General features: G+C 39.1%; 4 protein-coding genes and 1 long non-coding RNA gene across 5 annotated transcripts in view; 2 read left to right on the top strand and 3 right to left on the bottom strand.

Annotated features, from left to right (window-relative positions):
• cfap97 (cilia and flagella associated protein 97) overlaps positions 1-7,804 on the bottom strand; it is a 9,305-nt gene extending 1,501 nt beyond the window's left edge. The window contains exons 1-2 of the mRNA XM_061983987.2: positions 6,912-7,804; positions 4,000-4,262 (exon numbers count right to left, since the gene is read on the bottom strand). Coding sequence (XP_061839971.1) covers positions 4,000-4,262; positions 6,912-7,473 — 825 coding nt within the window. The 5' untranslated portion in view covers positions 7,474-7,804. The remainder of the gene's footprint in view (positions 1-3,999; positions 4,263-6,911) is intronic.
• A 2,007-nt stretch (positions 7,805-9,811) lies between these two features.
• Positions 9,812-27,599, bottom strand: ufsp2 (ufm1-specific peptidase 2). Its single transcript, XM_061983986.1, has 12 exons — positions 27,512-27,599; positions 27,237-27,324; positions 22,340-22,523; positions 22,195-22,258; positions 19,868-20,022; positions 19,607-19,799; positions 18,115-18,261; positions 17,635-17,799; positions 14,584-14,708; positions 14,061-14,137; positions 11,685-11,809; positions 9,812-11,601 (listed from the first exon to the last, which is right to left on the bottom strand). Exons 1-12 carry the CDS (start codon positions 27,512-27,514, stop codon positions 11,515-11,517), a joined length of 1,413 nt encoding a protein of 470 aa, XP_061839970.1. The 5' UTR covers positions 27,515-27,599; the 3' UTR covers positions 9,812-11,514.
• A 14,076-nt stretch (positions 27,600-41,675) lies between these two features.
• gucy1a1 (guanylate cyclase 1 soluble subunit alpha 1) lies at positions 41,676-84,966 on the top strand. Its single transcript, XM_061983995.1, has 8 exons — positions 41,676-42,147; positions 47,088-47,149; positions 53,382-53,461; positions 57,846-58,558; positions 68,122-68,607; positions 75,384-75,527; positions 80,329-80,483; positions 80,678-84,966. The coding sequence occupies exons 1-8, from the start codon at positions 41,833-41,835 to the stop codon at positions 80,796-80,798; spliced, it is 2,076 nt and encodes a 691-aa protein (XP_061839979.1). The 5' UTR covers positions 41,676-41,832; the 3' UTR covers positions 80,799-84,966.
• On the bottom strand, positions 64,235-126,390 carry LOC133621716 (uncharacterized). Its single transcript, XR_009817689.1, has 4 exons — positions 126,296-126,390; positions 112,056-112,184; positions 108,886-109,005; positions 64,235-65,267 (listed from the first exon to the last, which is right to left on the bottom strand). It is a non-coding gene; the product is annotated as an uncharacterized lncRNA (long non-coding RNA).
• On the top strand, positions 89,668-129,904 carry gucy1b1 (guanylate cyclase 1 soluble subunit beta 1). The gene is made up of 13 exons (XM_061983996.1): positions 89,668-89,794; positions 90,054-90,127; positions 100,159-100,259; positions 101,068-101,186; positions 104,495-104,692; positions 108,606-108,836; positions 108,901-109,017; positions 111,492-111,625; positions 112,016-112,213; positions 114,342-114,579; positions 115,123-115,263; positions 125,923-126,077; positions 126,557-129,904. The coding sequence occupies exons 1-13, from the start codon at positions 89,792-89,794 to the stop codon at positions 126,684-126,686; spliced, it is 1,839 nt and encodes a 612-aa protein (XP_061839980.1). The 5' UTR covers positions 89,668-89,791; the 3' UTR covers positions 126,687-129,904.
• Positions 129,905-130,278: the final 374 nt, after the last annotated feature.

Genomic DNA, 130,278 nt, shown 5'->3' with positions numbered 1-130,278 from the left:
CGTTTGGTCCAGCTGGCCGGGAAAGTTGTTTCAAGTTGATTTTGGGTGAGCAGTCCATTTATGTCCGCTTAGCTTGACTCCGAGTTCCACGTTTATACCCGCAAGTCATGCCGACCTCTCTCCCGGCTCCCGTCTGTGCCAACATTTCACCCTTTCTTCGTACTCGCTTCCATAAGCAGCAGTTCATCCCCCGTGTATTCAGCTTCAAAAAGATAAGGTTGTGAATCCTCAATTGTCTAAAAATAGCTGTTTTTGTGATCTGTTACCAAGTCTGCCATGATTAGAACACACTCACGGAAATGCGCTGCTATGGAAATGGAAATAAATGCGGGGGGAAAAAGTTCTGGTAATGCATAAAATGACTAAAATAGGGTAAATATTGAACATACTACATATTCTTACTAACGTGTCTGTTACTACCCATTATCTACCGCTTGTCCCTTACAGGGCCAACACAGATACAGACAACATTCACACTCACATTCATTCACTAGGGACAATTTAGTGTTGTCAATCAGGTGTCTGTTACTACATACATACATACATACATACATATACATATATATATGCATACATATACATATACATATACATATATATATATATATATATATATATATATATATATATATATATATATATACATATATATATATATATATATATATGCATACATATTATATATATATATACACACACACAGGTAAAAGCCAGTAAATTAGAATATTTTGAAAAACTTGATTTATTTCAGTAATTGCATTCAAAAGGTGTAACTTGTACATTATATTTATTCATTGCACACAGACTGATGCATTCAAATGTTTATTTCATTTAATTTTGATGATTTGAAGTGGCAACAAATGAAAATCCAAAATTCCGTGTGTCACAAAATTAGAATATTACTTAAGGCTAATACAAAAAAGGGATTTTTAGAAATGTTGGCCAACTGAAAAGTATGAAAATGAAAAATATGAGCATGTACAATACTCAATACTTGGTTGGAGCTCCTTTTGCCTCAATTACTGCGTTAATGCGGCGTGGCATGGAGTCGATGAGTTTCTGGCACTGCTCAGGTGTTATGAGAGCCCAGGTTGCTCTGATAGTGGCCTTCAACTCTTCTGCGTTTTTGGGTCTGGCATTCTGCATCTTCCTTTTCACAATACCCCACAGATTTTCTATGGGGCTAAGGTCAGGGGAGTTGGCGGGCCAATTTAGAACAGAAATACCATGGTCCGTAAACCAGGCACGGGTAGATTTTGCGCTGTGTGCAGGCGCCAAGTCCTGTTGGAACTTGAAATCTCCATCTCCATAGAGCAGGTCAGCAGCAGGAAGCATGAAGTGCTCTAAAACTTGCTGGTAGACGGCTGCGTTGACCCTGGATCTCAGGAAACAGAGTGGACCGACACCAGCAAATGACATGGCACCCCAAACCATCACCCAACCATGCAAATTTTGCATTTCCTTTGGAAATCGAGGTCCCAGAGTCTGGAGGAAGACAGGAGAGGCACAGGATCCACGTTGCCTGAAGTCTAGTGTAAAGTTTCCACCATCAGTGATGGTTTGGGGTGCCATGTCATCTGCTGGTGTCGGTCCACTCTGTTTCCTGAGATCCGGAGTTAGGGTTGCGTGTATTTTCAATATACGTTCAGGGTTAAGAAGGTTAAAAACAAAACAAATTGTGCGTGCAGCAGCATTCGTGAGGGAGAGGGAGAGACAGAGAGAGTGAGAGAGTTATGATGAACGCGCATGCGTTGTCAGGCTCTGCTTTTTATCGATTTATCAGGTTTAATTTTTTATTATCTATAGCAGGGGTGTCAAAAATGTGTATTTTTGAAACATTTTCCTTGTTTTATTTGGCAAGTTGAAAGAACATGGCGCCAGTATGCTGTTTTTTTTCAATAAAATACTGGAAAGGATAGAAATGTAGTTGGTCTCTTTTATCCAATTATTACTCGATTAATCGAAGTAATAATTGACAGATTAATCTATAATATATTTATATTATATATATATATATATATATATATATATATATATATATATATATATATATATATATATATATATATATATATATATATATATTAGGGCTGCAACCAACGATTAATTTGATAATCGATTAGTCAATTATATATATATATATACTTGCAGTGTATATATAAAATGTTGGAGGGTTTTAAAGTTGTTTTAGAGGGCTTTGAAGGCTACAACGGTGCCTCCCATTAGCCACATCTTTCAAGAATTTTTATAAATTTTAGAATCTTAAAAAAAAAAAAAAAAAAGTTGTGTGTTCTTGTCTCATCATGATTATGAAGGATAGGCAAAATTACCAAAAAAGTGCAGTTCCCCTTTAACTATCAAGGAAACATTTTACCGCCTCTTCCACACTAAAAACAAAACAAAGTCACAAAACGTCACAGGCTCTAAACTTTAAAAAAGCAATCTGTCCATGTGAAATTAAACTGCTTTTACTTCATTTTTGGCAAGTACAGTATTTTTTGGACCATAAGGCGTACTGCCGATGAGCGAGTCTATTCAGGTCTATTTTCACACAAAAGACGTATTAAAGGGGTCATATTATGATTTTTTTTCTACATTTAAAACACTGCCTTGTGTTTTACATAAGTTGTAATGGTGGTTCTTTGGTCAAAATGTTGCATAGATTATGTTTTAAAGACCATTTTCCAGCCGCTTTCTGGCCGTCTGTTCAAGTTGAGCCGTTTGGTGGGCGGTCTTATTTACTTGGCTCTACTTCGATAGTGTCTTCTCCTCGTCATCTTTGTTGTACTGGTAGCTTTTAGCGCTTCCATAGCGAGTCTACTGACAGATACAGGTTAGAACTGTGCGCTACGTTATATTAGAAATGGAAACAGCGGAGGATGAACGCCCCACAACAAGATAGAGAATAAGAAGATTATTGACTACGACGCAGAGTACAATGGCGAACAGGCGCAAATGTTCGGGACTTGTGCGAATTCCAAATACACATCAGCAAGTACCAATAGGTAAGAAGTTGGTTTTGCATAATATTGCAAAACAAAACACCAGATAATGTCACCTAATAGGTGCCATTTTGGGGTCCTTATACACACACCATAATATGTATATTGTTGAAGCACAGTACGTCTGACTACTGTAGCAGTAATGCTCCATGTTCCATCAAGCGGTGCGACTTCGTAGCTTACCAAAACTGTACTTAAACATTCTGACAGATTTTTGAGCGCCATGTGTAATGTTCTATATTCTCAATTAACATCAAAGTTTTGGGCTTGCTTTCCACATGTACGTGCTAGCATCATTTATTGAACAGGCGTAAGCCTGCTGTTCACATGTATCTCTTATTAGTGACTGCCATCTACTGGTCGCACTTATTATTGCATTATGTACCAAATAAAATTGCTTTGATGTCGGTAAGCACAAAACAGTCAGAAAAATACAGGATTCCTGGTTAGCTTACCCAAAGGGATTGCACACTTGAGAAGCTGAACTGAAAACTTAGGCTTCCAGTCTTACTTGCCTATCTTGCACCACAGAACTCAGCCTGTGCGCATTCAAAGCCTTAGTTAGAAATTGAAGAACTCTTTTTAAAAATATAAACTTCTCACTATGGGGGTTAAAAAAATCTGAGGGAGCCACAACAAGGAGGCAGAAGAGCCAAATGGGGCTCCAGAGGGTTGCAGACCCCAGCCCGAGACAGTGTCTTATGTATGAACACTTTCTTTCCATATCACGATGCTCCTGCTAGGGGCCGACACCCCCTCCTGCTGCCATCTGTCCACGTCTGTCCAGTGTCTTCTTTCATTTCCAATAGCTAGAAGGCAGCCGAGCTAAGATAATAATGCTCACTTTTGATCAACATTGTCAAAAAGTGTTCATTTAATATTGTGTAGTGTTGCAACAAAGCTGTTGGTTACTTTAACATGAGGGGCAAGATACATTAGAAACTCTACACAGTAAAATAAATCTTAAACATGGGAAAGAATAGCAAACCCTACTTACTTGGTTGTCCTTATCGATGCGTTTCTGCTCCCGCAGCCTATTGACAGCACTATGAGGGATGTGGGGGCTACTCCCCTTTCGGCCTGCGGATCCCGGCGCTAAAGAAATCCGTGACAGCACCCTCAGGAGTCGCTGATTCTCGTGATCGATGCGTCGAACCTCGTTATTGTTGAAGGTGTAGTTCTTCCTGCATGGCCGTCCTCGCCAGTGAAGAACCAAGTTCTCCTGAATAAAACTATCAGGATCAAACTCGGTCTGAGAGTCTGCAAAAAAGCCAAGAGAGATATCATTACATTTGTGTTCATACAAATGAGCACGCGGAGATTCATAGGCAGAAAGGTCCAAAAAGAGTTATACAAGTTTTCCGGTGACGTGTCTTGTTTAATTTATAAATACTTTAAAATATTTTTGCCAATTAGATCCTTGGATTCTTATTTCTTCAATTTAGAGATGTTATTAGTATTTTTTTATTTTCTTAGTTTATTGTATTGATCTTACAAAATAAATTGTGTTATTTTGCTCTATCAAAACAATCCACAAACTAAATTCATTTTTTGTTTTTGTGACCTGAAAGGTTTGTCGGGCTGCAACAATTAGCCAACAAAATTGATGTTGTGTTGCTTCGATTCATACAAGTGTAAAAATATCGGTAACTTTTAATACACAGACATCAGGAGTTTTTATTTTTTATTAAGGCATACATGTCAAAAAGTGCAATGTCAATATTATGTGCATTTATTTGAAAAAAGAATGAAAGTTATGGCAAGCAGAAAAATCTTTGATTGAACTATTTTCCCTAAACTACACATTAAAACTATTAAGTGAAATGTACTTGAATAATCTAACTATTGGATAGTTAACTCAATTACTAAAATAATCTATACTAATTGGAATAGCATCTGTATATGTATTCTAGTTTGTTATTTTGATCTTCAGAAAAGTGTTTAGTTGCTATGAAAATAAAGTGATTCAAATGTAGTTTTGACAAACTAGATCAGGGGTGTCCAAACTTTTTCTACCGAAGGCCGAAACATGAAGAATGAAAACATGCAGTGGCCATTTTGATCTTTATAATTTTCAAAAGTCCTGACTTAACGTGTGGACAATGCTGAAGAAACAAGTCCATGTCAGAAAACCAACACATTTAGCTGAACTGCACTAATTTTGTCAAGAGTGGTCATAAATTCAACCAAAAGCTTGCCAGAAGCTTGTGAATGGCTACCAAAAGCGCCTTATTGCAGTGAAACTTGCCAAGGGACATGTAATCAAATATTAACATTGCTGTATGTATACTTTTGACCCAGCACATTTGGTCACATTTTCAGTAGACCCATAATAAATTCATTAAAAAAAAAAAAAAAAATTCATGAAGGTTTTTTGTGACCAACAAGTATGTGCTCCAATCACTCTATCACAAAAAAATAAGAGTTGTAGAAATTATTGGAAACTCAAAGACAGTCATGACATTATGTTCTTTACAAGTGTATGTAAACTTTTTACCATGACTGTATACTTACAGCATGTATATAAAACGTTGATGGAGGTGTTTGGATGTTTTTTAAGCGCTGTATAGGCAGAATGGAGAAACTCCTATAGGCTACATTGTAGGTGGACTTTTTGCTCGCATTTATTTACTAGTTATAGTGCATAAAAAAAATTACATTTGTTCTTGTCTTACATAAAGATTGTGAATGATACGCAAAATTCCTGAAAAAATGCAGTTTCCCTTTAAAAAAACAGGGGTCCCAGACACACGGCCCGCGGGTCAATTGCGGCCCGCGAGACCTTATTTTGCGGCCCGCACCTTAATATGAAAATCTAATGTTAGTGCGGCCCGCGAGTTTTATATGAATGGCGCTTGACAGCGTCATACTTGCCAACCCTCCTGATTTTTCCGAGAGACTCCCGAATTTCAGGGCAACCAATCTCTCGAATATCTTCACCCAAAACAACAATATTAAGGGCTTGCCGTGATGTCACTACCTTTAGCACCCTCTACAACCTGTACAAACAGCGTGCCAGCCCAGGCACATGTTGTATTTGGCTTCTGTACACACACGCAAGTGACTGCAAGACATACTTGATCAACAGCCACACAGGTCACACTGAGGGTGGCTGTATAAACAAGTTTAACACTGTTGCAAATATGCGCCACACTGTGAACCCACACCAAAACAAGAATGACAAACACATTTCGGGAGAACATCCGCACCGTAACACAACATAAACACAACAGAACAAATACCCAGAATCCCATGCAGCCCTAACTCTTCCGGGCTGCAATATACACCCCCCGCTACCACCAAACCCCGCCCCCCAACATGTTGTGTTACGGTGCGGATGTTCTCCCGAAATGTGTTTGTCATTCTTGTTTGGTGTGGGTTCACAGTGTGGCACATATTTGTAACAGTGATAAAGTTGTTTATACGACCACCCTCAGTGTGACATGTATGGCTGTTGATCAAGTATGCCTTGCAGTCACTTACGTGTGTCTGCAGAAGCCTCATACAACATGTGACTGGGCCGGCACGCTGTTTGTATGGTGAAAAAGCGGACGCGGCGACAGGTTGTAAAGGACGTTAAAGGCAGTGCTATCACGGCACGCCCTTAATATTATTGTCCGGGTGAAAATCGGGACAAATTCGGGAGAATGGTTGCCCCAGGAGATTGTCGGGAGGGGCACTGAAATTCGGGAGTCTCCTGGAAAAATCGGGAGGGTTGGCAAGTATGTTGCTAGGGCGGGATTAGCCATTCAAAGAAGGTGAATTCATTAAAAAGTGCATGTTAGATTTTTTTAAGAAATCTTTTCTTGCGGCCCAGCCTCACCCAAATTCTGCATCCAGTGGCCCCCAGGTAAATTGAGTTTGAGACCCCTGCTTTAAAAACAAGGTTGACAGTTGTGCAGTACTCACAATTATCCGCATGGAGCCCATCTGCGTGAAGGATGCTGCTGTGGCCGCTAGGGGGCGCACTCTCCCTAGACCTCTGTCCGTCGTCAGGCTCCTCTGAGCGCGGTTGGCAAAAGGGGGAGCAGCCAGGACTCGCCTCGTCTTCCGGCGTGTAGTCGGAGTCATCCGCCAGGGACAGCCCCATGTCTGACGACTTGCTGGGGATCATGTCTGAAGGCTCCTGGCCTCTGGAGCCCCCCACCGAGCTGTAGTGGCTTAAGGTGGAGGAGAGACTTTTCGAGCGTTTTCCTCGGCTGCCTTTCCTGGAGGACTGCTCGGTGAATTCATCCGACGACGTCGGATAAGGTCGCCGCGGCTCTCGGGAGTAGTCGGTGCCGCTGTCACTGTCGTCCGCCGCGTCGCTTCCCAGGAACGCCATAAACGCGTCGCTGGGCGGTGGAGCGGGCAACTCTTGCGCCGCATTATTTTCCTGGCTTCCGGCGGCCTGTCTGCCTCCGTCTCTGTCGTCGTCGCTGTCGAAGAAGGAGTGGTCGACGGCACCCTCCAGGTCGCTGGGGTTAAACATGGCCGCCCAAGCGACAACCGAGCACCGCGGTCACGATTCAAAAACAAGGCACGAGCTCACTGACTGCGTCCACTCCCACGGGTCTGGTGACGTCACTTCCTGGCAACGGTTTCCATGCGGTCTTGTTGCCAGACGGGTGGCTTCTTAGGGCGCATTTCAGTCCCTCGGAGGGCGCTACAACTCTTGTAAAACAGCTCACCATCGCTCTTACGAATGCCGTGAAAAAGCGACAACAGCTTTAGTTAAAGCCGAACACGAGTACCGGCTAAAAGTTACATCATTGTATGAGTTTTACGAATCAAAGGCCTTTACGCGTTGATGTCAGCGGATTGAAAGGATTATTAGTATTATGCCACACGCTGACGCAGACCACGTCTGAGTGCAATTGCACCGTTTGTCCACCAAGTGTCACTCGCCACTGTCCTAGCAGTATTTATTACGTACTGCAATGGCTTAGAGCAGGGGTCGGGAACCTTTTTGGCTGAGAGAGCCATGAAAGCCAAATATTTTAAAATGTATTTCCGTGAGAGCCATTTAATATTTTTTAACACTGACAACAACTAAATGCGTGCATTTTTAAGTAAGACTAACATTTTTAGAGTATAATAAGTCTCTTATTTTTATTTTTTTTACGTTTTAAAACATGTTTATTTTTGTAAGGCAGGGGTGTCAAACAGACGGCCCGAGGGCCCGGATCAGGCCCGTGAACAGGCTTTATCCGGCCCGCGGGATGAGTTTTTTTTTTTTTTAATTAAATCAACATAGAAAAAAACACGATACACTTTCAACTAGTGCATCAACCCCAAAAAAAAAAACCCTCCCTCCCCCATTCACACTCATACACACCCACTCACACAAAAGGGGTCTCTTATTTTTAATAACATTGTTATTCTGAAGTTAACCAATAATAAATAAAAAATACTTCTTACCATTTATGCGACTTCTTGAACAGGTGCGGTTTTCTATTTTGAACATTATTTTTAACACTGATTACCAGCGGAATTATTCATTATTTATCGTGTTAAGCAATGTCAGCTACTTCCCTCAGGCCGTAAGACTCTTGAACGCATTAAAATAATCCCCTCAATTCCCCCCAAAAATGGATTAACTCGCTGGAATATAAAGACAATATAACATACATCTATAAACGTGGATGCATTTGCAAAAGTGCAATATATTTATCTGTACGGTAATCTATTTATTTATATCTGCACCTTATTGCTCTTTTATCCTGCACTACCATGAGCTAATGCAACAAAATTGTGTTCTTATCTGTACTGTAAAGTTTAAATTTGAATGACAATAAAAGGAAGTCTAAGATTTATCTGAGAGCCAGATGCAGTCATCAAAGGAGCCACATCTGGCGCGAGAGCCATAGGTTCCCTACCCCTGGCTTAGAGTTAGACCAGTGTTTTTCAACCATTTTTGAGCCAAGACACATTTTTTTCATTGAAAAAATCCCGAGGCACACCACTAGCAGAAAACATTAAAAAAAATTACAACTCTGCAGCGGATAGACAATAAAAAGTCGTTCTCACAATTGTTGGATATACATTCACACCAAAACCAAGCATGCATCACTATAGCTCGTCTCAAAGTAGGTGTACTGTCACCACCTGTCACATCACGCCGTGACTTATTTTGAGTTTTTTGGTGTTTTGTGTAGTGTTTTAGTTCTTGTGTTGCGCTCTTATTTTGTTGTCATGTCATGTACGGATGTACTTTGTGGACACCATCTGCTGCTCCACACGCTGTAAGTCTTTGCTGTCGTCCAGCATTCTGTTTTTGTTTACTTTGCAGCCAGTTCAGTTTTAGTTTAGTTTTGCATAGCCTTCCCTAAGCTTCAATGCCTTTTCTTAGCGGAACTCGGCTTTTGTTTATTTTTGGTTTAAGCGTTCAATACCTTTTTACCTGCACACTGCTTCCTGCTGTCGTCTGCATATTGTGACTACGACAAACCATGTTCCCGACATCCACAAAGCAATTAGCTACCTGCTGCCACCTACTGATATGGAAGAGTATGACGCGGTTACTCTGCCGTGCTCTAGACAGTACAGACAGCAACGGCACATTATTTGCGGATTATAATTACTGGTTTGCAAAAAAATATTTTTAACCCAATTAGGTGAAATGACATCTCCCACAGCACACCAGACTGTATCTCACGGTACACTAGTGTGCCGCAGCACAGTGGTTGAAAAACACTGGCTTGGACCTAGGGTCTAAAAGTAATTTTAGCTCAGGGGCCGCATGGAGGAAAATATATTCCCAAGTGGGCCGGAATGGTAAAATCATGGCATGATAACTTAAAAATAAAGACACCTTCAGGTTGTTTTCTTTCTTTTAACAGTCATAAACAAGGGATTACTGTACATATGTTTAAAAAATAAATCCAATAGCATTAAACCATATACCATTGTTCTGGTATGCATAATATACAACTTTATTGTCATTACAGGGAAATGTTGGTGAGCGGATGTAAAAATGTATTGCAGATTAATATGGCTTGTGGGAATGCCGTGTTCAGTATTACTAACAATGTGTAATAAGCCAGCGAGTCAGATGTAAATACATCACACATTTTTCCTGTCCTTGTTTACTGTTTTTCCCCTCCTCATCTGGAGAGTTTAGTTTGACATGTACACAATTGGAGTCACATCCCATCAATAAAGAGAGCATGCAGGTATCGACGAGCTGGAAGAGGACAAGAAGAAGAGAAGATGGCGCAGAGAAGGACTTTTTTGATATTATGATTTTAATAGTAATATTAATTGGACCTTGCATGACATTTAACCATCAACTATTTTTAATGTATTCATACTGAAGGGGATTTTTTTTTTATTACCATTGTGGTGCCTCCTGATTTCTATACTGCCTATTGGTTCTGCTCACTCTTAAAACATGTGAACAAAACACTCATATGTGGAGATGTATATCGTTACAATTTTATCAATAGAGGCGGCAGGACATGGGTAGAGCAGCCGTGCCAGAAACCTGAGGGTTGCAGGTTCGCTCTCCGCCTCTTGCCACCCAAATCACTGCCGTTGTGTCCTTTGGCAGGACACTTGACTCTTGCCCCAGTGCTCACACTGGTGAATGAATGATGAATGATAGGCGGTGGTCGGAGGGGCCGTGGGCGCAAACTGACAGCCACGCTTCAGTCAGTCTACCCCAGGGCAGCTGTGGCTATGAAAGTAGCTTACCACCACCAGGTGTGAAAGAATGATGGGTTCTCACTGCTCCGTGAAGCGCTTTGAGTGTCTAGAAAAGCGCTATATAAATCTAATCCATTATTATTATCAATACTGATACCAATATCGATATTTGTTATCGATACTAGAATAGAATAGATAGAATACAATACGATATGTAATTATCGGCGTAAATAATGTAAAAAAAAAAACTTTTTATTACCAATTTTTTATCAGCAGGAGAGGTTGTACACCACCAACATCATGTAATATATTATAGCAGAGAAGTCCTGCTTTTTACAATTACACTCAGCTAGATATGATATTTATGTATGGTATACATGTGCAGAGCACAGATCTTTTACATGATATATCATATCTGATATAAAAATCAATAAAATCTATTAGCATGATAGGTGGGTGTGCATTTCAGCAAGGTGTGTTTTGATAGTCCTGCAAACGCGGCACGCTGGTGTGACAGTAACTTTATCATTTTTTCACTTTTATCAGTGCATTAATATTGGCCTGTGGATTACTGGATCCCTATGAAAACAGTTGATGAAGTGCGGCAGCGGTGGCCGTGAGTAAACTTTTAGCGTGCGTGATTTTAAGGGACTTTTGAGGAAGAAATATTGTTGTTACAGACTTTTGTGTGGCGTTGCCTCCTTATTTGTGACTATTCCAAACTGATCAGATCGTACACTGAATGTGACAGCATGTCATAATTACGACTGTCAGCTGGAAAAAACAAAAAAGTACCCACAGCCGTATCATTGGTTCAGAGTCATAATGATCCTCCTGGACCGACCCAATTAGGATCCGGTACCAAAAACTACCAAAGCATCCCTACTTATATGACCTTTGGCCTCTGAGGAAGACACATGTTATAATATGCGCCTTGATCCCAAAACTCAGGTCCTTTCCAGCCACACCAGCCCTACATGAAAAGTTAAGACACAGTTGATTGGTCAACAATGTCTCCAATGACATGTAGAGCAGTGGGAATTATACAATCCATACCTTGTCTGTGATGACCTGCAAGTCCTCTGCTCCTGTGTAATGAGGGTCTAGGATGAGAAAGCGAATCATTCCGGTGGTCTCACTCCAAGCAACACCCAGGATTGTGTGGGCTAAGACACCCCCTCCTGAAAAAAACATTAAAAAAATAACAATTTTATATGTAAATTACCTGTGTTGGTTTGTATTACATATACAGTGCACCCTTCACTTTTTCCCACATTTTCTTACGTTACAGCCTTTCTTCAAATTGGAATAAATAAATGTTTGTCCTCAAAATTCTACATACAATACCCCATAATGACAATGAGAAAAGGTGTTTTTTTTAAATTTGCAAATTTATTCAAATTTAAAAATCGTGTGTACATAAGTATTCACAGCCTTTGCTCAATACTTTGTTGATGCACCATAGGCAGCAATTAGAGCCTCAAGTATTTTTGAATACGATGCCACAATCTTGGCACACCTATCTTTGGGCAGTTTCGCCCATTCCTCTTTGCAGCACCTTTCAAGTTCCATCAGGTTGGATGAGAAATGTTGGTTTTCATTCAGGATGTCTCTGTACATTGCTGCATTTATCTTTCCCTCTATCCTGACTAGTCTCCCAGTTCCTGCTGCTGAGAATCATCTCCACAGCATGATGCTGCCACCACCATGCTTCACTGTAGGTATGGTATTGGCCTGGTGATGAGCGGTGCCTGGTTTCCTCCAAACATGATGCCTGGCAGTCACGCCAAAGACTTCAATCTTTGTCTCATCAGACCAGAGAATTTTGTTTCTCATGGTCTGAGAGTCTTTCAGGTGCATTTTAGCAAACTTTTTACTAAGAAATTGCTTCCATCTGGCCACTCTACCATACAGGCCTGATTGCACTGCAAAAAAGAGCTAGATTTTAAGAAAATAAACACTAAAAACTAGTGAAATTAACTAGCTGCATACACAGATAATTTAACTTGATAAGACATCTTAAATTAAGATTTTTATATCAAGAAATTAAAAGGACTTTTAAGCTAAAAAGTATTTTATTCTAAAACAAGCATTATTCAACTTGCAATTCTTAAATTAAGCATTATCAAGATGTTGCAAGATCTTATAACACAATTTTGTATGTGGGGAAAAAACAAAATATCTTATTTGAATGGTGATTTTCTCAATTTTACAATTTTTAAACTACAATATCAAAAATATAATTATTCATGCTAAAGTTAGGATTAGTTAATGACAAAATATAAGTAAATAGTTCTTAAAACGAGGGAAATGTCGAGAAATTAAATTTTAAATCTTGGCAAGTGGCAAATAATTAGCAGTAAGATGGATTACTGCAGATATGGTTGTCCTTCTGGAAGGTTCTCCTCTCTCCACAGAGGAATGTTGTAGCTGTGACAGAGTGACCATCGGGTTCTTGGTCACCTTCCTTACTACACTAAGATGAATGCAGCAATGTACAGAGACATCCTGGATGAAAACCAATGCTTCTCATCCAACTTGATGGAGCAACAAAGTATTGAGCAAAGGCTGTGAAAACGTATGTACATTGGATTTTTTTATTTTTAATAAATGCAAAAATAAATAAAAAACAGTTCACATTGTCATTATGGGATATTGTGTGTAGAATTTTGAGGACAAAAATAGATGTATTCCATTTTGGAATAAGGGTGTAACATAAGAAAATGTGGAAAAAGTGCAGCGCTAAGAATACTTTCCGGATGCACTGCAGAGGCTGAAATGTGGCAATTATGCAATACTGGTAATCCTCTAGGAACATAAACATTTTAATTATCTTCAAACCTAGACATGGCTTAAAAGTAAAAAAGAAAAAAATACTTTTTTTCCCCTCAAAGTTGTCAAACTTCAGTTCTAAACAAAACTATCAAAAATTGTAATGTTTTTGTTTTTTTTACCCTTTTGATGAGATAATGTCACATGTTTAAATTGGTGAAATAACTAATGTTATGCAAATTTATACTAATTGAAAACTGACAATTGAATCAAAAGGCCTTTAAAGAGTTCAATTTAATTGGTATTTTAAGATATATGAGCGAAAGAGGAAAAAAATATATATACAAAATATTTTTGTGCTTTTTGAAAAATAAAGAACGGCTTTGCTTTGGGATAAAGTATGTCGAATAATAACTGCCCCTGTGTCAAACACCTGTGAAAAGATTTGGACATTGACATTTTTAAATCTAACATCAATTCAAATCCTGTATAATGGGAGTAACAACAAAAAAATACAGCCATAAATACACCAATAAATTCATGAAAGGACAAAAAAAAAAGTCAGTCTTTGTCCCCTGAGGGTTAGACAAACAGGCAAATGTACTTATTAATAACATGATCCTATATACACTAACAATCGCTGTATCAAAAAGACCTTACCAATCATCACAGGGGTCCCTTCAGTGAGGAAGTGGTTGGCCAGTTCTCTTCCTTTGGTCGCCATCTCAGACCCTTGACTGAAAGCACAAGCATGCAACATATAAATCTACAGTATAAATATATGATCAGATCAGCACAGCTGCTATCATTTGGGGTTTCAGTGTTTGTTTTTGGACGGGTACAACAGAGCTTTCGTTTATGTCATAAGAAATTATGTCTTGTTTTTACATCTTATATAATATGATTGGTTTCATTTTGTGCTGCAGTAGTCACACGTGCATGCGCCTCATAACATGCATTGGCGATTAAAAGAACATCCATGAGGTTTTTCTGGCGGATGTTTTTTTTGCGTGCTTGAGGCTGACAGTAACAGCTTTGTTCAATAAAGAGAAAGCTACAGACACACAAAAGCATCAAAATTCTGGAAACTTTTTGATGGTGCTGGTAGGCGAGGGCGATTTCGGGTAGCGTTAGCAGCTCTGCACCAGGTGTTGTCGCCATGAATCCATCACACACACCTTACCTCACAAACATAATCTTGGACGTCACCCCGAGTAATTGGTTGAGGACAGCGTGGACTTCAAAGGAACCAATCCACTGGCGAGAGCCCACAAAGGAGGCTTGTTTGTCTCCAACATCCACTAAAGCCTGCAGAGACAAGTCACCAAATAGTTGCAAATATAAACAAAAAAAATCACTAGAATGGCACTCAATTGGTTATATTTTTATCAGTATTCCATATTTGCTGCTCTTTGTAACAACAGTTTCAAAATGCCATAAAATTACCATAACAATGTTTTATACGCAACCATTAACAGTCACAGTACAGGGTTGCCTATGTTGTGTATTACTCAGTCCCTGCAGGATATCCCATGCATTTTTAGTGATTGATGCGACCTGAAATGACTGAATTTGCAGCAGCTTTTTAAAAGTTGCTTATTCTTTTTCAATAACATGAAGTCAACTTGTGATTTTATGAATTTGTCATCAATGTTTTAAGTGTTGCTTGTAACCTCAACCTCAAAAAGCAGAGGGTTTCAACAAAAATAGGGAAACAAATACTGAATTGATGTTTTATTTTTTATCCAACCCAGACCATCGATGGCAGTAAAAGCACATATTCAGAGCTCATTGTCAATTTACGCTTCTGTTTTAATTCATTGTAACTAAAAATTATTAAAATTATAGAAAAAAACCACCAACAACGGCTTCCTTATTGTCCGCTGCCTACTCCGTTGTTCACAAAATGCAGGCCTTCTCTTTGTATGTTTTACGCTTGAAAAGTGTTTGTCCATCTTAAACATTTATTTATGTTGTTTTGTTGTCTATATAACTTAGATATTGGGTTTCACTATGTAAAGCGCTTTGAGTCACAAGAGAAAAGCGCTATATAAATACAATTCACTTCACTTTGTTCCAACACATTTACACCCGCACAATAAGCTCCAGCATCCCCCGTGACCCCAAAAGGGACAAGCGGTAGAAAATGGATGGATGGATGGACGTTAAGAGCATTTATGAAATGTTGAGAGGGATCTACAGCGCAAATTTTAGTTGGTAAATGAGCGACGACGAGAGATTATCATCACACCTCAACATCTTTAACATGTAAATGTTGCCTCGTTGCTAGGTCAGCATTGCAAATGAGAATATGTTCTTAATTGCCTTACCCCAGATAAAAAGGTAAAATAAATTCATAAATACATGTAAACTAGGAAGTACCGGGTAAATGTTTTATACAACATTATTCAGAAGGCTCAGCGCTGTAGACAGGAAACGGAAGTAGGTCTGAGCTACACGGGACGATGACAATTGTGCAGTTTGAGTTATAAGAGTTGATGTACACGTTGTTGTCCCTGCTGTTTGAGTCCCACTCAGAGACAAATTTGATTGGCATAAATAACGCTGATTAGTCAAAATGTGCAGGAAAATTGCGGGCTTGCGAGGTCGCGCATAAAGCTGTGTGAAGTTGGCCCCCCTTATCATTGCAATTATTAAAATAACACTGCCATTCGTTTGTGCTGTGAAAAAATTAGTTTGTGCCGTTACGATTTTTTGGATATTCTAAAATACATTTTCTGACTAGTGACGTCATCCAGCCCCCCCACCTTGGCCAAATCACCCCAAACCCATTTGTTTGTGCTGAAATGTTTTTGTCTATTATAGTTTTTATGTTATTACCTTTTTATTATTCATAACCAGCCCCCACCTTTTCTAAATCTCCCCAAACTTGTTTGTGCTACAAAAAAAAATCTAACTACTATAGTTTTATGTTATGAAGCTGGTTATGAACGATAACCCGTTAATAACATACATGCTATTATAGTTAGACAAAAAAAATTGCAGCACAAACCAGCAAAAACGTTTGGCACCAGTTACGAGAGATTTTGACAAGGTGGGTGGGGCTTTTTATGAATAATAACACATTAAAAACATAAATAATTGTGTTACAATTTGTTTTGTCTAGCAATTACAGTTTGTATGTTGTTGTAAATGTTAAACACATGTTAAAAATGATAAAAGTTATAATAGTTAGACCAAAACATTTGCAGCACAAACATTGCACAAACGTTTCGGACAAGTTTGGGAAGATTTGGACAAGGTGGGTGTGGCTTGATATGAATAATAACACTGACATAAAAGCTATAATTGTGCTGCAATTTTTTTTGTCTAACCAATATAGTTTTTAAGTTTTTAACGTTTTATTATTCATAACAAGCCCCACGCCCATATATAAATATATATATAATTCACTAATAACATAGAAGTTCTACTAGTTAGACCAAAAACATTTGCAGCACAAATGTTTGGGACAAGTTTGGGGAGATTTTGACAAGGTGGGTGGGGCTTGTTATGAATAATAACACAGTAAAAACATAAAAGCTAAAATTGTGCTGCAATTTTTTTTGTGTCTAACTAATACAGTTTTTATGTTATTAATGTTGTAGTCATGACCAGCCCTCTCCCACTTTGTCAAAATCTCCCCAAACTTTTGAATTGTCCCAATTGTTTGTGCTACAAAAAAATTCTAACTGTTATAGTTGTATGTGATGTTGCTGGTTATGAATGAGAACACGTTAATAACATAAAAGTTATAATAGTTGGACCAAAAAAAATTGCAGCACAAACGTAGCACACACAAAAGGGACAAGTTTGGGGTGATTTTGACAAGGGGGGTGGGGCATGTTATGAATAACTACACGTTAATAACAAAGGCTATAATAGTTAAAATGTATTTTAGAATAACAACAATCCTAACGGCACAAACGGAAATTTTTACATCACAAACCAGCACAACGTACAATCGAGCAAACATATGGCAGCGTTATTTCAAGATTTGCAATGATAAGGGGGGGAACTTCACAAAGGTCGTGCCTAATTCGCTTAGGATTGGTTGAATTTGCTTGAATTGACGCAATCCCATGGTGAACTTAAGGAGAGAATAATTAAGTCACAGAGAGAGGTAGTTTTTAGGTAATCAGAATCAGAATCAGAAATACTTTAATAATCCCCGAGGGGAAATTAACAACCTACATAAATAAATTCAAACATACATTTCTTACATTTTCCTTACCTGCTGGATTTCCCTATGAGTTGGCACGCGTCGCTCTACGTAGCCTTGCTGCTGGAACCAGGAGCAGATGGTCTGGAGGGATCGATAAGCGCAGCCCCAGCCGTTGTCGTCCATGCGGTCCTGCATGTAGTGATGGTAACTGTAGACTCCTTGGACCAAGTACACCTGTAACACACAGGAAAAAAAAAAAAACATGCAGTAAGGGCCGCTATTCCAGAGAGCAGCCATTATTACATCCGCCAGGAGGTTATGTATTCGCCAGGTCAATGAGTTAGTTAGCAACATACTCAAAAAGTCAGAGGTGGATTTTGAATGACTTTCAGGAAATGTCAGAAATAGGATAAGGAACAAGTGATTCGATTTTGGAGGAAGTCTGGATCAGTGGATCACTGCCTGCATTCAGGAGATTTTTTTAAAGGATTCTTTACTATTTAGAGATTCTCTGTGCGCTTTTCTGGCGTCATGTTAAAACTGGTTTACCTTCCCGTCGTCCAGGTTTGGATGTGTGAGAGCCAGGTGAGGGTTTCGGAGGTAACCGTCCTTGTAGGGCTCATTGGGGAAGTGATAAGCGTTGGCTCTTCTAAAATAGGGCCGGTCCTCTGGTAGCTCAAAGCGTTGATGAAATTCCTACTCAGGCAGAGGAAAAAGAAAACATGCAAGAGTCTGTATTCAACTGTATTCATAATACCAATTACTCACCATTTAAAAAGCATTATATTGGTATTAGGGTTGTAACAATAAACAGTATTGATGATAACCATGGTAAAATTCCTGACTGTTTTGAATTAAAATGATAGAAATCAATAGATTGATAACTGCACTTTGATAAACTAATGGACTAACTAGCGCCAGCTTCTTAGCTTAAATTCTAACATGAAAACAAGAGACATTAACGTATTTCCCCATTGAGAAACGGTATACCCTAATCTAAACTTATATTAACACATTACTGTCTGAGCAACTAAGCTATTTGATTGGGCACATTGAACCTACAAGCTCTGCTCTCTCAGAAAAGAGTGATCCTTCTATACTCAGAGGACTAGACGGAGGGTTTTTTACATTGCATTCAAGGACCACTGAACAGAGTGGGACGCCACAACACCCGCCAGAAATAATGATAATACCTTTTATTTGTTATTCACTTTTCATTTAAATAAATCTTAAAGTGCTATAGTACGAACCAATTTTAAAACAATAAAAGCTAAGCTATTTAAACAGATAAAATACGAAGACTAAAACACTTTCAGTGAAGCATACGAAACACAAAAAATGCAAAGTAGTGGCTTTTTTAACACTGTACCTATCAGTTTTAGTTTTATTTTATAAATAACTTGGTCAAAAGATTCCAGTGTACTTCTTAAGCATATTCAACACTAATGCTACGATAATAATGATAACCATGATCATTTTTTTCACGATGATCCTGGTATTACATTTTCTTATCGTTACATCCCTGATTGAAATATTACAATATTGCTGTCTAAAAAAACAGGAAAACGTATTTGAAATTGTAAATTTACTTTTAGGAAATAGATTAACAACACAACAATGCCGCAACTACATATGATAATAAAGGTAATTTTTCATTAGACTTCTTTTACATCAAAATCTAAATATTTTAGGGCAACAAATTAATATAAGTTGCTAAATTGTTTTGTTAGAATGCAGGGGGCACAGTTTTTTGTGAATGTTAATTTGAGTTCTGTTGCCTTTATTGTAGTGTGTCTGACAAAATGTTATTCTTGAAGCTCACTTGTGGCAATTAAGGATAGTTTTATTGTACAGTATTCTGATCACTGCTATAGAAATAAACAAGGCCAAACAGGAAGGCGGCAGGTGCCCCTTTGGTCAGTCACAAACTAAGTAAATTATTATGTTTTATTTTGAAAAGTAATTCAAAAAATTCAAAAAATTTAACCACAACACCATCTGCTGGACCTGGTGAGGCGCTGCATCTCTGTGATTGACGTACCTTCCGCTGGGTCTCCAGCTGGCTCTCAGGCACCCCTGCAGGATATAACACTGTCACCAGTTCTTTGGCCTCTGGAAGGAGGAAGTGGAACGGCTCGGGGACAGCCAGCGTTGTTCCCTTCATGTGGCGCAGCATCTCTCGCTCCATCTCACACAGCTGATTCGTTAGCGCCTCCAACAGGCGCTCACAGGCACTGTGTAACGAGGTAGTGGCTTTAGAAACGTTGAATAGGGAAAGTCATATTTTAAGGGTGGTACACACTCTTTGATGGAGTCAGCGGGGCTGATGCAGACGACGCAGTCTAAAGGAAGCGTTGTAGACAGAAAGTGGGCTTTTTGGAGGGTTCTGCAGAGGACTGGTGCAGGGTGGGGACCTGGTTTTGTCACGTCCATCATCAGGTTAAGAATGATGAGTCTCTAAATGGCAAAGGGCAGACAATATGTTTTTCTAATACAGCTGGAAAGAGAAGTAAAATACAGTTGTACCTCAATTTAAGATTTCCCCTAATTAAGAGTAGAGATGTCCGATAATGGCTTTTTTGCCGATATCCGATATTCCGATGTTGTCCAACTCTTAATTACCGATTCCGATATCAACCGATACCGATATATACAGTCGTGGAATTAACACATTATTATGACTAGTTTTGTTGTGATGCCCCGCTGGATACATTAAACAATGTAACAAGGTTTTCCAAAATAAATCAACTCAAGTTATGGAAAAAAATGCCAACATGGCACTGCCATATTTATTATTGAAGTCACAAAGTACATTATTTTTTTTAACATGCCTCAAAACAGCAGCTTGGAATTTGGGACATGCTCTCCCTGAGAGAGCATGAGGAGGTTAAGGTGGGCGGGGTTGAGGGTTGGGGCGTGGGGGGGTAGAGGGTAGCGGAAGAGTTAGTGCTGCAAAGGGTTCTGGGTATTTGTTCCGTTGTGTTTATGTTGTGTTACGGTGCGGATGTTCTCCCGAAATGTGTTTGTCATTCTGGTTTGGCGTGGGTTCACAGTGTGGCGCATATTTGTAACAGTGTTAAAGTTGTTTATACGGCCACCCTCAGTGTGACCTGCATGGCTGTTGACCAAGTATGCTGGCATTCACTTGTGTGTGTCAAAAGCCGTAGATATTATGTCATTGGGCCGGCACGCAAAGGCGGTGCCTTTAAGGTTTATTGGCGCTCTGTACTTCTCCCTACGTCCGTGTACCACTCCGTACAGCGGCGTTTTAAAATGTCATAAATTTTACTTTGTGAAACCCATCCATCCATCCATTTTCTACCGCTTATTCCCTTTGGGGTCGCGGGGGGCGCTGGAGCCGATACCGATAATTTCCGATATTACATTTTAAAGCATTTATCGGCCGATAATATTGGCAGTCCGATATTATCGGACATCTCTAGTTAAGAGTGTTTTCAGATTTAAAAAAAAAAAAGCAAACATCTGTGTTACAAGCAAGGACGTTAAAATCATTTCTAAATGGCAGACATGTATCTATGAAAATGTGGAGAAGCTGCTGATGGTGTATTTGACAGCAAAGCAGCTGGAAGGAGCGATTGTCCACTCTCGAATGTAAATGCTGTACATTATTATTACATCAAAACTACTACAGTTGTTGGGTCTATTGCAGGGGTCTTCAACATTTTCCAGGCCAAGGAGCACCAAACTTCTTGAGAGAAGCAGCAGGGAACCCTTAGGTGTCTTGGACAAAATTTGGATTGTATTTTACATCAAAACTGGTCCTAAAAGTACCTTGTTATTGTGCAATGCTAAAGATATTCAAATAAAAACAGTATTGTACCGCTAATAGCTAGCTGGCAACTAGCGAGATAATGGCTAGCTGGCAACTAGCGCGCCAATCGCAAGCTGACAACTAGGGCGTTCATTGCTTGCTAATAACTTGAGCACTAATCGCTAGCCATCGTACATGCTAACATGAATATAATTATTTATTCCCGCTATTATTTACTCACATTCAACTACATGGCAGTGTGTTGACTCAATGTTAATGTGTATTTTAAGACATTTACTTTTTGGAAGAATTGCAGTACCTCTGTGGACCCCCTGGGGATTGCAGACCCCTTTTGGAGACCAGTGGTCTATTGTATTGTTTTTCATAACACATTTTTTAATCTAAAAGTTAGATTTTAATTTTAAAAGGCATGTTACATGTTCAAAGTATGCTCTTTATATACTGTAATATTGTACATGGTAATTGTTATATATTGTATATATGATATAAACATAATATAATATATCAGTGTATATCCTATACTGTACATATATTATGTAAATATTACGTATATATGTTATATTTTATATTGCTTTTAGTTTATTTTATACCTGCATTGTCCTTTCCATCTTTTCCATCATTTGTAACTGAGCTACTGTGTGGAACAATTTCCCTTGTGGATCATTAAAGTTTGTCTATGTCTATTTTAGAGAGGCCAATCACCAATTAAGTTGATTTCAATTAATTTCGATGGACAACGTTGATTTGAGATACAAGTGTTTTGAATTAAGAGTCCCGTCACAGAACCAATCAAGCACATAAGTTGAGGTACTACTGTATACAAAATGTTTACATACAGCTCCTGAGCTCTTTTTGCTCTTCTTCTTTGATTTCTTGCCAGAAACGTCCTGTTCATCTGTCCTGAAAAAAAGTAAAAAGATAAAAGCATGAGAATAAATCAGCTTTGAGGCAAATATTTCCTGTAAGAAGTAGGAGACGTACTGTATCCACTGATGCAGCTCTTCACATAGTGTATCTGGAGATATATCTTTTGGTGTCACATGAACACTTTTGTATGGCCAGATAATAACTGGGCTGTCCCGGACTCTCAAAACGCAGGATTCCGAGTTCACATTTGAGCGCAGGTTCTCAAATGTTCTGGAGATGTTTTTTTGTATGAGCACCACTGAAAGTAAACATATAATAAGTAAACATTAAATAATTATACAGTGTAACATCAGGTATTCATCACAGTTGGATGAAGAACAGGGCAGTGATAAAAACATTATGTGTCAGTCAGGCCTTTATACATAAAATAATATACACATGGAGTTCATAATAGGGCTGTATAATTCATCAACATCGAGTTTTTAATTAGTGCGATAAACTAACCCCAAGAGGCGGAGTTATTTTTTCTCCGCCGTCACCGGCATTTGAGTGACAGACATGTTTGCCAATCAGAATTGTTGAGCCTCGAGTACTTTGCGTCCTGGCCAATCAAAAGCATTTAGAAAAAATAGCAACTCTTGTGTGTGCTGCAGGGAGGGCAGTCAGTATGCTAATAATAAACACTATACTTGCACTTGGAAAAATGTTAATGGTGACGAGGCCTCGATAGTTGATTAGTCACTTAATCGAACAGTAAATTAAAATTACGTCAAAACACTTTGCCGGCATCAATAAATTGGTATTTCCGTGTGTGTTTGTTTTCTGTCTCACTCTATGCATCGCTCTCAGCACCTGAGCGTGTTTATTTAACAGTAGAATTAGCTGAACGGAGTGAGCCCTCTTTTTAGTCATTTACAATCTTTGTCTCTGTGGGCAACAGCAAGACCGCTGGCTTACACCCACAGGAAGCAGGGACTTCGCCTATCTACTCGCAACTCGCCAGTGAGAAGTTCCGCTGAGTAACAAAAATTAAGAGGAGAAAATATAACTTACATAAATTACATAGCTGAGATAGGCTCCAGCGGCCCCCGCGACCCCAAAGGGAATAAGCGGTAGAAAATGGATGGATGGATGGATAATTTTGTATGGGACTTTATTGTATTATATGTTTAGTACATGTTCCAAAAAGAAAAAAGCATAAAACACCACCAGAATTAGAGATATTACAAGTCAAAGTGATGAAGCTTAGTGTTACACTCATGACTTGGTGTAACTAAACATTTCTTTCTTTCTTTAGTTTATTTCGAACATGAACACACTTACATCATAATACATCACACAATTTCATATCATTTCATTTTACATCATGCCCGAAAAGGAGTAGGAAGAAGCAAAGCTTATTTAATCCTACCCCTTTCCCACTTCAAAGCGTTTACAAATATATAGAATCATTTACTGACCTTTTTATATAATAAAATAACATCTATGAATTAGTATACAACAGTTTTGTAATATGTAATTAATTAATTAATTCAGTCATTATTAACATACTGAGATGAAGAATATCTTATTTTCAATAAGGTTGGAAGTATTTCTCATAATTCTTCTTCTTTGTACGTACTCTATAAGCACTATTATTTTGAACAACCTCTTAAACTGGATCATATCAGTACAATTTTTTACTTCTTTATTTAATCCATTCCATAATTTAATTCCACATACTGATATGCTAAAAGTTCTAAGTGTTGTACGTTACCCTATAAGATGAAGGCAATTGCATTTTATTGATATTTGAAATGTATTCAATGTTTATAAATGAATATTTAAATATACTAAATGTAAAAAAGGGAATAAATATTCAAAATAAGATCATTAAATGAAATCTAGTTTGGTTACGCCATCATGAGCGCAACACAAGGTTGTAAAAGTTTCAACTACAATTCTAAATAAGATGTCTAAAGCAAACTGAAATCAAATACACACAGCTTAAAGATTGATCAATACCTATTTAAATTTAGTAATACATAAATATGATGATTTATCAAAATATAAAAGAAACATACGTGAACAGAACGCTCATGATGGTTACACCAAAAAGTAACGCTATGAATCGCGTTTTTCCAAGTTTTTGGGGCATTTTTATGCTATTTCCAAGCATCTCCTTTTTATTATAGTGGATTTTAAATGGTCAAACTAATGCATATTATATATGCATGCTCTAGTAAACAAAAAAAAGTCATATTTATTTTGATTGTTTCATTTTGAAGTACATTTGTGCAGGTGGGTGCGAATGTACCCATTATCAGAGCTGTACACACATTGTTCTAATGTGTGGCACCTTGAGACAAGAATACACTATATTGCCAAAAGTATTTGGCCACCTGCCTTGACTCACATATGAACTTGAAGTGCCATCCCATTCCTAACCCATAGGGTTCAATATGATGTCGGTCCACCTTTTGCAGCTATTACAGCTTCAACTCTTCTGGGAAGGCTGTCCACAAGGTTGCGGAGTGTGTTTATAGGAATTTTCGACAATTATTCCAAAAGTGCATCGGTGAGGTCACACACTGATGTTGGTCGAGAAGGCCTGGCTCTAAGTCTCTGTTTTAATTCATCCCAAAGGTGTTCTATTGGGTTCAGGTCAGGACTCTGTGCAGGCCAGTCAAGTTCATCCACACCAGACTCTGTCATCCATGTCTTTATGGACCTTGCTTTGGCACTGGTGCACAGTCATGTTGGAAGAGGAAGGGGCTTGCTCCAAACTGTTCCCACAAGGTTGGGAGCATGGAATTGTCCAAAATGTTTTGGAATCCTGGAGCATTCAAAGTTCCTTTCACTGGAACTAAGGGGCCAAGCCCAACTCCTGAAAAACAACCCCTCACCATTACTCCTCCTCCATCAAATTTCACACTCGGCACAATGCAGCCCGAAATGTACCGTTTTCCTGGCAACCTCCAAAACCAGACTGGTCCATCAGATTACCAGATGGAAAAGCGTGATTCATCACTCCAGAGAACGTGCCTCTACTGCTCTAGAGTCCAGTGTAGACATCCTTTACACCATTGCATCTGATTCTTTGCATTGGACTTGGTGACGTATGCCTTATATGCAGCTGCTCGGCCATGGAAACCCATTCCATGAAGCTCTCTGCGTACTGTACGTGGGCTAATTGGAAGGTCACATGAAGTTTGGAGCTCGGTAGCAACTGACTGTGCAGAGAGTCGGCGACCTCTTTGCACTTCAGCATCCGCTGACCCCTCTCTCTCAGTTTACATGGCCTACCGTCCCAAAGTCCAAAAAAAGTCTGCGGGCTATAGAGCGTTTTCTATTCAGGCTCCAGTACTCTGGAATGCCCTCCCGGTAACAGTTAGAGATGCTACCTCAGTAGAAGCATTTAAGTCCCATCTTAAATCTCATTTGTATACTCTTTCTTTTCTGACCCCCTCTCCCTTGTGGAAGGGGGGGGCACAGGTCCGGTGGCCATGGATGAAGTGCTGGCTGTCCAGAATCGGGACCAGGGGTGGACCGCTCGCCTGTGCATCGGTTGGGGACATCTCTGCGCTGCTGACCCGTCTCCGCTCGGGATGGTCTCCTGCTGGCCCCACTATGGACTGGACTCTCACTATTATGTTATATCCACTATGGACTGGACTTTCACAATATTATGCTAGACCCACTCGACGTCCATTGCATCCGGTCTCCCCTAAAGGGGGCGGGTCACCCACATCTGCGGTCCTCTCCAAGGTTTCTCATAGTCATTCATATTGACATCCCACTGGGTTGTGAGTTTTTCCTTGCCCTTACGTGGGCTGTCACGCCAAATTTCTTTCCCCCTACAAAAACATTACCCCCCCATTTACTTCCGGGGTCATTTCCTCTTACGTCATTTCCTCTTACGTCATTGACAGCGATCGATAGAATCCAAATCTCCTGAAAATGGTGGTGTCACTGAATGACATTTGTCTTTATCTTTCCCAGGGGACTTATGTCAAACACCAGCAGGCTTCGAAAAAATTCCAGGCGGAGTGTTATGGAAAATTTCAGGCGGAGTGTTAGGGCCGCTGCTGGGAACTTCTGTCTTCGTGGTAACGTGCAAAAAATATCAATTAATATATAATACTGTTAAATGTCTGTACTTTAAATTAACATTATTGTTGAAACCATTTCGCTAATATTAATTAATATATAATACTGTTAAATGTCTGTACCGGTACTTTAAATCAACATTATTGTTGAAACCATTTCACTACAATATTGTGTGTGCTGTTGTCCTGTGTCACAGCCGAAGTGTTATTGATCGCTGTCAATGAAGTAAGAGGAAATGACGTAAGAGGAAATGACCCCGGAAGTAAATGGGGGAGGAAGGTTTTTGTAGGGGGAAGAAATTTGGCGTGACAGGGCTCTGAACCGAGGATGTCGTTGTGGCTTGTGCAGCCCTTTGAGACACTTGTGATTTAGGGCTATATAAATAAACATTGATTGATTGATTGACTACCACGTCGTGGCTGAGTTGCTGTTGTTCCCAAACTCTTCCATTTTCTTATAATAAAGCCGACAGTTGACGTTGGAACATTTAGGAGCGAGGAAATTTTACGACTGGATTTGTTGCACAGGTGGCATCTTATGACAGTTCCACGCTGGAAATCACTGAGCTCCTGAGAGCGGCTCAATTCTTTCACAAATGTTTGTAGAAACAGTCTCCATGCCTAAGTGCTTGATTTTATACACCTGTGGCCGGGCCACGTGATTAGGACACCTGATTCTGATTATTTGGACGGGTGGCCAAATACTTTTGGCAATATAGTGTATGTTGATTGACAGTCTAAAAGTAACATGTCTTCCTCAACTCGTTATTTTCGCAGTTTGTATGCATTTTTAAGTATACAATATAAAAACCGCAAATGCAATTCTGGAGTGAAAAAAAATGGTTTCGTTGTCAAAATCGTGCAGCTCTGCTTCATAACCTTAGCTAACATTTTCATAACATTTTGCATTGTGTGCAGTTCACCATCTGTGCTGTCCAGGAGACACTTGAGCTCCAGCAGCCCTCTCACACGGAGAATGTCTCCAAGATGGCAGGGATCCGTACCGACAACCTGAAATTAACACAAAACAAATCACAATTCAGCTGCCTTAATTTACAGTTTGAAATCAAACTTTTAACACTATGTAGGGCAGCTAGCGACAACTGTCTACCACCTCAACTGCTTTATACGTGCTCCTAACACTCTGAAGTAACAATAACAACGTGAGTGTTAATAAAAATGATCATAAAATGCCCACCATTGTCAGGTTCTGTCCCAAAATATTGAACGTCGAAGCACGGCTGTTTATTCACACGAGGCAGCCATGTTTGTTTATCAGAGTTTTCTACGTGTCTATTGCCGCGACACCTGATTGGACTGTGATGACTCCGCCCACTTGTGTTACATTCAAAGTTACTCGTAACTACCAGCTTCAATGTGCCTTAGCCGAAACTGCGGATTTTCTATTAATCGTGCAAAATTGAAACACGTCTGTTCATTTAAAAAAACATTGTTTTATCGAACTAAAAAGGAAACACTGAAATAAACATACTTACAATTAAAGAACACAGACATGTAAAAATATATAATTATATAACTATTTATTCCCCATATATGTAACTTGAACTTCATGACCTTACCAGCATTCATATATTATATATCTACAGAGGAGATGCTATTATGTACTGTATACATGTGTCTACTGGTGGGTCAAGGTCCACTAGGATGGAGTGAGGCATACTATATCTAATTATTCCAGCATCACTGCCCATGTCCCCCTTCTTATGCAACACGTGCATCAACATTATGTTATCATTTTTTCCCCTTGCCATTTTAAGTTGCAATTCCTTGCCTTCTTAAAAGGAGGGCATCCAATACCAAGAGTCACTATAGCGGATAGTATAGAAGAGTGAGAAAAAAAATGTCCTTGTGCATGGCCTATTTGCTGCAGGCGATTACATGCGGCAGCCATGCATGCAAGACCAGGCAGATTGAGCGGACACAGCATTAGAGGGATTCTGTCCATGTCCAAGTAAAACAGCAAAATCTTCACTATGGTACATTTCCACCGGATGAAAGAGTACGCAATTAAAAAACAAAACACCTTTTAATTGTTCTCAATAATTTGTCTCTTGGAGGAATTGCTAAACATGTGTGCATGCTTACTGTTGATAGTCCCGTAAAACAAACATTTAATCATAAGATTGTACAGACAAAGGATCTTTAGTATTATAAAGTTACTCAACTGCAGAGGGTGACAGGTATTTATCGGGGTAAGGCATTAATTAGGGGGTAAGGCTTTTATTTGCATGTTTATCACATGATTAAAAATATCATATATACAATTAAACTTGTGTATAACTTGCCTAAAAGTGGCCACTATACGCATGCGGGCGCTATTTAGGAGAGACATAAGTGACCACTGGCTGCATTAAACAGGTGGCTGCTAGAGACGGGATTTTCTCTGCTGGAGATTAATTGTTTAAAAAAAAATCTAAAATCTAAAAATATAATACAAAAAAAGATATCATATATTATAATGATAAATATAATACATGGATTTCATAATAATGTATTAATATCATTTTTTATGTCATGTTATTGTCATTTTATTATATTCAATATTACATTTCATATTATATTATTAAATATTATAATCCATCCATCCATCCATTTTCTACCGCTTATTCCCTTTGGGGTCGCGGGGGGCGCTGGAGCCTATCTCAGCTACAATCGGGCGGAAGGCGGGGTACACCCTGGACAAGTCGCCACCTCATCGCAGGGCCAACACAGATAGAGAGACAACATTCACACTCACATTCACACACTAGGGCCAATTTAGTGTTGCCAATCAACCTATCCCCAGGTGCATGTCTTTGGAAGTGGGAGGAAGCCGGAGTACCTGGAGGGAACCCACGCAGTCACGGGGAGAACATGCAAACTCCACACAGAAAGATCCCGAGCCCGGGATTGAACCCAAGACTACTCAGGACCTTCGTATTGTGAGGCAGATGCACTAACCCCTCTCCCACCGTGCTGCCTCTACATGGACACCATAATAATGTATTACTATTACTATTATATTTTATATTATTATATGTGTTTATATTACATTAAACATATACATAATATACAAATATATAAATATCAATATAAAATATGATTATATATTAATATATATATATATATATATATCCATCCATCCATTTTTCTACCGCTTATTCCCTTCATTATTAATTAATAATAATAATATCCATCCATCCATTTTCTACCGCTTATTCCCTTTTGGGGTCGCGGGGGGCGCTGGAGCCTATCTCAGCTACAATCGGGCGGAAGGCGGGGTACACCCTGGACAAGTCGCCACCTCATCACAGGGCCAACACAGATAGACAGACAACATTCACACTCACATTCACACACTAGGGCCAATTTAGTGTTGCCAATCAACCTATCCCCAGGTGCATGTCTTTGGAAGTGGGAGGAAGCCGGAGTACCCGGAGGGAACCCACGCAGTCACGGGGAGAACATGCAAACTCCACACAGAAAGATCCCGAGCCCAGGATTGAACCCAAGACTACTCAGGACCTTCGTATTGTGAGGCAGATGCACTAACCCCTCTTCCACCGTGCTGCCCCTACATGGACACCATAATAATGTATTACTATTACTATTATATTTTATATTATTATATGTGTTTATATTACATTAAACATATACATAATATACAAATATATAAATATCAATATAAAATATGATTATATATATATATATATATATATATATATATATATATATATATATATATATATATATATATATATATATCCATCAATTTTCTACCGCTTATTCCCTTCATTATTAATTAATAATAATAATAATAATACTATCAATTAATTAATATACATTTATATTCAAACACATGTATATGTATATTTATATAACAAAATATTTGTGCAGTTTGCATTTTGCAACAATTTGACTAAAGTCATGGAAAACAATACAAATATTATTGATATTTAATGACAATACTAATAATTAATAGCATTGATTACCATGACTAAGGTCAAGGTAAATATTAACATTATTATTAAAATGTAATGACAATATTAATATTAAAAACATATTAATTATTAATCACAATATTAATGTTAATATTTTACCATGACCTTAGTGATTAAATACTTGTGCAATATTTAGGAATATTTGATCAAATTAGTTTTTTGGCAATATTTTTTGCATTAGTTATGATTTTTTTTTTATCGCTTTTAGTCAGCAAAACCTTTTCTACTCAAAATGTTAGTGCAGTTTTAGTTTGCATGTTCTCCCCCGTGACTGCGTGGGTTCCCTCTGGGAACCCCGGCTTCCTCCCACTTCCAAAGACATGCACCTGGGGATAGGTTGATTGGCAACACTAAATTGGCCCTAGTGTGTGAATGTGAGTGTGAATGTTGTCTGTCTATCTGTGTTGGCCCTGCGATGAGATAGCGACTTGTCCAGGGTGTACCCCGCCTTCTGCCCGAATGCAGCTGAGATAGGCTTCAGCACCCCCCGCGACCCCGAACGGGACAAGCGGTAGAAAATGGATGGAATGCCTTGTGGTGGCAAATAATTAGGCAGCTTTTTTTTTTCTTCCTGAATTGTAAAACGTGTTTATTTTTTTCAGTAAAAAACACACTACTAATGCGGGACGGCATCTATTGAAACAAATAACTCTATATGTTTAATAAAGTTAACTTAATAAAAATCATGTTTATAAAATGTTTGCTTTGAACACAAAATGCAAGCAACAAAACAGCGCCAACGTCCGAGAACCATTAAAAAATACCCTGTCCTTAAATGTGGCAATCTGACTGGAGACATTTTTGCAGCACGGAGCTGGAATCTTTACTGTTTATCTCTCGGGGAAATTCACGTGCCAAACTTGATTTGTGAAGAGGCTTTGCTATCTTCTGTGCGTATCATAAACAGGATCTGTGTGAACGTTTGTGCAAGGCCTTAAAAAATATGACTTGCTTTATATTGAATCTCATGTTACACATACTGTACACATACTGTACACATCCAACATAAGCACAGAGTCTATCTTTCGGTTGCATGTGATGACACTTAAATATTCAAGTTGTGAACCAGAGGTTGTCAACTACTTGACTTTTCATAATAATGGTCCAAAAAACATAAAGTTTGGTTTATAATCAGCTGTATTTGTCTTCAATCTCTGACCTACAAACCAGATGTTTTTGGAAAACCAGCCAACAGGGCAAGCCGTTTTTCCCTATATAGAGAAGACACAGCTAGAACTCTCCCATGACAATAATGTTCATTATTTAAGCTTTCAAACGGATTTCTGATGTCACACTATAAAAATGCTCTTTTCGGCCCAAACAAGGCAAAGTAGGCAGCTTGTAACCGCATCCGACATGTCCTGTTCTTTGATAATGCAGCCTGAGGAGGGAAGCGTTCACAAACACACATTTTCATCATTTGGGGAAAAAAATCTTGTCAATTCGCATACTTTTACCTGCAATTAATTGAAGTTAGGCATAGTGGTACAATTTAATCATTAACGTCTTAACTTTTTTTCACCTCAGAAAAAACTTGGCTGTCCAAGTACCGCCATAATGACCGACATTAGAATACAGTAGCGTAGTAGGCCCAGATATTTGTTAAAAATAAGGCAGCGTTTCTGTTTAACAAGTATAGTTAACATTTTGGGAAAATGTATCATTACAAACAGTTTGAACAGTTCAGTTCAGTTCAGTTTCAGTTTATTTGGAACATGCATACAATACAATGTAATGCATCACTTATTTCCAGTTGTTTAATCACAGCATGTTTGAAAGGAAGTAGGAAGAAGCTGAGTTTATTTAATCCTACCCTTTTTCATACCATAGCAATTTTATCCCATTTCCTTGTTCTCTGTAACAAAACAGTGAATAAATAATAAATAAATAATATACCATAATATGTAAACAAATATTAGATACATAAATAATCTTTATCTCAAAAAAAAAAGGGTTCAAGATGTTCATCATAATTATTGTTCTGTGTACTTTGTGAACACTTGTAGTTTGAACAGTCTCTTAAACTGAATCATATTGGTGCTTCGTTTGATTTATTTAGTTAATCTATTACATAATTTCATTCCACATACTGATATGCTAAAGGTTTTAAGTGTTGTACGGGCATAAAAATGTTTTAAATTAGATTTTCCTCTAAGGTTATTTTGAGAAGAATTGTTGTATATTCTTGGGTAGCAGGTTATAGTTTGCTTTGTACAGAATTCTAGCTGTTTGCAAATGCACCAAATCGTAGAATTTCAATATTTTTGATTCAATAAATAAAGAGTTTGTATGTTCTCTATATCCAACATTATATATAATTCTAATTGATCTCTTTTGTAACACAGTTAGTGAATGAAGCGCACATTTGTAGTTGTTTCCCCATATTTCTGCACAATAACTCAGATATGGTAACACTAGTGAGCAGTAAAGAATATGAAGTGATTTTTGGTCTGGAACATGTTTTGCTTTATTCATTATTGGCGTGTTTCTTGCTACTTTATGTTATATATTTTTTACATGAGGTTTCCAGTTCATTTGATCATCTATTATTACACCCAAAAAATTGTTTTCTAGATGGAGCCCGTGTAGTTTGAGAATCACTGGACAAGAGCAATTATTCTCAAACCGTGGTATATGCGTACCGTGCTCTCGTGGTATGTGGGCTCCATCCAGTGGTATGCCAAATAATCGTTTAATCAAATATTGTATAACATTATTTTTTTCAATATTTACGTACATATATTAAAATACAGTGTTACTGTTCAAACTGTGTATAATGTCACAGTGGCCAAATATATTAAATGTACTTGTTAAGTAAAACCGCTGCCTTGTTTTCAATGAATACTTAGGCCTACTACGCTACTGTATTTTAATGTTGGTCATTATGGTGGTACTAGGAAAGCCAAGTGTTTTCTGAGGTGGTAGTTGGTGAAAAAAGTTTGTGAAAAAAGAATATTCTATGATCAAATTGAGCATTTTCAAACATAAAATTGGATAAATGAACTACAAATATCAATACTACAGTTATATTGGCCACTAGAGGCCACCAAACCAATCAGAGTGCACTGTTCAGTATCGTGGCCACTGATTGGCTCAGCCTTGGTGAGTCGGCTGGCACACATGACGCTTGGGATCATGTCCTTTCCAATGCCCTGACTCAACACCAAAATAAAATAAAATTACATTTATTTAAATTAAATAAAATAAAATAAAATAAAATAAAATAAAATAAATCCACTTCAGAGTGTTATCATCATTTGTAGCTGTTAGAATCAAAATCGGAAATTGTGAAACCGAGTTATTAACGTTTCGTATTTTGTGGTGAACCTTCAGATCAAAGTTTGGCGCCATGCCAAAAAATGGAAAACGGAAACCAAGATGGCCGACTCCCTGTTTGTTTTCAGGTATGGGTACCTACGACTCACGTCCCGACATGATAGACGTATCCGTCGATTTCTGTGTCAATACGTGAAACTAGTAAGAGGTGTTATTTTTTTCTCATTTTAAAGGTGGCGCAAGGAGCAAATTTTTTTTATTTTTTTTTGAGAGGGATAGGAAATAACTTTCATAGAGCCTCGAAAGAAGTGGTTCTTAAAAGTAATAAAGTCAGGGAAGTGCGTCGAAGGAAATGGCTCTTAAAAATATCACTTTCATCGTTTTGTGTCTGCAGCGATCACTTTGTAAAATGTTTGTTTTTAACATTTGATTTGTTTGAGAAACTTTCTGTGATGCAATCCAGTTTATTCTCTACTATATTAGTAGTGTTTGAGAGCAGAACTAAACATAAAAGAAGGACAAGAGATCGCATTAGATTTTTGTGTTTGCTATGTCTGAATATAACTACGAAGAGCTTGTGCAAATAAACTAACGCCATGTTAAGTCCTATTAATAAATATTGTGATTGTTGGTCCAATATTCACCGTATTTTTGCTGTCCATTTTCATAACAGAAACTAAAAACTTAGTTGTTGTTGTGCAGGAAAGCCAAGTGCTTTATTCAACACGGATGACCACATTATAGCATCTTTGTTATCATCAAGAAAATATCCTTAATAATATTAATTAACGAGATGAATAAATCCCTCGTATGCTCCACAGCATATACCGAATCTTGATACCGCTTGTCAAGACTTGGTCCTTGGGGTTTGTTTTTCCGGAAGGCAACGGAAAATTGGCGCCGGCAAGATGTGAGTGTGAGTACATGTTTAATATTTAAACTCAAAAAGCTCAAAAAGATATAAACAAAAGGCGCTCACAGCGGAGGTAAAACAACTTGGCTATGAAAACAAAAGGCGCGCACAAAGGCGGAAAACTATGAACAAGAAACAAAAACTTACTTGGCATGGACGGTGAACATGACATGAAGAAGAGTGATCATAAAGTGTGCAGAGCATAAATGTGATGTCGCCACGGCTGACCAACAGAAAATGAAAAGCTTAAATAACACAGACATGATTAACAACAGGTGCGTGACTCAAAACGTGAAACAGGTGCGTGACATGACAGGTGAAAACTAATGGGTTGCTATGGAAACAAAACAAGGGAGTGAACAACCAGGAACTAAGAAAGTGTCCAAAAAACAAACAGCACATGGTCAAACATAAAAACCATGTGCTGACATGACACCGCTAGCAAACATTGCTGAACAACAGAGACATTTATAGCTAAATATTGAGACAAAATATGAACTACACACAATAAAAACAACTGCAGACATGAATTGTAGATGAGACTAATATTTGTAGCAGGAAATCAACTGCAAACAAATGTATCCTTTTTCTCATTAGCGTCACGATTACAGCAGCACGGCACTCATTATGTCAATCAAATAAGTTATTAACAGATGTAAAGACATGATGGGCCTCCAATCCTTTTTTTCTTTAATTTCTTGTAAGTGTCACAAGAAAGTGAGGTCGCAGCGAGCAGTAACGTGTCGGTGATGATGAATGGTTTAAAGGGGAACTGCACTTTTTTGGGGAATTTCGCCTATTGTTCATAATCATTATGAGAGACAAGAAGAAAAAAAAGGCTCAAATCGTCTCGTTCTTGGTGGCTATCAATGCAGCTAATGGAAGCAATAAATTCTACTTCTGAATGACTTTAAAAATGCATTCAAAAACCGTCAACAATTTGTTATTTACGTTCCGTAACCTGTATGATAACCAAATTGTAGCCTCATTGTTATTGAAAGAGCAAACACTGAGGAACGCTTTTTCTATTGAGTAACACATCGGCGTGCTACAGTGTTAGCTGTAAAAGTTAACTATAGCAAGAGATAAGCACGCTTCTACGTCAACACGAAACGCGTTTGAGTTAGTAATGCACAACACAATGCAATAAGCCACAAATTTGTACTGATTGAAAAACATGAACAATCATATTACATTAGCTGTGAAGTATTAGCCAACATTTCATGTTTTGTTTGCACAGCTAGCCAGACAACGTATGCTGTCGTCATGATACACGCATGATTTGTGTGACTCACTCGATGGACGGTTATCTGTTTGGTCCAGCCGCCCGACTTTTTTTTTCTAGTTTATTTGGGTAAGCACTCCATTTATGTCGAAATAGTATGGCTTTAAATTCCACAATTTGCAGATTTTAGTCAGTTCCACCTCACTTCCTCGGCGTCCGTTTGCTCCAATGTCTCACTCTTCCTTCGTGCTGGCTTCTAGAAGCACTGGTTCATCTTCCGTATATTCAGCTTCAAAAAGATAAGGTTGTCAAATAGTCGAGTTTGTTGTCTGTTATCGATTTTGCAATGATTAGAACACAAATGCCTTTGTTTCTGAAAGTAGGAACACATTTATTGCCAGAAGTCGGAAGGGCACTGCTATGGAAATGGAAATAAATTAGTTCCAGCAATAATAAAAATGACCAAAATACGGTAAATATTGTTCATATTACATATTGTTATGAACGTGTCTGTTACTACATTACAAATAGATTTGCAGTGTGCATACAAAACTTTGACGGGTTTTGAAATTGAATGGTGACACATCTTCAATTATTCTGAAAAAAATTATTAAAAATCTGAAAAAAATAATTCCTAAAAAATAAAAACAATTCTGAAAAAAAAAAAAAAATGTAAACATTTAAAGTAAAAAATCTGTATTTCCCCACGAGGATTAATAACATACTTCTGATTCTGTTTTTTTAATCATCTTTAAAATCCCCTCCAACCCCCCCAAAAAACATGTGTGTTCTTGTTTCTCATAATGATTGTGAACGGTAGACAAAAGTAAAAAAAAAAAAAAAAAAGACAGTTCCCCTGCAAATCTTTCAAAAAAATTTTTTATTCAGAGTGTATGAATCCACTCCATCCCATTTTAAATATTTTTTCATGATGGCTTGTATATTTGTCTCTAAACCTTTCAAAATATGCCCAAATTTGCACTGATGCAAGTAAATAAACAGTAGCCTAATGGGGCTCTAGACCTGGGGTGGGCAAACTTTTTGGCTCAGGGGCCACTTTGGCTTTTGAAATTTTAGAGACGGGCCGGGCATGACATGATGCATTTCAAAGCATAACATATCTGCTGTTTTAATCATATTACATCTACTTTCAATAATGTCATATCAGAGCATCAAAACACAAAAATGGTATCAGAGAGGTAATGCTTACATTCACTTTCAGTGGGAGCAGTGTTGTTGATCACCCTTTTTTGCCAGTGCGTTGATAGTGTCAGTTTTGTTGTGGCAATTGTCAAAACAGACCTTTGCTCAATTCTGTTTTAATATTTGGCGGGCTAAGAGGGGAGGAGTATATTTACAGCTAGAATTCACCAAGTCAAGTATTTCATATATATATATATATATATATATATATATATATATATATATATATATATACATATATATATATATATATATATATATATATATATATATATATATATATATATATATATATATATATATATATATATAAGAAAAACTTGACTTTCAGTGAATTCTAGCTATATATATATTTTATATATATATATATATATATATATATATATATATTTTATATATATATATATATATATATATGTATATATATATATATATATATTTTATATATATATATATATATATATATATATATGTATATATATATATATATAAATAAAATAAATACTTGAATTTCAGTGTTCATTTATTTACACATATACACACACATAACACTCATCTACTCATTGTTGAGTTAAGGGTTGAATTGTCCATCCTTGTTCTATTCTCTGTCACTATTTTTCTAACCATGCTGAACACCCTTTCGCAGGTACCCAGAAAGGTTTCGAGTACCACCAAAAAAACTGAATCTCTGAAGACAGTATACAAATCTGTGTTAAAGGTGTACAAATACTGTTTGTATAATAAGCATGTTATTGTTTACAAATGAGGGTTAAGAGTTCAGTACTAAAAAAAAAAAAAAAAGAATGTGGCTTAAGTACAGTTTTTTAATTGAGCTGCTGCATTTTTTGGTTGGGTTGTTTATTTATTTTGAGTAACTTCTACATTTCTAAAAGGGGACGAATGTAATAGAGTGATCTATGTTTGTCTGTTGCCATCTCCTGGTGAATGTTGGCTATAGCGTACTGGGGTTACTTTTTGGTTGGCCAACGATTTACGTGGTGTTGCGCACCTGACGTCAAGTGTGTGAGTCTGTTCTGAAGTCTACAGTAAAGAGACGTACTTCATCACCTCGCCTGGTTATTGCCTCCAACTCAATATATTACAACAACATTGCTGTTTACGGCAGACGAACTGCTTTACGGTAGAATAAAACATGACTGCTGTTGTTGTGTGTTGGCTATAGCGTACTGGGGTTACTTTTTGGTTGGCCAACGATTTACGTGGTGTTGCGCACCTGACGTCAAGTGTGTGAGTCTGTTCTGAAGTCTACAGTAAAGAGACGTACTTCATCACCTCACCTGGTTATTGCCTCCAACTCAATATATTACAACAACATTGCTGTTTACGGCAGACGAACTGCTTTACGGTAGAATAAAACATGACTGCTGTTGTTGTGTGTTGTTGCCGCGCTGCGAGGACGTTAATGAAACTGCCTAACAATAAACCCACATAAGAAACCAAGAACTCGCCCTCGATCATTCTACAGTTATAACGTGATTGGGCAGGCACGCTGTTTATATCACGGGAAAGCGGACGTGAATACAGGCTGTTGACACGTCACTCAGGTCTGCATGGAGCTGGAGGGGGCGTGGCTTCCAGCTCCGCCTGAATTTCGGGAAAAAATTTGTCCTGGGAGGTTTTCGGGAGAGGCACTGAATTTTGGGAGTCTCCCGGAAAATCCGGGAGGGTTGGCAAGTATGCCCACACACCCCTCCCCCGCACTCCCGTCATCATCACGTCGTGACATTGCTGGTTTACGAGCAGAGGAGCATGTTCGGCGGCACACAATCACAGAGTACTTACAAACAGACACAATGTGTAGACAGAAAAGGGAGAAGGGACGCATTTTGGCTTAAAAACTAACGATAAAGGTGAAGTTATAACACTGAAACCCCTCAGGAAGCGGTGCTTTAAAGACATGGCTAGCTAGCTAGCGGCTAACATCCATCCGCCGTCGGCAGTGTTTTGGCTACTACTAAATCACTAATCCTCGCCTCCATGGCGACAAATAAAGTAAGTTTCTTACAAGTATCATCCCTGCAGGACGAGGAATAGCTAAACATGCTTCACTACACACCGTAGCTCACCGGCATCAAAATGTAAACAAACGCCATTGGTGGATCTACACCTGACATCCACTGTACTGATACCAAGTACAGTAGCGTATCTAGTCAATTCTACTATGATTACGTCGATATTTTTTGGCATCACAACATCTTCTTTCTGGATCCTGTAACTACTTGGTATCGGATTGATACCCAAATTTGTGGTATCATCCAAAACTAATGTAAAGTATCAAACAACAGAAGAATAAGTGATTATTACATTTTAACAGAAGTGTAGACAGAACATGTTAAAAGAGAAAGTAAGCAGATATTACAAGTAAATGAACAAGTAGATTAATAATTAATTTTCTACTACTTGTCCTTAATAATGTTGACAAAATAATAGAATGATAAATGACACAATATATTACTGCATACGTCAGCAGACTAATTAGGAGCCTTTGTTTGTTTACTTACTAATAAAAGACAAGTTGTCTTGTATGTTCACTATTTTATTTAAGGACTTAACTGCAATAAGAAACATATGTTTAATGTACCCTAAGATTTTTTTTTTTTTAAATAAAGCCAATAATGCAATTTTTTTGTGGTCCCCTTTATTTAGAAAAGTACCGAAAAGAACCGAGAAGTATCAAAATAATTTTAGTACCGGTATCAAAATACTGGTATCGTCGCATCACGATCCTGGACACATGAGGACTTTGAATATGACCAATGTATGATCCTGTAACGACTTGTTATCGGATTGATACCTACATTTGTGGCATCAAACAACAGAAGAATAAGTGATTATTACATGTATGTTCACTATTTTATTTAAGGACTTAACTGCAATAAGAAACATATGTTTAATGTACCCTAAGATTTTTTTTAATTTTTTAAATAAAGCCAATAATGCAATGTTTTTACGGTGCCCTTTATTTAGAAAAGTACCGAGAAGTATCGTAATAATTTTAGTCCCGGTACCGGTACCAAAATATTGGTATCGTTACAACACTACCCTGACCAATGAATATGACCAATGTATGATTCTGTAACGACTTGGTATCGGATTGATACCCAAATTTGTGGTATCATCCAAAACTAATGTAAAGTATCAAACAACAGAAGAATAAGTGATTATTACATTTTAACAGAAGTGTAGATAGAACGTAAGCAGATATTAACAGTTAATAGTAGATTAATAATTCATTTTAATAATTTTGACAAAATAATAGAATGATAAATGACACAATATGTTACTGCATACGTCAGCAGACTAATTAGGAGCTTTTGTTTGTTTACTTGCTACTAAAAGACAAGTTGTCTTGTGTGTTCACTATTTTATTTAAGGACTTAACTGCAATAAGAAACATATGTTTAATTTAATTAGTTTGTTTACGGACGGTATAGCTCAGTTGTTAGAGTGGCAGTGCCAGCAACTTGAGGATTCCAGGTTCGATCCCCGCGTCTGCCATCTTCGTCACTGCCGTTGCGTCCATGTGCAAGACACTTTACCCACCTGCTTCCAGTGCCACCCACACTGGTTTAAAAATGTAACTTAGATAATGGGTTTCACAATGTAAAGCGCTTTGAGTCACTAGTCCGCCCTGAGATCGGTAGTTGTGTATTCAAACCCCGGCCGAGTCATACCAAAGACTATAAAAATGGAACCCATTACCTCCCTACTTGGCACTCAGCATCAAGGGTTGGAATTGGGGGTTGAATCACCAAAAATGATTCCCGGGCGCGGCACCGCTGCTGCTCACTGCTCCCCTCATCTCCCAGGGGGTGAACAAGGGGATGGGTCAAATGCAGAAGACACATTTCACCACACCTAGTGTGGGTGTGACAATCATTGGTACTTTAACTTTACTTTAACTTGAGAGAAAAGCGCTATATAAATATAATTCACTTCATTACTTCCTAATAAAAGACAAGTTGCCTTCAATCAATCAATCAATCAATGTTTATTTATATAGCCCTAAATCACAAGTGTCTCAAAGGGCTGCACAAGCCACAACGACATCCTCGGTACAGAGCCCACATAAGGGCAAGGAAAAACTCACCCCAGTGGGACGTCGATGTGAATGACTATGAGAAACCTTGGAGAGCACCGCATATGTGGGTAACCCCCCGCCCCCTCTAGGGGAGACCGAATGCAATGGATGTCGAGTGGGTCTGACATAATATTGTGAGAGTCCAGTCCATAGTGGATCCAACATAATAGTAAGAGTCTTGTATGTTCCCTATTTTATTTAAGGACTTAACTGCAATAAGAAACATATGTTTAATGTACCCTAAGATTGATTTTTTTTTTAAAAGCCAATAATGTTTTTGTGGTCCCCTTTATTTAGAAAAGTAACAAAATATTTTAGTACCTTTACCAAAAAATAATTGGTATCGTTACAACACTATTTGGAAGATATACAATTTGAAATGTGGACTCGTCATGCGAGATTGTGCAGGTGTACCTAATGTTGTGTCCGCGGAGGGCGCACGCATAACACGAAGATGGAATGAAAAATAAATAAAAGCGCGCGAGAGAAGTCGGCTGGAAATAACGTCTCGGTGCTGATAGGACGCCGAGCTCCACCAGCCGTGCGTGTGCGTGGATTGGCCTGCGGCTCTTCTCCACCACCACCCCCCTCCTTCAGCTTCTTCTTTTTTTTTGGTGGCGATCTCGCCCAGCCATCATCAGTCCAAGCAGCTTCCAGTGCATGTTCCATCGCCTTCTAAATACACCTCCTGGAGGAGGAGGAGGCTGATGATGATGATGATGATGATGATGATGATGATGATGGTGCGCACGACCATGGTCCCCATGCACGCTTGCCGAGGGACGTCGCGGCAGTGAAGATGTTCTGCGCCAGGCTGAAGGAACTTCAAATATCCGGAGAGTGTCCTTTCTCCAAAAGCCACCAGCAGCACCATCGTCACCAGCAGCAGCATGAGGATGAGGATGAGGAGGATGAGGAGGGCGAGAAGAAGCAGGGAGCAGAATTGGGGGAAAGCTCCGCAGCAGCAGCAGCTGGCGACGCCTGCACAGCGGGGGTCTTGCCCGTTTCTGACGGCAAAAAAGACGAGGAGGATCCACTCCGAGCGAGGAGCAGCCGAGGCAAAGTTAACCTGCATACGCTCGGGGAGAGCATCCGCAAACTGGCATGTCCCGAGGTGCGTGCAAACATGCATGGAACATATATCATTTTTGGTAACACTTTAGCATGGGGAACATATTCTAAGTAACAAAGACTTAATTTACAGTTATTTGGACACTAGGGGAACATACAAGGGTTAGGGCTACTAATGTCCGATAATGGGTTTATTGCCGATATCCAATATTCCGATGTTGTCCAACTCTTAATTACCGATTCCGATATCAACCGATGCCGATATATACAGTCGTGGAATTAACCCATTATTATGCCTAATTTTGTTGTGATGCCCCGCTGGATGCATTAAACAATGTAACAAGGTTTTCCAAAAATAAATCAACTCAAGTTATGGAAAAAAATGCCAACATGGCACTGCCATATGTATTATTGAAGTCACAAAGTGCATTATTTTTTTTAACATGCCTCAAAACAGCAGCTTGGAATTTGGGACATGAGGAGGTTGAGGTGGGCGGGGTGTATATTGTAGCGTCCCGGAAGAGTTAGTGCTGCAAGGGGTTCTGGGTATTTGTTCTGTTGTGTTTATGTTGTGTTACGGTGCAGATGTTCTCCCGAAATGAGTTTTGTCATTCTCGTTTGGTGTGGCGCATATTTGTAACAGTGTTAAAGTTGTTTATACGGCCACCCTCAGTGTGACCTGTATGGCTGTTGACCCAGTATGCTTGCATTCACTTGTGTGTGTGTGAGAAGCCGTAGATCAGTGGTTCTTAACCTTGTTGGAGGTACCGAACCCCACCAGTTTCATATGCGCATTCACCGAACCCTTCTTTAGTGAAAAATAAAATGTAGTTTTTTTTCAAATTCAAGACAAAGTTATATGTTTTTGGTAACACTTTAGCATGGGGAACATATTGTAAGTAACAAAGACTTAATTTACAGTTATTTGGACACTAGGGTAACATATAAGGGTTAGGGTTAGGGTTACTAATGTCCGATAATGGGTTTTTTGCCGATATCCGATTTTCCGATATTGTCCAACTCTTAATTACCGATTCCGATATCAACCGATGCCGATATATACAGTCGTGGAATTAACCCATTATTATGCCTAATTTTGTTGTGATGCCCCGATGGATGCATTAAACGATGTAACAAGGTTTTCCAAAATAAATCAACTCAAGTTATGGAAAAAAATGCCAACATGGCACTGCCATATTTATTATTGAAGTCTCAAAGTGCATTATTTTTAAAAAAACATGCCTCAAAACAGCAGTTTGGAATTTGGGACATGCTCTCCCTGAGAGAGCATGAAGAGGTTGAGGTGGGTGGGGTGTATATTGTAGCGTCCCGGAAGAGTTAGTACTGCAAGGGGTTCTGGGTATTTGTTCTGTTGTGTTTATGTTGTGTTACGGTGCGGATGTTCTCCCGAAATTAGTTTTGTCATTCTTGTTTGGTGTGGCGCATATTTGTAACAGTGTTAAAGTTGTTTATACGGCCACCCTCAGTGTGACCTGTATGGCTGTTGACCCAGTATGCTTGCATTCACTTGTGTGTGTGTGAGAAGCCGTAGATCAGTGGTTCTTAACCTTGTTGGAGGTACCGAACCCCACCAGTTTCATATGCGCATTCACCGAACCCTTCTTTAGTGAAAAATAAAATGTAGTTTTTTTTCAAATTCAAGACAAAGTTATATGTTTTTGGTAACACTTTAGCATGGGGAACATATTGTAAGTAACAAAGACTTAATTTACAGTTATTTGGACACTAGGGTAACATATAAGGGTTAGGGTTAGGGTTACTAATGTCCGATAATGGTTTTTTTGCCGATATCCGATTTTCCGATATTGTCCAACTCTTAAATACCGATTCCGATATCAACCGATGCCGATATATACAGTCGTGGAATTAACCCATTATTATGCCTAATTTTGTTGTGATGCCCCGATGGATGCATTAAACAATGTAACAAGGTTTTCCAAAATAAATCAACTCAAGTTATGGAAAAAAATGCCAACATGGCACTGCCATATTTATTATTGAAGTCTCAAAGTGCATTATTTTTTTTTAAACATGCCTCAAAACAGCAGTTTGGAATTTGGGACATGCTCTCCCTGAGAGAGCATGAGGAGGTTGAGGTGGGCGGGGTGTATATTGTAGCGTCCCGGAAGAGTTAGTACTGTAAGGGGTTCTGGGTATTTGTTCTGTTGTGTTTATGTTGTGTTACGGTGCGGATGTTCTCCCGAAATTAGTTTTGTCATTCTTGTTTGGTGTGGCGCATATTTGTAACAGTGTTAAAGTTGTTTATACGGCCACCCTCAGTGTGACCTGTATGGCTGTTGACCCAGTATGCTTGCATTCACTTGTGTGTGTGTGAGAAGCCGTATATCAGTGGTTCTTAACCTTGTTGGAGGTACCGAACCCCACCAGTTTCATATGCGCATTCACCGAACCCTTCTTTAGTGAAAAATAAAATGTAGTTTTTTTTCAAATTCAAGACAAAGTTATATGTTTTTGGTAACACTTTAGCATGGGGAACATATTCTAAGTAACAAAGACTTAATTTACAGTTATTTGGACACTAGGGGAACATACAAGGGTTAGGGTTAGGGTTACTAATGTCCGATAATGGGTTTTTTGCCGATATCCGATATTCCGATATTGTCCAACTCTTAATTACCGATTCTGATATCAACCGATGCCGATATATACAGTCGTGGAATTAACCCATTATTATGCCTAATTTTGTTGTGATGCCCCGCTGGATGCATTAAACGATGTAACAAGGTTTTCCAAAAATAAATCAACTCAAGTTATGGAAAAAAATGCCATCATGGCACTGCCATATTTATTATTGAAGTCACAAAGTGCATTATTTTTAAAAAAACATGCCTCAAAACAGCAGCTTGGAATTTGGGACATGCTCTCCCTGCTGAGAGAGCATGAGGAGGTTGAGGTGGGCCGGGTAGGGGGTAGGGGGTAAATTCAAGACAAAGTTATATGTTTTTGGTAACACTTTAGTATGAGGAACATATTCTAAGTAACAAAGACTTAATTTAGAGTTTTTTGGACACTAGGGGAACATATTCTAAGTAACAAAGACTTAATTTAGAGTTTTTTGGACACTAGGGGAACATATTGTAAGTAACAAAGACTTCATTTTGAGTTATTTGGTTAGGGTTAGGGTTAGAGGGTTAGGGTTATAATAAGGCCATGCTGAATAAGGCATTAATAAGTTCTTAATAATGACTAGTTAAGAACCAATATGTTACTAATTTGCATGTTAATAAGCAACTAATTAATGGTGAATATGTTCCCCATACGAAAGTGTTACCATGTTTTTTTACTAGTGCACAAAATGAACCGTGCATGAACATCACCTTGTTCAAACAACAAAACCAACACAGTGCATAAACTCACAACAAATTACACACCTGTAAATCAGTCTGACTTCTGCTGTTGCCGTATCCTTAATATGCCGATAGGGAGAAGTTTTTATTTACACGATGAGTCGGGTGTGTTTTGACTTCCGCCGAACCCCTGAGCCCGACTCACCGAACCCTTAGGATTCGATCGAACCCAGGTTAAGAACCCTAGATACAATGTGATTGGGCCGGCACGGAAATGCAGTGCCTCTGAAGCACGCCCCCAATATTGTTGTCTGGGTGGAAATCGGGAGAAATTCGGGAGAATGGTTGCCCCGGGAAATTTTCGGGAGGGGCACTGAAATTCGGGAGTCCCCGGGAAAATCGGGAGGGTTGGCAAGTATGACTGGGAGACGCAACTGCTCTGTACTTCTCCCTACGTCCGTGTACCACTCTGTACAGTGGCGTTTTAAAAAGTCATACATTTTACTTTTTGAAACCGATACCGATCATTTCCGATATTACATTTTAAAGCATTTATCGGGCGATAATATCGGCAGTCCGATATTATCGGACATCTCTACTAATAAGCAAAAATTCTGAGGTTATTGAGGGAAGACTCTTAGTTAATGGCTTACTGGTTGTATAATAAGGCCATGCATGGGGCGGTATAGCTTGGTTGGTAGAGTGGCCGTGCCAGCAACTTGAGGGTTCCAGGTTCGATCCCTGCTTCTGCCAACATAGTCACTGCCGTTGTGTCCTTGGGCAAGACACTTTACCCCACCTGCTCCCATGTGCCACCCACACTGGTTTAAAAATGTAACTTAGATATTGGGTTTCCCAATGTAAAGTGCTTTGAGTCACTAGAGAAAAGTGCTATATAAATATATAATTCAATGCAGAATAAGGCATTAATAAGTACCTAATAATGACTAATTAAGAGCCAATATGTTACTAAGTTGCATGTTAATAAGAAACTAATTAATGGTGAATATGTTCCCTAGTGTGTGAATGTGAGTGTGAATGTTGTCTGTCTGTCTGTGTTGGCCCTGTGATGAGGTGGCGACTTGTCCAGGGTGTACCCGCCTTCCGCCTGAATACAGCTGAGACAGACTCCAGCACCCCCCACGACCCTGAAAGGGACAAGCGGTAGAAAATGGATGGATGGATGGACACAAGGGGAACATATAAGGGTTAGGGTTACTAATAAGCAATAATTCTGAGGTTATTGAGGGAAGACTCTTAGTTAATGGCTTACTGGTTGTATAATAAGGCCATGCAGAATAAGGCATTGATAATTACCTAATAATGACTAATTAAGAGCCAATATGTTACTAAGTTGCATGTTAATAATAAACTAATTAATGGTGAATACGTTCCCTAGTGTGTGAATGTGAGTGTGAATGTTGTCTGTCTATCTGTGTTGGTCCTGTGATGAGGTGGCGACTTGTCCAGGGTGTACCCCGCCTTCCGCCCGAATGCAGCTGAGATAGGCTCCAGCGATCCCAAAAGGGACAAGTGGTAGAAAATGGATGTATGGATGGATGTTACCCATACTAAAGTGTTACCTTTTTTTTTTTTTTAATGATTATTCCTCATCATAATGTTGGTATCTCGATCTTTCAACTTTATGATGCAGTTTCAGAGGCTGCACAGCGCCCTGCAGAGAATGATGAGAGTTCAAGCCAGGGATTCTGAAAGGTAATGTCATATTCTCTTTTGTTTTTCAAACACATTTTTAAGGTCGAAAACCATCCAGGAAACTAATAAATAAATTAAATGATTACAGTCATAGGCGCCCATCTACATTTCTGTCAGTGGGTGCTCGGTGTGTATGTATTAGTGTTGTCCCGATACCAATATTTTGTTACCGGCACCAGTACCAGAAGTATTTCGATACTTTTCTAAATAAAAGTTACCACAAAAAATGTCATTATTGGCTTTATTTTAACAAAAATCTTAGGGTACATTAAACATATGTTTCTTATTGCAAGTTTGTCCTTAAATAAAATAGTGAACATACAAGACAACTTGTCTTTTAGTAGTAAGTAAACAAACAAAGGCTTCTAATTTTGTGATGTTAAAAAATATCGATGGCACGTTTGTGACAGTGTTGGTGTTGTTCACACTGCCACCCTTAGTGTGACATGTATGGCTGTTGACTAAGTATGGTCTTCATTCAATCTTGTGCAGAGTGTTCAAAGTCAGGATGATTGTGACATTAGTTTATAATCGGGCACAATGAAGTCTTGGTTTGACTTTTTTTATTATAGAATATGTGACTTGTGACTTTTTATTATGTAAAACGGTCCAAACTCGCTACAAAATTAATGTCAACAAGATTGATTATACAAAAATTATTTCATAAATTGAAAGCCGCCATCAATCCTACGTGGGTGCCCGGCATTATCCGTGGGTGCTCAGGCCCCGAAGCACCCACGGGATCGGCGCCGATGATTACAGTAACCCTAATAATAGATCCTAATTATACATGTTCATAACTAGAGCATAAAAATCAGTTTACGAGCTTCTAGATATGCTTTTTAAAATGATAAGAGCCCTCCGGACATGAAATACACTGTAAAGAAAAATTACCAGGATTTCACAGCAGTATTTTTCTACAGTAATCAAAATGTACTGTGCAATACAACAACTAACTGTAAACATTACAATATATATTTATTTTCTCCACAAAACTGAAAAAGTGGCTTAAGGAAAATCGGAAGTGTGAGAACTATATGTTAAAATAAACAAGTGTAAAGGGTGTTATTTCATGTCTCGGGGACCCTTTAGAATGCAAATGTTTTTTTTATTTAGAATGCCATAAACAGTTTTTATGATCTAGCAATGAAAGTATTCAATTTGTAATTACCAATTCCTACTTTTGTGAAAATTCAGTCATGCATTTTCGGAACCAATTAACAGGAATAAGATAAGGAAATGTCTGCTTTAAAAAACAAAACAAAATAAAATTCGCAATACAGTGAAGCTGCAAATTTTGAAGTGACTGTATGTAAAAATAAACACTGACAAACATATTTTTGCTTTGCACAGAATAAGGAATAGCCACAGTTGCACTGTACAAGAGTCAAACACTGCCTTTAACAATAGTGCTGTTAAATGATTAATCACTGGTTGTAGAGGAAAAATGTTGATTCATGAGGATCAAATAGCGTTAATTTTTTATGTATAATAGTAATAATAATCTATAATAATTGGGTTTCATTTCACATGAGCAAAGAAAGTCAAGAAACAGAAGGGAATATATATATATTCCATCCATCCATCCATCCATCTTCTTCCGCCTATCCGAGGTCGGGTCGCGGGGGCAGCAGCCTAAGCAGGGAAGCCCAGACTTCCCTCTCCCCAGCCACTTCGTCCAGCTCCTCCCGGGGGATCCCGAGGCGTTCCCAGGCCAGCCGGGAGACATAGTCTTCCCAACGTGTCCTGGGTCTTCCTCGTGGCCTCCTACCGGTCGGACATGCCCTAAACACCTCCTTAGGGAGGCGCTCGGGTGGCATCCTGACCAGATGCCCGAACCACCTCATCTGGCTCCTCTCGATGCGGAGGAGCAGCGGCTTTACTTTGAGCTCCCCCCGGATGACAGAGCTTCTCACCCTATCTCTAAGGGAGAGCCCCGCCACCCGGCGGAGGAAACTCATTTCGGCCGCTTGTACCCGTGATCTTGTCCTTTCGGTCATAACCCAAAGCTCATGACCATAGGTGAGGATGGGAACGTAGATCGACCGGTAAATTGAGAGCTTTGCCTTCCGGCTCAGCTCCTTCTTCACCACAACGGATCGATACAGCGTCCGCATTACTGAAGACGCCGCACCGATCCGCCTGTCGATCTCACGATCCACTCTTCCCTCACTCGTGAACAAGACTCCGAGGTACTTGAACTCCTCCACTTGGGGCAAGATCTCCTCCCCAACCCGGAGATGGCACTCCACCCTTTTCCGGGCGAGAACCATGGACTCGGACTTGGAGGTGCTGATTCTCATCCAAGTCGCTTCACACTCAGCTGCGAACCGATCCAGTGAGAGCTGAAGATCCTGGCCAGATGAAGCCATCAGGACCAAATCATCTGCAAAAAGCAGAGACCTAATCCTGCAGCCACCAAACCGGATCCCCTCAACGCCTTGACTGCGCCTAGAAATTCTGTCCATAAAAGTTATGAACAGAATCGGTGACAAAGGGCAGCCTTGGCGGAGTCCAACCCTCACCGGAAACGTGTCCGACTTACTGCCGGCAATGCGAACCAAGCTCTGACACTGATCATACAGGGAGCGGACCGCCACAATCAGACAGTCCGAAACCCCATACTCTCTGAGCACTCCCCACAGGACTTCCCGAGGGACACGGTCGAATGCCTTCTCCAAGTCCACAAAGCACATGTAGACTGGTTGGGCAAACTCCCATGCACCCTCAAGGACCCTGCCGAGAGTATAGAGCTGGTCCACAGTTCCACGACCAGGACGAAAACCACACTGTTCCTCCTGAATCCGAGGTTCGACTATCCGGCGTAGCCTCCTCTCCAGTACACCTGAATAGACCTTACCGGGAAGGCTGAGGAGTGTGATCCCACGATAGTTAGAACACACCCTCCGGTTCCCCTTTTTAAAGAGAGGAACCACCACCCCGGTCTGCCAATCCAGAGGTACTGCCCCCGATGTCCACGCGATGCTGCAGAGTCTTGTCAACCAAGACAGCCCTACAGCATCCAGAGCCTTAAGGAACTCCGGGCGGATCTCATCCACCCCCGGGGCCTTGCCACCGAGGAGCTTTTTAACTACCTCAGCAACCTCAGCCCCAGAAATAGGAGAGCCCACCACAGATTCCTCAGGCACTGCTTCCTCATAGGAAGACGTGTTGGTGGGATTGAGGAGGTCTTCGAAGTATTCCCTCCACCGATCCACAACTTCCGCAGTCGAGGTCAGCAGAACACCATCCGCACCATACACGGTGTTGGTAGTGCACTGCTTCCCCTTCCTGAGGCGGTGGATGGTGGTCCAGAATCGCTTCGAAGCCGTCCGGAAGTCGTTTTCCATGGCTTCCCCGAACTCCTCCCATGTCCGAGTTTTTGCCTCCGCGACCGCTGAAGCCGCACACCGCTTGGCCTGTCGGTACCTGTCCGCTGCCTCAGGAGTCCCATGAGCCAAAAGAACCCGATAGGACTCCTTCTTCAGCTTGACGGCATCCCTCACCGCCGGTGTCCACCAACGGGTTCTAGGATTACCGCCACGACAGGCACCAACTACCTTGCGGCCACAGCTCCAATCAGCCGCCTCGACAATAGAGGTGCGGAACATGGTCCACTCGGACTCAATGTCCAGCACCTCCCTCGTGACATGTTCAAAGTTCTTCCGGAGGTGGGAATTGAAACTCTCTCTGACAGGAGACTCTGCCAGACGTTCCCAGCAAACCCTCACAATGCGTTTGGGCCTGCCAGGTCTGTCCGGCATCCTCCCCCACCATCGCAGCCAACTCACCACCAGGTGGTGATCGGTAGAAAGCTCCGCCCCTCTCTTCACCCGAGTGTCCAAAACATGAGGCCGCAAATCCGATGACACAACTACAAAGTCGATCATGGAACTGCGGCCTAGGGTGTCCTGGTGCCAAGTGCACATATGGACACCCTTATGCTTGAACATGGTGTTTCGTTATGGACAATCCGTGACGGGCACAAAAGTCCAATAACAAAACACCACTTGGGTTCAGATCCGGGCGGCCATTCTTCCCAATCACGCCTCTCCAGGTTTCACTGTCGTTGCCAATATGAGCGTTGAAGTCCCCCAGTAGAACGAGGGAATCACCCGGGGGAGCACTCTCAAGTACTCCCTCGAGTGAATCCAAAAAGGGTGGGTACTCTGAGCTGCTGTTTGGCGCGTAAGCGCAAACAACAGTCAGGACCCGTCCCCCCACCCGAAGGCGGAGGGAAGCTACCCTCTCGTCCACCGGGTTGAACTCCAACATGCAGGCTCTGAGCCGGGGGGTAACAACAATTGCCACCCCAGCCCGTCGCCTCTCATTGCTGGCAACGCCAGAGTGGAAGAGAGTCCAGCCCCTCTCGAGAGAACTGGTTCCAGAGCCCTTGCTGTGCGTCGAGGTGAGTCCGACTATATCCAACCGGAACTTCTCTACCTCGCGCACTAGCTCAGGCTCCTTCCCCCCCAGCGAGGTGACGTTCCACGTCCCAAGAGCTAGCTTCTGTAGCCGAGGATCGGACCGCCAAGTGCCCTGCCTTCGGCTACCGCCCAGCTCACATTGCACCCGACCTCTATGGCCCCTGCTATGGGTGGTGAGCCCATTGGAGGGGGGACCCACGTTGCCTCTTCGGGCTGTGCCCGGCCGGGCCCCATGGGGACAGGCCCGGCCACCAGGCGCTCGCCATCGTGCCCCAACTCCGGGCCTGGCTCCGGAGGGGGGCCCCGGTGACCCGCGTCCGGGCGAGGGAAATCTGAGTCTCGGTTCTTGCATTTCCATAGAAGTCTTCGAGCTGCTCTTTGTCTGATCCCTCACCTAGGACCTGTTTGTCTTGGGAGACCCTACCAGGGGGCATGGAAGCCCCCGGACAACATAGCTCCTAGGATCATTGGGACACGCAAACTCCTCTACCACGTTAAGGTGGCAGCTCAGAGAGGAGTATATATATATTACTGTGTATATATATATATATATATATATATATATATATATATATATATATATATATATATATATATATATATATATATATATATATATATATACACACACACACACACACACATATATATATATATATATATATATATATATATATATATATGTGTGTGTGTGTGTGTGTGTCTATTAAACACCTTTAAGATCATGTTGATGCTAAGAAAACATTTATAAACAAACATTTATCCACATCAACGTGGACCTGTTATGAGCTACTTAAAGATAAATGTGCCATACTTTGTTGCGTCACATTTTTGTTTTTTTTAACTAAAATGTTCCTTTTACACTCTTCCATATATACCACATATCATTACCGGATCAACTCCACATTTGCGCATGCAGTGCAATAAAATCCGATGATTAATCCGCTTTAAAGCGTTGAAGCCCTAAAATATATTCTACAAGTTTATGCTCAGTTTTGACTGACACTGTCAAAGACTTACTCATTTAACAATAAAGTAAAGTATGGTGGTTGTGGTACTGTACTTCATCATACTGACAGCTGTTTCTAATAATTTTACCCTCTTTTACTGTACTGCAAAAAAAGGGACCAAGACTTGTGATATATTGTACGGCTCTGGTAATATGTTCAAAATGACATCCCTCACATGAGTTGTAATTCAATGTCTACTTTACAAGGATAGTGTATAGTACAGTAGCTACATTGGGGCCCTAAGTAGATAAGCAGAATTTGAGTTAAATTTTTTTTGTCTAAATTTAATGTAATTAGATGCATGGGAAAGAAAAACAATGTTAAAAAACACGATGAACATAATTAAAACACATTTGATTTGATCCCAGAGGAAGTTTGCCATTATGTTCTAATCAGTGATGGAGCAGGAAGAGGCTAGGAATGTGTTTTTTTTTTTTTTGGTAAAATATCAGATTGAGTGCCCTGTCATTTAATCATTGACATTTTACAGTAATATGTCACACACGGAATTTTCTGTATTATCTTACATAGATTTCAATACACAAGTGATTGAAACCATATTTGAAGGGTGTTGTTGACGTGGAAAGTTGGCTCATTACAATTTCATCAAACTGAAATAGTCAAAATGTAAAATTTGTCACGCAACAACATTCTTAAATGAAACAATGTTATGCATACTTGTGGCCCGTTTTTGTGTTGAAATCTCAAACTAAAAAAAATTAAAGATAAACATGTTCCATAAAAATAAATGTTAAAATGCTGAGTAACCGTTGTGTAACTTTGTGTGTTCTGCAGTGCCGCAGTTTGCGGCATAGACTGTAAGGACGAAGCCGAGCATCTCACGGAGATGATGAACGCTCACTCGGCCAAAACAGGTAATTGGACACTCAAGACATACATTTAATTTTTGATTCAAGTAATCATTTAATGACAACATGTGACGTACGGTGTGGTTCATGATGGCTGCCGAGGCTCAGACTCCTTTGGCGTTTTTTTTGTCAAACTTTAAATGGGAAACCCACTTTTCCTACCTTTGGGTACCTGTGTTGTATATTTGTATAAGAAATTGTGAATTGAAAACATGGAGGCATGGCGGAGATATTTATTAAACAATCTCGCCTTCCTCCAAACAAGCCGTTTGGAATTTGCCCAATTTGTGACGTTTTTCCCAAGTGTGATGTCGGTCATCTCCATATATGGTAAAGTTTTACCCGAAGAGCTTTGCGCGAGTCCGACATTGTCATCAATAAGTTCCTTCTTTTTCTCTATCCTACATGCACATGCACCCTCCGCTGTTGCCATTTCTAATACAAAGTAGCGTATTGTTCAAACTAGGGTTGTACAGTATACAACATGGGTATCAAACTCTGGCCCGGGGGCCAAATTTGGCCCGCCGTGTAATTTCATTTGGCCCTTAAGGCGATATCAAATTAACACTAGAGCTGGCCCGCCGATTATATACAGCGGCGGTGCCGCGGTAACACCGCATTCACCGCTAGTTCTCATACTTGACAACCCTCACGGGAGACTCCCAACTTTCAGTGCCCCTACCTAAAATCGTCCCGTCCGCTTTTAATCAAGTTCAACAAGTGGGCTGCAATATACACCCCATGCCAGGTATCTGTCTTGGGCACATCAGATTAGATCAGTGTGTTGCAAACTGAGCCGTTTAAAGTCCTGAATGGTTGGTTTATTCATTGTTATTTTATTTTCTAATTTATTAGCCTGTGAAAAAAGTTAATGTTGATATTTACCTCAGAAGGCTGCAAATAGAAAAGAGGCATTCAATTTTTATTTAAATTATATTTGATATGCCATTGATATTTTTAAATTTGTATTATTATTATTTGAAACTCGATTTTGCATGTCACTATAAAGTTATATAAGCCTTGCTTGTTCAATATTTAATGCAAAACTTGTTTGGGTCCCTATTAAAAGGTTAATTTGTTCAACTTTGTCCCGCGGCTTTGTTCAGTTTTAAATTTTGGCCCACTCTGTATTTGAGTTTGACACCCCTGGTATACAGGTACTAATAAAGTACCACGGTACTAATGACTTAAAAACGGTACTATACTGCTTCTAAAAAACACCGGTATCTTTTTTTTCCCTGAAATTATTGTGACGTTGTGACATTGCTGTTCGGCAAGGCATACACACGGTGTACTGTGAAGACACAAGAGGGAGAATGGATGTATTTTGTCTTAAAAACAAACAATAAAGGTGAAGCTTTTCACACTGAAGCACTGCTCTGGAAGAGGTGTTTTGAACAGGGCTAGCCTGCGTCCATCCGCAGTCGTCAGTGTTTTAGCTACTTCTAAATCACTAATCATCACCTCCATATCGTCAAATAAAGTACGTTTCTTACAAGTATCATCCGTGCAGGACGAGGAATAGCTAAACATGCTTCACTACACGAGGATACAATAGCCAACCACTAACAGCAAGCTAACGTTTCTGAATGTAAAAAAACAAAAAAAACTGCGGTACTGGTTTTTCTTTTACAGTAATATGCAGTTAAAAACCACCGTAAATTTACTGCAAAAACTGTCAGCTCAGTCGCCAGAATTTTACCGTAAAACCTATTGTCCTTTTTACAGTGTAACTGTTGGATTATTTGCTTTAAAATCGAAAGTCAAGCAGGTATTTAATAATATTTATTTAATGTCTGAAAATACATTGTATTTTTTTTGCTGTCTAAATGGGAAAAATATATTTTTGTATTATTTACGCGTAATATTTCCAGGCTTCTGCGGGACACAATAATGATGTGGCAGGCCCCCGGGGCCTTGAGTTTGACACCTGTGAGCTACTGTGTCATTTGACTGTGCTGAACTGTGACCGTTCGTAATATTTACTTTATGTTACCATTTTCAGTTTTTTCTTTTTCATGATGACAGGTGAGGCTCGGCATGTTTCTAATATAACAATGTGTCATGTTGATAGTGGCTCAGCATGAACAGATACATTATGCTACGATGATTCTGGGGAGATTCCACTAAAGCTGTAGTGCAAGGGTGTCTGTACTTTTCCACCAAGGGCCACATACTGAAAAGTCCATGTATGCACGGGCCATTTTGATATACATATATTTTTTTTTTACATTGCTAAAAACAGATTTTATACATATTCAAAGACAAAACTTTGTATCAGCTTTGTCTTATCGGTGACTGAGTAGATTATTATTCATTATTAGCTAGAACATTTCAGCTTTGTCTCATTACATTCTGATTTTTGCCATTTTTTCTTTTGTCAGAATAGAATAGAATAATAGACTTTATTGACATTGCCCTTCAAAAGTAAATCGAATACAACATTTTCACTGTTGTTGCTTTTTTCCGACAATATGCTGCAGGCCAGCAAAACTCGGTCTGCGGGCCGCGAATGGCCCCCGGGCCGCACTTTAGACACCACTGCTGTAGTGATTCAGCCAAAACAACATTTTTACAGGTTCTCAACAAAAGTTTAACCCCTTTTTTATTGTCAGAATGTTTTACTTGAAAGCACATCATTTATTTGCTCAAAACTTGGTAACAGTACAGGGAAGGCCGATAAAATGTATATTTCGATATACATTACGGTCTGTTGCGATAATGATATTTATCACAATGTATTATTTCATTTGGCCAATACATGATAACAGAACCAATTTAAAAGGGGCTAGTTACAAAGGCTCTTAATTTGGCTACTGAAATTTCCAGTTGTATTATTTTCTCAAAACTATTGTTACTCTACTTGTTAATTTACCGTTAATATCTAGTTACTTACGTGGTTCTTTCTACACTTTTGTAAAAATGTGATAATCACTTATTCTTTTGTTGTTTGGAAACTTTACATTAGTTTTGGCCGATACTACAAATTTGGGTATCGATATAATACCAAGTAGTTACAGGGGCAGTATTGGTCATACCAATGCTGATACTTCAAATGTTCAATATGATTGAATGATTACATTTTGATCGTAACAAAGGTGGTGTGACATATCTCAATTAAATATTGAAATTACTTCCTTCTTCCCTTTTATTACATATCGTAAGATATTTTGTGCAAAAATAAAGTCAACCGTACAAAAAAACTAAATGTGAGCAAAAACTACTATTGGCTCTAATGACTTATTTCCTAAATTTGCCAACAATAATAAAAATGACAGGAAAGTGATTTTGTGGAAGTCGTTAATCTGTGACTTTCAATTTATACCCGGAGACAGAGACAAACACACACAACTAAATATACTGTCTGCAGGGAAACTTTTCCTTCTTATCCCTTCGGGTGGATCATGATTAATTGTTCATATAAACGAGAAGATATGAAATCCTATCAGTCGTCATCCCAGTGAGAGCAGACATTGTACAGTAAGTGATCATTTTATTATGTTTGTAGTTTTTATTTCTTATTTAGTACTTTTTAGCACACAGCTTCTAAAACTCATCCTCCTTATATCAGGCTAAAAATATAGGGTTCTGGATCATAATTTTTCCAAAGTATTCTTTGGCTCTCACAAAGTCTGCATGATTAGCATAGTTGTTGAAGGAAAAGGGATCTCTGGTTCTCACCTCGGATCACGTGACTGACTTGCTCATTGTCTCTTAACCTACTCAGTGGCCTAGTGGTTAGAGTGTCCGCCCTGAGATCGGTAGGTTGTGAGTTCAAACCCGAAGACTATAAAAATGGGACCCATTACCTCCCTGCTTGGCACTCAGCATCAAGGGTTGGAATTGGGGGTTAAATCACCAGAAATTATTCCCAGGCGCGGTACCACTGCTGCCCACTGCTCCCCTCACCTCCCAGGGGGTGGAAGAAGGGGATGGGTCAAATGCAGAGGACACATTTCACCACACCTAGTGTGTGTGTGACAATCATTGGTACTTTATCTTTAACTTTAAAATGCCTTGGTAAATCTGAGTGAGAGTGATTCTATTTTGATCATATCTATTTACTCACAAACTTTGTAAGTCTTTCGGTGTCATAAACCAGATATATATGATAATAGCTTCAATGCAGACGCCAGACGCAACTTATTTATCCATTCTACTGGTACTTTAAAGTGAAATTTACCAGCGAGCACACCAGTCCAAGTCTAATCACTCATCTTTGTGCTGACGTATGCATTGACCTGATCAGTGACCTATAATAACCTTTTAGGTAACCATCTGTGGTTATGGTAACAAGCATGTGTGTCATTAATCTGCATTTATGCAAGATTATTGCCATCAATTTTTGTGATAATCGCAAGAGTTTAAATCTGTTGCTCTCATCCTGCAGCGATCCCGATGGAAGCCTTGAAAGTGTCTTTTGGCGAGGAGCTTTTCCACATGTGCTACGAGGAGGACGGACACATTCTGAGAGTGGTGGGGGGCGCGCTCCACGACTTCCTCAACAGTTTCAACGTCCTCCTGAAGCAGAGCAACGCGCCCAAAGCGGGCGGAGGGGATTGCGTAAGCGAGGCGTCCGTGCTGTGCTTAGACAAGGATCCTGGTCTGCTTACTGTCTACTTCTTCAACCCTCGCCCCACCACTGAGCTCTTCTTCCCAGGGGTCATCAGGGCAGCGGCCCGCCTGCTCTATCACATCACGGTGGAAGTGTTGATGGACCCGCCCACGGCCAAAGACAGTATCCTCCAGTCCAACCCGCAGCCCAGTCTTCTATACACAGTGCTTGTCAAGGGGGATAAGAACCTGAGCCCGAGTCCGCTGAGGGCCACCTCAGCTGGGACTCTTCCTACCTCTCTGTTCTCCACCATCTTCCCCTTCCATCTCATCCTCGACCAGGACTTGGTTCTGGTGCAAATAGGACACGGGCTCAGGAAGAGACTGACCAGGAAGGATGGCCTTCGGCGTCCTTCTATCTTCCAAGAACACTTCTCCATCGTTTGCCCTCAGATTAAATGCACCTTTCAATGTATCCTGACTATGCTCAACACCCAGTTTGTCATCCGGATCAAGCACGGGGTTTCTGGAGCAGACAGCACGGGCAAGGTATGTCAATCTAGGCTATCCAATTCCATCCATCCATGTTCTTCCGCTTATCCGAGGACGGGTCGCGGGGGCAGCAGCCTAAGCAGGGACGCCCAGACTTCCCTCTCCCCAGCCACTTCGTCCAGCTCTTCCAAGGGGATCACGAGGCATTCCCAGGACACGTCTTCCCAACGTGTCCTGGGTCTTCCCCGTGGCCTCCTACCGGTCGGACGTGCGCGAAACACCTCCCTAGGGAGGTGTTCGGGTAGCATCCTGACCAGATGCCCGAACCACCTCATCTGGCTCCTTTTTCAATTGAAAGAACGGAATCAGGCTGATTTTTGTAAGCTTTTTAGCGGTACCAATCAGCCCCAGGTAGAGATCAGGGCTCTACCTCCAACCAGTTTGTCATTCGGATCAAGCTTCCCGAGCAGATAGCACGGCCAAAGTATGTCAAAACCCCGCCACTAAATTGAAAGAAAGAAATCAGGCTACCTTTTTGAGAGCGTATTAGAATCAGAATCAGAATCAGAATCGTTTTATTGCCATTGTTTGAGAACGGGTTCACAAACTAGGAATTTTTCTTGGTGCAATCGTGCAACATAAAACACATATAACACAGATTTGGTAATAACAAGAGCTGTAACTGAGCTATAGCAGAACCACTCGGCCTGAGGTAGAGATCAGTGCTCCACCACCAACCAGTTTGTCATCCAGATCAAGCACAGGGTTTCAGGTAACAGCACAGGCAAGTTATGTCAAAACTAGACTACCCAATTGAAGGAAATAAATCGGGGCGATTTTTGCAAGCCTATTAGTGGTAACACTCCGTCCGTGGTGGCAGAGATCATTGCTCTACCACCAACCAGTTTGTCCTCCGGATCAAACACGGGTCTCCCCGAGCAGACGGGCAAAGTATATCAAAACCAAGCCACTAAATTCAAAGAAAGAAATCGGGCTACCTTTTTGCGAGCTTTTTAGCAGAACCACTAGGCCCAAGGAAGAGATCAGTGCTCTACAGCCAACCAGTTTGTCCTCCAGATCAAACAAAGGGCTTTCCGAGCAGACAGCACGAGCAAGGTATGTCAAAACCAGGCCACTAAATTGAAAGAAAGAAATCGGGCTACCTTTTTGTGAGCTTATTAGCAGAACCACTAGGCCCAAGGTAGAGATCAGTGCTTCACCACCAACCAGTTTGTCATACAGATCAAGCACAGGGTTTCCTGACCAGACAGCACAGGCAAGTTATGTCAAAACTAGACTACCCAATTGAAGGAAAGAAATTGGGGCGATTTTTGTGAGCCTATTAGTGGTAACACTCCGTCCGTGGTAGCAGAGATCATTGCTCTACCACCAACCAGTTTGTCATCCGGATCAAACACAGGGCTTCCCGAGCAGACAGCACGAGCAAGGTATGTCAAAACCAGGCCACTAAATTGAAAGAAAGAAATTGGGCTACCTTTTTGCGAGCTTTTTAGCAGAACCACCAGGCCCAAGGTAGAGATCAGTGCTCTACCACCAACCGGTTTTTCATTCGGATCAAGCACAGGGTTTCTTGAGCAGACAGCACGGGCGAGGTATGTCAAAACTAAGCCACCCAATTGAAAGAAAGAAATTGGGGCGATTTTTGCGAGCCTATGAGCGGTAACAATCAGCCTGTGTAAGAGATCAGTGCTCTACCACCGACCAGTTTGTCGTACGGATCAAGCACAGGGTTTCCCGAGCAGACAGCACGGGTAAGGTATGTCAAAACAAGGCCACCCAACTGAAAGAAAGAAATCGGACCAATTTTCGCAAGCTTATTAGCAGTACCACTCGGCCCGTGATCGAGATCAGCGCCCTGCCACCAAGTAGTTTCTCATCTGGATCAAGCATGGGATTTACCGAACAGACAGCACGAGCAAGATATGTCAAAACAAGGCCACCCAATTGAAAGAAAGAAATCGGCCTCCCTTTTTGCGAGCTTTTGAGCGGCACCACTCGGCCCGAGGTAGAGATCAGTGCTCTACCACCGACCAGGATCACAAGCAAATGTCAAAGCCTTTTCTCCATCAAAGGCACAGCCGGGCTTCGTGCTGATAATGTAAGGGGGAGGTGGTGGTTGGGGGGACCGGTCGCCATGGTGAGAACCGAGACGTCTCCGTGAGTAAACACGACCGCTGACTTCCTGTCAGAGGCGATCCATATTTGTTTGAAAAGTCTCCCAGCTGGGAGCCTGTCAGTTTGCTAGTAAAACTTGAGCGAAGCGGTGATGGAGGAAAACAAAAAGATTGCTTATTCGTCTGATGAGCACAAACATGACTGAAATGTCAAGAGCGTCGTGTTGAACTAGTTTCAAAATAGTTACAAGTCTGGGGAGGCTGTAATCATCACAGTGCGTTTGAAGAGAGCAAGGTAAAGAGCCAACTTCTAGTTGGTGATTTCCACACACTGACAGAAACAGCAGTCCAAACTGAACTCATGTGTCCTTCAGGGCGGAGCTACTACACTGGCCCTGATATCCCTTCACATAGAGGATCTTTGACTAGCGTTTTTACACTCGGTCCTAAAATGGTCTAGAATTCTAAAAACATCAGAGTGCTTCGACTGACGTTTTCGCAGGTCCTTAGTATTCCTGTCTCACAGAGGTCTTTAAAAACAGCAGCTGCTTCTGTTGTATAGAAGATCTTTGACTAGCATTTTGCAGTGAGTCCCTAAAAAACAGCAGACCATTTGTATAGAGTTTTTGCAATAGAACCTTAAAAACAGCTGGTGCTCCTGTTGTATAGAGGATCTCTGACCAGCATGTTTGCGGTAGATACCTAAAAGCAGCAGAGCACTCTTGTCCCAGAGTGGATCTTTGACTAGAATGTTTGCAGTAGGTCCTCAAAAAACAGCAGAGCACTACTGCGCCATAGTGGATCTTTGACTAGTGTTTTTGCAGTAGGACCTTAAAAACAGCAGGTACTCTGCAATATACAGGAGCTTTTACTGCTGTCTTTGTAGTAAATTCGTAAAAACAGCAGAGTGTTTCTGTCACAATAATAGATCTTTGATTGACATTTTTGCAGTTGCATAACAGCAGAGCACGTATGTCATATAGATGTTCTTTGAGTAGTATTTTTGCAGTAGTTTCTTAAAACAGCAGGTTTCTCCTGTCGTATAGAGGATCTTTGACTGCTGTTTTTGCAGTAAGTCCTTAAAAAAACGGAGTACTACTGTCTCTGAGGGGATCTTTACCAAGCGTTATTGCAGTAGGTCTTCAAAAAAAATAGCAGAGCTATCCTCTACTCCTGTCGCGTAGAGGATCTTTGACTAACGTTTTTGCAGTATGTCCTTAAGAACACCGTGATTTGGTCATACAAATTATATTTGACTGACGTTACAAATCAGAAAAGCACTCCTGTCATATGGAAGATCTTTGACTAGTGTTTTTGCAGTAGGTTCTTACAATACAGCAGGTGCATCTGTTATATAGATGATCTTTGGCCAATACTTTTAGGCAAGGCAAGGCAAGGCAATTCTATTTATGTTATTTGTACACAAGGCAATTCAAAGTGCTTTACAGAAAATTAAAAGAAGAAAAAATAAATTCAAACTGAAATCAGAAAATACAATCATAAAAACAATCATAATTAATTAAAAGCAATCAAATGCTGTAGATAAAATATGTTCAGTTGTCATATGCACAATCAAATAAGTGTGTCTCACATCTTCAGGAAGACTATTCCACATTTTAGGAGCATAACACTGAAACAAAGTTTCACCAGGATTTACACTATGTCCTAAAAACAGCAGACTCTCCAGTTCCATAAAGAATCTATGGCTCGTCTTTTTGCTGTAGGTCGCAAAGCACTCCTATCCTATAGTGAGTGGATCTTTGACTAGAGGTGTTTAATAGGTCCTTATAGAAAACAGTGAGCTCTTGACACATTGAGGATCTTTGTCTACCGTTTGTGCTGTATGTCTTTTAAAAAAAAATAGAGCACTTCTGTCACACAGAGGATCTTTGACTAGCGTTTTTGCAGTAAGTCCTGAAAAATATCAGTGTGCTCCTGAGGATATTTGACTAGCGTAAACATAGGCCTACTGTAAAGTTAAAGTTAAAGTACCACTGATAGTCACTAGGTGTGGTGAAATCACCCTCTGTATTTGACCCATCCCCTTGTTCCACCCACTGGGAGGTGAGAGGAGCAGCGAGGAGCAGAGGCGGGCACGCTCGGTAATCATTTTGGTGATTTAACCCCAATTCCAACCCTAGATACTGAGTGCCAAGCGGGGAGGTTTTTATTGTCTTTGGTATGACTCGAAGTCACGACCTACCGATCTCAGGGCACTGGACACTCTAACCACAAGGCCACTGAGCAGGTTTAAATTTGTATATTTTGTATATTTTCTGTTTTAATTCAGTACTGTGTAACTTTATTTATCATGTCATTTTTATTCATTTGGTGAAGTAAAATGCAAAGGTACAAAACAGCCTTGCAATTCTATCGTATACAAAATAAAATACTAAAGTGAAAAGTGACAAGTTAGGCTCGCTAGTCTTTAGCTTTTTTTGCCTTTTTAAATGTAACCTTCAGAACAATTTAGTTGAACAGCTCTTCTAAAGTGCGTTAAAAAAACTCTTAGGTTTTCGCCCTCTCTACCTTCCCGAGGAACAAAAAGGTACAGCAGGCATGTACGACAGCTGTAAAAGGTCAAGTGTACAAAAGCAGTACCTTTGATGTTACCACCTTGTACCCGCGCTGAGGCCTTTTTCGTGCTTTCAGCTCTCAGGCTTCCTTGGCAGAACGCCAGGATGGTCTTTTGGCTGGAATACTTTCCCATGTGTTCACTTTGTCTGCGAAAGCAGACGACTCATGTTTGAAAACGTCCTTAAGGGGGGAGGGCAGGTGTACTCGATCTGATAGTGGAGATGTCGTGAGTGCAAACACAAGTACTGATTATGGTTGACTTCCGAGTTGTTGTTTTCATTTAATTATGTAGAGGGGATTCATTAGTTCAAGGCTCAAAGTGAATACATTTGTTTGACAAACTGTAACTGTACGACCAAAGCTTTTAAGTAACATTTATGAACATTACAAACCGTTATTCCAATAAGAGAGCTTCACCCCTGTATAATGAAAGTCAAATGCAACTACTCACACTTTGAATATGTCAGATGACGGTGACACAATAAGGTAATATGTAGAAAGTTGGAAAAACTATTAAAGTTTACGTGCATCACACAAATAGACTCACCCTAATGCAGAATCAGGGGGACACATGTCCTTGTTGAGGATTCTTTTAAAATAAGATACCTGAAAGACAAAGACCAAAAATGGATGTAATTTTAAACACATGAACCTAGTAGCGGGGGTCAACTGGGGACCACTGTAATACTGTGCGTGGCTAAACATGATCATTTTGAATTACCAAATGACCTTTCATTTCTGGAAAAATATTATTAAAATAAAGACAAGCTAAATTCTTTTTTTTTTGTTGCTGAATTGATTTGTTCAATATCACTGAAATAACAACCAAACAACAAAAAAGTATTTCCGGGCAACAGAGCACATCTAAATATAAGCCGCACCCACATAATTTTTGGACAAATTTAATTTTGTACAAGTCTATTAACCGCAGGTGTACGCATTGAAACATGAAATATTTACACAGCCCCCTGTATTCATTCACAAATGTAATAATTACCATGGCAGTCCTTGAACCCGGTCTTTGTCAATGGCTGGGTCCATCGTCTTCGGCTTTGGGGCAGCGTCGTGTCGATGAGGGTGAGTCTGTGACGCGTTAAATGGCTGACCGAATGCTTGTGTCATGTGAGTGGGTTTGATTTAATGTGAACAATTTAATTGGTCCACCCTGACCCGTTCCTCGGCCTGATGTGGCGAAGCTAAATTTATGGGCGGCGTGTATAGCTTGTGAACCCAGAAAATCCATAAATTAGCCGCAACATTGTATAGGCCGCAGGGTTCAAAGCGTGGGAAAAAGGGAAAGTCTTGTAGTCCAGAAATTACATTATTTCTTACGGTTGTTTAATGACTGCCTCATCAAATTAGCATCATAACTTAGCCTACGATGTTTGCCAACTTGCTAATAGCCTTTGAGATAGGGCGGCAGGAAGAAAAGCTCGAACTGGGGGAGAAGTTTTGGAGCACCACTTGTTGGTTGGCATGTATGCTTCTCTTGACCCCTTATGTCAGACCTTTTTCTGTGGGAAAAAAAAATCTTATATTTGCATCAACACAGTAATATGAATAGAGACCAAAGGTATTAAACTCCAAGACAATAAACATATGAAATATGTCTGAAGAACATCAATCCAAGTGGGCTTTTGTTAGATGGCATTTGTCATGTTTAGAAAAAGCATTCCGCTTCAATATAAATAAATATTCTGGCGATGGCATTGCTGACGCAGTTGCACATTGTAAAGCTGCCAAATCTTTTGTGTTTCTTAGTCACATGTCCTGAGCAACTTGGTGTGTGTTGTCCAAGGACATATAAATCCAATCTTACTTCCTGTAAGTTAACTGAAAAAATGCCAAGTCTTCTACAGTAGTTCTTTTTATGGTCTTTGTTTGTGTAGTGATTCACATAGATGACCTGTGTGATGGTGTGAGTTAATTTCCTAAGCAATGTTCCATTCACAATCACCGTCCATCCACAGGTGGACAGTCTTTCAGCCTGAGTACAACCCCTGGCAAACATGACGGAATCAGCAGTTTTGGAGGGTGTTCATTGTTATTTCATTCTGCAGGAAAAAGCAGATAACAGACATGACACAAAACGTTATACATTTCAAATGGCAACTTGTAGACTTCAAGAAACTATAAGAAATCAATGAATTGTGGTAGTCAGCAACAGTTTCATTTTAAGATCAAGCAGATTGAAAAACATTATGAAATCACTCAATTCTGAGGACAAAAATATGGAATCATGAAAAACAAAAACAAAAAAAATACTGCAACACAGCACTAGAACTTTGTTGCACCACCTCTGGCTTTTATATCAGCTTGCAGTCTCTCTGAGGCATGGACTTAACGAGTGACCAACAGTACAGTACTTCATCATTCTTGCTCCAACTTTCTCTGATTGCTGTTGTCAGATCAGCTTTGCAGATTAGAGTCTTGTCATGGACCATTTTTTCCATTTCCACCCCACATTTTGCATTGGATTGAGATTCAAACTATTTTCAGGCCATGACATTGATCTTATGTATCTTTGTTCAAGGAAAGTTTGTACAGTCTTTTGCTCTATGGCAACATGCATTATCATCTTGAGAATTATGTCATCATCCTCAAACATCTTTTCGATTGATGGAATAACAAAAGTGTCCACTATGTCAATGTAAACTTGTGCATTTACTTTGTTTTGGCACCAGCCGCTAGACTAGATCTGACCAAACTAAGTCTACGAGCATGAACTGATGAAGCCTACTTGGATGAGAGGCGACACGTCTTCTAAGACAAACCAAACAGTCCAGATGCGATCGATTGAATGCCCTGAGAGTACAATGACCTTAATGAACGAGAACATCATTCGACTTGTGCTTATTGAAGGTGTAATGACAGCCATCACTCCGGGGCCATTACATGACATGAAGCCCCATATCATCAAAGACTGTGGGAATTTGCATGTTTTCTTCAGGCAGTCGTCTTCATAGATCTCATTGGAACGGCGTTAAACAAAATTTCCAGCATCATCACCTTTCCCAATGCAGATTCACGATTCATCACTGAATATGACTTTCATCCAGTCATCTGTAGTCCACCATTGCTTTTCCTTAGCTCATTGGAGCCATCTGTTACCTTCTGTTCAGATGCCAATGACAGCTTTTTATTAGCTTTTCTTTATTTAAATCCCATTTCCTTGAAGCGCTTTCTTACAGTTCGGTCACAGACTGTGACTCCAGTTTTCTACGCATTTTCTGTTTTCAAAACATATTGCTTGAAGTTTTCTGTCTTGACACGTTAATGTTGCCCTTGGTCTACCAACATGCTTGCCTTTTACAACCTTCCCAGGTTGTTTGTACTTGGTCCAGATTTTAGACACGGCTGACTGTGAACAATCAACATCTTTTGCAACATTGTGAAGAAGTTTGATAATCCTCTCCTTTGTTTCAATTGACATCTCTCTTGTTGGAGCCATGATTCATGTCAATCCACCTGGCGCAACAGCTCTCCGGATTGCATACTAATGAACAGATTTAATCTGGTACAGGTGTTCGCTCTGGAAATTAAAATTTACAGAACAATTAAATTTGTTTTACTCAGAATTGACTGATTCCTTAAATATTTCACTCTACTTCAGGCCTATTCAACTCATGCATGCAGTACTTTTGCCACCTCGCAAGGGGCAACAACAAGGCATATGTGTCACAATGAAGCAGCAATCAATCAATCAATCAATCAATCAATCAATCAAAGTTTACTTATATAGCCCTAAATCACAAGTGTCTTAAAGGGCTGCACAAGCTGCACAAGCCCCCCCCGCCCCGGGCGACCGGTGCAATGGACGCCGAGTGGATCTAGCATAATATTGTGAGAGTCCAGTCCATAGTGGATCTAACATAATAGTGCAGCAATGAGGTGATTAGAAGAAGACTACACATTCAAACCAAAAATGGCACTATCGACCCTGAAAACATTTTTTTAAATAAATCTTGAAAATCCGACTTTTAACAGAGACTGGACAACAAAGTATGGATGTATTGAAATTGCTGACTTCGTGATTATGTTTGTATGCGTGGTCGTGTTGTTTTTTGGCTGAGTAACTCTGGCGATCAAAGCTAGTTTAATACATGTAGCGTTAAATTAGAACAGTAGAGGGCGATAACGCTACACCTTAGGTTTAATTGTGTTGAGCCACATTCATTGTGTGCAATGTTTGCTGTGGATGTTGTTTAATTTCTATATGCGTAAACATCTGTAGTTTATTGTGTGAATGTATTAACACTAAACCTTCTATTTTATTTATGTAAAATACACAATGGATGTTAGACTTTTGTAGTGTTTAAAATAAAAGAAGTGTAAAGAAATAAAAACTGAGGACAGAAAATAATTTAAAAGAAGGAACATCAATCGTTAACAAAACTTCTGGAGCTTCTGTTTCTTCATGCTGTTAACTATCTGTCTAGCTGCGCATGTTGGAAATGAGTAGTGAGGCCAGAATAATGAATTTAGTGTGAAAGTCGATGTGTTTAGCAATTAAGTAGACACAGTCTCAAAGGAATGTAACCTGCGGAGGCACTTTCTGACGAAACATCCAAATTTCGATGTCTGGCCCCTGAACCCTTGGGCTCTTAAAACTGCGGCCCTCTTCATTATGTAGTTGAATAGCCCTGCTCTACTTGATCTAAAAATGAAACTGACCACGACAATTTATGTTATTGATTTCTTTGAGTGTTTTTTTAAGCCAGAAAGTTTGAAACCAACTATAGATTTGTGTCATGTCTGTTTACTGTTTATTTTCTACAAAGTTAAACAACTGAATGAACATCCTCAAAGTCTGGTGAGTCCATCATTTTTTCCCGCGGTTGTAGGAAGGGTTGCCATTAACCTGAATTCCAAGAATTGACTCCTCTTACTGATTGTTTCTCGTTTCAGCTGATGGACCTTAAAGGCCAAATGATCTACGTTTCCGAATCAAACGTGATCTTGTTCTTGGGATCACCATGTGTGGATAAGCTGGAGGAGCTAACGGGTCGTGGCCTCTACTTGTCCGATATCCCTATTCATAATGCGCTACGTGACGTGGTCTTGGTGGGCGAACAGGCTAAAGCCCAGGACGGTCTGAAGAAACGTCTCGGGAAGGCCAAATCAGCCTTGGAGCAGGCTCACCAGGCACTTGAGGATGAGAAGAAGAAGACGGTGGACCTCCTCTTCTCCATCTTCCCTGGCACCGTGGCGCAGCAGCTGTGGCAAGGTCAAACGGTACAAGCCAAGAAGTTTGAACGGGTCACCATGTTGTTTTCTGACCTGGTGGGCTTCACCGCTGTTTGCTCGCTCTGTACGCCCATGCAAGTGATCACCATGCTCAACGAGCTGTACACCAGGTTTGACCACCAATGTGGGGAGCTCGATGTTTACAAGGTAGGTTAGCGTGCTTGCTTTCTTTTTTTTCTTCCTTGCTTGCTTTTCAAGTATTCCAACATTGATTCCTGTTTTCAATGCTCAGTCTGTCGACTGAAAGAATTAGCTGCCACAAAGACATAGCTAGCAGCTAATTGTCTATCGCCATACACCATGTGGATCCAAAGCCCTAAGTCAATAATCTTCCATTACAGCAAATACATTGATTTTCCTACAATGGAGGACTACAGTACGAGGATAAACATGTTACACCATACTTGCCAACCTTAAGACCTCTTCTGCTTCGTCTCTATTATGTTTTTGGACATTACTACTTGCCGTAGTTTTGAAGCAATGCATGATGGGAATCCAAATGTTGTGTGTCAGTGTATTAACGTGCCGGCTGGAATGTACACACGCTGAGAAATAGCTCCGTGCCTGCCTACTTTATGGGTTATAGATAAACCTATGGATAACGGACACATATATAATAGTGTCCTTTTCAGGTGAGAGAGGACGCTAAATGCAGTGCCTTTAAGGCACGTCCCCAATATTGTTGTCCGAGTGGAAATCGGGAGAAATTCTGGAGAATGGTTGCCCCGGGAGATTTTCGGGAGGGGCACTGAAATTCGGGAGACTCCCGGGAAAATCGGGAGGGTTGGCAAGTATGTGTTACACACTGAGAAAGAGCAAGCAAGAGTAACCGCTAAAATAGATTGAAATAACACAGGTAATAAGTGCTTGGTAAAGATCAAATAGTGCAGATGGAAATGAATTACAGCAGAAAGTAAGAAGCTATTAACAGGAAATTAGTAATTAATAGTAATTAGAAAATAGGATAAAATAACTATTGGGCTGTTCTGTTGCTGCAGCAACCACAGTCAGATATAAGCTACACTAAGGAGAAGTCAGATCTATACATATATTGGTAGTGTCGATACCAATGGTAGTATCAGTGTATGATCAATACTGGAGTGATTAGCTTGATATTTGTTTTTTCCCCATATCTTTTTTTTTCTCCCCATTTTTGTCAATGTTTACAAACAAGTCTCCAGACACAGGAGAACAAAAAAAAACAAAAAATGAGCAATATATAGTAGTTTTTGATTTTTTTAGTTATTGACTTTGCATCAAACAATTTGAATTAAAAAACAAGGAACTAATTAAGTATTGTGTTGATATTGTCAAACTGTCAATAGCACTCACTATAAATACATTGGAAATTGAAAAATTGACAGTTAATACATGTGATTGGTATCGACCGATTTCACTAATGGATGTTCAGAGCACATATACCCGATCGAAACATCCCTATCTCTAACTCAATATATATATATATATATATATATATATATATATATATATATATATATATATATATATATATATATATATATATATCCATCCATCCATCCATTTTCTACCGCTTATTCCCTTTGGGGTCGCGGGGGGCGCTGGAGCCTATCTCAGCTACAATCGGGCGGAAGGCGGGGTACACCCTGGACAAGTCGCCACCTCATCGCAGGGCCAACACAGATAGACAGACAACATTCACACTCACATCCACACACTAAGGCCAATTTAGTGTTGCCAGTCAACTTATCCCCAGGTTCAAGCAAAAAATATACAGGGCTTCTGCAGAGCAAATCTAATAAAATGCTTTTTAATGCCTTTTTAATGCAACGAGAAACAAATTTAATGCCCATGTCTTACTGCAGACCGTTATTATATATAGTCTGTTTGTATAGACAAAATTGTAAGCATGATAATGTTGAATAGTTGAAAAGTTTACATTAACTGCATGTAGCTAAATTAAGCACACACGTAGTCATAAGATATAACAATGCAAGCAAAGCTTTTAAACATACTAAACATATTTTTCATTACTATAGTATTCTTAACCATTGTAATTGGAAGGTTAAAAAATTAGGTAAACAAACATAGAAATAAAATGTACTCTCGATATTTGTTGGCAAAAATTGCACCTCAGTAAATATTGAACATCTTGAAGTGCAGTTTTCCCCCCCCAATTGGATGGTTTGTTTTGTTGTCTTTTTTCTTACCAGTTGCAATCGTATGAATTTTTTAATGCCTCTGGACATCATATTTAATACTTTTTAATGCTATTTAAGGCCTTAATTTTTGCAAACTCCATTTAGTGACTGTTCATATTTTTTGATGAAAACCCTGATATGTATATATACATATAACATATCACAAGGCTGGTAGGAAAAATTGGTATGGTTTGTTTTGGTACCCTCTGACAGAAAAAAACTTGAAAAGCCTAGCGTCTCCGCCTTGGCCACGACAATATACATCTATATTTAACATGCTCCAAATTCAAGAGCACCATTCAAAAGCTGAGCCGCAAATTCATAATTTAACGGACCAGATAATAACGTCAGGTTTACGCACCGCAGTGATTCGCATCAAATACTTGCAGACTGACACCACGAGTGTATCAGGCATCAGCGAGGTCTGCCGAAGGCTGGATGGCATAAACAACATGTCAGCGAAGACTTAACTGAGAGAGAGAGCTGCGTGTTTGACAAATACATCGTAAAAACGCTGTACGTAAGCTCCTTCAGGATCCTGGTTCCACTCCACGTGTATACGTCTAAAAATAGTTTCACTTTGTCTCTGTCACATAGTTGTAGAGTGCTCTTTAGTTACATGAAAGAAGACGACGACTTTAAAAATGGCAAAGGATGGAGTACAATTTAAATTTTATGGGCGCTTGCTTTTTAGTTCTCTGGCGCCCGCTGGAAAAAAAAGACAGTCTGTCCACTTTTCCACGTTTGTCCTTTTGTTGAATTGTTGTCATTTTTATTAATGACGTTAAATGTTTCCATGTTTGTAACATCCAAGATAGACTTCAGTTCAGTGGAAAGAAAGGTGGACAAGATTGGTGTAAAAAAGGATTGAATTTGAGAGGATGCTGCAACGAACGCATCGCTTCTAAGATAATAATCTTCACCACCATGGCGGAAAATAAAACTAAGGTTTTTCCAAGTATTATTATCAGTGTAGGATTAAAGGAAAAAGAATGGCTAAGTATGCTACACACACACACCAAGCAGGACAACACAAGAAGTTAACTGCTAAAGTTTCAATGTAAAGTAGGGAAGATATTGTCGATACTTAGTATAGTATCAGTATGAACGATGCTAATGTCCATCCATCCATCTTATTCCGCTTATCCGAAGTCGGGTAGCGGGGTCAGCAGCGTAAGCAGAGAAGCCCAGACTTCCGTCTCCCCAGCTACTTCCGCCAGCTCTTCCCGGGGAATCTCAAGGCGTTCATGGGCCAGCTGAAAGACATAGTCTCTCCAATGTGTCCTGGGTCTTCCCCGTGGTCTCCTACCCATTGGACGCGCCCTAAACACTTGTGGGGGCATTCCGATTAGATGCCCGAACCAACTAATCTGGCTGCTCTCGATGCTAATGTGTGCACGTGTCCTGATGAAGACCAGAAGGCGGGCTCACATTACACCAGTTTTAAAATCTCTGCATTGGCTCCCCGTGTGTTTCAGGATCAATTTTAAGGTTCTTCTTATGGTCTATAAACGTTTTTATGGTATTGGGGCGTTTTGATTTGGCTTTTACCTAATATTAATTTTTTGATTGAAGTCATTCGTATTTTACTTTTTATCGTATTAGTTATGCAAGATTTTATTTAGTCCTATTTATAAATTTACTGTATATTAATTTTATTTTTATATTTTGTATTTATTTATTTTTTATTTTTTATTTTTTTTAAATCTTTATATGTCTTACTTGTATTTTATCCTTTATCTCTACTCATGGTTCTTACTATTTTACAAGTTTTATTATTTTTACTTTCCAACGTTCCTCAGAGGGAACCATCTGCCTCAGGGGTTATCAGTCGGGCTGTGGAGGCGCTTTGTGTCAGCGTCCTGGTGGCCATGGTCTGATGACCTCCTGGTGCAGACGGCTCCTGTGATAGTGTTTACTCACATGTCTCCTCTGTACTCAGCCATGCATTCATTTGTTCATATAGTTGCATATGTACAAACCCCGTTTCCATATGAGTTGGAAAATTGTGTTAGATGGAAATATAAACGGAATACAATGATTTGCAAATCATTTTCAACCCATATTCAGTTGAATATGCTACAAAGAAAACATATTTGATGTTCACACAGATTAATTTTTTTAATTTTTTTTGCAAATAATCATTAACTTTAGAATTTGATGCCAGCAACACGTGACAAAGAAGTTGGGAAAGGTGGCAATAAATACTGATAAAGTTGTGGAATGCTCATCAAACACTTATTTGGAACATCCCACAGGTGAACAGGCAAATTGGGAACAGGTGGGTGCCATGATTGGGTATAAAAGTAGATTCCATTAAATTCTCAGTCATTCACAAACAAGGATGGGGCGAGGGTCACCACTTTGTCAACAAATGCGTGAGCAAATTGTTGAACAGTTTAAGAAAAACCTTTCTCAACCAACTATTGCAAGGAATTTAGGGATTTCACCATTTACGGTCTCTAATATCATCAAAGGGTTCAGAGAATCTGGAGAAATCACTACACGTAAGCAGCTAAGCCCGTGACCTTCGATCCCTCAGGCTGTACTGCATCAACAAGCGACATCAGTGTGTAAAGGATATCACCACATGGGCTCAGGAACACTTCAGAAACCCACTGTCAGTAACTACAGTTGGTCGCTACATCTGTAAGTGCAAGTTAAAACTCTCCTATGCAAGGCTAAAACCGTTTATCAACAACACCCAGAAACGCCGTCGGCTTCGCTGGGCCTGAGCTCATCTAAGATGGACTGATACAAAGTGGAAAAGGGTTCTGTGGTCTGACGAGTCCACATTTCAAATTGTTTTTGGAAACTTTGGACGTTGTGTCCTCCGGACCAAAGAGGAAAAGAACCATCCGGATTGTTATAGGCGCAAAGTTGAAAAGCCAGCATCTGTGATGGTATGGGGGTGTATTAGTACCCAAGACATGGGTAACTTACACATCTGTGAAGGCGCCATTAATGCTGAAAGGTACATACAGGTTTTGGAGCAACATATGTTGCCATCTAAGCAACGTTACCATGGACGCCCCTGCTTATTTCAGCAAGACAATGCCAAGCCACGTGTTACATCAACGTGGCTTCATAGTAAAAGAGTGTGGGTACTAGACTGGCCTGCCTGTAGTCCAGACCTGTCTCCAATTGAAAATGTGTGGCGCATTATAAAGCCTAAAATACCACAACGGAGACCCCCGGACTGTTGAACAACTCAAGCTGTACATCAAGCAAGAATGGGAAAGAATTCCACCTGAGAAGCTTAAAAAATGTGTCTCCTCAGTTCCCAAACGTTTACTGAGTGTTGTTAAAAGGAAAGGCCGTGTAACACAGTGGTGAACATGCCCTTTCCCAACTACTTTGCACGTGTTGCAGCCATGAAATTCTAAGTTAATTATTATTTGCAAAAAAAAATTAAGTTTATGAGTTTGAACATCAAATATCTTGTCTTTGTAGTGCATTCAATTGAATATGAGTTGAATAGGATTTGCAAATCATTGTATTCCGTTTATTTTTACATCTAACACAATTTCCCAACTCATATGGAAACGGGGTTTGTATGTGTCCATGCGTGCATATGGTATAATGGGGGATCTGGCTCATAGGGGTATTGTTTTTAACTTGGTAAGGCACTTTGTGTTGCATTTATTTTATGTATAAAAAGCGCTTTATAAATAAAGTTTGATTGATTGATAATGTAATGAGATTATTATATATTTTTTCCTTGTTCTTAAAGTATTAACAAAATCATTTTAGGTTGCTTTTGTTATTGTTTACAAAGTTAGGGAGTAAGTATTTGGATACAGGGAGTTTTTGAGTGCAAAACCCAAAATATTTATATGGGAGCCAATAGCAGTTTTTGCTTTTGTTTAGTCACTGTGCACTAGCCACTTTAAAAATGTATGTAATTAGCTTTCAATACCACAAATTTAATACATCAACTGAGTTGCAACAATACTAGCAATGTATAAATTTGATAAGATAAGCTTTAGCCCTGCGATGAGGTGGCGACTTGTCCAGGGTGTACCCCGCCTTCCGCCCGATTGTAGCTGAGATAAGCTCCAGCGCCCCCCGCGATCCCGAAGGGAATAAGCGGAAGAAAATGGATGGATGGATGGAAGCTAAGCTTTATAAATATGTGCTATTGTGTTTACTTTTCTGTGGTCACTTGCTGTGAAGCATTTTCAGTTCTCTAATCTACTGTCAAAGTATCGGATTCTGACTTAAAATCAGCACAGATCTGTGAACAAAAATCGAATCGGGATCAGAGGCCAAAAATGTTCATTGGGACATCCCTATTATTTAGCATTGCAGAATTCCAGGTAGTTGAGAAATGGTCAATGCGAATAAAAGAGACTATCCATAAATACATACATTTTTTACTGCTTATCTTTCTCTGGGTTGCGGTGGTTTGGATGGAGCCTATCTCAGATGCAATACAATAAATAGAAAAATCTGATCTATTTTGTTTTTATTTTTTGTCAAATTAGATTTGTATACAATATCGTATTATATTTATCATTTTAAACCTGTACATTTTGTTGAATACCCCACAGAAAATATCTTTATTTTATAAAATGTTTTGTTTTTTGCTGCTAGAGAATTAACCTTAAAGCAATTATTTTCACAAATAAAATAGTATTTAATAAACAGTAATAATAATTTCTGATTTTTTTCATTATTTTTAAATCAAAACTCAGAATTTTATTTGGGAAATTGACCAGAAATGTCATTCATTTATTTCAGGTGGAGACCATTGGGGATGCATATTGTGTAGCTGGTGGCTTACATAAGGAGAGTGAGACTCATGCTGTCCAGATTGCACTCATGGCCTTAAAGATGGTAGAGCTTTCAGACGAAGTTAGGACACCGACTGGAGAACCGATACAGGTAGGGGAACAAACTGTCTTTTTTTTGTACAGTCCTCTATTTTATTAAATGGTATTGTGAATTAGGTTGGAAGTATCCTGCTCCTAATTAAAAACATTAACTGGACTAGTCAGACCTCAAAGCTGACATAGTGTACATCACGGTTCTCTTAATGCAAAAAAAAAAAAAGGCTGCAATATTCACATCATTGAACTGATTTGCGACTAAAAATGTTGTGGGTTATATTCCTCAGCACAAGTTTCTTAGAAATCGGTTGAGCAGTTTTAGCATAACCTTGACCTTGCATTTTGCTCTTGACACTCAGTAAAGCAATCTGAAAGTGCGGAAATAACTCCAACAACTTCAAAAAATGTCTCTCCTTTAACTGCTGCATGTTCTGGGTCAGCAGGTCTTGCTTTTACATACACCACAAGATCTAAAATATCTACCACCGGCTCCCGAAAAAGTATGTCATGTTTTAAAATATTCCCCAAGTTCCAGGCTTCAGACAGAAGCAATTTTTGGACTAGATGTATGATGACTTTGATAGGCTATAGTATGACAGATGAAATCAGTTCATTAAGTGCTGGCACAAGTTTATTAAATAATTAAATCTGATTGTTTTGGTCTCTTTTAGAGGCAAATAACTCCTGTAGTATTGACATTTGTAGTTAATTTAGTCATTGTTATGCTTGAAAAAGCTTAATTTCGGCCTAAAATATGTAGAATATGCTTAAAAAAATGTAAATAAAAACAAAAAAGCACTAAAAATGAAAACCAAAATAAATTCCCAATAGAGTGAAGCCACAAACTTTGAAGCGCAGTGTGGGGAGGGACAACTGTTTTATTCAAAAACACACACACACACATACATACATACATACATACATACATACATACATATATATATATATATATATATAACAAATATATATATATTTGTTTATAATATGATACTGTTGTATTATAATTCCAATCGATTTATAGCTTCTGTTTGTTGAAAAATACATGAGAAGAAGCCCTTAAAAATAATTACAAATTGAAGCGCAATTGCAATATTGAGGGGGGGAAAAAATAATTCACCTTTGTTAGCTGTGCATTCTAATGCTAAGAAGTATTGATATTTGTTTATTCCAAAGATGCATACAGTTACAGTACGTACGTCACATACAATATTTACAGTTTCAAATTCCAACATGTCGTAAAAAGACAGAAGAAGCTTATTTAATCCCACTTCTTTTTCCTTTCAGTAGCAATTTTTAACATATTCTCAATCTGTAACACAAACAATTAAATGAATACATAAATATCATGTGTATGGTGCGGATGGTGTTCTGCTGACCTCGACTGCGGAAGTTGTGGATCGGTGGAGGGAATACTTCGAAGACCTCCTCAATCCCACCAACACGTCTTCCTATGAGGAAGCAGTGCCTGAGGAATCTGTGGTGGGCTCTCCTATTTCTGGGGCTGAGGTTGCTGAGGTAGTTAAAAAGCTCCTCGGTGGCAAGGCCCCGGGGGTGGATGAGATCCGCCCGGAGTTCCTTAAGGCTCTGGATGCTGTAGGGCTGTCTTGGTTGACAAGACTCTGCAGCATCGCGTGGACATCGGGGGCAGTACCTCTGGATTGGCAGACCGGGGTGGTGGTTCCTCTCCTTAAAAAGGGGAACCGGAGGGTGTGTTCTAACTATCGTGGGATCACACTCCTCAGCCTTCCCGGTAAGGTCTATTCAGGTGTACTGGAGAGGAGGCTACGCCGGATAGTCGAACCTCGGATTCAGGAGGAACAGTGTGGTTTTCGTCCTGGTCGTGGAACTGTGGACCAGCTCTATACTCTCGGCAGGGTCCTTGAGGGTGCATGGGAGTTTGCCCAACCAGTCTACATGTGCTTTGTGGACTTGGAGAAGGCATTCGACCGTGTCCCTCGGGAAGTCCTGTGGGGAGTGCTCAGAGAGTATGGGGTTTCGGACTGTCTGATTGTGGCGGTCCGCTCCCTGTATGATCAGTGTCAGAGCTTGGTTCGCATTGCCGGCAGTAAGTCGGACACGTTTCCGGTGAGGGTTGGACTCCGCCAAGGCTGCCCTTTGTCACCGATTCTGTTCATAACTTTTATGGACAGAATTTCTAGGCGCAGTCAAGGCGTTGAGGGGATCCGGTTTGGTGGCTGCAGGATTAGGTCTCTGCTTTTTGCAGATGATTTGGTCCTGATGGCTTCATCTGGCCAGGATCTTCAGCTCTCACTGGATCGGTTCGCAGCTGAGTGTGAAGCGACTGGGATGAGAATCAGCACCTCCAAGTCCGAGTCCATGGTTCTCGCCCGGAAAAGGGTGGAGTGCCATCTCCGGGTTGGGGAGGAGATCTTGCCCCAAGTGGAGGAGTTCAAGTACCTCGGAGTCTTGTTCACGAGTGAGGGAAGAGTGGATCGTGAGATCGACAGGCGGATCGGTGCGGCGTCTTCAGTAATGCGGACGCTGTATCGATCCGTTGTGGTGAAGAAGGAGCTGAGCCGGAAGGCAAAGCTCTCAATTTACCGGTCGATCTACGTTCCCATCCTCACCTATGGTCAAGAGCTTTGGGTTATGACCGAAAGGACAAGATCACGGGTACAAGCGGCCGAAATGAGTTTCCTCCGCCGGGTGGCGGGGCTCTCCCTTAGAGATAGGGTGAGAAGCTCTGTCATCCGGGGGGAGCTCAAAGTAAAGCCGCTGCTCCTCCGCATCGAGAGGAGCCAGATGAGGTGGTTCGGGCATCTGGTCAGGATGCCACCCGAGCGCCTCCCTAAGGAGGTGTTTAGGGCATGTCCGACCGGTAGGAGGCCACGAGGAAGACCCAGGACACGTTGGGAAGACTATGTCTCCCGGCTGGCCTGGGAACGCCTCGGGATCCCCCGGGAGGAGCTGGACGAAGTGGCTGGGGAGAGGGAAGTCTGGGCTTCCCTGCTTAGGCTGCTGCCCCCGCGACCCGACCTCGGATAAGCGGAAGAAGATGGATGGATGGATGGATGGACATAAATATCAATGAAGTTCATATGAATTGATGATATGGTGTGATTCACATATATTCCTGAATATGTAATAGACCAGGGGTTCTTAACCTTTTTGACCTCGGGGCCCGCGGTCCACTCAAATATCAACACTGAATTAGTAATCTTACTCTTGAGTTTAATCATATTCAATAATTATATCCAACCTACTTACAGGTTTACAACTTTGTCAGATGATATGAAACCATGTGTTAATCACAAATATTATTATTTATGTAACACTTAAACATTAGACTTAGGTCAGGCTGATTAGAAAAATAAGTATAACCCCTGCATAAAAAGGAACTCATAATTAACGGACGAAAAATACATTTACATACAATCACTAAATATCTCACTAAAATATATAAACTACTGGTAAATGAATAATGAATATGTTTCTTAACTAAACTGTCGATAAAACTTAAGTGCAAATGAAAATACAGCTTCACCACTTTAGTCATAATTTTTGCACTTAAGAAACCTCTCTATGACTTTAGCTCCACACTTCTTCTGTTTTAAATTGTCATTACTGCCACAAGTGGTGGAAAAGTGTATTACAACTGAGTACCCCTGAGAAACAGATATTTTTAGCGGCCCTCTGGTTAAGACACACTGTAGTAGATTGTATATTATGTCTCATTTGTCAATAGGGTTCAAGATATTAATCAGAAATCTTCTTTCTTGTACTTTGTAAACACTACAAGTTTGAACAATTTCTTAAATTAGATCATATTAGTACATTGTTTGACTTCTTTGCCTAATCCATTCCATAATTGAATTCCACATACTGATATGCTAACGGTTTTAAGTGTTGTACGTGCATACAAATGTCTAAGGTTATATTTTTTTGTTGTTGAGAAGAATTGTTGTACATTCTTGGGTAGCCGGTTACAGTTTGTTATGTTAGAATTAGGGGTGTGGGAAAAAATCGATTCGAATTCGAATCGCGATTCTCACGTTGTGCGATTCAGAATCGATTCTCATTTTTTTTTAAATCGATTTTTTTTTTAATTTATTTTTTTTTTTTAATTAATAGAATCAACAAAACAATACACAGCAATACCATAACAATGCAATCCAATTCCAAAACCAAACCCGACCCAGCAACACTCAGAACTGCAATAAACAGAGTAATTGAGAGGAGACACAAACACGACACAGAACAAACCAAAAAGTAGTGAAACAAAAATTAATATTATCAACAACAGTATCAATATTAGTTACAATTTCAACATAGCAGTGATTAAAAATCCCTCATTGACATTATCATTAGACATTTATAAAAATAAATAAATAAAGAACAATAGTGTCACAGAGGCTTCCACTTGCATCGCATCTCATAAGCTAGACAACACATTTTGCCAATATTTTCACAAAGATAAAATAAGTCATATTTTTGGTTCATTTAATAGTTAAAACAAATTTACATTATTGCAATCAGTTGATAAAACATTGTCCTTTACAATTATAAAAGCTTTTTACAAAAATCTACTACTCTGCTTGCATGTCAGCAGACTGGGGTAGATCCTGCTGAAATCCTATGTATTGAATGAATAGAGAATCCTTTTGAATCGGAAAAAAATCGTTTTTGAATCGAGAATCGTGTTGAATCGAAAAAAAAAAAAGATTTCGAATCAAATCGTGAACCCAAGAATCGATATTGAATCGAATCATGGGACACCCAAAGATTCACAGCCCTAGTTAGAATGTTCTCTATAACCAATGTGATTTATTATCCTAACTGACCTTTTTCATCAAAGATGTTAAGTAACAGAAAAATACCTTGAAATTATTTTGCAGATGCGTATCGGCCTCCACACTGGGTCAGTACTGGCCGGTGTAGTCGGGGTAAAGATGCCACGTTATTGCCTTTTCGGAAATAACGTCACATTGGCCAACAAGTTCGAATCCTGCAGCCAACCTCGGAAAATCAACATCAGCCCGACGACGCACAGGTGATTATTACAACGTCACATTTCACTGTTCTGTCCCCGAGCTTTTGTTTCCGAGTCTGCAGAAGGGAACAAAAACATGTTCTGGACAGGAAGCTGAAAGTTCGAAGGAGTGCTGTGTTTCTTCGGATGTCGAATCATTTGCCACATTGCATGAGCGCTTGATTCATGCTTTATTTGTGTACTCCTTGTCCCAGATTGCTGAGGGACCGTCCAGAGTTTGTCTTTATTCCCAGGAGCAGGCAGGAGCTTCCGGCCAACTTCCCAGAGGACATCCCTGGAGTTTGTTACTTTTTAGAGGCTTCCTTCAAAACCTAACAACTGACTCGGATATGATGTCCAGCTGCTGCAAAGCTCACGACTATTGGATATGAACTCTTAACCAATCTCGTCTATTTTGGAGTTGTTCAGACAGTGACGCTAAGATGTTGCTAAGTGTCCATCGCTCCAGCGGTCATTTGAAAAGTACAGTTATGTTGCATCACAGATAACTGGGAAGTCGGATATTTTACTTAAAAATGAGCATTGGGATGTTTGCAAAGCAAAGTTACTGAAAGACAGTAGTAGTCTCTTTCCAACATCAACTTCCTGCTTCAGAGTCATAACAGTAGAGCTAGCATTTATTTTTCTGTGCCTTTCACACAGAACCCAATGAAGAGGGATATTGTTGTACAGTATTAGTTTGATTAACAACATCAAACTATTGGTGTCACGCAAATAGCAATAATTGCTGTCAACACAACAGGATGGGAGAAGTCTGCAGTGAGTCCCGTTATAACAGCGTTCACAATTTACACAGGCTCTGTTACTACCTCAGAATGTTGGTGGAAATACAATTGTCTGATTCAAAAACAAAGCAAATAGTAGCTTGATCATCTTGGTCGTCAGCCATGTTTTACTTGTTTTCGTGTGAATGGCACATTGGACCTTGTAAGCTGCAAGTGGGATATTTCTGACTTCCCAGCAGTCTCCGATGCAGCATTAATACCAGTCTGAGAAAGATAGCACTGAAGCGAGCGTTAAACACATTTTGTTTAAATCCTATTTTTTTTATTGATAATTCATTAAAAAAACACTGATTTACCCGTTTATGCGGACATTTCACATGTCTGCCGTTTCTAGTTTTACTTATCTTTTGTCCTTTTATTCATAACATACATATTTTATATATTAAGACAGTAAAAAAAAAGCAGATCAAAAGTATTGTTAGTACCAGCCCTTGTTTCTGACAGTGTATACTAGAGTCATGTCAAGATCTGAATTTAGAGATGGGATCTGTAATTTCTCGGTGTCTGCGGTACTGCGTGTCATAGACTGTGCCTTCGGACTTCAACTCTGTCAGGCTCGTTTGGTGTGTTTTTCAATCAATCAATCAATCAATCAATCAATCAATCAATCAATCAAGGTTTATTTGTATAGCACCTTACAACATCACAATGGTGCACAAAGTGCTTTACAGGACAAATGAGTTAAAATCAAGTAAAACCACGCAAATTAAAACAGTAGAAAACCCCCCCCAAAACATTTAATTTTTCATTTAATCACTTTGTGTTTTGAAGTAATGTTTGTATTTTGTCAAATTTTAACACTGTCTTAGCACTGGTCTTCAAGTGATAGAAAATAATAGACGCTATTAACGTAATAAGATTACCCTACTGTTGTTTGGTCGGTCTTACTTTTTATTTATTTCAATCAAAGAAGTTCCTCTTTTTGGCACCAATTCCTCTTTGAGTTTTGTTGGTTTAGCTTCCATTATGCTTTCCGTGTCTGCTACAATGTTGACATCCATGCTCCTGCAGGCTCTCGCATAAGCTTCTTTCAAAATACATAAAAATGCTCCAAAGTAGCAGTGTTGCAGCGATTATCTGCAGCCCAGACTTTAAAATTACGATATAAACAAGATCACACGATAGACATTTTTATATCGTACTATGATATATATCGTAATATCGCACAGCACTACTACTTTTTACCCAATTAACTTTACTCAATCATTTATTGCTTTTATTAATCTCACAACCTTTTTCAAATGATATGACAATGTTGGCATAAAACAATGATATTGTGATTATAAGTGTGTCGTAAACAAGTTAACTTGTTACCGAAGACATATAGCTGAAGAAAGCTTAAAGTATAGAGACGTTTACATTGGGTCTGGGTTAGTTTTTTGCCTCATCCCCCACTTAAAGTGTGCACTACCGACCTAATAAGACCTGATAAGTCCGAAAGAGAAATAGATGATAAGTTATTATCTGCTCACAGATGCTCCCTGGCGGTTGTTTGAGCACACTGCAGCTCGTTCTGGATGGTCCCACTCCTTAATGCTTCGGTCACACGCAGGATTCTCACAGGAATGGGGCAAAGATACTACCTTACCTACCGTAGATGGGACGCTACAGTGCTAGCTTTTTCAGATTGTATTTATCTATAAAAACGTCAGTTTCCGATCAAACATACGTCTTGTGCTCATCTACATCTGTACAAACACTCCAAAATAAGTTATCAAATATTCTTAAGCCTCATTAAAGGGATTTTTGTTCTTCGGAAAATATCTTATAACTGTCCGAGTGCGGCTGGGATAGGCTCCAGTGCCCTCCGCGACCCCGAAAGGGACAAGCGGTAGAAAATGGATGGATGGATGTTTTGTTGTCATATTTGAATAAGTCAAATGCAATACGCAAATAAATAAATGTTGGTTTAAAGACATTAAATATGAACAACATACGAATGGTATGGCTTTATTGGGTTGATCCAATGTTATTATAGGAAATCAAATGAATTCTAGAAATGTGTTTTTCTGTAAATATTTGAACTATATTTCTTCCCTGGCTCTTTGCTTGCACATTGATGTCATTGGTAAAAGTAAAAAAATAAAAAATAGAATAAAAACACTGAATTTGCTCTGTGAATTAGTGATTTTGGAAAAGAACGTAAAACGTAGAATTTTTTTTTTTTTTTTAATTCAAGATTTTTTATCAAATATTCTACACCAATATTCACAGAGCAGATTTGGGTGCCTTATGGGAGCAGTATGGCACATTTAGTGTTAAAGGTTTTATCACGTTTGGCTTCCTTTTTACGAATGCAACCACCAATTATTCCAACAAAGTATAGATTTGAAATACTTTCCCCATAATGGAGCTTATACATTCCAATACCCCGGTTTCCTAGTAAAGTATTTTTACTGTTTTCACTGTACACATTTATACTCTATCTATTGCATTGTTTTCATAGCACAAACAACATATAACAAAATAATCCAATGAATGTCCTATCACCCATAATGATGTGCTTTAATTGTTACTGTAATGTAAACAAGAGTGCAATAAATAAACTGACTTATGTGACTGTGAGTCCAAAGCGTGTATTGAGAAAAAAAAAGCACCACAAATGCCAACAGGAGATTAAACATAACAGTAATGGTTTTGTTCAGGTGTGTCAAACTCCTTTTCTTGTGGGTCACGTTGCAATTATGACTGCCCTGTGAGGGCCGCGCATGCAAGAGTGAATAAATATGAATATAAATATATTATAGCCTTGTTACACAGTTTGTACAAGAAACTATTTTAGATGGATGGATACCTTGCTTTAATTGTTACAGGATCAGATAATATTAAAGTGAAAAACATGCAGTACATTTTTCTGTCAAAATTGATATATAAATACATGCATTTAGTCAAAAAGTGCTTTATTATTTACAGCCTTTTTTTGCAAATAAATCATGTGGCGGACCACATCAAATTAAGCGGCATATCAGTTAAAAAGGTGTGGTGGGCCACATAAACAATGCGGCATATCAACTGGGCCCTGTTTACACTGTATACCAAATCAGATTTTTTTGCAATCACGTAACACAGATGGGATTTTTTTCATGCTTCAAATCTGATCTTGTCGCATCAGATTCCGGCCACATTAGGATGTAGTCCGAGTCCGATTGGAATATGATCTTTACGAATGTGACTTCAGTCTAAACGCAATGCGACCTGCATGCAACCCGTACGTGACTTTTTCGTCAGGTTCATCACAATATCTGGTTTCAGTGAGCAAAGTTTTTTTTTCGACGGACAAATTTTTGGTTCATCGCTAGTCAATAGTGTGCAAATAATAGGCTATATGTCATTTATGAATATATATTTTAATTCCGAAGAAATAGCGATTGTTGAAGGACCATACTTCACGCCGTGGCGTATTTGCTTACATGTTACGTACATTGCGTAAGTTGCTTTTGTAAGTGAATTGAAAAAAACCTAATGTACATCCAAGCTGATGTCCGTGTTGCTCTACTTAACAGCTATAACAAAAGATTAGAACCTTCCCAAATATATTACACTATATATATTCCTTCATACATTAAATTACTTTCTTTTCACGTAAAAAACACTCATTTTCAAGGTCTGGCGACTTTTATTTTATTTTGTAGTCGTAGTAGCGACCTCCTTGTTCACTTCATCGAGCTGCGCATGCAAGTGATGTCGAGGCCACATTGGGGCCTGTGCACGTTTATACTGGAGAGTGATAAAGATCACATTTTACTTGCAGTCTAAACAATCAGTTAGAAAAAAATCAGATTTAGAAAAAATCCGATTTGGGCCAATTTGGCCTGCAGTGTAAACGTAGTCATAAAATGAAGCGGCCTGCCACATAAAATAATACGTCAGGGCCATATAAAATGACACACAAATGGTATGGGGCCACATAAAATTATGTGATGGGCCACTTTCAATCATGTTGCAAGGCCAGATTTGGCCCCCGGGCCTTGAGTTTGACACTGGTGGTTTAGATAAAGTTACATCAAAGTACATTACAAATGCACAATTAAAAATGTGTGAAAAGGAGTAGGCAAAACCAGAACATAATCTGTATTCTGGAAAAAAATATTTTTATTAAAGTGTTTATTTTCATATTTATTTAGTAAGATTATTATTATATTTTTCAAACCAAAACTGGTGCTCATAAGTAGAATATGACAAAATTTGCATTACAAAATACATACATTGGTTCATTAGGTTGATAGTTTGCTAAAAACAACAACAACAAACCATCATTATACTGTTCATAAATAGAATATAACTGAACATGCATGTTAAAGTAGATCAGGGATATTCAACTAAATAGTTTTTACCAAAAAGACACAGAAATGTTCCCTTCACTATGAGTCTTATTTTGTATATTCTGGAAAACCAGCGTCCTCTACAGAAAACATTTGATTTTGGTCTATGTGTTTTGTCAGCGTTACAGGAAGGCTATGCAGTTTTTAAGGACCTACTGCAAAAAAACAAAAAAAAAGAGGCACGATAGTGTTTCTAAGAATCTGCTGCAAAAATTTTAGTAAATCCTACAAGTTTTTTGGAACTGAACACATGGGCCATCAATTGAATAGCCCATATTATGAAAAAGAGAGGACCTAAACTAGAACCTTGAGGAACACCACTAGTATAACTAAAGACTTTGAACAAATGGCTACTGACTGAATCTGAAGTAAACAAGCTACAACAACACCTTAGTTACATGAATCATCTTAAAGAAAAAAGTTGTTTGCTGCCAAAAAGGAGAGGACTTGAAGAAGTGCCTTGAGGAACGCCTCAGTTATGTAAATCACAAGTTTAGAACCCAGTGTTCTATGTTTGCTAGCAAGTTTAAATTGTCAATGCAAGGATCTGCCAATGTGTTTACACTGGTCCAAGTTCTTTTATACAACAGGAGCACTCTAGTATTTTTAGGAATTTGCTGCAAAAATGTTTGTCTCCCAAGTTTTGAACTGAACTCAGGGGCCGGTATGGTGTCATTCCCAGGCCGGATTTGACCCCGGGCCACCAGTTGAATATTCCTCAAGTAAGTATATTGGTTCATTCAGTTGAATGGTTTACTATAATTATACTCATTCGCTTATGTCATGTCATGTTAGTTAAGTACATTTTGTGGGGATGTCAAATTATTATTTTTTTCAATTAGATTAATCACATTTTGGAATTTGTATTAATCCTAATTAATCACAGGTGATTAAGCACTTTCATAATTAAAATTTGCTTAAGAAAAGACTGCCATATTGTACACAAATGTAATTTCATTGTCAGAATGTCATCTAGGAACCTTTTACTTGAATGCACTTCATTTGTTTGCACAAAACTTAATTACAGTTTTATCTGAAGTCACTTCATATTCTCTATAATGATTGATGATAAATTGCACTTGAAATCTCATGTAAAAAATATAGCAAGAAACACGTCAATAATGAATAAAGCAAAACATGTTCTAGACCAAAAATCACTTCATATTCTCTACTGCTCGCTAGTGTTACCATATCTGAGGTATTGTGCAGAAATATGGGAAAATAACTACAAAAGTGCACTTCATTCATTAACGGTGTTACAAAAAAGACCAGTTAGAATAATACATAATATTGGATATAGAGAACATACAAACCCTTTATTTATTGAATCAAAAATACTGACATTCCATGACATAGTGAATTTGCAAACAGCTAAAATTATACACAAAGCAAACTATAACCTGCTACCCAAGAATATACAACAATTCTTCTCAAAAAAGAGGAGAATTATAATCTTAGAGAAAAATGTAATTTAAAACATGTGTATGCACGTACAACACTTAAAACCTTCAGTATATCAGTATGTGGAATTAAATTATGGAATGGATTAAGCAAAGCAATCAAACAATGTAATAATATGATCCACTTCAAGAAACTCCTCAAACTTAAAGTGTTTACAAAGTACAAAGAAGAAGAACCATGATAAACATTCTGAATTTATTTCATCCATCCATCCGTTCATTTTCAAAATAATCGTACTCATCTCACCATATGAAATGTAACTTACTTCACCGAGTATTATTCATTTATTTTTTATTGTGATTACTTATGGAGTATATTGTGAATAAATTGAGACCAGGAAGTGAAAAAAAGTTTTAGCAACTGTTATGTAAAAGAAAAGGGGTATGATTAAATAAACTCTGCTTCTTCCTACTCCTTTTCGAACATGTTGAAAAGAGAAACTGGAAATTGTGATGTATCGTGTTGTATGCATGCATGTTCAAAATAAACTCAAGCTTAAACTCATACTCTACTGCTCACTAGTGTTACCATATCTGAGTTATTGTACAGAAATATGGGGAAACAACTACAAATGTGCGCTTCATTCACTAACTGTGTTACAAAAAAGATCAATTAGAATAATACATAATGTTTGATATAGAGAACATACAAACCCTTTATTTGTTAAATCACAATTATTGAAATTCAACGATTTGGTGCATTTACAAACAGCTAAAATGATGTACAAAGCAAACTATAACCTGCTACCCAAGTATGTACAACAATTCTTCTCAACAAAAGAGGAGAAATAGCACCTTAGAGGAAAATCGAATTTAAAACAGTTGTATGCTCGTACAACACTTAAAACCTTTAGTACATCAGTATGTGGAATTAAAATATGGAACGGATTAACCAAAGAAATCAAACGAAGCACCAATATGATTCAATTTAAGAGACTGTTCAAACTACAAGTGTTCACAAAGTACACAGAACAAGAATTATGATGAACATCTTGAGCCCTTTTTTTCCCTTTTTTGTTTTATTGAGACAAAGATTATTAATGTATTTAATATGTGAATGCTTACTATGGTATATTATTTATTTGTTCACTGTTCTGTTACAGAGAACAAGGAAATTGGATACAATTGCTATGGTATGAAAAGGAGTAGGATTAAATAAGCTCAGCTTCTTCCTACTCCTTTTCGGACGTGCTGTAATGAAACAACTGGAATTGTGTGATGCATTGGCGTTGTTAGGCCTATTTTAGGGGGGCTCAAGCCCCCCTAAAATATTCTTAAGCCCCCCTAAATAATTTGGTGTTTTTTTGTTTTTTTTTACACATACATGCCGACATATTCATTATAAAGTGGCCCAAATATGAGTTTAAATAAATAATCATTAAACCTGTTATTATTCACTCAGTTTCCCCTCACTTCGTAGCGTAAGGTAGAGAGCCCCTTTAGTGCATCGGTATCCAATCCATTCCACTTGTTCATATAGAAAATGCCCACATCACTCAAATTCCAGTCCGCATTTTCTCTGCGACCTTGCTTGCGGTCCTGCAGGTGTACGAAGCACATTATCTTCCTTTACAATAAGTGAAGCTGCACAAAACCTTGTGTGTGCAATTGTAAATAATTTATTTTTTAAGTTTTGTGTTTCTTGTAGAATCTATATAAAGTAATATACATTAGCTTATTGTTAAAATAATGAAAAAAACATCATTAAACATATTTGTTTTATTGTATTGTTACATTAATAGCTGTTGTATTATTATAGGATGGTTTGTTAAACATTTCATAGGATTTTCAGAGGGAGGAAAAACCAAGACATTTAATATATAATGTAAAATGAATAAATACATAAAAATAAAAATAAAAATAATGGTTAAAAGCCATCGTCCCAGGGAGCATTTCATTTCGTCCCGTGCATTTAAAAAAAAATAAAAAAATAACAATGAATAATTTCTAAGTCTTTGTTAGCCGTTTGTGAAGTTTTGTGCTCGTGCGTAACGTTCGCTCGCATCCTGTGCATCTCCTGCAGGGGCTAAGCCCCCCCTGTCCTTAAAAGCTAGTGACGCCCCTGGTGTGATGCATTACATTGTGTCGTATGCGTGTTCGAAATAAACTAAAACTGAACTGAACTGAACTGAAAGTTCTTTCAGGCTGTATTTTGGAGTAAAATTTGCCAGCGAGCACACCAGTCTTAGTCTCCGGCCCACTCATGTTTGTACCATTGATCTGATCACTGACTGTATAACAGTTAAGGTAAAAGAGTAAATTGCATGTTTAAATTAATCTAAGTGTGTGTACATAATCAATGCAATGATTTTTTGTGATTAATAACATGAGTTAACTTGATCATTTTGACAACCCGTAATATTTTGTAAAAAATGCTGCGAAAAAACAGCATTTTTGCTACTTCGTATAGTGAAAATAACAACGGTTTTATGTATAATTATGAGACTGTAGTTTGCTGAAATGCTTTGAGAAACACCATATCCCAGCCACACTGCGGAGCTCAGTCAGGTCCATGAGCATCATTCCAAACAAAACGATGCTTCGTTCTCATTGGTCCTTGGCGTGTTACCCAATGAGCATTCTCGCAGCCTATTGGTCGAGCGTCTTGTCAATCACACACGGATGAAACGGGGAGGTATGGACGCAGTGGAGAACATCAGCATCTGTATCAAACGATGAAGGCTGTGCCCAAACGGACGTTTTATGCTTAAAAATAGAAGGAAAGAAGAGCTTCTGACACAATGGTACGTATATCTGGAGTGGGTTTAATGTTTTAACGCTGGCGAAACTAGCCGTTTAGCAGACGACGAAGCGAGGTTGTCCCCCCCCCCCCGTTTCCTGCATGGCTAGTGGCTTGTTATTACTCCACATATTAACAGGTGAACACAATCTGATGACATACCATTTTTTTTTATGTTTTAATGTGTGTAAAAACAAGCGCCTATCGCGAAGTTGAATTGATCATAGAAGGGATTCATGTGCTTGTTTCCTGTGTATTTACAGTATGGGTTTGTCAATCACGCCCTGGAACTGCTCGTTTTAAGGAACTACGGACCGGAAGTATGGGAAGATATCAAGTGAGTGTTTTATTTTTTAATTTGGTTACGTTCATGTCCGCATAATATTTGTCTGATAGCGCTGACATGACCAGTGGACGTTTGCTTTTAATGATTAACAGTCAAGCTCACTCCACTGGCTGACCAGGGAACAATATGATCCTTTTCCATCTTTGTCAAACACCTCACCAAGTCTTGGTCCACCTTGTTATTATTGCTATTAGAAATTGTCTGTTAAAGTCGACGTATTTTATGATCCGTTGCCCGGATCATGTTTTGTTCTGTTAGTTTTGACTACCTCAGTTCTGTTTTTTGCACCCCTGGGTTTGTTGTTTTGGTTGCCATGATGGCAGATTACTTTCACCTGCCTCGGACTAGTGTTCGGGATGCTCACCTGTTCCCGGGCACTAATCAAAGAGCTATTTCATCCATCCTCTGGCCTCACTCGGTCTGGTGGTTTTGTTTGCTCCCATGCAACAACGTTACGTTCCCGTTTACGCTCCTAGACCGTGTTTTGAATAGCATCTTTTGGCTAACTCTGTCTTATTTTCCGTGCCGTGGGCACCGCGCTATGGCTACGAATCTTTGGGTGTCCCACAATTCGATTCAATATCGATTCTTGGGGTCACGATTCGATTATACATCGATTTTTTCGATTCAACTCGATTCACGATTCAAAAACTATATTTTTCTGATTCAAAACGATTCTGTATGCATTCAATACATAGGATTTCAGCATGATCTACCCCAGTCTGCTGACATGCAAGCAGAGTAGTAGATTTTTGTAAAAGGATAGGATAGGATAGGATAGGATAGGATAGGTCTTTATTGTCATTGCACAAGTACACTAAAGGACACTATTTTATCAATTGATTTCAATAATGTAAACACAGAAATGTAAATCCAAGACAACAATATGTTGTCTGATTTATTCAATGAATAAATCAGACAAATGCAGCTGAGATAGGCTCCAGCACCCCCCGCGACCCCGAAAGGGACAAGCGGTAGAAAACGGATAGATGGATAACTCAGGCAACATATTGAAGCTAAGAGCTACTCTGCCAACTTTAGTCACAGCTTCCCCCACTTTTAGCTTTGTCTCTCTGTAAAGTGAAGGTACAACATTGTCTGTAAAAACCGAGCGTGATGGGATGTCATACAATGGCTCAATAGTTTTGATCATGAACCTGAAGCCTTCTATGGTCGCAGGTCTTTTGCAATGAAACAAGCGATGGATTAGGTTATCTTCTTTGCCCGTTCAGAACCGGGTGGTAATTTTGTAAACTGGTGAAGTGTGCGTTGATCAGCTGCCAGTGTTGTTAGTGGATGATCCTTTTCGTCTGATAACACTGCACCAAAAGCAGGCCTGGCCAATGATGTTTGATAGCGTTTTATAGAAATTCTTATTTTTACCTCTGCTCAGTGCTAATGCCACCATGTGATGTCACGTGAATGGTGGATTGTGCTCCCACATCACAGAATATCCACCAGTAGGTTTGGACATCACTGGCTCGATATTTTGTCAATTTTGTTTATTTTTTAACAGCTTCTTTTTGGAGACTTTCATAAAGATTTACTGTGTAAGTTTGTAAATACTCAATAATTTTGTGAAACACAACACGATTGACTCTAGTGGAAAAAAACGGGCGAAACTTTGGGGTCTATGGCACGAACTTTGCGCTGCGCTGTATGGGACCGGACTATATTGAACTGTGATAGTATGAAAAAACAACTTTTCGTACTTATTTGTACAGTGCCTGTTGTTGTATATTTGGGTTCTGCATAAGTCCCAAAAAATTTAAATCAAACGATGGAGACATTGCGGAGATATATATAAAACAGTCTTGCCTTGCTTCATACGCCCGCTAAACGTTTTTCCCAAGTGTGACGTTAGCGGATTATCCATATGTTATAAATTTACCCAAAGTGCTTTGCGCGAGTCCACCGTTGTAGTCTGCGCTGTCGTCTATAAATTCCTTCTTTTTTCGCCACCCTCTTGTTGTGGGGGAAGACTGCCTTGTACATGCACATGCATCCTCCTCTGTGGCTGTTTCTAATACAAAGTAGCGTATAGTTCGAACTAGGGTTGCACGATTTTGAGAAACAACCGAATTGCGATTTTTCTCTCCAAAATTGAGATTCCGATACAATTTGCGATTTTTGTATTTTATACATAAAAATACGAAAAAAATGACGAGTGATGGAGGACACGTTACTTTTAGACTGTTACTCAATATATTCTTGTCTCAAGGTGTCCACACATTAAAACAATATGCAATAATTTACTTAAAAAAATATTTGGCTCAGATCTTTTGTCTATACCAGAGGTCTCAAACTCAATTTACCTGGGGGCCGCAGAAGGCAGATTAACATAAATAAACAAATACATGTTATGGGTGTAATATATTTTAATTCCACTTGGCGTCACTGTCGTGTTTACCCGACTCACAGAGAACGTCCTGATGCACGGAAAACGTTGTTTCCGCAATGTGCGTCTTTTACGCTTTTCCTTTTTAGCAGCACAGTGGTCGGCGAGCAATGTTCCCTCTAATTTTTCATGTGTGAGCAAACGCAAAAACTCCCTGAGCATTCAGAGGAGCCCATGTGAGCAACATCACACTGTGGCTACACCAGCAGCACACCTGTCCCAAACCTGACTAAATAACAAGTTCAATCTCCATCCATCCATCCATTTTTTACCGCTTGTCCCTTTCGGGGTCGCGGGGGGTGCTGGAGCCTATCTCAGCTGCATTCGGGCGGAAGGCGGGCTACACCCTAGACAAGTCCCCAACTCATCGCAGGGCCAACACAGATAGACAGACAACATTCTCTTATTATTATAATCAAATGACAGCAGTCATTTCCATGAGATGATTTTCTAATATAAGTGTTTAGGCCCACTTACAATGACAATAACAAAAAATATTGTTTTTCATGAACTGTGTACTTGTATTGTTTGTCTGGGTGGAGGTCCTGCTTTGGAAATAATGTGTACCCCTTTCAAACATTGCATTTAGTTCCCATTAAAACATTCACATGTTGCACAATGAGATGTAAGCAAAGGATCTTGTGTACATTCCTGCAACTTCCTGTTTGTAAAAAATATATTTTTATTAGTATTTATTTAATATACTAACAGCATTTCATGATTAATATTTATAAATTAAGATTCATAATAAATGACACTAGAATAAGCACACATTTGATTGGTAAATCATAGTGTAACGACCTGGAATGACACTTTATGTGTGGTGTTGGAGTTGTCCGACTTTTTGTGTGGCTGTAAACGCATCACTGGCTTAGTGCCATATGTGCATGTGTTGGCGCAAGTGAGAAAGAGCAAGCGGCTTCTGTTGCTATAACAAAGTTGCTTTTGGTCTGGTTTGTACTGCAGAAAATGAACAGTTTTGCTAGATATAATTTTTTTTACTAATGTTTTGGTGATGTGTTTATGGCCGACAATAAAGAGTTTTGCTCAGTAAAGTGATCGATGGAATTCATGTCCTCAAAGCATCTCGACAGACGTTACAATATTTGAACAATGATGACGAAAACTGTTTTCTCTGTTGTGTCCGTGTGTCGAAAATTGTTATGCGCTTATTTTTTTATTTCATTTTGTGTGCGGCATAGATTTGCCGTGCGCAGAGGACGCTTGAGCAGTGCGCAATTGCACAGGCGCGCACCTTAGAGGGAACGTTGTCGGCGAGTAATAGCCTTGTAGTAGTCTTCTTTGTTTTTGCGCTCGATGTTCATGTCTTTCATGATGACATGAACACCATGGCATTTGTAGATGGTACAGCGAGCGCAAAAAGGCGACTGCTCCCGGAGTGTTATCCGCCATGCTATTCACTGGAAAAAGAAGCGTAAATGACACCATGCTGTTGTTGCTGTAAACATAGTAATAAAAGACACATTAAATCAAATACAAATATATGTAGTGTTCATCGTGTGAAACAATGCAAATAGCGCAATGCAAATAAATAAAGACTCACAAATAACAGTGTGACCCTATCATTGTCGACATTAGGTTACATGAAGTTCCTTACTTTTCTTTTATCCCGCCGCGTAAGCATCACTTTGATTTATTTTGTGGGTGCCACACGAAAAAAGCTATAAATGTCCTGCCTTGCTTTATGGCATATGTCCCATTTTTTGAAAAGACAGAAGTTGATGCCAAAGCCTGCGTGCCGACAGAAAACTAAAAGAAGAAAAAAAGAGCTCCTATGTGCAATTACTGCTATAATGGCAGAAGCTACAAATCAACCAAAGAAACAAAAAGTTTTGTCTGAGGAGACTAAAAAGAAAACGGGAGGCTACCCACATAAAAGGACAATCAAGGATCAACATTGCCCCGGCTTTCACTCGCTGGCGTGAGCTCAAAAACGGTATCAGACCGACATGCTCAAATGAAAATGATAATGCTAATCTTAGCCATCGGAAATGTGCTTGGTAGCAATAAATAGCCACCAGCTTCATAGTTTGCAGCCCCACACTGACACGACCAGTCACGCAACAAACTCAAAAGTACTGTTTAAAGAAAAACAATGCAATGACTTCTAACCGAAAATATAAAGTTTGAGTAAAATATGTAGGTTCCTATTGGGGGCGGTATAGCTCGGTTGGTAGAGTGGCCGTGCCAGCAACTTGAGGGTTCCAGGTTCGATCCCCGCTTCCGCCATCCTAGTCACTGCCGTTGTGTCCTTGGGCAAGACACTTTACCCACCTGCTGCCAGTGCCACCCACACTGGTTTAAATGTAACTTAGATATTGTGTTTCCCTATGTAAAGCGCTTTGAGTCACTAGAGAAAAAGCGCTATATAAATATAATTCACTTCACTTCACTTACTGTGGAAAAATCAGTAATACTGAATCATTGTGGTATTAGTGTCAGTTTGATGCTATATGCGCTAGTCCTCATGGGAAATGTGGTCTTACTTTTGGCAAAACACTACGGCTTTTGTCCACTGGTGCCGCCAAAATCAACCAAAACTGAAAGTTTTTAAGTGTGGCTTTAACTGAAGAAACAATCAATAAAAACTACACAGTGTTTTATAATGTAATGTAATCATAATAATAATAATAATAATGCAAGTAACCATTTAAAAGGATATTCATTTATTTATTGGTTATCCTAAATAAATAAACAAACAAAAAATTACAAATTTCAAATTTAACCTCAATAGATATTAAACATCTTAAACTGCATTTTTTTCCAAGTTGCAACAATGAGGTCGGACGTTGTCTTTTTGTTTATTGTCATCACGTGATCACGGCATTTTCATCCGTTTGTCCATGATTGGCTCATATCGCCCATCCAATTTTAAGTATTCCGACAACGGGACATTTGGTTTTGTAATCGTATTTTTTTCCTAATAATTTGTGTTACTTTGCGACACTACTCAATGGCGAGTCGCGAGGCTCTCTGTCTGAAAGTCTGTTGCCGGCGGCGGCGGCCCGCTCTCGTCTCTGCCCAGACAAAATTTGTGAATGACTGAAAAGAGGGTTCACTGTGTTCAGTTATTCTACTGTTAAATAAACTCGCTGAGGTGCTGAGAGCGATGCACAAAATAAGACGTCTTTCTTCTGTTTGAAGCGAGAGACAAAGACAAGGCTCAACAAATTTAATTGGCGAACATATCTGTCACTGAAATGTCATGACGGCGGAGGGAATAAAAACAAAACAAAACTCAGCCTCTTACGGTTATTTACCGCACCAATTAAAACCTTGATGTCGATTCGATTAATCGTGCAGTTCTAGTTCAAACTTATATCTGTCAGAAGATTCACTATGAAAGCACTAAAAACGACAACATGGATGACGGGCAGGAGACGCTATCGAAGTGGAACCACGTAGATAAAACAGCACATCGTAAAGAGACGGTTAGAAAGCGGTTTGAACATAATCCATGCAACATTTTCAGCAAAGAACCACGTTACATTTTATGTAACGTGGTTACTCAAGAAAAGTGTTTTAAATGTAGAAACACGATCATAAAAGGCCCCTTTTTAAGATGCCTAAGATGCGCTAACTTTCCAATGTCTTTAAAGCTCTTATGGCTTTTGGGACAGAATGACATAAACTACATACATACGTAGCATTGTGCACGCACTGATTTGTGTGTTGTTAATAATAGCAATTTTGCTACTAACGATAGCTGTCATTGTGTGTATATTTTATCATAACACCAACATGACTGCAAATTGTCCATTGCTTCTCTTGGACTGCTTTTGCGTATGTCCACGCTATGGCTGGACAATATGACTTAAAACTGTATCACGATAGAGGTGTTTTATATCGGTCGTTATCGACAGTTATGGATGTTTCTTACAACCTATGGAAAATAAGGAAAAGGAGAAAAATATATTGAATGTAAACATTTTTATCTAAAGTGTAACCTTTATCTGATTATAATCCCCTTAGCTATCAAGGAAATAAGGAGTGAAAACAATCATCCACCCATTCATTTTTTTTACAGCTTGTCCCTTTCATTTGTTATTCTTATTTGAGTATGGAAAATAATTTATGTTATGCAGTATACTTATTTAAATACTACTAGACCAAATTACTAATATTTTAAAGTAGCACATTTGTTTTATTTTGTAATTTATTTTACTTATACAGTCCCGCACTTTAGTTCCTACCTGTTGTTTCCTTATACCCGAATAGCGAACGGGCAAGAGTTGAAAAGCTAAGAGAGTCTATGGTCTATCCCAAATACTGCCATATCGTTGAGGTGACTTTTTCTGTTTTATCGACAATTTCTCCGCTCTATGCAGCACTCATTTTTAGTTTCTCTTCTCACTCCATCCAGAGAATCAACAGCGAGACAACAAGATTGCACAACTAAAACTTGATATGTGTGATGATACGTGATTGGCTGTTTGCATGTCTCTCCCATTGCTCACGGATAATTTTCTGTTGTGCTAAGTTACCAGAGCACAAGTGCCTTTGTTCATGCAACCAACCCTTCTTTGCAACTTCTGGTTCCTTCCGACCAAAAATATATATATCTATCAAATGTTTTATCGAACACATTTTTTTATTGATATCGATTAAATGTATATCGCTGGGTGTACGTGTTGACATGACAGGCTAAGTGACAAGCCGGAATGCCAAACAAACTCCTCAGACCGAGGTGTTTTTTTCCACTATATTAGTAATTGTGAAAAATAGACATTTTAAAAATATATATGTTCTGTTAATCCATTGGTGTTCTTATTGTATTTTTTGGTTTGAAAAATGTAACTGTGACCAAGTTGCAAACAGCTTCTTTATTGCACACATTAAAAGTGCAATTTCAATGTTGATGATGTGCATTTATTAGAACCGAATTAAGGTTATTGCAGGCAGAAAAACTGTTGTTTATTGAAACAATTTCCCCCTAAAATACGTATTGAGGCTACAAAATGTGTTTTATACGATTACTCAATTAATAGAACAAACTAATCAACAGATTACTCAAATACAAAAATAATCGGTAGCTGGAGCAGCTGTATTAGCTTAGATTTTACAGCATTCTCTTCAACAAAAGTGTGTGTGCAAAAGCATTTGTTGTCCACTGCAGATCTGTTAGATAAGAGTATAAAATATTGTCACGTCAGCAGAATGACTGTGCACAAAGCCCTTTACAAGTGTCTACAAAACAGCATTATATACCTTACATACAATGTGGGTTAGCAACTCTTTTTCTCTCTTGAGCTGACTATAGCTAGCAGGCAAGCATGACAGCCCCCAATAGCCCAAACGCTAATTCACAGCTCATATCAATACTCCAGTTGCTACATTATCATACAGAAGATTTATTATTGTCTATTCTCCAATGTCTCTGGCAAAAGTCACAAGCAAATGTGCAAGAAAGGATTAGTTTTTATATCAAATTTGGCTATGTCGATAACAGTGGCGTTACAACATTAACAAAGGCAGGCGGATTGATACAAATATCGACAGTAACGATAACAAGTATAATAACATATTTGGTCAATACTACAGTGTTTATATCGATATTTTTCATAAAAAATATATTTTGTATTTTTTGTTATTGTTTACAAAGTCAAAAAATAAGTCCCTGGAACAGAAAGACAAATGATTTAAATCAGAGTCTGATTATAATTGTGATTGTGATCAAAAATTAGATCCTTCAATGATCTTGAAAATGTTAAGTATCATTATCAGCCATCAGCATTGGTATGACCAATATTGGCCGTGCAACTAGTACATTTGTAATATATCCCAAAACTGATGTAAATTATCCAAACAACAGAAGACTAAGTGTGTATTACATTTTAACAGAAGTGTAGATAGAACCGTGTTACAACAGAAAGTAACCACTTATGAACATTAATTTTGCAAGTAGATTAGTAATAGTTTTGAGAAAATAATACAACTCAAAATAATGCAATATGTTACCATGAATTGATTAACGTGGACCCCGACTTAAACAAGTTGAAAAACTTATTCGGGTGTTACCATTTAGTGGTCAATTGTACGGAATATGTACTGTACTGTGCAATCTACTAATAAAAGTTTCAAATCAATCAATCAATATGTTTGCAGCTAGATTAGGAGACTTTGTAATAATATATATCAACATATAGATGTTAAGCCATATCGCCCATGACTGCTATAAATATAATAAGGTGGTGATCTTTATTGGCAATGAAAATACCTTAGGTTGAAAAAAATCCTATTTTCATCATTGTTGTATTCATTGATGATTACAAATGTATTCATAATTCAGGGTCAGATCTTTGAATACCTTATTATATTTGTGATTATTTTTTGAACTAGTGAATGGATTGGAATTGAATTGATGTAGTTTTTGAACATCTCAAGTCTCAACAAACTTAGACCAAGACTGTAAAGCAGATTCAATATCACCAAGCTTAACTTGTGCAAGCAATGCAGGTCATTGACTTAGATAAAAATAATGTATCTCATTGTGGTACAAAGAGAATTCACTTGTTGCATATTTGCAAAAACTGAAGGAAAAACTTCCTGAAAAAAAAAACAGTGTAGAGGGAACAGCTTCTAAATGTGTTGCTCTTGAGCGTCTCCTCTTTTATTATCAGCTACAAACACAGTTTAATGTCAACATGACATTTTTAGCACGCTGGGATATTCGGCTCTATCTATCGTGCCCTGAACCTGCCGTGACCTTATATAAAATTACAAAAAATAAAACAGAACCAGAAAAGAAGACCAGCAGCTGTCTTGTGTTAATGTTTTCTAAGATGTTATTCTTTGGTTGTCGGCGACGGCTCTGTGCAGAAATATCTTACTGATATATCATGTACAACTCACTTATCACCCTCGTCCTCTTTCTCAACTTCTATCAGATGACTAATTGAAAAATTAATCCACATTTTCCATGCAAAGCCTTATACGGCCTGGTATGTTTTTTCAGCCGTTCCGGATTCTAATGAACCTGCCAACTATAAATCCTGTTTGTTATCTCAGCTAAGCAGCAGCTAATTACAACCTCATTGCATTTTCTATTCGATAAATGCGCTGTTAAATGTATAAATAAAGTGCATTGTGATACGCATGATTGCCTGGTGACTTAAAGCTGATTACAGCTCTAAGTGTAATCAGCTTACAGTACTTTAGACTGTAAAATAAAAGTTAACGTATGTGAACTGTGAAGACACTTTCCATTAGATAGGTATGCCTGTTGCATTTTACCATGTTGTCATTAGATTCATTTTACACACTTTTACTAATGCAAACATACTGGAAAAAGCTTTAAACTAATTGCACTTCCTTTTTTTTTTATAATGGTACAAAAAGGGAACGGGTCCGGCACTTTTCTTCTTTCAGAGGTTGTATCAGATCCTTTACTAAGACAGACGTCCACAATCCCGAGAATAACTTTTGTCTGACATGTATTTTACATGACATCCTACATACAGTATGGCATCATCACACATCTAATTATCTGATTGCAGGACACCCTGTGGCAATATCCCAGTTCACTGGGTTGTGTATGAAAGGCACAGGCGGAAAAATGACAGATTTAGAGAGACATTTGTGTAAAACGGAATTTTGTCTTCAGGAGAGAGGCTCAACTGGACATCGAAGGACAGTTCCTCGTTAGAATCATATACGACGATACCAAAACATACGAACTTGTTGCAGCTGCAAGCAAAGTTCTCAGTAAGTATTAGTGTTCTCTTACATGTTTCAGCCCATTTAACACAAAGTGATTTAAACTTCACCATTGTAACATTAATAAGCCTGGATAATATTGCAGCTACAGAGCTATAACTACTTTCTGTGTTTATTAGTAGTGGACCTACAATGTGTGATAGTACATAGAGTGCTAAACCATATACAGAAGTACCTAAACATACAAGCTTAATTGGTTCTATGATGGCGCTTTTACCTCAAAACACTTGTATCTCCCATTGAAATTATTTAAAAACAATTTAATTGGTGCTTGGTCCCCTCAAAAACAGCATGACTATAAACATGTAACATGCATTTCAAAACTAAAAACAAACTTTTGGATGAGAAATATTGTATAAAAACAACACAATAGAATGTATTACTTGCAACCACAGTAAACATTTCCATGGTTGGAAAAACAAAGTTACATTGGTCTCTATAGCTACAAGCTAATGCTAGTGAGTAAAACCAGATATTTTGGGCGGATCTTACATTGTTCACTTTGACATTTGTTACGGCAACTAACGGCAGGAATGCTTGCATCTTAAATATTTGCTTGTAACTTAGCATAACAGTTAGTCGAGAGACAGCTCTTACCTCAAAGTATTTTAAAGTTGAGATACCACTGTATGTTACATTTCTACCACACCTTGGCTAACCTTAACATGTCACATGATCACTATATCTGCCCATTGGGATTCATCCCACAATTTATATGGATGAATATTATATTGTATTTTATCACAGGATATAGCCCTCCTCAGCTCCTGATTTTTTAATTTTTTTTGGTTTCCAGAAATTGATGCGGGAGACATCCTACAGATGTTCGGGAAGATGTTCTTTGAGTTTTGTCAAGAGTCTGGATACGACACCATCTTGCGAGTGTTGGGCTCGAACGTCCGTGAATTCCTTCAGGTAAAAGGCTCAACTTTTTTGGATGCGAGGGACCTGATCCATTGGTGGGAGTTTATTGTTGTTTTGTAGAAAAAATATTTTTAAGAGTGTCACCTACTGTACAAAAAAAGTGGTATTTACGCGACACCTTTTGAACTAACAATTGATTGCTAATTAGTTTGGACATTCACATTTGTTTACTTTAAACACAATGTATTGTTTTTCGTGGTAAAAAAGGGAGAGTGAGTTGACTGCGTCCTTTCAGCTAATTAGGCCGGGATGCAGGACGCCTACCTAGCAACACCACTGCAATATAATAATTAAAGATGCATACATGTATAAGCAAATCATAATCAAATTGTGAGGTGCCCATAAGATTCCCACCTCTAACTGTTTTTGACTTACTAGAGTCTTCTCTTTCTTTCTGGTAAAACATGACATCATTGTGGAAAGTTGCAATGTTTCTTTTAGGGATGTCCCGATCCAGGTTTTTGCACTTCCGATCCGATACCGATATTGTTTTTGCATTTCCGATCCGATACCGATACTGACCGATACCGATACTGACCGATACTGGCCTATCCGAGCATGTATTAAAGTTTAAAGTTATTTAGCCTACTTAGTTGTCAGAATCATGTTGAAAAGGGTTTTAGTACTCTTGATAACAACTAGCCAGCTGAATTAGGGGAGTTTGAATAATACACAATGGTTGGTAACAAGAAACTGACCTGTTTATTCAAGGATAAACACAAAATAGACAAAATTATACATGACAAACAGAAATGGCATCATTGAACTAGGGCTGGGCGATATGGCCTTTTTTTAATATTGCGATGTTTTAAGGCCATATTGCGATACACAATATATATCTCGATATTTTGCCTTAGCCTTGAATGAACACTTGATGCATATAATCACAGCAGTATGATGATTCTATGTGTTTTGATTGATTGATTGAGACTTTTATTAGTAGGTTGCACAGTGAAGTACATATTCCGTACAATTGACCACTAAATGGTAACACCCGAATAAGTTTTTCAACTTGTTTAAGTCTTGGTCCACTTAAATTGATTCATGATACAGATATATACTATCAGATATATACTATCATCATAATACAGTCATCACACAAGATAATCACATTGAATTATTTACATTATTTATAATCCAGGGTGTGGAGGGGGGCGCCAGATGTAAGTGTCAAAAAGACAGCCAAAAGAGTTTGATATGAGAATAAATCTAAAGTTAAAATATAGGGTAGAAATGCACCCATTTGCAGGAAATGTAGTCTTGATTTTCAAAATTTTCTTTCAAGGCTTGCATGTCTACATTAAAACATTCTTCTTCATACTGCATTAATATATGCTACTTTTAAACTTTCATGCAGAGAAGGAAATCACAACTAAAAAAATCACTAATTTTTTCATACGGTGTTGATGTGGAAATTTTTGCCTCGGCATTTTGATGGTGTGGGCGTGTGGCACCGAATGGAGATAAGCGTCTCGACAGACGTCACAATATTTGAACAATGATGACGAAAACGGTTTTCTCTGTCGTGTCCGTGTGTCGAAAATTTTTATGCGCTTATTTTTTTATTTGATTTTGTGCGTGGCATAGATTTGCTATGCGCAGAGGACGCTTAAACAGTGCGCAATTGCACAGGCGAGCACCTTAGAGGGAGCGTTGCTCGCACGGCTGCGCTAGCATCACAGCTAACGTTAGCCATGCTGCTACCTCTCTGCTCGGGGAGGACGTATACGTATGTGACGTATGACGTGACAGTATGTGACGTATGTCGTGACAGTATGTGACGTGTGTAAGAAGGTGCACTTGCTGTCTGTGAGAGGGAGACACAGGAAAGAGTGAGAAGAGCCTGTCGTGTAATGCCAGCAGCTAAAAGCAACTGCGTGAGAATCCACAGACCTGTAGATGTGTTGAAGGTGTGCTGGAAAATGCGGAACGGAAATTACGGAGCAGCAGAAAAGTGGAATGTATTATTTGAATCGGTGCGTTGGAAAACACGGACCGGAGTTTTTTTTTAAACTGGATCTGGATCGGCATTTTCCCATGCCTTGCCGATACGCAATTTTTTGCAAATATTGGCAGCCGATCCGATCCAAATATCGGATCGGGACATCCCTAGTTTCTTTACAAACGACTGGCCTCCCATGCATATCCCAAACAGCCTTTTATTTACTAATTCCTGCGGCCTGTGTGAATAGGCATCACTTTGAAAATGTTATCGACATCTTAATGGTAAGGTTTTAGAATAGGCAAAGCACAAATGTTCAGGTAAACACTAGATCTACTAAGATCCAAATACCACGAGCTAAAAAGCGTGTACAAATTTAAAAAAATTGTTTGCTATTAGTGGGCGTGAATATGGAATAAAATGCATACTGTAATGTTTTTTTTTTTAAAAACTAACGTCAATAAAAAAACGTCAGCAGACACAAGAACGCATACCTTTAATTTGTTTTATTCAGCTTAAGTCATCCAGCAGTTGTAAAATTATACAATTATATTGCTGAATTGACAATATGTCTGATATTTTTATGTTTGACAGTCCTTATGGGGACAGCGTGGCTTGGTTGGTAGAGCGGCCGTGCCAGCAACCTGAGGGTTCTTGATTCGACCCGTTGTGTCCTTGACCAAGACACTTCACTCTTGTTCCTGATGGGTTGTGGTTAGGGCCTTGCATGGCAGCTCCCGCCATCAGTGTGTGAATGGGTGAATGTGGAAATAGTGTCAAAGCGCTTTGAGTACCTTGAAGGTAGAAAAGCGCTATACAAGTATAATCCATTTACCATTACTTATATGTTGACAGGCACAAGTAGGACGGCGCTACAAAGCAATCGCTTCCTTTCTAACAGCCGTTTGTGTGACTGTGTCAACTTGCACATACTTTTTAGACGCGCTAAATAAAGACGCTCGCCGTTGTGTTTTAGTCTTGATTAATCAAACTGCGTGTGCAGAATAATTATATCTGCATCTTATTCTCCCAGTATTGTAGGGGTGTTTTGATGATCAGCATGTATTCTGCACATTCATGAAGACAAACACGTTAAATATATCGTGCTTCTTCTTCTGCTCCCCAAAGAGACACAGTCCTCTTTGAACACATTTAGTAGATCAGCTTTGCATTGTGCTATCAAGTTTGCACATGTTTTCGAACACGCAAACCTCTAGTAGATCAGGCCTTAGTTTGCTGTCATGTAATTGCACAGTTTTGTAGCCAGATAATTGTCATAAAGTACTGTACAATTTTCCCTTCCGTTGTCAGAAGAACTGAGTGATTTTAAATGCATTTTATTTACGTTTATCTTCAGAATCTGGACGCCCTTCACGACCACCTGGGAACCATCTATCCAGGAATGAGGGCTCCCTCCTTCCGTTGCACCGACGCAGAGAAGGGCAAGAATCTGATCCTTCACTACTACTCGGAAAGAGAAGGCCTGCAGGACATTGTGATTGGCATCATTAAAACGGTCGCGCAGCAAATACATGGAACAGAGATAGAGATGAAGGTTTGCCATTTTACATGCTGTTCTTCATCTGCTGTGATCAAATTTACAGGGCAAGAAGACCAAACTGTTTGAGAGATGCGCTGTCAGATAAGCAGATTTTTTTTCTCTGAAAAAAGAATATTTTTAGATCTAAGTAACAAGGAGTCTTTTCAGGATGATTCTAGTGTCATCCATCATCTATTATAACCATTTGTAGGTGGGTGATTAAGTGTGAGTGGGCGTACTCACACTGAGCAAATTCTACCAAGCCTACCCACTTTATGCCGAAAACGCGGTAGGTTTGGTTAGTGTGAGCATATTAAATTGCACTAAGGCACGGAATGCTTCCTCCCTTTAAGCACGATTAAAAGAGGTAATTTAGGGTCCGCACAACACAATTGCTTGCATGCGGGCGTTGTAGCGCAGTCATGAGTCCCTGTTGGTTCAGTATATTTTTACACTGATACCATGTAAATAAACAGACAATATTATGTCAGAGTTATTTTACTAAAAAGTAAGAAAATTAAATACAAAGCAATAATATACAAAACGATATGATTTGAACACAAAGTGTACCGAATTGTTCATAAAAAGTCAGGCTTTTGTCCCAATGTCCAACAGTCAGAAAGTTGTTCTCTCAGTAAATGATGAATTCATAAGGTTAAGGCGATTCTTACTGTCCATTTTAGCTGTAAATAACAATATACACAAGACACAAAACCAGTGAAGTTGGCACGTTGTGTAAATCTTAAATACAAACAGAATACAATGATTTGCAAATCCTTATATTTGCAAATCATACACTTATATTCAATTGACTATACTGCAAAGGCAAGATATTTAATGTTCGAACTGAGAACCTTAATTTTTTTGCAAATAATCATTAACTTAGAATTTAATGGCAGCAACACGTAGCAAAAAAGTTGGCACAGGGGCATTTTTACCACTGTGTTACATGGCCTTTCCTTTTAACAACACTCAGTAAACGTTTGGAAACTGAGGAGACCAATTTTTGAAGCTTTTCAGGTGGAATTCTTTCCTATTCTTGCTTGATGTACAGCTTAAGTTATCCAACGGTCTGGGGTCTCCATTGTCGTATTTGACGCTTCATAATGCGCCACACATTTTCAATGGGAGACAGGTCTGGACGACAGGCAGGCCAGTCTAGTACCCGCACTCTTTTACTACGAAGCCACACTGTTGTAAAACGTGCAGAATGTGGCTTGGCATTGTCTTGCTGAAATAAGCAGGGGCGTCCATGAAAAAGACGTTGCTAAGATATGTTGCTCCAAAATCTGTATGTACCTGTCAGCATAAATGGTGCCTTCACAGATGTGTAAGTTACCTATGCCTTGGGCACTAATACACCCTCATACCATCATAGATGCTGGCTTTTGAATTTTGCGCCTATAACTGTCCGGATGGTTCTTTTCCTCTTTGGACCGGAGGACACGACGTCCACAGTTTCCAAAAACAATTAGAAATGCGGACTTGTCAGACCACATAATACTTTTCCACTTTGCATCAGTCCATCTTAGATGAGTTCGGGCCAAGCGAAGCCGGCGGCGTTTCTGGGTGTTGTTGATAAATGGCTTTCGCTTTGCATAGTAGAGTTTTAACTTGCACTTACAGATGTAGCGACAGACTGAAGTTACTGACAGTGGTTTTCTGAAGTGTTCCTGAGCCCATGTGATGATGTCCTTTACACACTGATGTCGGTTTTTGATGTAGTACCGCCTGAGGGATCAAAGAACACGGGCATTGCCGCTTACGTGCAGTGATTTCTCCAGATTCTCTGAACCTTTTGTTGATTTTACGAACCGTAGATGGTGAAATCCCTAAATTCCTTGCAATAGCTCTTTGAGAAATGTTGTTCTTAAACTGTTGGACAATTTGCTCACGCATTTGTTCACAAAGTGGTGACCCTCGCCCTATCCTTGTTTGTGAATGAATGAGCACTTCATGGAAGCTGCTTTTATACCCAATCATGGCACAAACTGGTTCCCAATTAGCCTGTTCACCTGTGAAATCCAAATAAGTGTTTGATGAGTATTCCTCAACTTTTTCAGTTTTTTTTGCCACTTGTGCCAGCTTTTTTGAAACATGTTGCAGGCATCAAAATCTGAATGAGCTAATGTTTGCAAAATATAACAAAGTTTACCAGTTCAAACGTTAAGTATCTTGTATTTACAGTGTATTCAATTAAATATAAGTTGAAAAGGATTTGCAAATCATTGTATTTTGTTTTTATTTACAATTTACACAACGTGCCAACTTCACTGGTTTTGGGTTTTGTAAATAATAAATATCAGTGTTTATCTCACGCCGACCACTTCTCGTAGCTTTGTGTATCAAAATGAAGTTTGTAAAAAATAATAAACAACACTAGACTGCATATAGTTTAAAGACTGCGGCTGAGTAAAAACACTGCAAGATAGTTCCACTGATCAGCGTTCTTCAGCACACCAAAGTTTTGCAAGTCGAAAGTTTATTTCGTTCTTCTTTCTCTTTGTTATCAAGTTCGTTGTAATATAAATACACAAGAAATGAAATATAAACAAGTCGTCTAGCATTCTGTAATGGCGATCCTGTGTTAAAATTTTTTTTAGGAATGCCTCCAACTGTGTTCAACCAATCAGCGTTCGACAGCACAGCCCGCCTCCAATAAGGTTCCAGGAACCTTCCAAAAATCTCACCTAGCTGGCAGGAACTAAAAAAAGTTCCTGAAGAACTAAATCTTCCCGAGTAGTTTTTGGTGGAAACACAGGGGGAACTTTGTAAATGGGAAATGTCCTGTAAAAGTTCCTGCTGTGGAAAAGGGCCTATAGAATGGCATGTATGGGACTGCGCCTTGAAACTAAATGACACTAAAAGTCAAACTCACTCTTGTGCGTAATCAAGACAGACACAACATTTGCGATGAAAGTGACGTCCATTTGTTTCAGTTCCAATAACTGCTTATTTAAATAAATTATTTTAATTGCCATTGTTCATTACTGACAAGGACAGCTCAAGCGTCATTGTTCAGTAAAAGTGTGCACACACGGATTCACATAGGGACACAAGTGGGGTACCTGCGCACAAAACTACACCTTCAAAATCAAAGCATTGTCGTTTTCATGCGTAAATCCAACTTACAGCCTCGTAACGACTACTAGTGACAATAATGGTTAACGTCCTTCTCCAACGCAGGATGCTCTTAATTGTGTGTTTTAGGCATTTTCTACGGATCATATATTTTTTCATCGTGTGTGGGGGGGTTTAATGAAAGAGCAGGAAAACGGCAGACGCTCCAAACGCTAGACCCATTCTCGGAAAATATTAGCCACGGTTGCTGTGGAAACAAGGTGCAAAGACAGCAGCCTGACATCAGCGTGCCTTATGCCAACACTGATTAATGTCATTGTCTGCACTTCTATTATCTGTATTCATATCCATTACAGTAGACTTGAGATTATTGATGCAATAATGCAGACTGCTCTAATACGTAATAATAACAATAACTCGAAAAATTCTCATAGATATTTTGAATGGACATATACTTGTTATGGGATTTTAGATTGATTTGGTAACATGTTATTTTTCAAAAGAAATGCTTATAGTGCTAATAATGAATATTTATTCAAGGAGAGTAAAGCCACGTTTCTACCAAGTGCATACCCTGTGAGCAGGAGTCTATCCCAGCGGAGTGCAGCCTGGGCTGATCACCGGTCACCTTACTTTTCTTCACCTTTGATTCATTTCACTAAAACATGGAGGAAGGTGGAATCCACAAGTGTACTGTAATGTGACGAAGCGTACCACTAAGACTGACACCCCAACAAACGGAGGAAGATATTTTGGAACCTTTTACAATCTTTAAATACTGTACCAGGCCGAAAAGTACCTCTTGTTTTGTAACACCATGAAGTTTCAGCTGAATATTTGACTTCAGATGATCCAGCCGAAAAGCGAGGAGTGCGACCACATCAAGTTCCTGATCGAGGAGAAGGACTCAGAGGAAGAGGCCTTCTACGAGGACCTTGACGGCTTTGAGGAGAATGGCACGCAGGAGACACGCATCAGCCCGTATACGTTTTGCAAGGCCTTTCCTTTCCACTTGATGTTCGACAAAGATCTGATGCTCACGCAGTGCGGCAACGCCATTTACCGAGTCCTGCCTCAGGTTAGCCTCGCCTCATGATACCACAGTCTGTTTGACATATTTAAATTACCTCCTCTCTTTTCAGCTCCAGCCCGGCGCCTGCATCCTCCCTTCGGTGTTTTCCCTGGTCCGCCCGCACATTGACTTCGGCTACCACGGCATTCTTTCCCACATCAACACTGTCTTTGTCCTGCGAAGCAAGGTAATCGATGTAATATTTAGTGTCTTGAACAAAAAACAAAGACAAGTTGTGGCTAACTTTGTCCTTTTTGGGAACCTAACTCCTTTCCCATCAGCCTGAGATATAAAGAATATTACAATATTTACCAAACATTAAATACAATTTCACATAATTGACAACATCGCATGTGTAATTAGAGAAATTAACCCTAAATGGGAGACCCAAACTCAAGAAATGTAAAATGGTTGTCTTGCCCTTTATAGAGCCAGCAACCCGATCTGCTAACTCAAACGCTGCACACGTCACTATTAGACAGTAGAAACGTATTACTTCTCCCAGCCAATCAGCAAAGAATGCATCTACATCAGAGGTCTTCAAAAGGGGATCCGCGACCCCTAGGGTCAAGAGCTGTATTGTTAGGCCGTCAGCTGTGGTCCGTATGAGCCGCAGAGGTAGTCACTTTTCCACCACTTGTAGCAGTAATTACAATCTCAAACAACAGTTGATCATATGTTTTATTATCACAAAATCAATGTTTTGTTGTATACAAACTCAAGAAATAGCTTCCTGGACACAGGATGACTTTAAAGGGGAACTGCAGTTGTTTTGGAAATTTGCCAAATCGTTCATAATCCCTAAGTAAGACAAGAACACATATGTTTTTCTTTTTTTTATGTTTGAAGTCGTAAAATACGAATTACGAGGTGGCTAACAATGCAGCTAATGGAAATACACTGTTCCACCTATAAAGCCCTCTAAAAAAACATGCAAAAACTGCCAACAATACTCCATTTACATGCCGTGACCTGAATATTAACCAAGTATTAGCGATATTGTTATTATAAGCGCTAGCGCAAACACACTATTTTTAGTGGCACCGTGATAACAGAGAGCTAACTCGCTTTTGCTGCTATGTTGACACATTGCGCCAGTGAGCTGCTACATCACCTCTGAGTTGGTAGACATCATTTGTAGATTATAAATCATGCCTCTCACCTGGAAAGTAGAAGGTTGTGGACATAAACCGAGAAGTTGCTTAACTTTGAGATCCAATTTAGACCCGGAGATGACGAGAAAGACACAAAGACGCTCGTTTGCAGCACCTTTTTTTAATCTTTCGTGAAATCTTAATCCAAACAGGAATATATAAACATCCTATCAGTTGGCATCCTAGTGAGAGCAGACATTGTACAGTAAGTGATTGTTTTATTATAGTCGTAGTTTGTTTTTCTTGTTTAGCACTTAGCAATACTGCTACATCATGCCATAGTGTTTCACTAAAGTTGGATCTGTTTAAAACCTGGAGATCATCCTCCTTATATTCAGGCTAAAAAAATGTAAGTTTATGTATCATAATTTGTCCCAAAGTAGTTTGTGTTGTTTCTCATGAAGTCTGCCATGATTAGTAGGTTTGTTGTTGTTGAAGGGAAAGGCAAATGTTGTGATGTGTCTGTAAAATGAATGTATGCTTAAAATGAGCAAAATACGTAAATATTACATGTTATTGTGTATGTGCCTGTTACTACATTACATACTGTATATACCCAGAGCATGTATATAAAACATGTTTCGATGTTTTTAGAGCACTTTTTAGACTCCCTTTGGCTCTATTGTTAACTGACTTTTGCCAATGTTTATTTACGATTTAGAATGCATAAACAAAGGAAAACATGTGTGTTTGTCTCAGATAAGGATTGTGAATGATATGCAAAATTCCCCAAAATAATACATTTCCCCTTCACATCCAAAAACTAAAGGATTTAAATCAGAGCCAATAGTAGTTTTTGCTCATGTTTAGTTATTTTGTTTTGTTGACTTTATTTTGCTTAAACTATTATATGTGATAAAAGGGATTAGGAATAAGGAAATTATTTCAATATTTAATTGATATTGTTTCACCTAAATCATTCAATGATCTTGAAAATTTGAAGTATCAGTATTGGTTGGACCAATAACCCCCCCTGTAAACTACTTGGTATTGGATTGATACCCAAATTTGTTAAATCGCCCAAAACTAAGTAAATTAGCAAGTAGACTAATAATAGCTTTGAGAGAAAATACTGCAACCGTAAATTAGACAATATGTTGCTTCAAATGTCAGCAACCAAATTAAGAGTCTTTGTAACACATTTTGAAATGGTTATATTGTCATTCATATGCCAACTAATATATTATTTTATATGTATATTGTGGCCCATCCCTAGTTTGAACTGAGAAGAGGGTGGGTCTCAATGATCGAACGCAAGCGCCCACTAAGCATCCACCTGACCGTGACATAAAGCAGCTCTAACAATCAAAAATGTCAACATCATTTTTCTGCCTGTTCTTGGAAAACAACGCTTTCACTTTACGTTCGCAGCGCATGCTAGACCTGTTAGCAAAAAAAAGCCTTCATATTTAAAAAAAGAATGAGATTTACTGGTGCCCCATTTTAGGGCGTGTTTTGTGGAGGAATATGCAATGAAATATTCATAAAGGTGGTCCAACCCTTGCAGGAGGGCCTGCTAAATGTGGAGACTGTGGAGAATGAGGACGAGCTGACGGGGGTGGAAATAAGCTGCCTGAGGTTGAAAGGACAGATGATTTATTTGCCCGAAGCGGAAAACATCCTTTTCCTTTGCTCGCCCAGGTGAGTCCACAGTGCACCTCAGCATTGTTTCTTTGTTTTTTTAAGCACTCGACACATGCAGACACAGAGCAATGCACAAGCAATGAAACCTGCAAATTACTGATTGTCTTCTGTTGTCACCTCCATTAGCCCCGCTGGCTCTTCTATAACCAATTTCTTGGGAGATATTTGAAAGAGAAAAGCAGGGTTCAAGCAGCTGCCCCCTCACAAATAGAAGACACTTGCACAGCAGAGAGCAAGAGATTAGTCATTGGACTAGGTTGCTTCCCAACGGGAAATTCAATTAATATGGGACTAAAACAGAGAGACTTGAAGCAGAAATAAGCGCATTATAGCAGTAAAATAATGTGTGACACAAATTAGTATTTAGCTTTTTTTTTTCTTGCAAAGTGTGATGAACCTGGACGATCTGACACGAAGAGGCCTGTACCTGAGCGACATTCCGCTCCACGATGCCACGCGGGACCTGGTGCTGCTGGGCGAGCAGTTTCGTGAGGAGTACAAGCTGACTCAGGAGCTGGAGATCCTAACCGACCGCCTGCAGCATACACTCCGGGCCCTGGAGGATGAGAAGAAGAAGACAGACAGGTTGGACTATTTCTCATTTCTATTCATAGCGGATGACACTGTCGACTATTAAGCAAACTGTTATGTCACAATACTTATGACTATACACGTTAAAGTCTCCATTTGTATCCCAGTTGCTCTTAACTTTTTATATTAGATTTTTTTGTTTTGTTTAGGACTGCTCTTGTGATTTTTTTTTTTATTCACTAAAACGCTGAAGTGTCAGAATCTTTTGATTCTCTGTGAGTCTGACCTTCCACTGAAGGGTAAGCATCATTAATTTAGCACTGCAGCTCGAGACCACATATTGACTTTTAGGAAAAAAAACACCTTTCAGGTGCTGAATGTGTGTATTATCATTGTCTGTAGGGCTGTGAATCTTTGGGCACCAAACGATTCGATTTGATTCTAGGGTGTAACGATACGATCTAGAATTGATTCTCGATAGGAAAAGCTTCGATTCAGAATCGGTTCTCGATTTAAAACGATTTTCGATTCAAGATCAATAATTTTTTAATAACATTGGGTGCCAGTTCTATTATTAACTACATTCCTCCATTGAACAGATAACAGCTCTGATAAATTTTATATTACATAAAAGAAAACTGGTTTTGTTTAACAAAATTCTACCTAAACATTTAATAAAGTCAAATACAAACAAGGCAACAAGAGAGGTTGCCAACACTTCTCTTTTCTAAAGTAAATCTGTACAGCCGATATGGTCATCTACATCAACAGTATGATTTGCCTGAACAGGACAGATAAAAAAAAAATAAAAAATTCATGTATATATATATATATATATATATATATATATATATATATATATATATATATATATGTGTGTGTGTATATATATATATGTATATATACATATGTATATGTATATTTGTATACCGTATATATATATATATTAGGGCTGCAACTAACGATTAATTTGATAATCGATTAATCTGTCGATTATTACTTCGATTAATCGATTAATCATCGGATAAAAGAGACAAACTACATTTCTATCCTTTCCAGTATTTTATTGGGGGAAAAAACAGCATACTGGCACCATACTTATTTTGATTATTGTTTCTCAGCTGTATGTTGCAGTTTATAAATAAAGGTTTATAAAAAATAAAAATAAAATTATAAAAAAATAAAATTGTTGCCTCTGCGCATGCGCATAGCATAGATCCAACGAATCGATGACTAAATTAATCGCCAACTATTTTATATAATCGATTTTAACCGATTAGTTGTTGCAGCCCTAATATATATACCGGTATGTATGTATATATGTGTGTGTGTATATATATATATATATATATATATATATATATATATATATATATATATATATATATATATATATGTACTGGTATGCACATTTGTCAATATACAAGTATCAAATAAATATAGTTACATATTACTTACACATCCAAAGTCTCTAAAGCAGAAGCATATTAGAAAAGAACCAGTAACAAACGCGCGTCATTCGAGCTTAATTAACCTAATTAATTCTTGTGACCACCAGGTGTCACTAAACAAATTGCTACTCCACTTCAATTTAAAGACTGCATAAGTTTCTCATAAGGTTAGTGTTTTTATCCCTACCATTGTTGTTTGAGTAATTTCATGTCACACATTTTCTAACATTGCACCGTACAAAATACAAAATAAAAGTACGTACTATGATTTGTGCTGATATCGGATCGGATTAACATCGGGTTTCATCGGGATGCCAGTTAGTATATCAGATTTAATTTGTTTTATTTTGGGAAGACACACATTTCTGGTGTTATTTTTCTCTTTCTGTTGTTAATGACTGTATGAAATTTAGTTTTGAAATGTGGAAGTCAAGCAGTGACAAGGGATGGATTGCGTTTGCTTTTTGGAAGTTTCCACCTCATAGAATTTTGTGTGTTTCAAAAGATGTGCTTGATACTGTAGTATTTGCTTTCGACAGACCACCATGATCCAACTGGTTACCATAGAAACACCACCCATCCAAATGCAGCTTGCATGTAGAAATGGCCAAAAGGTGGTGGGTGAGCAAATAAAGCTCGGATCCAAAAGGACAGCATCCCGTCTGGCTGTCGTTTGCGGCTCAACAACACACACTCACTCCTCGTCCCCCTTTTTCTTTGCTTCTTTGCAGATTGCTTTACTCCGTCCTGCCGCAATCTGTTGCCAACGAGCTGCGACACAAGCGTCCTGTACCGGCGAAGCGCTACGATAATGTCACCATCCTCTTCAGCGGCATCGTGGGCTTCAATGTCTTCTGCAGCAAGCACGCCTCTGCTGAGGGAGCCATCAAGATAGTCAACCTGCTCAATGATGTTTACACCCGCTTCGACATCTTGACAGACACTCGGAAGAACCCCTATGTATACAAGGTTAAAAGCATCACTTTTTTTAAACGAGGGGGGAAAGACGAGCATGTCTTTTGTTTTACAGCAGCAATGTGTGACGCAATCGCCCTCACATAAGACTATTTATAGCCGTTGACTTGAGTTTTTCGCCACGGGAACGGTAGTACGGCGGCGTTCAAAACAATGCGGCTTTAGAGAGCGAGCACAGCACTTTGTACGCCTCACGCAGCAGATTTACACCCCAGGCTTTCAGACAAGAATGCACTTGAAGAAGTCAAACAGACCTCCTCCACTTCCAGCTTGGCTTCCATTGGCTTCATGCACTGACTGGGTCACCAAAAGAAGTAATATTTACTCTACAAGCTGAATGGCTTGGTGGTCCCACTATCTGAGGCCCCCGAATGTCTCAAAGCTGATGTAAGTGTTTGAGTGTTTATCTGCGAGTGTTTTGGGTTTATTTCTTGCTGCTGTGTGTATTTTGAGAAATCGGGAGGATTGCATGATGCACTTTGAAAAAAACTAAGCAAATAGTGCCACTGACTTAATGTGGGGGAATGTTGTGCACAGGTAGAGACGGTGGGTGACAAATATATGACGGTGAGCGGTCTGCCGGAGCCGTGCACACATCACGCCAAGTCCATCTGCCACCTGGCCCTCGACATGATGGAGATCGCTGGACAAGTCAAAGTAGATGAGGAGCCCGTACAGGTGAGATTAGAAGACAACGTGGACATGACTTACATACGACACACTTTGACACAATGTAGATCTTTACAGGGAAAGGAACCATATTTGGTTTCCAGGTTTTGCATGTCAAAAATGGACCTCATACTTGAACAATGTTATTTCTCCCAGACAGTCATAATAATGATAACAATTACATTTTAATGAGCGGAAACTACATGAGATGCATACTAGATTATTAGAAATACTTAGATAATGACCTAAATGTTTTCCTATGAAATTAAAATCTAAAAGTAGGGCTGGGCGATATGGCTGAAAACGCTGAAAAAGTGTTTCATATCAGTCGAAATCCATAAGTAATGATAATTTTTTATTGAAAATAAGGACCAGGCAAAAAAAATATTAAATGTAAATATTTTTATTTCAAATCTTCCTCTGATTATAATTCCCTCAGATACCAAGGCAGAAAGGAAAGGAAATGTCAACACAAAACATTCAAATAGTGCAAAGTGTGAAAATGTAAACATAGAGAAACCTGAGAAGAACTATTTTCTGAAGGTTTAGTACCAGGAAGTTACAGCTGTGCTCTAAAGGGTGAGCACGGCTAAGGTGGTGTGGTATAACCAGTTTTGGTGGGGACAAGTGCCTTGCATAATTTACAGACGACCTTGGTCTGACTACGATCCTTTTGAAAAAATCCAAAAAACTGCCATGCTGTGAGTTTTCCTGTTTTATCAAAACATTATTTGCTCTCTGCAGCACTCATTTTTACTTTCTCTCCTCACTCCATGCAAAGAATCAACCATGAGCACAACAAGACGACGCAGCCAAACCTGATAGTTGATACTATTACCTGATTGGCTGTTAGCGTGTCACTCCCACTGATCAATGACCACTTCCTGCGTTGCTCGGTTAGTAAGCGCCATTGTTCATGCAACCAACCTTGCTTCACAACTTCCTGTTTCTTGCACCGAAGAAAAAAATATATATAATTGAAGATTTTATGTAACACATTTTTTATTTATATTGATTGTGTCTATCCCGATATATATTGATATTGTTTTATTGCTCAGCCCTATCTAAAGTACTGCAAATATTTTTCAGCATGTAAACTTACATTTTAAATTTCTTTTTAGATATTTCAGTAAGTACCTCAAAAATGATAAATTAGATCCAAAAGAAAAATGTGTTAAAAGTTCTGCTCAGTTTTGACTGACACTGTCACAGAGGTATTTATTTTCTATTAAAATGTTCATTGTTGTGGTTGTGCACACTGTTTACTGGCGTCATCTTGCAGTCTACACATATCTCTAATGTGTGGCTGCCATCTACTGGTCCCACTTATCATTACACCATGTACCGAATAAAATAGCTTTCGAGGTCGGTAAGAACAACCAAAATTATTCCGTACATTAGGTAATAAGACGCACTGTCGATTTCTGAGAAAATTAAAGGATTTTAAGTGCGCCTTATAGTCCGAAAAATACAGTACAAGTTTTTTAGCATTAGGTTAAAAAAATTTTTTACATCTACAGATATATAGGTTATATATAAAAGGTTTAATCGTGACTAATTACATTTTGTCTGTCGTTAACTCGTAATTAATTTCAATTAATCACAGATAGGTAGAAGTTTTTTTCTATCGTTAAGAAGTGTACCTTTGACAGATCATCTGCTTGTTTTAATACTATCAACTTAGGACAGCACAATTTGCTTCATGCAAATATTTATTTAACGTTAGGACTTTCAAATCAACTCAACACAAATAACACAAACACTCTTTTACCGTCACACACACTATCACTCACACATACAAATATACCGTATTTTTCGGACTATAAGTCGCGGTTTTTTTCATAGTTTGGCCTGGGGTGCGACTTATACTCAGGAGCGACTTATGTGTGAAATTATTAACACATTACCGTAAAATATCAAATAATATTATTTAGCTCATTCACGTAAGAGACTAGACGTACAAGATTTCATCGGATTTAGCGATTAGGAGTGACAGATTGTTTGGTAAACGTATAGCATGTTCTATAGGTTATAGTTATTAGAATGACTCTTACCATAATATGTTACGTTAACATACCAGGCACGTTCTCAGTTGGTTATTTATGCCTCATATAACGTACACTTATTCAGCCTGTTGTTCACTATTCTTTATTTATTTTAAATTGCCTTTCAAATGTCTATTCTTGGTGTTGGGTTTCATCAAATAAATTTCCCCCAAAAATGTGACTTATACTCCAGTGCGACTTATATATGTTTTTTTCCTTCTTTATTATGCATTTTCGGCCGGTGCAACTTATACTCCCGTGCGACTTATACTCCGAAAAATACGGTACTCTTTCGGACATGCATACCACTTTTGACACAGGCTCACTTTAAAAACAAACCTACTATATATGGGGAAAAAAGGTTATCTGCATTGGCGAACAGGCATTTTGGACATGACTTGCGACTTCATTTCAGAAGAGCCGACGGGTCTTGCCTTGCCATTCAGTGTGCCCTTTTCTTTGTCCATTTTTACTCTGTGTTTGTTACCGCTTGTGGCGCCTGTGCGTTTTGCCCACTCTGCCATTAGGGCGACGGTTACACATGATTAGGGTTGGTCATCAAGCATCGATAGGAACCGGGTCTTACATTCCCATCCTCCTTGAATCATCCACATTTTGTAACATTGATTCCTGTCTATCTGTGTTGGCCCTGCAATGAGGTGGCGACTTGTTCAGGGTGTACCCCCCCTTCCGCTCGAATATAGCTGAGATAGGCTCCAGCACCCTCCGCGACCTCGAAAGGGCCAAGCGGTAGAAAATGGATGGATGGATGGATTCCTCTTTTCGATGCTCAGTCTTCCAACTGGAATTGGCTGCCACAGATTTAGCTCGCAGCTCACTGTCTATCTCCATACGTGCTGAGTCGATCCTCAGAGTCAATAATCTTCAATTGCGACAAATAAACTGCAGTTCTTAAGTTTTATCATGACTGGAGGACGAGGCTAAATATGTTACACACGAAGGAAGAGCAGGCAAAAGCAGGCAGGCTAATTGCTAAGGTAGCCGGTAAAACTAGCTTGAAACAACAGAAGAAGTAAGTGCTAAGTAAAATTCAAGAAGTGTAGAGCGTTGCACCAGAAAGTAAGCAGATATTAATAGGAAATTAACAAGTAGATGAATAACAGTTAGAGAGAGGACAATACAAAAACTGCTCTGTTGCTGGCAGAAAATCGTCTTTATACTTGCGAATCGTTTTTTTTTTACTTGTAGAAAAATTGTTTTATAATTGCGAAATATTTTTTTTAATTGAAGAAAAACTGTTTTTACACTTAGGAATTGATTTTTTACTTATACTTAATAGTTTTTTATAATTGCGGGTCGTTTTTCCACCTGCCGAAAATGTTATTTTTACTTGCGAACAGTTTTTTTAATTGAAGAAAAATGTTTTTTATACTTTTTAATTTTGTTACTTTCAGAAGAGATAGGCTCCAGCACCCCCCATGACCCAGAGAGGGACAAGCAGTAGAAACATGGATGGATGGATGGATGTTTTTTTTTACTTGCAGAAATTTTTTTTTTTATTTGCAAATCATTTTTTTAATTTAAAAAATATATATTTTTACTTGCATGAGTAAAAACATTTTTGTGTGTTTTGGCAGTTATTTCGCTCCATAGATACATTCGACTTATTTTGTATTTAACCGTCGTCTGCTCAAGTTTTCACATTAAGAAGGCACATGAACTGAACCAAAAAGCTGTACCAATTCCTGTGCAGCCAAATGCAGAATACTACTACAGTCATTAATATGACATGTTTGCAGCTTGAAACGATAAGCAGTGAAAACTCAGAGACAAAACAGCAGACCCTTGTTTAAATGAGCATTGGCGATTGTTATTGTATCAACGACTGTGAAGACGTAATGTTGGAAAAACATCTACCTCAACAAAAGGCTTATTTTGGGCCGGGGGCACAGACTGAAGAGGACTCGAGTTTCGTAGCAGAAACAGACTCAAATCATCTCACGATACCACCGCTAAAAATAGACTCTCATTCATCTCAGACACTCAGGAGCGCCTTCACGCTCTGAAGACCACCAGCATGCCCACCGGTTCACATGGAAATAGTCTGCAGATAGCTTTACGACTCTCTCTTAGGATAGCTACAACACATAATGTAATATAACAGTATCTAGTGCCAGATTTAAACCCAGAATTTTTTTCTGCGTGGGCCAAGATTGCCATGACTTAACTCAATTATTATATTAAAATTAATTATTAACTCTCTGATCTCAACCTGTGTAGCTCTCGTGCTGTTAAATTTCCCTGTAGCTGAGCTCTGACAATATACAATAGCTACTCAGTGGCCTAGTGGTTAGAGTGTCCGCCCTGAGATCGGTAGGTTGTGAGTTCAAACCCCGGCCGAGTCATACCAAAGACTATAAAAATGGGACCCATTACGTCCCTGCTTGGCACTCAGCATCAAGGGTTGGAATTGGGGGTTAAATCACCAAAAATGATTCCCGGGCGCAGCACCGCTGCTGCCCACTGCTCCCCTCACCTCCCAGGGGGTGATCAAGGGGATGGGTCAAATGCAGAGGACAAATTTCACCACACCTAGTGTGTGTGTGACAATCATTGGGACTTTAACTTTAACTTTAACTTAGTAAAAGGTCTTCATTAGACCTTGTTACAATGCATAGAATGTAAGTGTAAACACCTGAGGTGGGAATCTTTGGGCACCTCACGATTCCATTCCATTCCAATTTTTGGGGTGACAATTCGATTCAGAATCAATTCTCCAATAAACACGATTCTCAGGATATATTATTTGGTATATAAGTTATAATAAAACCTTTTCAAAGCAGGTTACAGGTTACAAAATCTCCTCTTGGCTGCGTACAACTCATACGCGCAGTGTAACATCCATCCATCTTCTTCCGCTTATCCGAGGTCAAGTTGTGGGGGTAGCAGCCTAAGCAGAGAAGCCCACACTTCCCTCTTCCTCTTCCCAGCCACTCCGTCCTGCTCTTCCCAGGTGAACCCGAGGCGGTCCCAGGACAGCTGAGAGACATAGCCCCTGTTGCCCCATACAGGTCGTATGTGCCCTAAACACCTCCCCAGGGAGGGTGGAATCCTGACCAGATGCCTGAACCACCTCATCTGGCTCCTCTTGATGTAGAGGTGGAGCGGCTTTACTTTGAGCTTCTCCCGAATGACAGAGCTTCTCACCCTATCTCTAAGCGGGAGTCCCGCCACTCAACGAGGGACACTTATTTTGGCCGCCTGTACCCGTGATCTTGTCCTTTCGGTCATAACCCAAAGCTCATGACCATAGGTGAGGATAGGGACGTAGATCGACCGGTAAATTGAGAGCTTTGCCTTCCGGCTCAGCTCCTTTTTCGCCACGGCGGCCTGATACAGGGTCCGCATCAATGCAGATGCCGCACCGATCCGCCTGTCGACTATTCCTTCACTCGTGAACAAGACTCCGAAGTACTTGAACTCCTCCACTCTGGGCAAGAGCTCCTCCCCAACCCGGAGATTGAACACCACCCTTTTCCGGGCGAGATCCATGGACTCGGATTTGGAGGTGCTGATTCTCATCCCAGTCGCTTCACACTCAGCTGCAAACCGATCCAGTGAGAGCTGAAGATCCTGGTCAGATGAAGCCAGCAGGACCACATCATCTGCAAAAAGCAGAGACCTAATCCTGCAGCCACCAAACCGGATCACCTCAACGACCTGACTGTGCCTACAAATTCTGTCCATAAAATTTATGAACAGAACCAGTGACAAAGAGCAGCCCTGGCAGAATACAACCCTCATTGGAAATGGGTCCGACTCACTGCTGGCAATGCTGACCAAGCGCTGACATCGGTCATACAGGGAGCGGGCCGCTACAATCAAGCGTTCCGATACCCCATAATCGCTGAGCAATCGCCACAGGACTTTTCCAGGGACACATTTGAATACCTTCTCCAAGTCCACAACGCACATGTAGACTGGTCGGTCAAACTCCCATGCACCCTCAAGGATCCTGCCGAGAGTATAGAGCTGGTCCACAGTTCCACGACCAGGACAAAACCACACTGCTCCTCCTGAATTCGAGGTTTGACTATCCAACGTAGCCTCCTCTCCAATACACCTGAATAGACCTAAAAGAAAAGGCCTAAAAAAATTTGTTTCAAATTTGTATTTTAAACTTTTTATATATAAAAAGCACAGAATGCTAATCATTCGAATAAAAGAAACTAGAACAACCCCAACTCTAACCTAATTCTAGCGTTACAATACTTAAGATAGACATTTTCGCCGCTGCTGCTCTCAAGCTCTGGAACGACCTACCTCTGAATGTTAGACAAGCCTCCTCTCTTCCTGTTTTTAAATCTCTCTTAAAAACATACTTTTATTCCATGGCTTTTAACACTGAGTGATATACATCCTACAATGACACCCCATAATACACCTGCTGTGAACCTGTTTTTATGTTCTATTTATTTATTTTTTATCGTGTTCTGTTTGTGTTGTGTTGCGTTTGCTTGGTTCTCGTATTATCTTTTAACCTGCCCATTGTACAGCACTTTGGCTACCCCTGTGGTAAATTTTAAATGTGCTTTATAAATAAATAAAGTTGATTTGATTTACTAAGCAATTGAAAAGACAAATACAATACTAGTTAAATACAATATTTAAAAAAAGAAAATCAGCAGTATCAATAATGATAATAATTGATTTTTTGAGCACCCCTAGTAAACACACCTCTAACTTCTCAAACACAACAAAGTTTGACACAATATACACAAACTATTAACTAAATATGTCATGTAACACACAATTAAGAGGGAACAGGAAGGTATTGTTTACAGAGCTATACAGTCACCTTGTGGACTTTTTATCTGGCGTTTTATATGTAATTAGGGATGCTAACTTTCACATTTAAAATCGATAAAGGGAAAGGTTTGGGGATGGCACGGCTTGGGTTATGGAGCTGCTGTGCCAGCAACTTGAGGGTTCCAGCTTCGATCCCAGCTTAGTCACGTCCATTGTGTCCTTGGGCAAGACACTTCACTCTTGCTCCCTGTGCAAACTTTTTTGCAATGTGTCTCTGTAATTAAATTCTAAGTTACTGATTATTTGCAAAAAAAAAATTAAGTTAGTGCATCTGCCTCACAATACAAAGGTCCTGAGTAGTCTTGGGTTCAATCCCGGGCTCGGGATCTTTCTGTGTGGAGTTTGCATGTTCTCCCCGTGACTGCGTGGGTTCCCTCCGGGTACTCCGGCTTCCTCCCACCTCCAAAAACATGCACCTGGGGGCAACACTAAATTGGCCCTAGTGTGTGGATGTGAGTGTGAATGTTGTCTGTCTGTCTGTGTTGGCCCTGCGATGAGGTGGCGACTTGTCCAGGGTGTACCCCGCCTTCCGCCCGATTGTAGCTGAGATAGGCTCCAGCGTCCCCCGCGACCCCAAAGGGAATAAGCGGTAGAAAATGGATGGATGGATGGAAGTTTCTCAGTTTGAACATTAAATATCTTGTCTTTGCAGTCTATTCAATTGAATATGTGAAATATGTTTTTATTTACGATTTACACAACATGCCATCTTCACTGGTTTGGGGTTTTGTATATTGTGAGAATCAGTTTGAATGAAGAATTAATTCTGAATCGAATCGTCACCCTAAGAGTCGTAATTGGGAGTTGATTCTCATCACTACAAAGTGCGTACAATAAGTTTAATTTCTGTTTTAATGGTTATCATTAGGGCTGCAACTAACGATTAATTTGATAACCGATTAATCTGTCGATTATTACTTCGATTAATAATCGGATAAAAGAGACAAACTACATTTCTATCCTTTCCAGTATTTTATTGGGAAAAAAACAGCATACTGGCGCCATGTTCTTTCAACTTGCCAAATAAAACAAGGAAAATGTTACAAAAATGCACATTTTTGACACCCCTGCTATAGATAATAACAAATTAAATGGATAAAAAGCAGAGCCTGACGACGCATGCGCGTTTAACACAACTCTCTCGCTCTCTCTGTCTCTGCCCCTCCCTCATGAATGCTGCTGCGCGCACAACTTGTTGTGTTTTAACCTTCTTAACCCTGAACGTACATTTAATATACACGCAACCCTAACTCAAAATGCCGGACATTTGAGGCATTTAAGAAAGACCGCCCGACAGCCCCGCAAAAGAGGACATGTCCGGTGAAAAGAGGACGTATGGTCAGGACCTAGCCCGGTCGCTGCTAGCATGCTATCACCGGACATGTCCTCTTTTGCTAGCATGCTAGCAGCTAACGGGCTACGATAGACTGACCATACGTCCTCTTTTCACCGGACATGTCCTCTTTTGCGGGGCTGTCAGGGCGGAGTTTTTCAAATGTCCGGCATTTTGAGTATTGTTTACACAATGTGCAGTACGCTACTTAATATGTCCGTGTGGAAACTCGTTCGGCACACCTCCGCACCGAAACGAAACCCCCGTACCGAAACGGTTCGATACAAATACACGTACCGTTACACCCCTATTATTTTGATTATTGTTTCTCAGCTGTTTGTAAACGTCGCAGTTTATAAAAATAAAAAAAACCGTAGCCTGTGCGCATGCGCAAAGCATGGATCCAACGAATCGATGACTAAATTAATCGCCAACTATTTTTATAATCGATTTTAATAGATTCGTTGTTGCAGCCCTAGTTATCATCACACTTTGTATCAACTTTCTTAAATTAAAATGGTGTAAAATTAATAGTGAATTTAAATAAAACTCGACTCACCTGTATTTTTAATATTCACACAAGTATAAAAACAAGTAAACCACAGCATATCAAATCTTGCTGATTGGACATCAGGGTGTGTCTAGGAGGCGAGCCTCTTCACTTTAAAGGGGAACATTATCACAATTTCAGAAGGGTTAAAACCATTAAAAATCAGTTCCCAGTGGCTTATTTTATTTTTCGAAGTTTTTTTCTAAATTTTACCCATCACGCAATATCCCTAAAAAAAGCTTCAAAGTGCCTGATTTTAACCATCCAGCGTCCATTTTCCTGTGACGTCACATAGTGATGCCAATACAAACAAACATGGCGCATAGAACAGCAAGATATAGCGACATTAGCTCGGATTCAGACTCGGATATCAGCGGCTTAAGCGATTCAACATACAGTATTACGCATGTATTGAAACGGATGGTTGTAGTGTGGAGGCAGGTAGCGAAAACGAAATTGAAGAAGAAACTGAAGCTATTGAGCCATATCGGTTTGAACCGTATGCAAGCGAAAACGACGAAAACGACACGACAGCCAGCGACACGGGAGAAAGCAAGGACGAATTTGGCGCTCGCCTTCTAACCAACGATTGGTATGTGTTTGTTTGGCATTAATCAATCAATCAATCAATCAATGTTTATTTATATAGCCCTAAATCACAAGTGTCTCAAAGGGCTGCACAAGCCACAACGACATCCACGGTACAGAGCCCACATAAGGGCAAGGAAAAACTCACCCCAGTGGGACGTCGATGTGAATGACTATGAGAAACCTTGGAGAGGACCGCATATGTGGGTAACCCCCCCCCCCTCTAGGGAGACCGAATGCAATGGATGTCGAGTGGGTCTAACATAATATTGTGAGAGTACAGTCCATAGTGGATCCAGCATAACAGTAAGAGTCCAGTCCACAGTGGGGTCAGCAGGAAACCATCCCGAGCGGAGACGGGTCAGCAGCGCAGAGATGTTCCCAACCGATACACAGGCGAGCGGTCCACCCCGGGTCCCGACCCGGAAACTAACAACTATGAACTAGGTTTACAGCATATGAAATACATTTGGCAACAACATGCACTTTGAGAGTGCAGACAGCCCAATTTTCATCAATTAATATATTCTGTAGACATACCCTCATCCGCACTCTTTTCTTGGTGGTCTGGCGGCAGATTTCTCTGACTTTATCGTTGGAAATGCATCTGCTTTGAGTGTCGCAGGATATCCACACATTCTTGCCATCTCTGTCGTAGAATAGCTTTCGTCGGTAAAGTGTGCGGAACAAACGTCCAATTTCTTGCCACTTTTGCATCTTTGGGCCACTGGTGCAACTTGAATCCGTCCCTGTTCGTGTTGTTACACCCTCCGACAACACACCGACGAGGCATGACGTCTCCAAGGTACGGAAAACAGTCGAAAAAACGGAAAATAACAGAGCTGATTTGACTCGGTGTTTGAGAAAATGGCGGATTGCTTCCCAATGTGACGCCACGTTGTGACGTCATCGCTCCGAGAGCGAATAATAGAAAGGCGTTTAATTCGCCAAAATTCACCCATTTAGAGTTCGGAAATCGGTTAAAAAAATATATGGTCTTTTTTCTGCAACATCAAGGTATATATTGACGCTTACATAGGTCTGGTGATAATGTTCCCCTTTAAGGTCTACACTATTGTTGTATAATTGTCACTTTATCCATATTGCACTGAGCAGCCAGGACAGAGATGTAGTAACTTCCCCTTTTGGCTCTGTGATCACCTTTCATAATTGCCGCAAAACAAAAGTTAAAGAAGAATCAAAACACACTGTTCATCAATGGGATGAAGCCTCTCGGCTTTGAGGCATTTTTTTTTCATGTACTTTCCATATTTTCACCAGTTTTGTACATAATTTGGGGAAACTCTTTTTTTTTTTTTCAGATTACGATCGGGATCCATACGGGTGAGGTGGTGACAGGGGTGATTGGCCAGAGGATGCCACGCTATTGCCTGTTTGGAAACACGGTCAACCTCACCAGTCGCACCGAAACCACAGGCGACAAGGGCAAGATCAACGTTTCAGAATACACTTACAGGTATGAACAACACGTCTGGGCACTTATATATACGTATATATATATATATATATATACATATATATATATATATAATGATGTTGGTAGTTAGCATTACAATGTTTAGAAAATAGACATTAGAAGAGCTGCAGTGCTTTATATTTATGGTATGGTAGCGAATTGTTTCAAACAAACAACAAAATAACATTTTACAAACATAATTAAAACAATGTACATACCTTATCCTTGTTCCGGTTTGGAGCTTAAAAACTTACCAGTAACAAAACAAATCAGCATTTTCCCACCACACCTGTTTGCACTTGGTTTCCCAAAGCATTGTGGGAAAACAAGTTGCCTTCAAAATAAAAGCAGCCGTCTCTTTCCAGTGAAAACATGACATTTTGAATGCTTGTTACTGTAATAAGAGAGCATGTTCAGCTATTTGAAGTCACTTTTACCACCAAAGGAGACGCTAAGTGTGATTTTATTTTGCGGTGTAGGTGTCTGCAGTCCGCTGAGAACGCAGACCCGCAGTTCCACTTGGCGTATCGCGGCCCCGTCACCATGAAGGGAAAGAAGGAGCCCATGAAGGTGTGGTTCTTGTCCAGGAGGTCCACTGACACGCCATAAGTCCCCTCACCACACGAATAAAATGAAACACCATGGTTTTGATATGATGCAAAAACATTTTCATGAAACGGTGCCATTGTGCTCTGCCACACCATAATATATACATGTATATACATATATATTTTTTTTAGCATACAGTGTGTCATGACCAGTGTAGGGTAGTATTTGTTAATGATAACTGTTGTATTTGTAACGCACTTTTCATAGATAAAATGCACATAATCCCATATAAAAAAGATTTAACAATTACAATTGCATAGATAAGAATATATAATTTTTTGCAGGTTTGTGTGAAATGGTACAAATTTAACGTTAATATTTCGTAATATTGCTTAATTTAGTTAACAAGTGAATTGTACACTTACCTGAAAGGACATTATGTTTAAGAATGAGTACGGTACTATTTCTTTTGACGTGTGTACTCTACTGTGTACTAATGTGTACTCACCTGCCAAAATATTAGCAAGCCAAATTAGAATGAGCCAGTATATAAAGTAAAATACTTTTACTCACAGTGAATTATTTCAAGAATTAATTCCTACATTTCTTCACAATTTTGATGATTGTATCGGGGTTTCATGCTGCCCATTCCGATACCGATCATCCATGAGTGAGAAGGGTCGATACCAACACGGATCACATGTATTAACTGTAAATGTTTCAATGTTCTTATAGTGAGTGCTATTGACAGTATAACAATATCAACACAATATTTAAACTGCTTCTTTATTCTCTTTTACTACATACAATTGTTTGAGCAAAATTAGGTCATTAGTACACAATAACTAAAGTAAGTACGAGTACTATCTACTACTCATTTAAAATCCTTTGATTTTTGCTCACAAAGTCCCCTCTGTGAGTTTGTAAACATCAACAAAAATAGAAAAAAATGATTCTGAGATAATACAAATTTTGACCTAATGACTATAGTATTGATCAGTAGGCCTGAGCCGATAACAAATTTTGCTTGACGATATAGTGACGATAAACGATATTATTGCCATTATTTTTTTGAGACCAAATTAACCACTGATGTAATGACAATAAATAATAAATAGAAGTATACCATTTCAAATGCAATTTACATGTATTTCCTGTATATTTTAACATTGTTATTGAAATGTAAACTTTTAAATACCAAGGTAAAACAAACAATAAAAAATAAAATATACTCTGTAAGCAAAATTTTGCACTTGAAGAAAAATCACAACCAAAATCAATAAAATGGGTTTTGTCTCTGTTAAGAAGGGGCTGGGGGACCCTCAAATATACATAACCAAAACAAAAAATAAAATGGTTAAAGTAATGTTGACCAAAATTACCATTATTATCTTGGTATTGTTATATGTGCTCAAAAAGTATTCATACACACTTAAATTGTATTAAGTTGTATTTTTTTAATTACCAAAATAAATAGACACAAAATATTTTATTGGCACAGGAAACATCAAATATCACTATGGCTTCATAAGAGCCCTATTATTTTTATGTGTGTTTAAATATATTGATATTTTATTTTTAATTTGAAAGGGTGATCGATCAGTTGTTTCACTTCCGATCACGTGACTTTACATCCTTTTTATGGGAGTTCATATTTGATACTGTCGCATTTATCAACCACTTTGAGCAAAAACAGCACATAATTTATGTTTAATGAGAATATTGTACATCACTTGTTTAAAAAGTAATGTGTTTGTAAGATTGAGAAATGACGTCTACAATGAGGAAATACGCCAAATGTCTGTTGTTTACATGTTAGCACTCAAGCTAGCAGGCTAGCGCCAGTCAGTCCATCCGTATCAAAGTACAATAAATGAGGGTTATTTGATACGATAATACAAACCGTCGGGAGTTGTAAAGCGGTTATCGCCACTGCCATTTTATTTGTACCGCTCTCGCCGAACACGCACATTAAAAATACAAACTTGGATATGAACGGAAGAGCCGCGGCCCCGCCCCGCCTCACAAAGAGTCCAATACACTTAGTGAGGACAAGATAATTCACCTCCTTTTATTCCGCTTCAGCACAAACGCGAGCAGCTGCTGAAACCGACGAAAAGTGTGAATGCTCTTTGAAACAGACACATGGCGATTTATCCACACTGGAAAATGTATCGACTTAATTTTAATTAATCGTCAGTTAATTAATTGATTTATCGAATATCGGCTCAGGCCTATTGATACTACCCTTGGTATCGACAACACCAATTTAATGGATGGATCTGCCCTCCTGTATGCTGACACAACAGTTATTGTTACATTATCTTTTCTCCAACTCTACTTATTAATTTCATGATGATATCTGCTTACTTTCTGCCTCCATCTGCACTTTTCAAACTTTACTAAGCACTTATTTATTTCGGTTGTTTCTAACTAGTTTAGCAGTTAGCTATTAGCATGCCAACTGCTTTGATTGATTGATTGATTGATTGATTGAAACTTTTATTGAATTGATTAACGTGGACGCCGACTTAAACAAGTTGAAAAACTTATTCGGGTGTTACCATTTAGTGGTAAATTGTACGGAATATGTACTGTACTGTGCAATCTACTAATAAAAGTTTCAGTCAATCAAAACGTTAATGAATTCATGGTAACATGTTTAGCCAGCGATAATAATACTGAGGATACTAGGGAATGCAGTTTATTTGCTGTAATGGAGAGAATTATTATCAGCTTTGGGGAGCGGCTCCACACTGTGTATGGAGACACATGATTAGCAGTAAAAATGAATACAGTGTCAACCAAAGGGGATCGGCGTTTGTGATAGACAGTAAAAGTTTTTTTTTTTTTTCACAAATTCTGATAAAACCATCAAATTGGATATTTCATCAAATGTAAAGCTACTGGTTTACTCTATAAGCAGTAAACCCTGCAAACCTTTTGGGCTTTTGATTGGTCTTTAAATCAAACTGAACTCCAACAAATAATCCTGAAAATAATCTCATTGACAAAAGTAGACAACATAATTTGGCATGTGAGTGCATATTTCCTCCTCGTTGCATCTTTACTGTACAGTTGAATTCAACCACTTTTACATTTGACCTCTTCTTTAATAACCTCGTGTTGTAATTCTTGTTAGCCTCACCTGGTTCTTTAATGTGAGACCATTGAAAGTCTTGTATGGATTTTATTCATATTTCTCACCATGTGATTCTGTTAAAAGTCTGAAAGACACGTTTTGGATGAAAGATGAGAAAAATAAACTGTTGAAAGTTGTTTACAGTACATTATTTTTCTAGTGATGTGCAATACCACTGATTTTCTTTCCGATCCGATACCAAATCAAATTCAAGCTGGTATCCGCGATACAGACGCGATGCCGATAATTTGTGCAAATATACTCGACGTCCCTGCTAGAATTTTAAAAGTTACATATATTGAAATTATAACATATCTATTAAAAACATTTTTTTTAAACAGCAAAATGTAATGAGAAAAAACTAAAAGTTTTAAACTGTTAATAAATACATTTAAAAAATAAAAAATAAAAATAAAAATATATATACATACTTAGTCACCTATAACAACATTTAGATATTTATAATATCTGGTTAGCTTTTCTTTTTTTTAATTACATTTCTTTTTTTTT

This window comes from Nerophis lumbriciformis, linkage group LG25 (assembly GCF_033978685.3).
Source record: "Nerophis lumbriciformis linkage group LG25, RoL_Nlum_v2.1, whole genome shotgun sequence".
Classification (NCBI taxonomy): Eukaryota; Metazoa; Chordata; class Actinopteri; order Syngnathiformes; family Syngnathidae; genus Nerophis; species Nerophis lumbriciformis.
Note: the sequence above shows the minus strand (reverse complement) of the source record. Positions and strands in the feature narration are given on the sequence as shown.

Coding starts and splice junctions, on each gene's coding strand:
- ufsp2 (XM_061983986.1), bottom strand. Junction 19,800..19,867: donor CCCGCTGACTCCATCAAAGA/GTGTGTACCACC, acceptor CTCGTTACACAG/TGCCTGTGAGCGCCTGTTGG. Junction 14,138..14,583: donor TCCAAGATTATGTTTGTGAG/GTAAGGTGTGTG, acceptor TTGTGCTTTCAG/TCAAGGGTCTGAGATGGCGA.
- gucy1a1 (XM_061983995.1), top strand. CDS start 41,833: ATGTTCTGCGCCAGGCTGAAGGAACTTCAAATATCCGGAGAGTGTCCT. Junction 68,608..75,383: donor GGGAGCTCGATGTTTACAAG/GTAGGTTAGCGT, acceptor CATTTATTTCAG/GTGGAGACCATTGGGGATGC. Junction 80,484..80,677: donor ATCAGCCCGACGACGCACAG/GTGATTATTACA, acceptor TCCTTGTCCCAG/ATTGCTGAGGGACCGTCCAG.
- gucy1b1 (XM_061983996.1), top strand. Junction 109,018..111,491: donor TCTTTGTCCTGCGAAGCAAG/GTAATCGATGTA, acceptor CAACCCTTGCAG/GAGGGCCTGCTAAATGTGGA. Junction 115,264..125,922: donor TAGATGAGGAGCCCGTACAG/GTGAGATTAGAA, acceptor TTTTTTTTTCAG/ATTACGATCGGGATCCATAC.